This window comes from Ictidomys tridecemlineatus, chromosome 15 (genome assembly GCF_052094955.1).
Source record: "Ictidomys tridecemlineatus isolate mIctTri1 chromosome 15, mIctTri1.hap1, whole genome shotgun sequence".
Lineage (NCBI taxonomy): Eukaryota > Metazoa > Chordata > Mammalia > Rodentia > Sciuridae > Ictidomys > Ictidomys tridecemlineatus.
Window position 1 is genome coordinate 6,183,955 of NC_135491.1, and position 115,399 is coordinate 6,299,353.

General features: G+C 50.4%; 5 protein-coding genes and 1 long non-coding RNA gene across 17 annotated transcripts in view; 3 read left to right on the forward strand and 3 right to left on the reverse strand.

Moving 5' to 3' along the window:
- Positions 1–1,592: 1,592 nt before the first annotated feature.
- Positions 1,593–11,119, forward strand: Izumo2 (IZUMO family member 2). Of its 2 annotated transcripts, XM_005341658.4 has the most exons (7): positions 1,593–1,824; positions 1,981–2,055; positions 5,568–5,654; positions 5,893–5,913; positions 6,786–6,866; positions 9,295–9,421; positions 11,015–11,119. In XM_005341658.4, the coding sequence occupies exons 1-7, from the start codon at positions 1,593–1,595 to the stop codon at positions 11,055–11,057; spliced, it is 666 nt and encodes a 221-aa protein (XP_005341715.1). In that variant the 3' UTR covers positions 11,058–11,119. The 2 variants fall into 2 exon arrangements, with proteins under 2 accessions (XP_005341715.1, XP_077887707.1); XM_078031581.1 differs by having other exon boundaries at positions 1,593–2,055.
- On the reverse strand, positions 4,934–6,482 carry LOC144370711 (uncharacterized). Its single transcript, XR_013430624.1, has 2 exons — positions 6,274–6,482; positions 4,934–5,267 (listed from the first exon to the last, which is right to left on the reverse strand). It is a non-coding gene; the product is annotated as an uncharacterized LOC144370711 (long non-coding RNA).
- Positions 11,120–24,670: 13,551 nt separating the features above from the next.
- Znf473 (zinc finger protein 473) lies at positions 24,671–42,197 on the reverse strand. Of its 3 annotated transcripts, none has more exons than XM_078031584.1 (7): positions 42,073–42,197; positions 40,726–40,809; positions 39,694–39,884; positions 34,331–34,420; positions 32,805–32,931; positions 31,072–31,161; positions 24,671–28,730 (listed from the first exon to the last, which is right to left on the reverse strand). In XM_078031584.1, exons 3-7 carry the CDS (start codon positions 39,751–39,753, stop codon positions 26,347–26,349), a joined length of 2,751 nt encoding a protein of 916 aa, XP_077887710.1. In that variant the 5' UTR covers positions 39,754–39,884; positions 40,726–40,809; positions 42,073–42,197; the 3' UTR covers positions 24,671–26,346. The 3 variants fall into 3 exon arrangements, with proteins under 3 accessions (XP_077887710.1, XP_077887709.1, XP_005341714.3); XM_078031583.1 differs by lacking the exon at positions 42,073–42,197 and adding an exon at positions 41,634–41,904; XM_005341657.5 differs by lacking the exons at positions 34,331–34,420; positions 42,073–42,197 and adding an exon at positions 41,634–41,904.
- Vrk3 (VRK serine/threonine kinase 3) lies at positions 41,914–77,778 on the forward strand. 8 transcript variants are annotated; one of them, XM_005341656.5, is made up of 15 exons: positions 42,239–42,372; positions 45,157–45,218; positions 48,297–48,436; positions 50,496–50,645; positions 51,913–52,107; positions 54,223–54,287; positions 56,799–56,865; positions 58,181–58,265; positions 58,517–58,622; positions 59,301–59,393; positions 62,410–62,542; positions 63,776–63,896; positions 69,955–70,013; positions 74,331–74,489; positions 77,411–77,778. In XM_005341656.5, exons 3-14 carry the CDS (start codon positions 48,298–48,300, stop codon positions 74,477–74,479), a joined length of 1,362 nt encoding a protein of 453 aa, XP_005341713.1. In that variant the 5' UTR covers positions 42,239–42,372; positions 45,157–45,218; position 48,297; the 3' UTR covers positions 74,480–74,489; positions 77,411–77,778. The 8 variants fall into 8 exon arrangements, with proteins under 8 accessions (XP_021576726.1, XP_040134754.1, XP_013221327.1 ...); XM_040278820.2 differs by lacking the exons at positions 42,239–42,372; positions 69,955–70,013; positions 74,331–74,489; positions 77,411–77,778 and adding exons at positions 41,917–42,068; positions 64,286–65,450 and having other exon boundaries at positions 45,157–45,233; XM_013365873.4 differs by lacking the exons at positions 42,239–42,372; positions 69,955–70,013; positions 74,331–74,489; positions 77,411–77,778 and adding exons at positions 41,917–42,068; positions 64,286–65,450.
- Positions 77,779–83,642: 5,864 nt separating this feature from the next.
- Positions 83,643–92,468, reverse strand: LOC144370713 (sialic acid-binding Ig-like lectin 11). Its single transcript, XM_078031585.1, has 12 exons — positions 92,411–92,468; positions 91,948–92,340; positions 91,488–91,769; positions 91,090–91,137; positions 89,896–89,907; positions 88,723–88,992; positions 88,418–88,465; positions 88,075–88,323; positions 87,712–87,996; positions 87,410–87,503; positions 87,038–87,122; positions 83,643–85,587 (listed from the first exon to the last, which is right to left on the reverse strand). Exons 1-12 carry the CDS (start codon positions 92,448–92,450, stop codon positions 85,246–85,248), a joined length of 2,148 nt encoding a protein of 715 aa, XP_077887711.1. The 5' UTR covers positions 92,451–92,468; the 3' UTR covers positions 83,643–85,245.
- Positions 92,469–112,071: 19,603 nt separating this feature from the next.
- LOC144370714 (sialic acid-binding Ig-like lectin 11) overlaps positions 112,072–115,399 on the forward strand; it is a 7,828-nt gene continuing 4,500 nt past the window's right edge. Inside the window, exons 1-4 of one of the 2 annotated variants that reach the window (XM_078031588.1) lie at positions 112,072–112,265; positions 112,336–112,728; positions 112,907–113,188; positions 113,539–113,586. In XM_078031588.1, the coding sequence (XP_077887714.1) occupies positions 112,226–112,265; positions 112,336–112,728; positions 112,907–113,188; positions 113,539–113,586 (763 nt within the window). In that variant the 5' untranslated portion in view covers positions 112,072–112,225. The remainder of the gene's footprint in view (positions 112,266–112,335; positions 112,729–112,906; positions 113,189–113,538; positions 113,587–115,399) is intronic. The other variant, XM_078031587.1, reaches the window with a different exon arrangement.

The following is a 115,399-nucleotide window of genomic DNA, read 5'->3' on the forward strand; positions in this document are numbered from 1 at the left end:
GAATGATCTTTGGTGACGTATGAAAATCATGAAATTCTAAATTTCAGGGTTCACATATGAAGTTATAGAAACCCACCATGCTCACTGCGGCTGCTTGCCTTTTACAATATTGACAGAGAACCTAGGAACCACCGTCTAAAATATTGACAGTCCAGCTCCTCACAGAAAAACTGTGCCCAGCTCACCTGCTCTACTGACGGTAATCTGAGGGCTTCTGGGAAGAGGTGACTTGACTCAAAGGGTTAGAAGGCATCTGGGAAGTCTGAGTGTGGATGGATTAGTGCTGATATTACATTTCCCAAGTGTGGCAACTACTGATTTTTCTAGAAGGGCCTTGGTCCTTCTTCTTATAAATTCTATAAAACCCAATTTATGGCACTTTATTATGGCAGCCCGAACTAAGACAATTCCTTCCCCCCCTCCTTTTGCTCCCCCCCCAAGATGACCTTGGTCTGACCATGGGCAGCCAGGTGGGGCATTTCCAGCCACCAGCACTATCACAAATAAATTCTGAATATGAGACCCAATCTATGCGACTTCCTTATCACAGACAATGTCTCCCCCTCTCCTTCTCCTCCCCCTTCCTCCCACCTCCTCCTCCCCCCTCCCCCTCCCCCTCCTCCCCCACTCCTCCCCCTCCCCTCCTCCTCCTTCTCCCTCCTCCTCTCCCTCCTCCCTCCTCCTCCCCCTCTTCACCCTCCCCCTTCTCCTCCTCCTCCCCTCTCCTCCTCCTCCTCTCCCTCTTGCCCCCATCTCTCTCCCTCTCTCTCCATATATATATATATACACACACATTAGTTTTTATTAATTTAATCTTTATTAAATGAATGCTTAACTATCATAGCAGTAGGGATTAATTTCACCTTACTGAGTGTCTGTTTAAACTGATATTTAATGTCATTTAAGACATTAGAGAGAGGGAGAAATAGAAACAGCAAATGCAAAGTATTGACAGGCATATTTGATTGTTTATTGTAGTATCCTTTCAACTCTTCTCTTGATTTGAAAATTTTCAAGATAAAATTTCAGGCTACACTTCCCTCACCAGTCCCCTCGGGGTGGCCTCCCATCTAGAAGGTGCCACTCACTGGATTGGAGCCAGGAGCCCCCAGACCCCACCTCCGCTTATTGGCGTCCTGCCTGGAGTGCAGTTTGTCATTATTGCATTTTTAAATGTTTACCAGGCCAGACCTTTCTCTTCTCCCAGCCCTTCCCACCCCTGCTAGGCTAAACCCCAAGACCCAGCTTAGGTCAGTGAATCTCGGGCACCTAGCATATAGTAGGTGTGCTGGTGACACTTGAGTGAATGGGACCTTCGTGTGGGTGAAAACACTGTCTGAGCTCTGCATCTGGTTCTTAGAACTGGGACTAGCACGTAGTAGGTGTTCAACAAATAAGTGTACACGGAATGAATGCACTTGAGAGAAATTACGAAGTTCCAGGAGAGCAGAGCAGAGAGTGTCTCCCTGGCTCCTAGAACCACGTGCCGCACACAGTAGGTGCGCAGCCAGCTGCTGCCCTAACCGCCCCAGCGCCCTCCGGGGGGCCTCTGGGGCCTCGCCCCTCCCTGTGACGTCACAAAGGCCCCCGCCATGCCTCTGGCGCTGGCCCTGGTGCTGCTCTGCGGCCTGAGCGCCCGTGGGGGCTGGGGCTGCCTGCAGTGCGACCGCTCGGTGCAGGACGCCCTGAGCCAGCTGCGCTCCGCGCTCATCCCCGGGCGCTTCCACCGGGAGCGGCTGCAGGCCCGCGCGCAGGCCCTGCTGCTGGGCATGGAGGGGCCTTTCTTCCGGGACTACTCGATGAACGCGTTTGTGGGGAAAGTGGGTGCGCGCGGGGCTGGAGGAGGAAGGCCGGCGGCCCTCAGCGGGGTGGCGAGGGAAGCCCCGGGATCGCTCCCCGAAAGCGGTCGGGAGCAAGGCGGGTGGGGGTCACTGGGCTCCGTAAGGAACCTCTGGAATTTTCTCTCCTCTCCTCGGCCAGAGGTGAACCAACTGGAAGGCGTGGCGACCTTTATCAAGAACCAAACAGAGCACATAAAGGTCAGCTCTCTGTCAGGTAGGGGCCTGGATAGCCTTCCCCAGCTCCTTCCTCGTCCTCCTCCATTTCCGCTAGAAAAACCAAAGCCACCGTGTCTGCCCTCTCTGGGTGTCTGGCGCCGGTGTGGGTGACCGTTCCTGCAGGTGGGAGCTGCCCTTTACACAGGAAGAAAGGCTGAGGCTCCTAGGACCTCAGACTTTCAAGTCCCCACTGCTGTGACAACTCCAGGTCACTGTGGCTCAGGCTAACCGGTTCTAACTGGAACACGTTCTGACAGGTTTTATGATTGGAGGGATTATCCTTATCTCCCGGAGTTCTGGTCTGCATAAGGGTCACAAAAGTGACAACTTGTGTTCTGCTTATCATTGGCCTTTCGGGACTATATTTCTCCTGCAGATAACAGGTAGCTTGCTGAGGACTGTAACATTCCTCTGCACTTAAACCAGGCAGGTTTGCAGGACAATTTGTTTGTTTGTTTGTGGTGGTGCTGGGGATTGAACCCAGGGCCTATGTGCTTGGAAGCCGGGCACTCTACCAACTGAGCTATATCCCCAGCCCCAAATTGCAGGTAAATTGCTTTTTTAAAAAATCTATTTTTTAGTTGTAGATAGACATAATACCTTTATTTTATTTATTTATTTTTATGTGGTGCTGAGGATCAAACTCAGTGCCTCATACATGGGAGGCAAGTGCTCTGCCACTGAGCACAATCCCAGTTGAGTAAATTTATATATATATATATATATATATATATATATATATATATATATAGAGAGAGAGAGAGAGAGAGAGAGAGAGAGAGAGAGCGCGAGCAAATTTTTTTGTGTGCTGGGATTGAACTCAAGGCCTTGTGCGTACAAGGCAAGCACTCTACCAACTGAACTATGTCCCCAGCTCCCTGATAAATTGCTTTTTATTTATTATTTATTTATTTATTTATTTATTTTAAAGAGAGAGAGAGAGAATTTTAATATTTATTTTTTAGTTCTCGGTGGACACAACATCTTTGTTTGTATGTGGTGCTGGGTTCCATCCTCAGCACCACATACAAACAAAGATGTTGTGTCCACAGAAAACTAAAAAATAAATATTAAAATTCTCTCTTTCTCTCTCTCTCTCAAAAAAAAATAAAAATAAATGAATAAAATATTTTTTAAAAAGTTTTGTTTTAGTTCTAGGTGGACACAATAAACTTTGTTTTATTTTTATGTGGTGCCGAGGATTGAACTAGGGCCTCACTCATGCTAGGTGAGCGCTCTGCTACTGAGCCACAACCCCAGCCCCTGTTCTGTCTTTTATACTGATCTGTGATCAGTGATTTTTGAAGTTACCATTGTAATTATTTGGGGCACCATGAGCTGCACCCATGAAAGATAGTATGATTGTAATTGGTAAAAGTGTGTGTGTGCATTCTGACTGCTCCACGGACCAGCTGTTCCCCTCTCTCCCTCTCTTCAGAATTCCCAATTCCATGAGACACAACAGTATTGAAATTATGCCAGTTAATAACCTTTCAAAGCCCTCTTAAGTATTCAAGTGAAAGGAAGAGCCGATCTCATTTTAATCAAAAGCTAAAAATGATTAAGCTTAGTGAGGAAGGCAAGTTGAAAGCCAACAAGGCAATCAAAAGATAGGCCTCTTGCACCAGTTAGCCAATTGCAAATGCAAAGGAAAAGTTCTTGGAGGAAAACAAAAGTTGTATTCCGGTTGGGCATGGTGGTTCATGCTTGTAATCCCAGTAGCTCAGGAAGCTGAGGCACGAGGATCACAAGTTCAAAGCCAACCTCAGCAACTTAGCAAGGCCCTAAGCAACTTAGTGAGACCCTGTCTCAAAATAAAATATAAAAAAAGGGCTTGGTATGTGGCTCAGTGGTTAAGTATCCCTGAGTTCAATCCCTGGTACAAAAAAGGCCTACTCCAGTGAGCACGCGAATGACAAGAAGGCACCACAGCCATGTGGCAGATATGGAGGAAGTCTTGGTAATCTGGATGGAAGATCAAACCAGCCACAACATTCCCTGAAACCAAAGACTAATCCAGAGAGAGAACCAAATTCGCTTCCACTCTGTGAAGGCTCACAGAGGTAAGGAAAGAGCAGAAGAAAAGTCAGAGCCTAGCAGAAGCTGGTTCATGAGGTTCAAGGAAAGAAGCCATCTCCATGTCAGCAGAGTGCTGCTGGAGAAGCTGCAGCAGGTTATCCAGAAAGTGCAGCTAGGATGGACGAGAGGGGCAGCTGCACTCTCCAGTGGGTTACCAACACAGACGAAATGGCCCTATGTCAGAAGTCGATGAGTCTAGGACTTCCACAGCTAGAAGTCAGTGCCTGCCTTCTAATCTTCAAATGATGAATCCACGTTGGAACCAGTGTTTATTAACCATATCCAGAAATCTTTGGACCCTTAAGAATTTCATTAAATTTCTGCCGATGCTCTATGAGGGGACAACAAAGCCTGCATGAGAGCACATGTATTTACAGCATGGTTTATTTTAATCCCCTGTTGAGATCCACTGCTCAAAAGGAAAAACAAAAGATTCAAAATGTTATTAGAATCATGGTGCCTCTATCTACCAGTGACTTGTGATTGAATTGAAAAAGAATATCCAGGACTCAGTTTTAGAACTTAGGAGTTTGAGATTCCTTAGATATCCTTGAGGGAGTCGTTGGATATATGAATCAGGACTTCAGTGAGAGTTCTAGGCTGTTGTAAAATTTGAGAGTTGTTAGTGTACAGAACAGCTCTGTCCCACTGAAACGCGATGTGATTCACAGTTAGAGTCATATCCTTAATCTGAAATGTTTAATAGTCACGTTTTAATAAAAAGCAAACAAGTAAGTGAAACTAATTTGAATATGGTATTTAACCAAATATAAAAAATATTACCATTTCAACATGCGATCAATGATTACATTTTTTATTACTGTGTCTTTGAAATCCAGTTTTATACCCAAAACACATTTCAACCCAGATGAGCCCATCCAAGTATGTGGCTAGTGGCTACCATACTGGACAATACTAGTCCAGGTAATACTAAAGCCATTGGCTGGATTGGACTGAAATCAGAAAGAAATTGGCATAGAGACAGAAAAGATTAGGGCAGAGGATATCAAGTCCACTTACAAGATAAATTGAGGCCAAGAGAGTGTGGTTTGGAGCAGGCCCCCACAGTGGATCAGAAGGTAGATGCAGTATCGGCCAGGCCTTACACAGGTTGAACATCCCTTATCCAAACTATCAGAGAACAGAGGTGTTTCAGGCTTCAGAATTGATCAGATTTGGATTGTTTTTACAGACTACCAGTTACGCATCCACAGTCTGAAACTCTGAAATCCAGAATGCACCCCCAGCTTTTGGATTTGGGAGCATTTCAGGTTTTCAGATTAGGGGTGGTTCAACCTGTGTCTTCCCAAGGAACCCTGGTCTTGGTTACTGTTGGTAAATGGAGAGGAACTTCCTCATCCTTACTATTGGAAGCTGCTGGATTGGGTTTGCTGGATACTCCACCCCACAAGGGTGTCTTTCTGTTCTCAGATGGGCCTCTGCTGGAAGAACTGGTGGACTTTAGGGAGAGAGTGACCAAGGAACTCAAGAAAGTTTTGAAATCCTATGAATCCAAAGGTGCAATATAGCTCTCTCCACCAAATCCCCTCCTCCCTTTCCCCATTGAATCCCTTCTCCCATTTTTTCTTTTAAACTACTTCTTCTCCTCCCCCACAACTCAACCTTCATCTCTCCTCAGTAGTCTTTTTCTCTCCTTGCCTAGATTCACCTTTCCCTCCCTTTTCTGGTTCCTTCCCAATTAAATCCCCAAAGTGCTGTCCCAAGTAAACTCACTTCCCGCTCTTTTCTCTTGCAGCCTGTGATCGAAAAACTTGCCGTGAGTCCCGGATTTATTGTCTACTCCTCCCTTCTCTACCTTCCCACAGTTTTTACACTGTTCTCCCCCCATATGAAGTCCTGGTACCACACATACTCCACTGGGCAATTCCCCTGCCCCAAGCATAGTACTTAGGAAAACTTGGTTTGGGGGCACTTATAAAGTGGTTGCAACCTGCAAAAAAGTATTTTGGGAGTCACATCAGTACAGGATAGGGTACTGAATCAACAAATAAGCCCCCAGATGTAAGTGGGGGCTTATAAGGATCTGTTTCTCTCTGATCTAAATTCCACTGAGAGGCAGCTCTTCTAAGTGGTAACATCGGGAGTCACCACTTACTGTACCTTCCCCGTACTGTACCTTCCAAACGTGATTCAGAAGACAATAGTGATCACACCGGATGTTTTCTTTTCAGGCTAGGAAATGATACACACTACTCTGTTCATTTTCATTGGCTAGAATTGTATCACATGATTGCAACCTGATGCAGGGGAGCCTGGGAAATGTAGTTTTCTTGTGTCCACAGTTAGAGGAAAAGACAGATGAATGCTCATCACCCTGTCTATGCCCCTGGGGTTCTAAAATAGGAAAAAATTCAAATTCAAAGTTAACAAATGTTTAATTGAATCTTTACAAATGGAATGTTGGATCAACTGGACTAATGCAACTCAATTTAACTCTTCAATAATTATACAAAGTTTATTTTTTACGTGAACTGTCAGTGCATTTTGCTCAACTTACTCTGCAGTGCAGTGGGTCCTCCGAAATTAAGGAGGACCAAGAGACCCCCCCCACTTCATTATTCCTTCCCGCCCCTTGCCAGTTCTCTGGACACAACCTCATCCTACTACTTCCCACTTACCCCTGTTTAGGCTTACTCAAAGAAGAGGTCTGGGACTGTTTAAAATGCCAGAAAATCAATCCCGCGTGTATCAATGAAAAGTTCTGCTTTGGTAAGATTCTGGGTTAAGGAGACATGGGACAGCGCATGAGATGGAGGCAGTACATATGCGTTTTGAGACTTACCCATGCAGCCTTGAGCTCTGCCCTTACCATCTGCATACGGCGTTGCCTAGGTGTTGCCTCCTCATTCTGAAACTCACTATGTCTCTTCTGTTGAAGGTGAACAATCCTCTGGAACTTTACAATGTCCCAACACCAGAGTGGCAGATGCTAGAAAAATAGCTTTTTCTTACCTTTGCCATTTTTAGAAGTCCAAAAAGATGTGCCAAATTGATTCATTTGTTCAGAAATCTATCTCCTTATAGCAGAGTGATTAGTAGAATGAATCCACGTCCATCCTTCAGGATTGAATAGCCATGCTGGATCATTGCACATGCTGTTCCTTTTCTGTCACACTGCTCCCCCCCAACACACACACACACTTCATAGAGGTCTCAAAGGCTTCTCTCCAGAAAAGCCTCTCTGATCACACTCCCTAAAATGGTACTTTCCATGAAATGATGTTCACAATTATTATTATTATTCCACACTTTCTTCACCTATTTTATTCTTTGCCATAGTACTTTAAAAGAAACCACACACATTCATGGTGTCAGCCTCTACAAATAAGGATTTTCTTGTTTTGTGGTAGTTGGAAATGACCTTGGGGGCACTCAACCACTGAACTACATTGCCAGCTCTTTTTATTTTGTTTTGAGGTGGTCTCACTAATTTGCTAAGACTGACCTAGAACTTTTGATCCTCCTGCCTCAGCCCACTGAGTAGCTGGGATTACAGGCGTATGCCACCATACTTGGCTCCAGGACATTTCCTTACACAATCAAATGCTGTTGCCACACCCAACAAACCTAACAGTGATCCCTCAATAGCAAATAATTTCTAAGTCCTTCTATCAGCTTCTCTGATGGTCATCAGAATATTTTTCACACCTGATGTTCAAATCAGGATTCAACAAAAGGACTTCCCATATCATTCAATTGTTCGTTTTTTCACTTTTCTTTTAATCCAGAAATGTCTCCTTTTAATTTTTCCTCGGTGACATAGGGAGTTGACATGTTCTATTGACTGTCCCATTTCCACATATGTCTGCTTCCTTTCTATGAAGTTTAACAACAAATATTTTGAGCACCCTGTAATGCCCCAAACTGTGGATCATTGAAGTGGGAGACAGATGGGAGTTCCGGCCCTCTTTGGAGCCTGAGTTGTGTGTCGGAGGATATTTACTCTCCTCCCTAGCCTAGTCCTCCCTAGTCTGGTCCTCCAGACACCAGCCAGGATGATCAGAAATCTCTCTACACATTTCAAAATTGTCCCTGGTTGAGAACTACAGTTACATGATAGTTACATGAACAAATAAATGAACTAATTAAAGACAGCAAAAGGCATTCTAATGAAAACAGAACTGAACGTCTTGATGGAAAGAGTCTGGAAGAGGGAGCCTAGTCACTAAAAAAGTGCAGACTCAGGGGCCTCTGTGAAGAGGTCTGAGCTTTGAGATCTAAGAAAATGAGTGAGGGGAACAGTAAGAATGTCGAAGGGAATAGCATGCAGAGATCCAGCAAGATTAAACCACAGGGAAGGTGAGCTGGCGTGGCCAGCGCTGAGTGCGTGAAGAGAGAGCAAGTGGGTTAAGGAGAGAAGTGGGCAGCCAGAATCCGGGACAAGTCACTTGGGAGCCCAGGTGGGTCGTGGTGGGCTGTGGTGAGGGCTTGGACTTTTACTCCTATGGGAGCCTCAGCTGCAGGACTCGGCTCAGGAGGGACCGGAGGTGGTGTGTTGACTGCGCCCTCTGGAGGCCATGTGAGGAAATGTGGAGAAGGTGCAGGGAATCTCGTGAGTCGGGGCTAGACCAGTTTGGTAGCTATAGAGGTGGATTGGATTCTGGATTCTGGTTACTATTCGGAGGCCAAGTCAAAAGGCTTTGCTGCTAGAAAAGTCGGGGCAGAAAGAGTGGAAGGTGCAGAATTCACCTCCCAAGGCCACCTTCGGGGTTCACAGCTAAGACGCAGGCGGACCCAGCTTGGGAGATTGCGGGCATTCCGCACCCCTTCCCTTGCGCATGGTGTTTCTTAAATTTAAATTGAACTCCCCAAGTCCTACTTGCTGCCTTCCACCCCCACCCCATCAAGAGGCTCTCACTGTCAAGGTGGCAGACCTTCAGGTCCAGGAGGGCGAGGACGCTTGCCCGCTTGGTTCCAGGATAGATCCCGAGTGCCCAGAATGGTGCCTGAGACGCAGCCCTGGAGGAATGGATAGGTGGAGGGTCAGAAGGCAGGAAAGGGCAGGGACCCCGTGGGGAGGACAGGCAAGCTCCACCCTGCCCTCCCAGGTGGCCGAGTGAACGCATGTGGGGGTGGGTGCAAGGCTAAAGAAAAGTGGTAACTTGGAGCTTGGGTCTGTCTCCGCCACCCGCCCCAGTGGACGGGCAGCCTCGCATGTCCCTGCAGTACAAGACGGATGATGACTACTTGAAGAACCAGGCTCTGCTGGGCATCACCGTGTCTGTGATTCTGGCTATCTTTCTCTTCGTGGTCATCCTGATCGCGTGAGTCATCCCTGCGCTCTGCTAAGTCCCCGAGTGCCTCACTGGGCCCCTCAAAAGGCCCTCACTGTGTGTTTTGGGAGTCTCCTCCCTAATCCCTTCCTGCCTCTTGCTCTCGTTTCTCCCCTCCCTTCTTTTTTCTTCCCTCTTCTCCTCCCTTTTCATCTCTGAGTCTCTTTCTCTCCTATCTCTTCTTTCCCCCACCCCGGAGTCACTTTAGCACATACAAGAGTTCTCAGAAATTTTCCATTTGTGAGCCCCTTATTCTATTAAAAAATACTTGGAATTATATTTGGTAAACGTGTTGGCATAAAAACAATTATCATCCAAGTTGGCTTCATTCTTATGCATTCTTCACCATCATCGTCATTATTGTTCTATTCATTTATTTCCTTCTTGCTTGGAGAGAAAGTAAAATGAAAACATTTCCAGAAGCCCCGGCACAGTGCCTAGGAGAGAGGTGGACCTCACTCTCCTCTCTCCTCCTGTAAGGGTTTCCTTCGGCTTCTGTCTGCTCGTGCCCCCTCAGCCCCTTTCCCAGCCTCTCTCCTCTCCTCTCCATCTGGATTTCTGTCCTTCTTTTTCCCTCTGTGTCTTCTCCTACTGCTCCACGAGTCTCCTTTCCTGAACACATCAGTTTCTCCATATTCAAAATGGGAATCATTGGCCTTGGCCCCTCTCAGGGGTGGTGATGATCGATGAATCAGGAACTGCTCTTGGGGCTGAGGCTGTGGCTCAGTGGTAGCACGCTTGTCTGGAATGTGTGAGGCACTGGGTTCGATCCTCAGCACCATGTATAAATCAATAAAGGAACTGCTCTTCACAGCAGTTGGCTTGATGGGCCTCTGCTCTTACTGTGAGCTGGCTCTGTCTTGTCTTCCATCTCTGACTCTCCATTTCTCTTTCTCCCTGTGTATTAGTTGCCTAGGGCTGCTGCGACCAATGACCATACCTAAGTGTCTTAAAACAACAGAAATTTGTTCTCCAAATTCTGGAGGCCAAGAATCTGAGGTCAAGGCTTCCAGGGTTGGTTCTTTCTTGAAGGATACCTATCTCCTAGCTGCTGGTGACATTCCTTAGCCCATGGCCTCTCCCCCAGTCTCTGATCCTGCATTCAGGATTCCTCTGTGTGTGTGCCTCAGGGCTCCCTCTCCTTTCACATAAGAACACTGGTCTCTGAATCTAGGGCCCGGCCTATGTCCAAGATGATCTCATTTCAATTTAATTATCCTATTTCCAAATAAGGTCACGTTCACAAGTACTGGGAGTTGAGTCTTGGATTTATATTTTTAGAAGTAGGACACAGTTTAACCCATTACATTCTGATTTTGTCTTTTCATGTCTCTCCATTTCTGCCTTTTCTTATCTCTTGGTCTTTTCCCACATTCTGCCATAACTCCAACTTTTCCATTCCAACTTTTCTCTCCTTCCTCAAGTACCATCATGAATTGACTGGAAATCTTCCCCCAAACCCATGATGTCACTGGCTTGGCCAAATCAGACCAGTGACTAGGGGGAACCTTGGGGGAGGTAATTTGCCTTGGAGGGACCCTGAAATTCTCTTTCTAACCTCCATAATTTCTCTCTCTTAACCAGGGGTTTTACATACAGGAAAAACCGAAAACTCCTCTTGCAATAGGATGATGCTTTGGGGTTCCTAAAGGGAAAGGAAAGAAGTTTAATAAAAGCTGTGACAAATTCTTCATGTGTTTGACAGTTTCCTGGACACCCTCATACCAATTGGTGTCCAACTGTTTTTATAATGGTTATGTGTTCCTTGAGGGTTGAGATCAGATCTTGTTCATTGGGAGCCACCAATTATCCTAATTCAAGGCCAAAGTGATTTGGACCTTCAAAGGGGATAGACAACCTTTTGTGAGGTTTGAAGGGACAACCCTCTTCTTTGGGAGAGAAAATGCACCCTAAAGAAGATGATGTGGTTGGACCCTCAAGTGTGGTTAAATAAAAGAGCAGTGATCAAGGGAAGAGTCCAAGTTTCCTTCTCTATCTTAAACCTAGTTTTTTACCCTACTGTGTACCGGAAAAGATTCTAATACATTTTCATGTAAGTGGAATGTTTATGGAAGGGATTCCATAAACCATGGAATCCCTTCTATTTCTTAATCTGCCATCAGAACAATCATTATCTAATTCAGGGTTCAGATAATGAGGGATTTATGAGGAAATGGACACGGATAGACAAAAAAAGCTGATTGGCTGAAGATTTAGTGCCTAACACAGTGCCTGGCTTGGACCTCGTGCCCAGTAAATTTTGAATAAATGAGTGTGTGTGTGCGCGTGTGTGTGCATGCGTGTGTGTGTGTGTGTGTGTGTGTGTGTGTGTGTGTGTGTGGTATAAAAGTCCACACAGACATTTTGATCCATAAACTAAGACTTACTTTAAATGCCAGGAAAAGGAATTTGGTGGTTTTTCCCAGGATCTGGGATTGAGACCTTAAATAACTTATGGGTCCAGTTAGGTAAAGTAACTGCAAATCCCAATTCATAGTGATGAAATTTTCTATCTCAGAATAAATAGAATTTTCTACTCAGCTCCATCCTACTGTGGTCATGGAGAAACAGCCCCAGTGTTTTCAGATCTTAAGATTTTTCCAGAGAACACATATTCAGATTTGTACATTAAATTTCTCTATCACTAGTGTTGGCACTCTCCACAACTGTATTTCAAGTATTGCAGATAAACCAAAACATGTCTTGTTACTTCTGTGAGATGACCAGAAATTTTGGGGGGTTGTAGATTGTATGTTAGGGTTTTCCAGCTTTGTTGAGCGTCGTTAGACTCCCTCATTAACTACATTTCCCAGAATGCTCTTCTCCTGAGAAAGCGTCTGTCGCCATAGATACTGTCACCTAGTCAGGTTAAAGGCAGGTGGTGGGGGCGGTATATGAAAGGCGGAAACTTGACTTCCTGGTTCCAGGGCGCCTGTTGCCAAGACACCAGTTTTTCCACCTGCGCAGTTGAGCGCCTTTGGAATGGAGCTCGCCAGCTCACCTGCTGCGACCCCTTCCTTTCTGTGGCACCGAAAAAATCCCGAGGGAAGGCCGGCCGGTGGCGCAGGCCTGTAATCCCAGCGGCTTGGGAGGCTGAGGCAGAAGGATTGCAAGTTCAAAGCCAGCCTCAGCCAAAGTGAGACAGTAAGCAACTCAGTGAGACCTGTCTCTAGATAAAACACATAGCAGGGCTGGGGAGGTGGCTCAGTGGTCCAGTGCCTGGCCCCTGAATTCAATCCCCAGTACCCCCCCCCCCCCAAAAAAAAATAAATCCCGAGGGAACCGATGTCTGGGCTTCTTCGTGCTACCGTCTGCCGGGCACTACTAGGCTGGTCGCCATGGCGACGCTCCCTCCCCAGCGCGTTTGAAGTCTTGGTCCAGGGACGTGGCCACTGCAGGCTTGTTTCAGATGCTTGACTTCATCTTGGCTCGTCCTCCTCCTCCTCCTTCCTCTTCTTATCCTTCTTTTTAAGTTATTGGTAGACCTTTATTTTATTTATAGGCCGTGCTGAGAATCGAACAGTGCCTCACACATGGCAGCCAGACCTCATCCCATTTGGGAAAAGCCCAAGCTTGAAGGTTGCAAACTAGTGCTTTTTGTTTCGGTAGCAGCCAGCAATGTTGTGAGGGTTTTTTGTTTGTTAATATCTTCCCACTACAGGTCCAGAGGCTCCCTTCACTTCGTGGGATTTTCCTAGAAGTGCACGGTACAGGGATAATTAAATTGTGCATAAATTATAGTGTGATGAGAGCTACCGGTGAGCGCAGTCTGGGATGGGGGAGACAGGCAGTTATTAAAGAATGACAGCACAGCGATTATTACAGTGCCAGCGCTGGGATACTGGGGTGTACCTGTGGGAACCCCAAAAGGGAGTTGCCAACCCCGGGCTGGCCTGGGTGGGAATGACAACAAGCTAACAGAAGAGGCTGTAAGAACTTGTTCTTGCAAGCAAGGTGGGGGTTTTCCACTACAAGAAGTAGAGGAGGAAGGACAGCAAAGTCATACCATGGGAACTCTTAAAAACTTGTTTTTAATAATAACAGCAAACACTTCTGTGGTGTTTTCTGTTACATGCTGTTCAAATGGCTTTGTATTCGAATTTCATAAGCTGATAAGGGTATTTATTGTCTCCCCGCCCATCATGAAGATACTAAAGCATAGAGAAGTTAATGACTTTCAGGGGGTCCCACAAGAAGCAGAATTCATTATGCTGTGCTGTCCTTATTACAGGATCCAGGAGTTATTGTGTTCTGTAGCTACCAAACACTGAAAATTGACTTGTATTTGACATCAGATTTGAGCCTTAGGAGATGGTTGTATCAGCCAGGATAGGCTGGTTAATGCTACAGTGAAAACACCTCCAAATCTCACAGCTCAGTAACTTACAGCATGCTAGTTCCATGCCCACTTTGACTCCAGGGCACCAGCTGACAGAGCAGCCTGTGTTAGGAGCCTTCTGAGACAGGGAAAAGAGGTGAACTCAGTGGTAGTAAATGCAGCGGTTGCCCATATGAGCTGGACCTGAACTCTGCCTCTGTTTTCCATAGTTCTAGGACAGCTTACACAGATCCTCTGTCTCTGACTCTCTGTGTATAACATGGAGAGAGCAATGGCCTTTCACAGGGGCTCCGTGCCAGGTAAATGAGCTAATAAAGCTGGTAGCATGTTGTCAGAGTAAGTGATGGCTGCTGTTCTCATTCTGGCAGCGGTCCACCTGGCTTTGGCTCATGCGCACACGTATAGTTTATATCTTTATAAGCATACAAGGTACATGACTAGGACTTTAAACATTCATTTATAAGCACTATGTCATTGGTTGTCATCATAATTGTTTTTCACAGTTTAATAACATTCCATGGGCAGGATGTATTGCTGTTTCATAGATTCCCTGATGTTGGAATCAAAGGTTATTTTCAACTGTATGTCCTATTTAGTTTTTCTAATATTGGATAATGCTATGATGAACATGAGGACTATGGCCAATCAACTTCTTTGCGATTGTTTTCATAAGGTAGGTTTCCAAGCTGTCACAACCAAGACCTAAGGATTTCCACATCCTGCCCTACTGGGCACATTGGAAAACAAATTCCAATTTTATAATTAATCAGCGATCCCTCAGGGATGCTGCAGAGGTCTCTGGTGAAGTCCTCTTGGCTCAGCCTAGCAGAGCCCTGCCTCAACTCGTCGATTGGACAGCAAGGGCAAGAATGAGTCCCTGTTAATGAAGTGACCCTGACCCCTCTTCACATGTCCCAGCCAAGGTCTTGGGCTATGACAGAGTAATATTCACTCTTCTCAGGGAAAGGAAAAAAGTCATCAGCCAAGATGCTGCAGCAGGTGGACATACAGCGGAGCCAGTGCATCTCTTCTTCTCTACCATTCTATTGTAGATAGAGTGTTGCTGTGTTGCCCAGGCTGGCCCCAAACTCCTGGGCTCAAACCACCCTCCTGCCTCAGCCTCATACAGTCACATACCGCCTCGTGTGGCTGCTTCTCTACCTTCTTCTTCTTCTTCTTCTTTTTTTTATTTATTTTTAGTTCTCAGCAAACACAACATCTTTGTTGGTATGTGGTGCTGAGGATCGAACCCGGGCCGCACGCATGCCAGGTGAGTGCGATACCGCTTGAGCCACATCCCCAGCCCTTCTCTACCTTCTTTAATGGCTTTCTATCCTTATTGCACAAGATTTTCTGGGAGACTATAAAGTTAACAACTTGCACAGTGAAATTAGACAAACTCAGGTTTCTGTTCTTGCTTAATACGTAATCTCTCTGAGTTTTGAAGTTTTCTAATCATATTTTTAAAAAAGACAGACGACAGACAAGAAAAGGTACCAGGATTTTTTTTTTTTCTCTTTAGCTGTAACATTTCTCCCACTTAGAGGTGGTTTAAGCCAGGAGTCAATAAACTTTTCTGTGAAGGGCCAGATAGATGTGTTAGACTTTCCAAGTCATTGATTGAACTCTGCCATTAGAGCACCTGAAAGCAGCTGTAGACAGTTATGAATAAATGAATGGGCATGCCTGCATCCCAACAAAACTTTATGTTGAGCAAATAACTGAGGTACAGTTTCTGCAAAACACCTCACTCTCTCGCCTGCTGTGCCCCGGAATCGGTGGCTCCAAAGGAAAAGAGATTGAGATTTAAACAGTGAAAAAGGTTTTTTTTCTTTGTGCATGAAATTTGGGGGCATAGATTCATCCTCTTTTACACGTGGTTTGACACTTGACTATATTTTAGTCAAGATGGCCCTAGCTACTATAACAAACAAACTTCCAAAATATATACTAGACCAGAGTTCATAAAAGTTGATTTCTTATGTAAGGTATATTGTTGAACCACAATGCAAAGAAACAACCACCGACTCCAATTTTAAATCAAATTAAAGCAAACTTGTGTACACAAAAGGTGGCCAGCAACTGTCTCTCCCAAAGCAAGGCTAGAGATCAGCCCAGCTCTTGGAAGAAAAGGTTTATATAGCACAAGAAGTTACAAAGCGGGAGTGTCTCGGGAATGTACAGCTAACAGGGTTCTGGCAAGCATAATACAAGGGCAGATGGCAGATTAATGATCTATATGCATGATACTTCAAGGTAAGGAGTAAATTCAGATCCCAACATCAGAATTTATGAGACGCTGCTGAGGTTTCAGAGAGGATCGTTATCTTGTCAAGGAGAGCCAGGCATGGGTGAGTTCAGCACACGGGCGGGAATTCCAAACAAGTTTAGAAATCTCAGTAATTTATAGTAAAACAGAAATTAACTTTTTCATGACTTTGTGACCAGATGGCTCCTAATCTTAAAACGGAATTAGGGTGAGTTCACCTATACTTGGTGCTTCTGAGTGAATGTAGTTTTCCTTAAAGTGACAGTTCAGGGTCGTAGGCTACTTCCATCTCAACTTGTAACTTCCAGCGTCACAGTGTTCATCATAAGAAGGGGAAAGACTGAGGGAGGTAGCAAAGAAAGGATTCTGTGGTCAAGGAGCGCGGGTCGCAAAGGTTTCTGGGAAATGTAGTCCAGTCGCGAGGCCTACGTCCAAGTATCAGGACAGCGGCTGCGCCCAGGTGAGTAGGCACCTTGCAGGGCAGACCAGGGCAGGAGAACGTGGGCCGTGCTAGGTAGGCGGGCAGGTGGTCAGCCCGAGGACCCAATCGGCTGTGCGTGGCGCGTCGTCCCCTCCTGTTTCACGCGAGCCAGCCCCAGCGCCTCAGCGCCCTCGCAGCCCACACCACGCGGGAGTTGGGCGCTTGTGCCTGAAGGGGACTGGGGCCAATTCCTAGAAATGGGTCCGCTCCTTTCCTCACTTTGCTGTGAAGGAGTGGACTCCGGGAGGCTCTCCCGCGCCTCCCACGTCACAGAGCCATTAAGTGGTCTTAGGGTAGGTGGCGCAGATATCCAGGGAGACGCAGCTCTGGGTTCAAGCAAAGGTTTATTGACAGAGACCTTCTGCCAGGCTGCCCTTCTGCCCTTCTGCCTGCTGGAAACAGCTTAAAAATACCTGTCTGCCCCTGTGATTGTCACTTGGCGCCTTTGCTGTGGTTTGGGTAGTCAGATGCCTTGGGGTGGGCATAAGGGGAAGGTCATGCCTGGGTGGACAGATGCCGATTTTCAGAAGTTACTTTGGCCTAAGGACCCAGCATTCCGGCCGTTTGTCTTCTAATGATAAGGGCCTGGGTTCCTTCCAGCTGAAGAAGGGCGAAGAAGGGTGTAGGCTGGAACTGCAGGGAGGGGCTACATTGGCTCAGAAAGAGCTGGTTTATGGTCTGGTTAGTGAGTGCCTTTACTCTGTTTCTCAAAAACCTTTTCAGGCAATTTACCAGACAAGGTCCTATTAAGAGCACTGTCATGAATGTAAGGAGAAGCCCAAGAGGGGAACAGCCAGGGGAGTGACTGGCCCAAAAGGTTCCAGGGAGATGGCTGTGGTCCTCCGGGCGGGGTTTCTTGGTGCTCTCCCAGAGCTCGGCTGTTTTTCCTTGGACTGTTATGGATTTGTTGGTGAAATAACAGCATTTCCCTCCTAAAATAACACAAGTGCCTCCCTTCCCTGCTGCTAGTCAGTGGCTCTCCTATTTTGGATACCTACATTATTGGCTAAGGAGGTGACTTGAATTTGAAGAGACTCTAGGGAGTCTGCCACCTGCTCAAAGTCTTCATTCAGTTCTTGGGAGAGTTTATAGTAAAGATGGGTGGCTCTGCCTATTCCCGGTGTCCCTGTGCCAACTGCTGCCAATATGCCTGAACCAATGAGGACTGGGGCAGGGTTGCTCTTTGGCATCTGGGACTTGAATGAGTCCAGGAGGTGGAGGAAAGGGGCCAGTTCAACCTCCCCCTCAGAGTATATGGTTATATCTGGTGTGAAGAGGACAGGGAGGCAGAGGTGGGAATAGGGGGTGTTAGCAGCAAAGAATGAAGCTCCGCAGAGGAAGAAGATGCCAGGTTGGCTCCCGAGTGGCTGAGTGACGTTGTCAGCTGTGTTACACAGGACACTGTTAGTAGCATGGTGGAACAGAGACATAGGGTGGGAGAGGGTGCAGCAAAGTAGAGGACAGTGGAATACAGTGGTCACAGTGTTCATCATAAGAAGGGGAAAGACTGAGGGAGGTAGCAAAGAAAGGATTCGGTGGTCAAGGAGCGCGGTCGCAAAGGTTTCTGGGAAATGTAGTCCAGGCGCGAGGCCTACGTCCAAGTATCAGGACAGCGGCTGCGCCCAGGTGAGTAGGCATGAGGAAGAAATTACATGAGGAAGTGGTGAAGAGAGACGTAGATGGGAAGTCCATGGAGAGGGATAGGGTTTGCTATCGATGAGCTGGGGGTAAGAGGGCCGCAGAGACACAGTCAGAAGTATAGGATGGATGGGAATTAGTGAGGAGTTGCAAGGTTGTGTTGGGAAATATGCGCCGAGGGGGTCTAGGTGTGGGTTTAGTATGGTTGGGCCATGTTGTGTGTTGCTTGTCAGCCGGTTGGATGTAGGCCTTAGTAATTTTGATTATTCCTGCTGGATCTCTACCCCACCCATTTATATGGACTCCAGAATGTCCGTGGTTTTGAGCCCACAGAAAAGCACCATTAACTAGTAACTGTGTAAACATCTCAGGAGTTTAGTTCTCAGAGAGTGGCCAGAGGTCATTGCCACAGCTGCAGAGATGAGCAAAAACTAAACACAACAGACGTTCTGTGTTAGCTCTTTCCTTGCCTATTCCCACAAACACAGGTGAGAATGTCCACACCAGACTCACTTGCCAACGTGGGTTCTGAGGAATCAGCTTCCTCTGACCTGAGACAAATGGTATTCACATTCTCCATTTCTTTCAGACTTGGAGATGAGCTCTGTGATGCCTCCACAAAAGAGTGTCCTGAGGAGTCAGCTTCCCCAGTTGGGGGCGCTGTAAGGGTTGGCTTGGAGATGCCAAACTGGGGAGACCCAGGCTCCATGGTGTGGCCATCCACCAGAGAACCTAGGAAAGCAGCAGAGGCATTTGATGTGTTTACTGGCCACTCCCAAGGGAGATGCCTCTGGGTAGGAAGGTCTCCGGTGTCATGAACCTAGGCGAAGCCTGAGGCAGGCAGTGGCCCTCCTTAGGAAGCACATAGCACCTGGTGGAGAGAGAACCCGGAATGGCAGAGGGCCAGGAAAGAGCTTGAGACACCAGAGAACCTTCATGGAGAAGCCATTCAACTGCCAGGAATGTGGGAAAGTCTTCATTTATCCTTCAAAACTTTGCTTTCCATTAGCAAGACCACACTGGAGAGAAGCCTCACAGATGTGACCAGTGCAGGAAGTTCTACTCACAGGTCTCCTACCTTGCCCACCACCAGAAAACCCACACAAGGGAGAAGCCCTACAGATGCAGTGAGTGTAGCAAGGCCTTCTGCCCCTCCTCTGCCCTGGCCCAGCACAAGCCGTCCATACCGGGGAGAAGCCCTACAGATGTAATAAGTTTGGGAAGATCTTCAACCAGAACTCTTCTCTCACCCACCACCAGAGGACTCACACCAGGAAGAAGCCTCAGAAATGTAAGGAGTGTGGGAAAAGCTTCAGTTACAGCTCATCCGTCATCCAACGTCAGAGAATCCACCCAGGCAAGAAGCCCTATACCTGTAAGGAATGCGGGAAGGCCTTCAGTCAGAGCAGCCACCTGACTCAGCCCCAAAGGACCCACACTGGGGAGAAGCCCTATGAGTGTAAAGCGTATGGGAAGGAATACGCCCAGATCCCTCACCTCACTGAACACCAGAGGACCCACACCAGGGAGAAGTGCCACAAGTGCGGACTGTGTGGGAGAGCTTTAAGCCACAGCACCCATGTCACCCAGCACCAGAAGACCCACATGGGCAGGAAGTCTCATAAGTGTAAGGAGTGTAGGAAAAGCTTCAGTCACAACACATCCCTCATCCAACATGAGAGAATCCACACTGGCAAGAAGCCCTGTGCCTGTAAGGAATGAGGAAGGCCTTCCGTCAGAGCAGCCACCTGACTCAGCCCCCACAGCGGGGAGAAGCGCTTCAAATGTGAGGACTGTGGGAAGGCCTACATCCAGATCTCAAACCTTCTCCGACATCAGAATCACACTGGCAACAAATGCTCATCTTCAAGGCCAGTTCCAGAGAGGAACACTAACCCCATAGACTGACCTCATTCTTAGAAGGAGGATGTCACGTGTTATCACTAGCCAAGAGAGCTTCTCATTGTTTGGGGGGGTCTCCCAGGAACAGGTCTCTCTGAGCTTTTTAAATTGATTTTTCTTCCCTTAAATTGGATCCCAAAAAGTCAAGAAAAAGAGAAGAAAGTTATGAAAATTGACCCTTGAGAGTAAAAGTCTCAAATATACGTAGTTAAACAAATGCTAGGCAATTTTTTTTAAAACTTTAAACAACAAATTTCACAGTGTAAAGTTGGTTTAAATAGTGAACATCTTTCACACACAGCTACTTTTAGTGTCCTATTATTTGTGCCTATTATATTTCTGGGATTTATGCTTTAAAAAGCTGTTATCCCACTAAACATGTTTATTCAGGTCTAAAGGAGACTTTTTTCATATTTTAAACATAATTATTTTATATTAGAAATAATGCTTATACTTTTATAATAGGAACAATTTTGGTAGGAAATAATACACTTTCATTATAAAGGATAATTTGTGAAGTACGGAGAAGTATGAAATAAAACATCAATTCCCTATAAAACCACAGCTCAGAGAGATTTAGTAGTCATTCTTGAGTGTTTCTTTGTGGGTTATTTTTGGTCGGTATTCTATATTCATATGTTTAAACTATCAGAAATTTTGAATTTCACAATTCAGCTGCCCTCAGAAGCCATATTTTTTTTCATACATTCTTCCAAATCTTTTAAACAAATGTAATTTTATTTCATTGGAGTCCCAGAGAGTCAATCTGCCCTCATCATACCATGAGCAGTTTCCTGTCGCCTATGCATCACACTCATCGTTAATGCTAATGGTTGGTCACTGAGAACAGTTCACAGATCCATTCCCAATTAGCTCTTTCTCCTAAGTTCCTGACCGACACAGGTTCACCAGCTTTTCCAATTGAGAATAATGTTGCAATGAGCAGTTCCAAGCTCACCTCCTCCAGATTCTTTGGGGGATAATTTCTTGTAGGCAGATTCCCAGGGTGGCAATGATGGGCACCAAGGCTCCAAGCATTTTGATTCCTCAAATGTGTTGCCAAACTGCTTTCCAAAGGGGCAGTTGGAGTCAATGCAGTTCACACAAGCTGGATGTGAGGACCACAACTGTATTTCTATAGCAACAAATGTCAATCAATGTGTCATTAAGTAATCCTTAACAGCTAATGCTTTGCAGTTTTCTGCAGTTGCCACTTACTCCACCGACATAGTATCAAGTCCTTCTTGGATGTTCTAGCTTTCTAATTTTCTTTTCTTTCCTTTTTGATACCAGGGATTAAACTCAGGAGCACTCAACAACTAAGCCCCATTCCCCAGCCCTATTTTTTTTTTTTTTTTTGGTATTAGTGACAGGGTCTCACTGAGTTGCTTAGTGCCCGAGGCTGGTTTTGAACTCACAATCCTGCCTCAGCTGAGCCGATGGGATTACAGAGGTGTGCCACTGGGCCCAGCTCTTTTTTTTTTTTCCTTGACTTTTATAAATGTGGCATGGAACATCTTTTCTGCAGCAGGGATGAGCACCTGATCACTTGCCAGGTGAAATCCGGGCAGTGAGGTCATAGTCTCCACACACATCGCCAGTGGCTTTGCAGAAGTCCTGTGTCACTTGGCACTCTGCCAGCAGTGTATGGTGCTGTGTCTAACCCTAATTCTAACCTGTGGTAACTAACATTATGGTTTAAAGCCTTTGCCTGGTATTTCTTCTAATATTTTGGGGCTTCTTTCATGATTGAAATATTCACTGTGCATAATTCAGATGCTACAAAAACTGAAAAAAATGTATTGTGCCCAGTAAATCATTCCAAAGACTGAGACTTTTTCTATAAATATGAATCTCCCTTTTTGTTTTTATGAAACATTATATAATTACTCAGATGTGTGGTATTTTTATGTCACATAATCACATGCACATATTGATCTTAGAAGTTACCTTACTTGACATAATGTAGATGATTTCCCATGAGAGCACAAAGTCTGTACACCTTAAACACATTATACAAAGAGATGAATATGTACCTATGTATCTTTAAACAATTGCATATTTCATGCCATACTTCTTTGATTTATGCAACCAACCCCCACGAATGTACATTTAGGTTTCCATTTTCTTTTGCATCATTAGACATTTATATTTTACATGTGTAGCATAAGAAGAGTTCCAAACATGCGAGTGAGGTCATAAAATGACATTTAAATTTTTCAGTTATTGCTGGTCATAGTGGTGCACACCTATAATCCCAGCAACTCAGGAGGCTGAGGCAGGAGGACTACAAGTTGAAGGGAAGCCTCAGCAGTGTAGCAAGACCCTGTCTCACAAGGCGGGGGAGGGAGGCTGGGGACATGACTCAGGCAGAGCACTTGCCTGGCATGTGTAAGGCTCTGGGTTCAATCCCCAGTATTGGTACTTTTTTTGGGAAAAGTGTTGTTGTTTTTTTTCCCAAGTTACTGCTCAAGTCCTCCACAAAAAAATGAACCAACCATTTTACATGATTCCTTGAAGTATGTGCTCCTCCACTTTCCTCACAAACACTTGGTATTAGTTGCTTTAAAAAAAAAAACATTTTTAAATCTTACAGGTAAAAATGTCCTAAAGATTAATCATCTTTTATGCATTTATATTTTGCATTCTGTGAATTGCCTATTTATATATTTTGCCCATTTTCACTCTTTACATAACAGCAAGTCTTTATATATGTGTATACTTACCCTTTAATATGTGACTAATGTTTTCTGTTATTTCTCTTTCAATTTTATGGTGTATTTTGCTATACAGAAATTTTAAACTTTCAGGCATTCAAATCTGTTTTCCTTTTTAGTTCTTGAACCAATTATCATGCTAAGAAATCAGCCTTTCTCATCTCTAAGGTTATGGGGGTGGGGTGGGGGGAGTTCTCCTGAGTTTTTTATAAGATTTTTTTAGAATTAAAACTTTATCCAACCAGATTTTTAAATGGTTTATGGTATGAAGTAGAGATTTGCTATCAGCCAAGAGTATTATGGTGCTCAGGGTAAATAGGAAATTCATTGGCTAAGATGATTAAAAAGTTTCACCTTCAGGTACAGATAAATCCAGGTGCTTACATGGTCTGCTGGTAATCTGTTCTTTGCTTTCAGTTCTACTTTAGCACTCATTTCACATAGCTGGTCCTCCTGGCCCAATTCATGTTCTAAAACCTAATCCCCAATGTGATTGTTTGAATGAGGCAGGGGATTAGTGCCAAGACCCCATGGAGCTCCCTGGGTTCATTTTCCCATAGGGTCTTTCTTCATGGTGGCAAAGTGCCCACCAGCAGTTCCAGGTTTCTCTCTTATCAACTCGGCAGCCCAAATATAGAAAGCACCTCACCCCCCATTCCTTCCAATACTACCTCTTACCCCTCCCACTACACTCCTTTGCCTCCTCACTGATCCCTTCTTCCACCTTTGCCCCACTCTGTCACACATCGAGGGAATCCTGCTAAACAGGCCTGTCAATTCCATCTCTGCCCTCAGCCCTCCAGCAGCAGCCCACATCTCTGCTAGGGCCTGTCAAGTCCTTCAGTGCTGCCTGAGGCATGCAGTCTAGACCTGACCTGCACACCACAGCTCCTCCTGCTCCAGCCCACACAGGCTTCCTTGCTCCCCTGAATGCGCCAAGCCCTCTCATCCTTCCACATTCTCCCTGGCTGCTCCCTCTGCCTGGACTCTCTGACATTCACAGGGCTTCCTCCTTGCTTTTGCATCTCTGCTAGTCACCTCAGAAGCCCTTCTTCAGCACTCATTTCACACAGCTGGTCCCTCCGGCCCAATTCATGTTCTAAAATCTAATCCCCAATTTGATTGTTTGCATGAGGCCTCTGGGCCTCATGTATGGGATTAGTGCGCCTATCACAGAACCCAAGGAGATTCCTTGGCCCTTCCACAGTGGGATGGTGCTGTCCAGGAACCAGGAAATGGGCCCTCATCAGACACCGAACCTGCCAGAACCTTGATCTTAGACTTCCCAGAATATGAATGCTACACCTCTGTTGTTTATAAGCTACCAAGTCAATGGCCATTTGTTACAGCAGCCCTATACACTTGGGCTTCCATACACCCCAGAACCCATTCCCTGCTCTCATCTACTGGAGGACTGCTGACTTCACTTTATTGTCTGTCTCTCCAGCTGGAACCTTTCACTTTCACAAGCCCTTCCCCACTGGCACATGAGCACCTGGTAGCCAGGCAATGTGGCATCAGGAACAGAGAAAAAAATACTTTTTTTTTCTTTTTTAAATGAGGTACCTTTTCTTCATAGCTTTATTATTTTTTTTTGAGAGGTGGGGAGGGGGGAGGGAGGGAGAGAGAGAGAGAGAGAGAGAGAGAGAGAGAGAGAGAATTTTCAATATTTATTTTCTAGTTTTCGGCAGACACAACATTCTTGTTGGTATGTGGTGCTGAGGATCGAACCCGGGCGGCACGCATGCCAGGTGAGCGCGCTACGGCTTGAGCCACATCCCCAGCCCTATTCATTTATTTTTTATGTGGTGTTGAAGATTGAACCCATGGCTTCACATGTGCTAGGCAAGTGCTCTACCATTGAGCCACAACCCCAGCCCAAAGAAGGAAATACTTTTAAACTCAAAACTTTAATCAGAGAACCAACCAACATGCACACACAGAGGGTATTTCTACAGGGACCCACAAAAACTCAGGTAATTAAACACATGCCATTTGAAAAACAGAAAGCTCTCCCCTGTGGTGTGGGCCCAACTAGCAGCCAGGAAGCCCCCATTTCAACTACAAAACCAACCATCAGGACTCAAGGTCCACTGCACAGGACACACATCCAGTCTATCCCCAGCACCCCAGATATATGCAATATCGTCAGCGTCCCACATCTTTGTAAGATTCTGTTGTGCTTCAGCAAATGTGACTGGGTCATTTAGTGAGCATGGGACAAGTCAGGAGCTGATGAGGTATTTAAGCTGGTCACGTTCCATGAGGTGACAGTTAGCTTGGCCAAGATGAATGGGCAGCTCCAGCAGGAAGGATCCCTTCACCAGGTTCAACAATAATCCCTGGTGGTCCCAGAACCTCCTCTAATAAGGCAAGTAGCATTTTTAAGATGTCACTTGTCAGTTGACAGTGATCCTCTGTGGAGTCATTCATTTCCCTTTTGGATTCCAGAAGCTTCAGGGTCAGGGCAATCGTATCTGCACTCCCTGCCCTTTGGCCTCGCTAAGTGCCTAGTGAGTGGCTAGCTTAGAAAAATGGTCATCAATTAACATCTCTATAACAAATTTCAGCTCCAAGCACCTCTTCCATGTGAGTTATTTTGCGTTAACACCCAAGGCAGCTTTACACACTGCCCCTGCTATCAGCAGAACCCATTCGTGAATTCAGCTGTTGGCAGTACCATTAACTCCCATGAAAAATTTGGGTCTCACATCATATTCATTTATTGGTACTGAGGATTGGACTCAGGGGTGCTTTACATCTGTATTCACAGTCCTTTTAATTTTTTGAGACAGGGTCTCACTAATTTGCCCAGGTTGGCCTTAATCTTCTGATCCTATTGCATCAGCCTCCCAAATAGCAGGGATTACAAGAATGCACCACTACAACTGGCTTAAGTAATGGTTTAAATGGAGGAAGACTATGGAAAGAGATGGTTTGCAAATATGGCCAGGGAGAAGATTCTTCTTAGAGTGAGAGGTTTGGGAGAGTACAAGTAGAGTTCTAACCATTCAAGGTGGAAATTTACATACTCCTCTTGGATTTTTGTGGATTCAGTAAGAAAAGGCTAGGACAGAGGACAAGCATTTAAAAAGAGGGAGATGAACAAAAACTTCTTTTAATATAAAACAGCATATTTGTGTTTTATCTGACATGTACTCACAGTCAGTAGTTCTAAGTACTTGACTTTATTTAACCCTCACAACTTCCCTGAGGTAGGTGATTATTATGCCCATTTTAGGGAAGAGGACATCGAGGCCCTGAGAGATTTTAACTTTCCCAAGGTCACTTGGTGTGGTAGATGGCAGAGGTGAACACAACTCAAGCAGACTGGCTCCAGATCTACTTCTGAATTCCAATGTTACACAGCTTCTCAACTTTTGTGTCTCGTTGTTTGGATGAAACCCATATGTATAAACTTTCTAATCAATCTTTATTGATAAAGAGGTTTATTTATTGTGAGAGGTGAAGCTCTCAATATGTTGGTTTCATATCTTGTATGCAGATGAACATGTTCAGATGTGTAGGACTCTGCTGCCACCCAGTGGCAGCGGACAGTATTGCTGCTTGTTACTTTTGAGTGTGAAGCCTCTGATGTCGGTTGAGACTGGAATAGCACCGAAATGTCTTTTGACAGTGTTGACAGTGATAAGGTTTCTCCTGGGTGTGAATTCTCTGATGCTGAGCTAGGTGGGCACTGAGGCCAAAGGCTTTGCCACATATTCCACAGGCGTAAGGCTTCTCCCCAGTGTGAATCCTTTCATGCTGTGTAAGATTTGCTCTCTGGGCAAAGGTTTTCCCACATTTGCTACACATGTATGGTCTCTCTCCAGTGTGAACTCTCCGGTGGATGGAAAGGCATGAGCTCTGGCTGAAGGATTTCCCACATTCCTGACAAACATAAGGCTTTTCTCCGGTGTGAACTCTCTGGTGTCGGATGAGTTGAGCACTCAGGCCAAAGGCTTTCCCACAGTCGCTGCATTCATAGGGCTTCTCCCCCGTGTGAATTCTCTGATGCTTAGAAAGGCATGAACTCTGATGGAATGTCTTCCCACACTCACTACACTGAAAGTGCTTCTTTGCAGCATGAGTCCTGTGATGCTGAATAAGGTAGTTATTCTGGGTGAAGACTTTGTCACACTCCTTACATTTAAAGGGCTTCTCTCCAGAGTGAATTAACTGATGTTCTGAGAGGTGAGCACTTTGGCTGAAGGTCTTGCCACATTCGTTACACTTAAAGGAGTGCTCACTTTGGGAAGACTGTTGTTCAGTGAGGGAGAGGTTATGGTCGGCTTTCCTGTGCTCACCACGTTCACATGGCCTCACCCCAGAGTGGATTCTCTGATGGCGACTGAGTTGTGTACTGTGGCCAAAGGCTTTCCCACACTGATGGCACTCAAAAGACTTTACCCTGGTGTGAATCTTCTCATGCTGAGTTAGGTATTTGCTACAGTTAAAGGTTTTCTCGCATTTGTTACACTTAAAGCGTTTCTCATTGAGCCTTTGATACTCTCTCTGTTCTGAGTTCAGATTCAAAATTTTCTTGCTTGTATCAAATCCTTGTTTTACTCTGGTGTGAGTACTCAGGTGGCAATTCAGGGTTGAATGGCAAATGAAGCGTTCTCCACACTCCTGACATTGGTAGGGGGCTTCGATGGTGTGGATTATCTGATGCTGCACCAAGTGTTCTTTGTGGCTGAAGGTCTCCTTGCATTCAGCGCAGCCAAAGAGCTTCTCTGTGGTATGACTGGACTGATGTCTAATCAGGTGTGAGGGTCGGCTGAAACTTTTGACACATTCCTGACATTTGTGGGGTTTGTAGCCTGTATGAATTCGCTGGTGTTCATTAAGGTGAGTGTTCCGGCAGAAGGTTTTCCCACAGTCACTGCATTTGTAAGGCTTTTCTCCACTGTGAACCCTCTGGTGGATCTTCAGTGAGGATGTATGGCTGAAGGCTTTCCCACATTCATTGCACTTATAAGGCTTCTCCCCAGTGTGGATGGCCTGGTGTTCAATGAGTAACGAACTCCGCCTGAAGGTCTTCCCACACTCCTGACACTCAGAGGTAGTTTTTGTAGCATGGGTCTTTTGATGCTGGATGAAATGCTTCTTCAAGTTGAAGGCTGCTTGGCACAAAGCACATTCGTAGTGTTTCTGAATGTGGGTCTTCTGGTGCCCAGCAAGATGAAGGGCCTGGCTGAAAGCCTTGCCACATTCATTACATTTGTAGGACTTAGCACTTATGGTGGTTTTCTGATATTTAATGGGTCGTGCACGATTGGACGGACAGTCATGATCTTGATTGTTACAGAGTTTTTCTCCAGTGTGAATTTTCTGATGCCATTGGAGGTGCATGTTCTGACTAAATGTTTCCCCACATTCCTTACATACATAGGACTTGTATCCTGTATGAGTCACAGGACGAACAAATAGGTAGGAACTCTGGATGAAACTTCTCTCATACTCTGGACGCACAGGGGGCTTCTCCTTTGTGTGAATGATCCAGTGCTGGATAAGGTGGTAACTCCGGCTGAAGCTTTCCCCACATTCACTACATTTATACAGGGTCTCCTCTCCCTGTACAGAATCCTGCTGGCTCTGGTCTGAGTAGTAGCCAAAGTCACTCCTACATTCTTTTGATTTAGCTGGTGTGAGGCTCTTTTCAGGAACGTCATGCATCACAGAGTCTTCTCCGGTGGAAAGGAGGGAACAAGGACTGAGGCCACTCTTGAATTCATGATTGCATTCTGTGGGACTTTCCTCGTTGATAGCAACATCAGTCCTCAGAAGACTTTCTGGATCTCCCAGAAAACTATCTAACCAGCTCTCACCTATACAGGTTTCAAAACTGGAGTTCCAGAGGCTATCTTTGGAAAATGCCTCCAAAATCTCCTGAGAGAGCCCTTCTTCTAAGAAATCCTGATGCAGAGGAGAGGCCTTGGTCTCAGTCATATCTGAAAGAGAGAATACAAATGTCTCCAGTGGGAAAGACCAGAGCTGTGGGCTGAGAATGTGGACAAGAGGCAGTAGGGGTGATATGTCTTGAGTCCAGCCTGTCCATCAAGGGAGTTAAAGGAAAGGGGCCCGAAGTGGTGTCCCGTCTGAAACTGGCATCAAGAAACAAGAGTCCATTCTCAAGAAGGGAATCTGGAAACTTCAGGAGTTCAACTGAGAGGGAGAATCCCAGCCATAACCCTCATAGCTACATCAATGACCATGTTCCCCAAAGTCTCCTGGGCTCACCTCTTTCCTCCCCTCCACTTTGTCCTACATAATCACTAAATTTTGCTCTTTCTATCCTGGTCCTTACTCCTGGAGAATGACCCAATCACCCACCCAGTCCTCCACATCTGAATCCTGGGAGTCTGCATCCCCACTCCCACTCACCACTTTCTGCCAGACCTCCTTGGGAATGTCAACTCCCTCCCTCTCCTGTGTCAATCATCAACTTCTACCAAGCCATCAGGGGCTGTGTGACAACCAGCTCTGGCTACATCACTCCCCCAATAAACACTTCCAGAGCCTCTGAAGAGAAATGCAAGTGCATGAATCCAGCATTCTCTGTACTGGCCCCAAAGAACTCCTGCACGTCCTTGAATTTACCAAACTTTCTTATCTGTGCCATAACAGGACTCTTGTGCCCAAGTGCCCTTCACAGGCAAACTGTTCTGTGTCCTAGCTTGAGTACCACCCTACTCTGAGGTATCCCCAAAACCCCACACTGCTTTCTGCTGAGAGTGCCCCACCTTGTGTTCTCTCTGAAACAGCTGAGCTTTCAGCACCCTCTACTGTGACTTGTGAGTAGATGACATACAAGCAGTCACAGAAAATTCTCAAGGACAAAAAGCAAGGTACCTCAGGTGCACTCTCAACCACCCCTGACAGCCCCCTTTCCAAAGTTGAACAAGCAGATCTGCCCTTATCTGGTCCACCCTCAACTACCAAGCTGTGCACCCCTGGGACCCCACAAAACATGAAATTCACTGCTTTCTCCGCACCTCCAGTCCCCCTACCCCACCCAGCCCATCCTGAACCATCATATTCTTTCAAGTCTGTTCCTTTGCGGATTTCATGGCTCTCTATCCACTGAACATCTCAGATACTGCCCATCTCTCAGCCTGTTAAGTGAAACTGAAACAAAATCTTTCCAGAGCCACCTCTTGCTCTGCATTGTCACATCTTCTGTGCTTCTGCTCCAACAGCTATCTGGCTGTTCTTCTCACCATGCCTCTGTGCATGCTGCTGCCTATGCCTCGAGCACATCAACAGCCGTGTACCAGGCCCCTCTTACATGCTGAGCATGATGTAGAGAGCTGGGAACACAGAATGAATCTAGCAGAATCTGCAGTTATAGCAGGAAGAAGACCTGAGTGATAACAATGCAGCACAGTTGTGACTATTGGAGATGTACATGTATACACACACACACACACACACACACACATGCCTACCTATATATTTAGTTGTCTCTACTTGAAAATATCCTCTATGTTAAAGTAACAGAAACAAAAATGAGAGGTCAGGGGAGCATGTGCCTGGATTGGTCTCCCTCATGTGACACTGGTGCTGAGCAGCAGGCTACAGAGGACTCATAGGCAGTGAGCCAAGCACAGGGATGCAGACTGATGGGCAGGTAGAGTCCCGGAATCCTGTGATCTCTGGTTTAGGGCCCACCTCCTCACACTGATACAGTAACACTGAGTGAAGCCACCCACACCCAGGTGAGGCACCTGCTTCTGCTCTTTCCTCCCAGGGATGTTTCCACCAGGGGAAGCACCACAGGAATCCTCACTGACCTACTCAATCAAAGGAACCCTGGCCCGGGAGACAGCAGAGTGGATCTTCTTGGCAGCATTCAGTCCTGGGCCTGAGTTACTCCCAAATGAGTTACTCTGCTAAGCCCAGGGCAAGGGAGAAAGGTTGGGTCTATGTAAAGGGAGGGAAAAGAGGTAGACAGACTGGGGGGTCTACGCCTCATAGGCACAAGGCAGGAAGGGGGCAGAGACTGACACAGGGAGTCAACAGCCTCCCCTTGTTGAATCTGGAAGGAAGAAAAGAGGACAGGAGAGGCACCAGGACAGCCTGTGCAAAAGGCCGAGGGAAGAGGATACACAGCAGGCATGTCAGATTGAGTATTGCTTAAGCATCCCTATCCCCTCTAAAATGAAGGGACAGACACCAAGGGATAAATGAAACCCACAGGCCAGATGTCAAGATGTCTGGGCAGACACACTGGGGGTTGGCCACCTCAGGCAGAGGTTCTGAGGTACACCAAGGGCCCTCCCCTCCACTTACCAGGGCCAGCTGCTTCTGGGCTTCCTTCTACCAGGTCCTCCAGCTCTTCCCCACCATCTGGATAGGAGATCAGGCTGGGTCTTGGGGGATCTGCAAAGACAGAATGACACTGCAGTCAATCACAATGTGGAAAGTCAACCATATGTCCAATAGGAATCTTTCAGCTCTCCCAACTTTATCCTGCACACAGCAGGGACTCCCCTACCTTGCTTCCGTAGCACATACTGGCTATAGTTTGGAGAAGATCTGCCCTGGTGTGACAAAATTCTATCAAATAAGTTTCCATAACATGTAGTCTTTTATTTATTTTTTAATCTTTTAGAATAAATTATTCTTAGAAAAAATTGAGGACCTAAAAAGGGGAAATAAGTAGCTGAGGTGACAGTGATGGGGAACTGGGATGCTGGGGCCTGGGAAATGCCAGACATGCACTGGGGCTGGGTCTGTGAGGCTGCTGTGCAGAAGTGGGTGGACACAGCAGGTCCAACTAGACCTCTGGGAAAAGCCTGCTGGCACACCTGGCTTTAAAGAGGGCTCCCACATCCCCAGAGCTGATAAGGCAGGCTCGCTAGGCCTAAACAATTTGAGCAAACAATATGGTTTAAAAGAAACACCTGCTTTTCTTGTGAGTCTGGAGTTTGGGTTTGTGCCAGGCAAATGGGGCATATGGTCAACCCCCAATAAAAACTCTGGGCCCTGAATCTCCGATGAGCTTCCCTGGTAAACAACATCTCACATGTATTGTCACATCTTGTTGCTGGGGAATTAAGTGAATCCCATGTGACCACTAAGAAGATTCTGTAGTAAATCACAGCCATGAGTCTGACCATAGGCTGAGTCCTGGGAGTCCTCCTTGCGAGTCGTCAAACCTGGGGGTGTTCCTGGGGACCCTAACTTGGCTGGGAAGGCAACTTCCCTTCTGTGAACCTGAGTTTCAGAATGATCAGTGAAAGAGGGCAATCCAACCTCCTCATGGGGTGACCAAAAGATTGAGTGAGAGCTTGACCAGCAGAGAACTTGGTTCATGACACAGCAGTTTCTGCTACTCCACTGCTTATTCACTCAGAAATGGTTCACAGGAGTCCTATGGTAGGTACTGGGGACACCAATGAACAAAGCAGGTTAAAAATCCTGCCCCTACGAAGTTCCCATTTCAGATGACAGATTAAGTAGTTAGAACACTAAGGAGCCATGAAGGAGTTGAGGAGAGTGAGGCAGGGCCTTCTCATAGGTCACAGCTCAGTGTAATAAAGGGAAGCCCTGAGAACTGTGGGCAGAGGGGACGGCAATCACAGTGACCCTAAGGTTAAGGAATGACTCCATGGTTACAAGTAGGAAATTCATAGGGATGAAGCTGAAGAGGCAGGCAGGAAGCCAGACGGGGCTTCTCAGCCTCACTCCACTAACATTTGAAGGTTGGATAACCCTCAGCTGGAGGTGCTGTCCTGTGAATTGTGGGAGGTGTGGCAGCATCTGTGGGCTCCACCCACTATAGCACCCCCCATCCCTGGACTCACCCACTATAGTACTCCTGCTCCAAACGCGAGGATTAAAAATGTCTACAGACATTGCCAATGTCTGCTGGCAGGCAGAGGCAGCCAATTGAGAATGACTGGGTTGGGCCATGCTGATACCTAGGCACTCAGAAGCTGGGACTCCAACTGGTGGGTGATAGCACAGGTGATCCCCAAGTAGGACAGTGACTGGGACCCCAGAGTCAGAAGAGCACTCACTCAGAAGAAAGAGGTTCTGGTAGTTGTCCAGAGCTGTGTCCCAGAACAGGTCCACCTGGTCTAGCCCCAGCTGCTCCCAATCCTCCAAGGTGAAATCCATGGCCACATCCTTGAGGGTGACAAATTCCTAAAATGCAAACACACTTAGTCAATCAAGTGCTGGGGCCAGGAAAGAGCCCAACAACCTACTCAGGGCACCCTAACCCTCAGTTTACCAGGACTTTGGCAGTAATTATCTTGTTCTCAGCCTCACAGGAACCTTGAGATATGACACTCAAGAGCCCTGTATACTGCAGACAAGAAACAGTCTTGGATGGGAGATAACGATGTCAAATCACTCACACAGGCAGAACTTAAACCCAATCTGCCTGATCTAAAATCCATTGATTTCTCAAAAGAAAATAAATTTTTAAAAATAATAAAAAGTTTTAAAAAATCCATTGATTTTCCTGCTTTTGTCTTTTTTTTTTTTGTATTAGATCAAAATTTTAATTTGTATTACTGTGGAAATTTTCAAACACACACAAGCAGGGAAATGCATATAATTAACCGGATGGACCCAGCACCCACGGGACCTCTAATTTCCCCTGTGAATACTGCAGTATTAATAGTAACTACTTACTATTCCTTAATACCTTAGACCATATTCCAAGTACACACAGAGATTTGTCTGACTTCTTGATGGTAATTCTGTAGTTACATTGTCAAGTTCTGAGGCCCAGGTGTGCAGTTGGCTTGTGTGGCTTGGCAGACCTTCATTCCTCAGCCATACCCCTGCAGCCTCTCTATTCTTCCATGCTCCTGACTTAAATTAAGGTCCTACATCTAGCTGCCCCTCTGCCCCTGTTTTTCTATAAACTGGTGAGGAGAGCAGAGGCCTGATCAGAGTCAGTACAGCCTTTGGAAGCAACCCTCTGCCCCAATGTGGTGCCAGATCCACTTTAGGCAATACAACCACCTAAGCTGCATGTCTACTGTTCAACTTTTAGTGATGCTAGATTTCTTCACTAATTAATACATATTTAAAATAAGAATTCAAAGGCTCTGGAAGTGACCCAGTGGTAGAACGCTGGCCTAGCATATGTGAGGTTATGGGTTCAATCCCCAGCACTGCAATAAAAATAAAAATGCTCAGTACTGACAAGAGAAAGTGAAAGGCTGCCCATCCCCATCACCCCATCACAAGGTGAAACTACGGCTATTTGAACTGTCCTTTCTAGATCCTCATTAGTGTGTTCATGGGCACATGTGTAAGGACGTGTGTGTATGCACACACAAAGGAATATTTTAAGAATGAAAAACTAACTCTGTTTAGTTTGGGTTTGAGGCTTGGCCCCACTACTTTCCACTATGGGTGGCCCCTTAAGCCTGATTCCTGGCCTACTAGTGAAAGGGACCAGTGAGTCCCATCTCATCAGGGTTACCCAGGCAGGAGAAGTGACTGAGAAGCTGCTGGGCAATGTGGCACGTGGGAAGGCCTCTACCCCCAGCTTACACTTCCCAACCCAACTCTCCAGGCCTCCGACCTGAAGGCTTTTCTTTGTCCAGTCGCCTCTTGTGCTGGGAATGGGATCAGCGCTCGAGGTGCAGCAAATCACTGGATATCCAGCTCCTCTCTGAGGCAGGGTTATTCCCAGGTTGTAGAAGAAAAGAGAATCAAAGTCACTTGCTCTAAGCCACACAGCTAGGTAGTGGAGGGACAAGAGTTGCTACCTGATGCATGACCCCAAGGAGGCTGACCATTCAGGGGCTTGGTTTTAGATTCTGTTGGTTCAAATTCAGATCCTATTTATGAGCTGTGGGACTTCATTATTCCACCTCTTTACGTCCATGTTCCTTGTCACTAAAGTGAGAGTGCTGTGAGGATGAAGGGAGCTGGTGCCTGCAAGTGCTTGGCAGGAAGCTGTTCAGCAAGCAGAGTTTGTCGCTCATGCATCCAGTCACATCAGGGCATCTGCTGCCAGCTCCTTGCCAGGCACAGGGCAGCAGGGGAGGCAACCTGTTCCTGTCCTTGTGGGATTTAGTCTGGGTATATCCACTGACATCAGTGAAAATGCTCTGTAAAACTCTGAGAATAATGTCCAACACACATGTGCAAGTGTATAAATAAATTGGTCATCTTGGAAGAATGACTGCAGGGACCCTACTCCTTATACTGAAAACTGGCAGGTAAAGGGAGAGAATCTCTGGGTTGCCCGGCTGAAGAGGGGCGAGGCCTCACTACGAAAGTGTTCCATCTCGGAAATGACGGGGACACCGCACTGGAACAGTACCCTGCTGAGTGAACAGACAACAAGGCAGGCAGTGCCAATGGCTGCCAGGACCACAAAGGCTCTGGGCCTCTGTCCTGCCACAAAGAATGCACCCAAGTCTAACTGAAGCCCTTGAACCAGTCACCACTACGACACACTAGATAGCACCAGGAGTATGGAGCCAGCAAGTGACTGAAACAAAGTCCATAGGTCAAACTGCCCGGGTTCTTCAAAGTACAAACTGTAAAGAAGAGAAGGGTGGAAGAGGGACCCACAGATCAAAGACTTCAGAGAAAACCAAAAGAGGGGCCATGGGGATGTGCACTTAGGTAATTAAACTATTTTGAAAACACAAACAGCATAAGGAAATGGTATCTAAAAATGTCAGGATACTTATGTGAGGTGTAAGAGGGTTGTGACAGGCTCCATACAGGCTTCTGGGTGACAAAGTCCTCCTTCTAGACCCATGTGGGGTCTGTTTTCATTGTGTCATGCATTCAGTGTGTCTGGATTTCATCACCCGTGCTTCATTAAAAAAAAAAAAATTTAATGAAGCATTTACTCAACAGGATTCTCCTGTGGGTGGAAAGAGAAGTGAGAAGAGCAGAAGCACAAAGATAAAAACAAAGACCAATCTAATAATCCCAGTGAGAAGTGATGAGATTCCAATTTTTTTTTTGGGGGGGGATACTAGGATTGAACTCAGGGGTACTGGACCACTGAGCCACATCCCCAGCCCTATTTTGTATTTTTTTTAGAGACAGGGTCTCACTGAGTTGCTTAGTGCCTCACAGTTGCTGAGGCTGGCTTTGAACTCATGATCCTCTTGTCGCAGTCTCCTGAGCTGCTGGGATTACAGGTATCCACCACCACGCCCAAGTTAGAGTTCCAAATATTTTGATGATGGTACAGACAAGATTTCCTGACAGAAAATCATAGAGTGTGAAAAGAGAAATGCCTGAAATGTTTCTAAGTTTTTACTCTGAGCAACTGAAAGGTCAGAATCACTGCTTACTGATAGGTGGGAGAAGCAGTTCTCAAGGCAGATGCTGACTCTGGTTTGGGACACTTGGAGTCTGAGCTCCCCTTTGACATCTGAGGCTGAATGATGCCTCCATGCCTCAAAGATCTCTATACCCCAATCCCAGGAGCCCAAGAATGCTGCCTTTATGACAAAAAGGGACTTTGCAGCTACAATGAAGTTAAGGATCTTAAAATGGGGAAGTGGACCATATGAGAGTTCTAAATGTCATCACAAGAGGCCTCATAAGAAGGACACAAGCAGTCACAGGAATGAGAAGGTGATGCAATGACAAAAAGCAGAGACTGCAGTGATACAGCCAGGAGCCAGTGAATGCAGAAGCCTCTAGAAGCTGAAAGAGGCAAACAAGGCATTCTCCCCTGGAGCCTCCAGAAGGAACCAGCCCTGATGATAACTTGTCTTTGGTCCCTTAAGAGTCATTTTGAGCTTTGACTTCAAGAACTGTTAAGAGAATAAATTTACGTTGTTCTTAAGCCACCAAGTTTGTGTGTTTTGTCACTGCAGTCACAAGACACTAAGGCAGATATCCAAAGGCTGATTCTAAACAGAAGCTGGGAGCAGAGCCAGAGAGGATCTTGTTTTTATCTGCAGTAGATCTTCCTCCTCCTCAGTTCCCAAAACTCCAAGAGCCCAACTCACCCAGGGAGTCCATAAGACGGTTTCCAAGATTGTACAGGCATGGCCCCAGCTACCCCTCAGATCTCACCTGCTCCATTCTCCTGTCACCCCCTCTGGCCCAGCCACACCACTTCCTTGCTGTTCCCTGGACCACTGCCTGCTCCCACTCAAAGCCTAAGATCTCAGTTCTCTACTCAAAAGTCTCTTTTCTAGGAGGCCGCCTCCAAACCCTCTGCATAAAACAGCAAACCTAACCTGGACTTCTTCTTCTTCTTTTTTTTTTTTGGTAGTTGTAGATGGACAGATACCTTTATTTTATTTTTTTTTTTAATGTTTATTTTTTAGTTGTAGTTGGACACAATACACTTATTTTGTTTGTTTACTTTTATGTGGTGCTGAGGATCGAAACCAGGGCCTCGCAGATGCTAGGCAAGCGCTCTACTGCTGAGTTCCAGCCCCAGCCCCTAACCTGGTTTATTCCCTTCCCCACATTATCTTTTCCACAGTTCTTAACGCCACCTGCATACTACATGATTTACTTACAGAATTTACTGTCATGGATTGAATTGTGACCCTCCAAAAAGACAGGTTGAAACCCTAACCCCCATACCTCAGGAAAAAACCTTATTTGAAAATAGGTTCTTTACACAGGTGACTGATTTGCGGTCATTAGAATGGGCCCTAATTCAACACAACCAGTATCCTAAAAACAGAAACGAGGACACAGAGACAGACATATAGAGGGAGGAGACTATACAAAGGTAGAGGAGAATGGTGTGCAAAGGTGAAGGCAGGATCTGGGTGATGCTTCTACAAGCCAAGGAAGGCCAAGTGGCCTGCACACCACCAGAGCTGGCACAGGCAGGAACGCTCTCCTCACAGTCCTTGAAGGAACCACCCCTGCCAAAAACTTCATCTCTAACTCCCAATTTCCAGAACTTCTAAGACAATACACGTCTGTTATTCAAAACACCCAACTTGTGGTACTTTGTTAACAGCAGCCCTCGCAAACTAATCCACTGTCCTCCACACTCCCACTCGTGTGAGCTTCACAAGCATGGAGACCATATCAGTTAAGGACCGTATCACAAGGATGGGGACCATATCACCTAGAACAAGGCTCCCGCACAGCAGACACACAACCAACACCTGATGAATAACACAAGGAAGCACACGGTCCTGGCGGCTAGGATCCTGGAGCAGGGGGAGAAAGGGCCAGAGTCTGAAGGGAAGGAGTCACCAAGGACTCACCAAGGACGGAGCCAGTACTAAGCAGGGTGGAGAAAACAGGGACAATAAACAGTCCTGATTACTGAGGCAGATGGAGTCACCCCCACCTTTGGACTTTCGGTTATGTGATCCATATAAACAGTCTCCTGAAAGTTTAAGCCAGTTTGAATTGGAGTTTCTTGTACTTGTAGTTCAAATTGTTACTGTCCATCCACTGTTGAGAGCAATGAGTCAAAAAGGTTTTACAGCAAGAGCCAGATCGCAGAGGGCCTTACTGAGCTTTTGTTCCTCAAACTCTTATGGTTTCAATATTATGTATCCCTCAAAATCTCATGAGAGACAATGCAAGAAAGTTTAGAGGTGAGACAGTGTCTTAGGAGAGCCTAAAATTATTGCATCAATTCACTGATAGTGATTAATAGTTGTAGGAAGGTAGGGTGTGGCTAGAGGAGGTGGGTCACTGAGGGCATGCCTTTAGGATATACATTTTGTCTGTGGTGAAGGGAGCACTCTCCCTCTGCTTCTGAGTCACATTCCTACACCACACTCTTCTGCCATGATGTCCTGCCTCTCCTTGGGGCCCAGAGCAATGCATTTGGCCATCTACGGACTGAGATCTCTGAAACTGTGAATTCCAAAATAAACTTTCCCTCCTCTAATTTTCTTCTTAGGTTTTTGATCATGGCAGTGAAAATGCTGACTTAAACAGACTCCTAGAATGTGTTGGATAGGGATCCTTGGAACAACATTGGAAGGTGTAGATGACAGAAGCAGGGACCTGAACCCTGGGGCTCAAGGGAGCCACAGAGGGCTTTATACAGGGAGAGTTAAAAGGTCAGAGCATGCATTCAACAAACATTTCTGCTGTGTGCCAGATCCCACTGAGATGCTGGGGACATGGTCAGGTGTCAGGACAAGGACCTGGGCCTTGGCCTTGAGGAGTTCACTGTCTGATGCAGACTCAGGGATGCTAGATGATAACCCTGAGGTGGCAGGGCTGTGACAGGGCTAATAAACCTTGGAAGGGAGAGGGAAAGTTACCATGGGATAAAGCCAAGCTTCCTGAAGTAGAGGACATTCAAACTGGACCATTAAAGACAAGCAGGTATTAACCAGGTAGAAAAGTTTTTAGCATTCATTCACGCAACAAACACCTCAAAAGCCTGCTGTGTGCTTGGCCTGTGCTAGGCCCTGGCAATCCAGAGATGAATCCCAATCATCTCCTCTCCCGAGAAGCATGTACTCTTGTGGGGCTGACAATATGGGCAGAGACAGGTGGATTTACACTACAGAGAAGTCATCAGAGCATAGAAGGGAGGCCAGAATAAGGACAAGCTGACTCTGTTTGGGAAAGATGGGGAGATGAGCTGGCTCTTGAGGGCTGCATAACATGTTACCACAAACAAGAACAGCAGGATATTCTAGCAGAGGGCATAGCCCAGGCAAAGGCAGAGAGATTGGAAAGTACAGTGTAACATTTTACCATCAGATCAGAAATGGAGTACTGGTTATCTGGCAAAATGACAGAAGATGCTGGAGAGGTAGGCAGAAACCAGGTCATGCAGGAGTGGGCATTTTAACCTGTAAGCAACAATGCAACAAGGATTCCATAGCAGGACAGCAACGGTATGAAACGTTACCATAAAAAGACAATTGGGGAGCCATCATGGAACAGCAAGCAGGGTACAAAGGAAGGCTGGATTTCTTCTGAGGGTAATCAATTAAGATAAAGGAACCCTCAACTTACCTCAGCCATAGCCGCCATGTCCCAGTAACCTCTTTCAAGCTCCTCCTCCTTCCCTTCCATGTTCCCAGCTGGCAGAGCTACAGGAAGGGAGCTGTAAGAAACTCTCCCTTCCTTCTACAGTTGACTCCCTGTCCATGCTGGATGAGCCCCCAAATGTTCAGAAGTGGGCGGGACTTCTGAAGTGATTCTCCCTTTAGGAATCAACAAGAATTACATTTAATTAAACTACTCCAGCCCCACATTTCCATTGTACTTCAGAACTTGTAAAACAACCTCATAACCATGCTTAGTACTTACTTTATAGGTGTTTGTGAGATCTGGCAATGAGTGTCTATACTTTGTTGGGACCTTTGATTTTGCTCTCGGCTGTGTCTTAGCACCAGCACAGTGCTTGTTGTATAGCAGGGGCTTTTAAAATAATTGTTGACATAACAAATGTCTCTAACTGAATCAATGGGACCATACTTCTGGGATTTCTTGATTATCATATCTAAGATTTGAGCCAGGTGAGCTGGCCTCCAAAGCTGTTGCTATTCTACAACAGCAATATTTCTGAAACTTTTTTTTTAAACCACGACCCACAGTAACAGAAATGACAGTCAACTCTCCATATCTGTGTGTTCTGTGTCCTTCGATCCAATCAACCTCAGGTAGAAAATAGTTGAAAAAAAATTTGCATCTCTGGCTGGGGATATAGCTCAGTTGGTAGAGTGTTTGCCTCCCATACAAGGTCCTGGGTTCAATCCCCAGCACCACCAAAAATAAATAAATTAAATTAAATTGCATCTGTACCAAACACACAGACGTTTTCATTGTCATTATTCCTTAAACAACATAGTTTAACAAAACTTGAAAACTGGTAAATTTCACCTAAAAATGAGATTTTCAGCTTCTGAAACACCCTAGAATTTGGCATCACTGGGTATGCATCCCCACAAATCGAGTTCACTGGAGCCCATTTAAAGCTCCCCCTTTAGACGGAAGTGATCCCTGCACCCCACAGGCCTCACAGCAGCAGGATCCCTCCCTTACCTTAACTACCGCACTCTCACCAACATCCAACTTTGAGATAATTTCCAAATCACAGTTCTGTTCCCATTTCATATACTCTTAGACCTGAAAGGGAAGAAATGGGGAGTGAGGCCTCTGAATGAAGCCCAAGGTACCCACCCAGGAGTCTGGGAGTCTTGCCACCTTCTTAATGAGGGTCTGTGGTTACATCATTTACTCTCCCTGAGCTTCAGTTGCCACATGTTCCAAATGGGGCTACTGCAACAGATTCACAGTCCCTTCTCTACAATTCCAAAACCTAAAGTCCCTGAAAACCTGAAATTCAGTCATAAATTGACAGGAAATCCTAACCTGGATTGCCACCGACTACATATAATCTTCTTTCTAGTCAGTGGAAGTCCGTATACACCTTTCCCCGACACCACGCAGAAAACTTTGATGACACAATCACTGTCCCAGATTCCGCCAGTAAGTTGCCTAGTTGTGAAATACTGTCTTTCTAAAATCCGAAAAACTCTGATTCCCGAGATGATCCTGGTGCCAAAGGCATCCGATGACAGCGAGGACCTGCGCTATGTCTTAGTGCTGCTGTGACTGCACCGCGCCTGGGCACAGAATGCGCTCTAGTCAACGTTCAATACTTGGACATCCTCAAGAACTCCCTTTCTTCCTCAAGATCCTGCCCAGATCTGCCGCCTTTAGAAGCCTCGTCCCTCTCTTTCGCCCGGTCTCCTCAACTAAATAGAAACACTCGTCTCACTTTAGGAAGAATCTGACTTAAGGGTTCAAGATTCCATCAAGACCTCCACCGCCCACGACGACAAGATTTTTGCCTAAGTTGCGCTAATAGTATAGCTTCGCCCCTCGGGAAGAACCGAGCCCACGAGTCTCCAGGGTTCTCAGTGACCCCGGACACGACATTTGCGTACCTCGAGATTGCAGTCCGCCCGGCTAACAGACTTTCCCCAGCTCGGTAGGAGAAATAAACCTAACTCCTCTCACACGCGCCTCTTCACGGGAACTTCCGGAACCCAGCGACACTTCCCAGCTATTCTACCCAGACTCCTCCGCGCCAAGCGCCAGGACTCTATTTCCCAGAGGGCTGTGCGCGCGCCCGCGCTTGGCTTCCCCGCCCCACACGCCTCTTTGACCTTGGAGGCCCCCGTAGAGCACCCTGGGAAATAGAGTAGATTCCGATCTGGACTAGGTGAAACCACGGTTTTGTAGACCCTGTTAAAGGATCGACTTAACCTTCTTCTGCCTTTCCGGAAACTTCTACATATAAAGGAAACAACCCGAGGTTGCCATGGAAAGACGCGGAGGAAGCGGTTGGCGTTACCAAGAAGACGCGCGGAGTTAAAGAGGTACCTTTGATTGGTGGGGAGATGCCCCGTAGTTTATCTTGATTGGCTTCATGTGCAGTGGGACATGCGCAGTGGGATGAAGTGGAGTTCCGAAGAGGGTGGAAGTAAGCGACGAGGGAGTTTCTCCCCAGCCGGCTTAGACAGCTGATCTGCCGCGAAGGCACTTGGGAAATGAAGTTCCCAGGTAGACAGCCCGGGGGCAGTTTGGAGGTCGCTGCGCTTGCTCGGGAGCCCTGCCTCCGGGAAGAGGATGCGTGCGCAGCGTCTCCGGCGCCAGAGGAAGTTTCCTTGGGGCAAAGAGAAGGTGAGTCCCACTTCCTGCGGCTCTGACCGCAGAAACTCTGGCGCCCACCCCTCTTCTCAAGTCCAGAGGTGAGGGAAGTTCCTGGCTTCCTTCGGAGTCAGCTGGGCTGTGGAGCCTGTGACTTCAGCACGACCCTTCTTGGGAAGCGGAGCCCCCTCGCCCTGGGGCCTGGACTAGAGAGGCTGCGGAACCTCTCCGCGCGCTAGGACCCCAGCCCCCTTGGACGCTGGTGGGCGTGGCTAAGGTTAAGCCTCTGGGGTTGACAGATGCTCCGCCTTGGCAGCTGAGTCAGCCCAGGTTTTCTGAGAAGGGGGCGGGCGACATGTCACTGTCACCTAGGCTGTTGTCCCTCCGCGCTTTTGATGGAGTCTAGCCTTTAGCCCTCTTGCTGTGTTGCGTCTTGGAATCTAGGAGGAACATAGTAGTTGACGCATAGTAGATGTTAATAAAATTTTATTGAATAAGTAAAATAAATGGATGGCTTGCCTGAGGATTGGAGCCTCGGGTTTCAGCCTGTTCTGGGCTCTGGGTGTACTGTGGTGAGCAAAGCAAACAAAACCTTCCATCTTGCAGCTTATCAGCCTATTCAGAGGAGTCAGCAATAAGGAAGTTAGAGTATGTCAGGTGGTGACAAGCTCTACGAGGAAAAATGAAATGGTGGGAGGAGGATAGTGTGTACTATGAGTAGTATCAAAAAAAGATCTGTCCAGAAAGGTGACATATGAAGGGAGAACTGGAGAAAGTGATGGCATGAGCATGACATGGGCAGAAAACATTCTAGGAAGATGTGAGAACAAACGCAAAGGTCTTGGGGCAGAAAGATCTTGTCATGTTTTGGGAAAAAGCAAGGAGGCCAGTGTGGCTGGCTTAGAGTGAGCAAGGGTGTATGGGAGAGGTCAGAGTGTGAGTGGGACATGGGAGATCACGTAGGGCCTTATGGGCTAAGAATTTTGACTTTTACTCTCTGAAATGGAAGCCACTGGAAGGTGTTGAGCAGAGGAAGGACAGGATCTAAGATTTAATTGCTGCTTTCAGAATAGATTGTAGGGATGAGGGTAGAAGCAGGAATTCTAGTTCTGTAATAGCACAAGGTAGAAGTGGCTGAGACAAGGCTGGTGACAGTGTAAGAGTAGGGGACAGGCAGATGTCTGTGGTTGAAAAATCCAGTATTCCTCCTGGCTCAGTTCTACACAGCATCAGCTTTCATATTAAAGACTGAAAGAATGTTCTCACCTGCAGCCCAAGAACCAGTGAAATTTTTGTTTTTGTTTTATGAATTTGTGCCATTTGAGAACATGAACTTTATAGGTCCAGATTTGAGTTCTGTCTCTACCGCTTTCTAGGTGCATAGTCTTTGAGCAGCAGTTTGTAAGTCTCAAGTATGAGATGCGTATCCCTGGCTTATAGAGTTGGTGAGAAATTAAAATAATATTTCTGGATCTGCCACTTGAAGAGCTGTATGGCCTTGATCAAATCACTGTCCCTCTCTGAGCCTCTCCTTCCACATCTTAAAGGGAAAAGTTATTCTTCTGTGAAAGGTGATTGTGAAGATTTCAATCTACGTATGTTGAACTCATGAGTTGGGAGCTATTGTTAAATAAGCAATTAAACCTCTCTGTGCTTCAGGTTATTCTTTGATCCAGTTATGGAACAAATTATCTCAAAATGCAGTTCTGTAAACAGCCATTTGTCATGGCCATGGGTTCTGTGGGTCAGGGTTTCAGAGCAAGCAGGTGGGGCTGGCTTGTCTCTGCTGCGTGACATCTGGGACCACAGCAGGAAGACTCCAAAGCTGGTATATCAATTACCTAGAAGACATGCTTCTTTGCATGTCCAGTGGCTGATGCTGACTGTTGTGTGAGGGTCAGTTCCTCTTCATCTGGACCCCTCCATGAAGTCTATGGGCTACTTTAGGCTGCCTCGTATTATGGAAACCCAGTTCCACACAGGAGCATCCTGAGTGAGCCAGCCAGGTGCATGACCTGGCCTTGGAGGGGGCATGTCATTACATAATTATGCCCATCTTTATTGGTAGGAGCAATAGTAGGCCTCAAATCCAAAAGGAAGGGTTCAGAGCCCTGCTTCTTAGTGGAAAGGGTTACCTTTTCCGAAGAGCACACAAGACTAGAAATATTGCTACAGCTGTCTTTGGAAAGTATAGATGCCACACTCTCCTATAGAGGGCTGGGGGCATAACTCAGTGGTAGAGTTTAAGGGCCCTGTGCTCCATCCCCAGCTCAGGAAGAAAGAAAAAAAAATGGGTAATAATTTTCAGAACCTACCTCTTGGGCTTTGATGTGGACTAAATCAGGTAACAGAAAATTCTCTGCCTGGAGGGACCCTCCACAGATGTCCATGACCCACTCTGTGGCTTCCCTTAGATCTCCGCTCAGTTGCCCCTCCCAGTGATGTCCTTTTTGACCACCCCATATAAACAGTGACCTGCCAACCCCCTTGGCACCCTTTTTCTCCTGAGGTACTTTATTGTCCTCCTTAGTGCTATCTCCTCCTGACCTGTTCAACAGTTACTTGCTCATTTGTTTGTTAGCTTGTCTTCCTACCAGACTGTGAGCTTGCTGAGGTCAGGGGCTGTGTTTGTTTCCTTTCTAAAGACTGAAAGAACTAGGACCTCCATAGGTTATTACTGCATGAATGAATGAATGAATGAATGAATAGACTTAGCACTTACTGGCTGCATGGCCGGTGCTCAGTAAATATTATCTTTCACTTATTTGTGAATTGAACCGAGTCCAAGTCATTGTGTCCACATTTGTTCACTTCTAGGCTACTATCAAGATGAAATTTCCAAGCCAGTGATTCCAGAGCCAGACTGCCACTCTATAAAGGTACCATCCCCTCAGGCATGTGACTCTTGAAGCTGATTCACCAGCAACCCACTCCTGCTGTCTCACCTCTGTTGCAGCCAGCAGACTTCCTTCCTGGGAGGAGTGTTATTGTTAGTGTGGCAGGGCTCACCTGGTTAGGCACTTGTTCCTTCCTGGGGGCCTATTTTTATCCCAGGGCACTGGCCCCTAGGGAAAATCCACTTAACATGAAGCCACTTAACACCACCACAGATTTCTAAACCATCCTTTTGTTTACATATGAAATCCAATGGTGTCTTTGTGTATTATTAGTCAGACTGGGCTAGTCTTTTCCACAGTAACAAATAACCTCCAAATCTCAGTAGCTTAACACAAACACAAGTTTTTTCCTCACTAATACAAAGTTTGGACAACTCTATATCCAGCTTTGATCTCATGGCTCCAGCATCAATACCTGACCTTCAGGCTTGCCTAAAGGAAGAAGGGGAAAGGCAGAGAGTCCTGTGGCTAAACAGATGCTCCCCAGTGTTTACACCTTTGAGAAGACAGATGTGATTTAAATGTTACTGCCAGAACAACTGGCAGTAAGACAATCACTCAGAATTACACCCCTCCTTACTGGAAAGGAAAAGGATACTTGACAGTGTTCTTCGCAGACCAGGTCTTACACAGCTCTTTTGTTTGAAATAGCAAAAGAACCCTTTTATACCAGAGTATGATTTCTGCACTTCTGTAGCCTGGGAGAAGGAGAAACTCTTTTTTTTTCCCTGAGATTTCTTTCATTAGCTATATGGATGGCCTGTGGTTTTTAAGAGAAAGATCTGTAATTCTGAGGCTGGGGATGTGGCTCAAGCGGTAACGTGCTCACGGGGCGCTAGGTTCAATCCTCAGCACCACATAAAAATAAAATAAAGATGTTGTGTCTGCCGAAAACTGAAAAATAAATATTAAAAAATTCTCTCTCTCTCTCTTTTAAAAAAATAAAAGATCTATAATTCTGTATGTCATCACTTAAAGGAAACAGAGGCCCAAGAAGCTCTGAAATTACAGTATGGAAAGAGAAAAGGGAAGGATAGAAATGTTAACAAATGGAATATAATAAGATAGTGCTTAAAATCTTTCAAGATCGAGGTGTGGCCAGTGACAGAGAACTTGCCTAGCATGTATGAGTCCTTGAATTTGATGCCCAGCACTGGAAAGGAAAAAAAAAAAAAAGGAGAAAAGCTTTTCAGTGACTAGGCCCTGTTCTCAGCACTTGATATTAGCATCCACTAGACTTCAACAATCTTTCTGTCAGACAGGTGCTGGCACTAGACATTTTGTATTGCTAGGCAGACAGAGATAAAGAGAGGCTAAGGAACTTTCTCAGCCTGGGCAAGTCTGGAATTCACATCCAGTGCACCTGGGACCAAAGTCTGTGATTTCAAGGACACCACTGGGTTTAATTAGAAATTTGCATTGTAAGATGTGTTAGTCGGCTATAATGAAATACCTGAGATAATCAACTTACAAAAGATAAGATTTATTTAGCTCACAGTTTTGGAACTTTTAGTCTATGGGTAAATGGCCCATGGCTTTGGGCCTCTCTGATATTTCAGCTTTTAATTGCTGCCATACACTAAATCTTAGAATACAAGAACAAATAAAATATCTCTCTCCCCCTCTCCCTCTCATCTCCCTCCCTCCCCCCCCTCTCTCTCTATCTATCTACTTAAAAGATGTTCAGTTATAGTCATCCTATGGAGACATGAGTTCTGAATTTTAAGTTTATATGTATGAAGGAAAAAAAAATTTTGAAATGACCTCTGCACACCAGGCACAGTGAGGCACACCTGTAATCCCAGCGAGTTGGGAGGCTGAAGCAGGAAGATCACTCAAGTTTGAGGCCAGCCCTAGCAACTAAGCAAGTTCCTAAGCAACTTAGTGTTTCAAAATAAAAATTAAAAGGACTGAGGATGTAGTTCAGTGGTAAAGCGCCCCATGGTTCAGTCCCTAGTACCAAAAAGATAAAAAAAGAAATGCCCATTGCACCGTCATTCTAGTTGTTTTTCACTTATTAACTGCTCCAACCCTGCCATATCCTCGTTTGTCATAGACCTGTGTATGGTTTTGTTTTTAATTTTCAAAAAGTATCAGGAACCATTTCAGTGATACACCAAGCATAGCAAATAATGTAATGAATAACCATTGTCCCACTAAATTAGTCAGAATTCATTATTCTAGAAACTAATAAAGCCTGAAATCTTGGTGACTTCATACATAGTTGTCTTTATCAATCACGGGATCCCAGAGTGAACCAGGCATCTGTCCTTTGTCATGTTGCTATGTTACCTGGGATACATGATCTCCAAGGCAGGATAGATGGAGGAGATGCTTTAGCCAGGAGATGACTTCCACCCACACCCCTTTGGCCAGAGATAGTCATGTGTGCCTAACATAGCTGTAAGGTGGCTGGGAAATGTAGGGGAGCATGTGGATATTTGGGGATACAGTCCCCCCTGGCCCCATTGTGTGGTTTAAGAAATAAGCATCAAACCAGGTTTGGTGGCCTACACCTGTATTCCTAGCAACTTGGGAGGCTGGGGCAGGAGGGTCACAAGTTTGAGGCCAGCCTCAGCAATTTAACAAGACCCTCAGCAATTTAGTCAGGCCCTGTTTCAAAATTTTGAGATGAGGATATAGTTCAGTGGTAGAGTGCCCCTGGGTTCAATCCCTAGTTCAAAAAAAACATTTTTTTATTATTTTTTAAAATAACCATTACAGATGCGGTTGAAGACCCTGGGTGTGCCTTCTACACAGGTGCTCGCTCTGATGGGAGCAGTTTTCTGACCCAACTCTGCAGGACCTCAGGGCATCCACTACTCCTGGGAAGTCTGCCACTTGCTTGTATTTGGTCTGCTTTATCCTTGGGTCATTAGGGAAGGACAAGTAGCTAAAGCCTCAGCACAGTGGGTAACAACTGATTTCAGAAGTGGCCTCTTGCAGGATCTGAGAGTGACAACTTCTCTCCCCTTCACCATAGGACTCTGATGACCACCTGTCAGCTGGGGATTGGCTTTTTCTTTCAGCTCCTCATCCCTGTCCCTTTCTGTTTTGTAGCATGATCTCCTTCTGTCCACACTGTGGCAGAAATATTGAAGCAGCTTTCAAATTCTGCCCCTACTGTGGAAATCCTTTGCCTACTGAGGAGCATGCTGCATCCCAGACCTCTGCCAAGCCACTTGAGTCGTCCTTCCGAGGTAAGAACCAGGACTTTGAGCATCCTTGCAGCGGGGTAAGGCACATATGTGGATGTGTGTAAGTTTTCAGGATGGACAGACCCTTTTCAGCCTTTCTGACCCTGCCTGGACCCTGCAGAAGCTCAGGGCTCAGGCCTGGACAGCTCTATACTCATCCCTCAACAGCCCGCTGGGGTCTTGTCCCCCCTGTAGTGTAAATTCCGTCTGTCTTTTGACAACTCATGCATTTCTGTCTCCAGCCTGCACTCCTTCCCTGAACCCCAGAGCTCATAGAGCAGACTGCCTGCTTGACATCTGTCAGCTGTCTCATGTGCATCTCAGCCTGACCATGCCCAGAACTGAGGTCCTGATGTCACTGCTACCCGCGTCTACCCGCTCCCTAGAAGCAGCAAATAGTAACTCCATTTATCCTGTTTCCAAGGCCAGAAACTGGGGCCACCCAGGAGGCCTCCCTAATACGCCACCCTTCAGCACACCCTGTGGGTGCTCCCTTTCAAACAGCAGCGTCACCGCTTCCTCACACCCACCCTGCCCACCCTGCCCTCACCTCTCACCTATGTTGTTGCAGAAGCCTTCTTCTCTGGGCTTTCTTTTTCTTGTCCCTGTTGCAATCCTCTTCGTGTGGCACTGAGGGTTCCTGTTGAGACAGCCAGATCCTGTCACTCCTCTGCTCCCCATCTTCCATGTGAGGCCACACATGATTGGGCCCCAGCCCTCCCAGACGTCACCTCCTACCCTCCTGCTGCTGCTTAGATGGTGTCAGTTCCCTAACCACTTCTTCCCCTCCTCAGGCCTGGGCCTCTGAACTCTCACACTTGCTGTTCCTTGGGTGGATGGTCCTTCCCTCCTTTGCCTGTGTGTCCCGCGTTGCCTTCAGGTCTTTACTCAGCTGCCCTTACTCTTCTTTTTTTTTTTTTTTTTTTTTCATAGTTGTGGATAGACAGCAGCCCTTTATTTTCTGTGGTGCTGAGGATCAAACCCAGGGCCTCACACATGCGAAGCAAGTGCTCTGCCTCTGAGTCCCAGCCCCAGCCCAGCCACTGCCTTCTCACAAGCACCATCCCTGACACCCCTAATAAGACCACATCTTCCTATCCCCCTTTCCTGATTTACATTTCCTTTGGTCCTTGTGACAGGATTAGACACAAGATTTTACATATTTTTATTACTTTGTCAGTGAGCTCCATAGGACAGGAACTTTCAGTGTTTTGTAACCTGCTTAGATTGTGATTTTTGTAATCTGCTGTTTGCATTGCACAGCACCCAGGACTGTGTCCGGCACAGACTTGGTTGCTCAGAAGTTGGGGACATTTTCTGGGGGAGATCATGAAAGGCCTCCCCAGTTGAGTAAATTTTACCCAAGACCTAAGGATAAAGAAGAATTAGCTAGGTGAAGAGTGAGTGAGGGGAGGGCTTGGAAAGGGGAGAGACTGGGTGTGGGGAGCCAGGCAGAGTGGAGGCACGCAGAACAGTGTAGTTTGGGGGCAGACATGCAGCCTGATTTCTCATGAGGTGCGATGGTCAGGATGGACAGGGAGGTGTTAGGAAGTGGTCCAGTTCTGTGTTGATTTGGGTAAGGTGTAGTGGAGAGCGGTGGAAGAGTTTCCACAGAGTAAGTGATATGGTATGATCTGCATTTTGAAAAGACTTCTCTGACTGCTGTGTGTGAAAAACAGATTGGAGGTGTGGAAACCAGCTGGGAGGCCTTCCAGGAGTCAGGGGCTAATCATGCTGGCCGAGTTAATGATACCTGAAAGGAGAAGAGTTGTAGCAGTTACTGAAGAGGCTGAGGCAGGAGAAACATTTGAGCCTAGGAGTTTGAAACCAGTCTAGGCAACACCATGAGACCCTATTTCAATCCTTGACTCTTTCCCTCCCCCCTGTCTTTTCAGTGCAGGATTGAACCTAGGACCTTGTACATGCTAGGCAAGTGCTTGACCTCTGATCTGCATCCACAGCCCTGCAAGACCCTGTTTCAAAAAAAAAGAGAGAAAGGAAAGGTTCTGTGGTCCTATTTAGGGCCTGTGTAACTCCAGTGTGCATTTGTCCACTTCTCTAGGCTCAAGGAGAGAACTGAGTTCCCGTTCTGAAGTTCCTCCCAAGAAAGTAAAGTGGTCAAGCACTGCCACCTCTCCCAAATCATCCCTCCTCGTGGATGGTGACAATACTGAGTCTGAAGATACCTTGAATTCCCCTGAGAGACTCAAAGGTAAGAGTCAGGGTTCATCTGATTCTAGACAGGAAAGATGGGTTGTCTGACAGTGTTTGGGACAAAGCCTCCATAGCTCCAGCTGGAACGTCATCTCCCCTTGCACAGCCTCTTCCCCAGCCTCAAGTGCCCCCTTATTCCATCACCACCTGGCCTGGAGGTGCCTTACCTCACCACCCAGAGCTGTCCCTGTCTCTCCCTGCTGTTGCTCTCAGCCTGGTGTCCAGATGGCCTGGTTCCTGCCTCAGTGCTCAGCATAGCCCTGTGCACAGAAGACTCACTTTGAGGGATTTTCAGCCTTGGGTCTTTGCTGAGTCTGTTCCTTGGCCCAGAGCCGTCATCTTCCTCTGCCCTTGAATTCACCTCATTTCCAACACTCAGAGACCCATCCTGGGAACCCTCTCCTGAGCACAGCAGGCTCATGCAGAGGCCTCCTGTCACCACCCCCACAGAGCCTTTCCAGCCTCTGTCCTGCACCCAGTGCCTAAGGCTGTCCTCATATGCATGTTTTTGTCACTCAAGGCTCCATGTCCCTTTCAGGCTGGGCGTCCTTCACAGGTTGGGACCAAACATGTCTCATCGGTGCTTGCCAGCACTAGGGAAGCTTGAAGACCACGGGCCTATGTCCTCGGCACTGGCTCCCCAGCCATCTCCTGGCTCCTTCCTTCCAGGACCCAGAGCCTCTTGTCCTCGTGTGCCTTGAGGGGTGGTGGGGAGGAGGAGGAGGAGGGTAGGTGGCGTTATCTTTCCCTGTGTCAATGTCAGTCCCACCACCCCACTCTCCTCTCAGGGCAGGGACTTGCAAACCATTTCCAGGCCTTTTCATACTTAGTACAGGGCCAAGCCTGTTTCAGGATGTTTTGGGGTGAACATCTGGAATGTCCTTTTCTTCATAGAAAACTTCTACTCATCTAACAAGGCTCAACTCTAACCTCCCTTCCTCCAGGAGGCCTCCCTGGACTCCTTCAGCAGTCAGCCTTTGTTCTCTGGCCCTAATATCCCTCAGTACTGCCCCTTCTCAGACTCTACTCAAGTGGCTGTATCTTGATTAGACTTCCCCACCACACGGGGAGCTCCTGAGGGAAGAGTCCAGGCCTGACTCATGTCTAAGCCCCCAGTGTCGTTACAAAGGACCTGACCCCTAGAAGTCCCTGAAAGCATTTGCCCAGTGAGTGGGTCGGCAAACAGTGCCATGCGTGGTGTTTCATCCGCATTGACTTTCCTTTCCTGATACTGCCTTGGCTTTATCGAGACCATCCTCTTGCAGGGGCCTGCAGAAGACCCCCGACCCCCAAAAGCAGCCCACAGTCTACCAGGCAAAGCCCTCAGACCCTGAGGCGAAGCCGGGTGACCACCTCACTTGAGGCTTTGCCCACGGGGACAGAGCTGACGGACAAGAATGGGCAGCACTGGAAGCTGGGGACCCTCCAGACGAGGAATGACCAGGGCATTCTCTATGAAGGTATTCTGTCCAGTCAACCAGGGCCTTGGCCACACTGGGCCACTTCAACGCCAGGACAGACCAGAGAGGGCGATCCCCTTTGGAGAATGGGGATGGAGCCATGACTCTAGCTGCAGACCTGTGTCCAGGCAACTTTGTTTTAGACTCAGGACTGAAAAGTTACCCACTTGAGTGAATGCAGCAGTCTGTGAGTAAGGGGACAGAGTGGCAAGGCCTGCAGCCAGTCGAGAGCATCTGCCTGTGTGAAAAGTGTGCTGCCCCGTGATTCTGACTGCTGACATTAGGAGTGCAGGCCCAGTGACCACATGAAAAGGTCACTGTCATGCTCAGCCTGCAGAGACAGTTGTGTCCCCACCCAGAACTTGGGTAGGATGTTGAGATTGGTGATGTCATCCACACCAAGAAGATAGGTTTATTGCTTACTTAGTTGGGGTCTGGTGAAGAGGAGGTCATACCTTGGGAGAGTAAGGGAAAGAGGCAGCTAGGGGTGGGGCTGGGGTGAGGCTTCACATGCAGCCAGTGCCTGGCAAAGTTTGAATCTTCTGCCAGCTCCAAAGAGGGAGCACCCAGGCTTTCTTAGCAGCTTGCCCAGTTGTTGGCCAGAAGGGGCGGGGCTTAAAAGCTGTTTGTTGTCAAACTTCAAACAATGGAGTCAGACTCTGTGACAATGAAGAAAGTAAGTGCGGCAGTATTGTTGGTATGGATGATACCTAACATTCATTCATTGACTGCGTACACAAGGCTCTGTTTCAGCACTTTATATGCCCTTTTTGTTCGTAGTTTTTTTTTAAATATTTTTTCTAGTTGTCGATGGACCTTTATTTTATTTATTTATATGTGATGCTGAGAATCAAACCCAGTACCTCACACATGGTAGGCAAGTGCTCTACCATTGAGCCATAACCCCAGCCCTGAAATTTTTTAATTAAGATACAATTCATGTAACATAAAGTACAAAATTTAGTGGCTTTTAGTACATTAACAATGTTGTACAGCCACGTCCACCTTCTAATTCCAGGACGTTTCCCTCACCCCAGAAAGAAATCCAGCACCAGCTGGGCATGGTGGTGCACACCCCTCAGCCCAGCTACTCAGGAGGCTGAGGCAGAAGGATCACAGGTTACAGCTCAGCCTGGGCAACTTGTCAAGACCCTGTCTCAAGTGAGAAAAAACAGAAATTTTAAGGCCTCGGATATAGCCTAGTGGTAGAGTGCTTGCCTAGCATGTGTGAGGCTGGGTTCAATCCCCAGTATCACAAAAAAGGGAGGGAAGGAGGGAAGTCCAATGCCTTTTAGCAGTCACTCTGTTATGGTTTGAATGTCCCTGCCAAAATTCATATTGAAATTTAATCCCCATTGTGAGGTAGTTAAGAGGTCGAATGAGGTGGTAACCTTAAGAGGTGATCAGGTCACAGGAGGACTCTGCTCTCAGGTATGGGCTGTGTGTCCCACCATTCATGGATTAATGAATTAATGGGCTCCAGTGCAAAACAGGTGTTCCAGCATGTTCCATGTTAGCAAAATGGCTGGGATTTTATGTCCCTTGATCAGTCATTGGATATGGGTTGACCCAGGATGTGGCCTAGGATGGCGCTACTGCAGAAGATACACTGAATTCTCTCAGCCATAAACTGGAACAGCACATAGAAATTGTTGTCCATTAAGGAAGCCTGTCAGAGACTCAGGGCTCAGGGTGGTTATGGGGGCTAGTCAGGTGGCCTTTGCCTAACTCATACCCAAATCCCAGACTCCCAGAAGGACAGTAGGTGCTCAGCCTAAACCACACTGATGCACAAATGATTTAGGCCAAGTGAGCCCCTCTCATCAGTTAGGGAATGCTAGGCACCCTCCTGAAATTCAGTTTTCAGACCTTGGAAGGTCTCAGACCTGTAGTGTTAACCCTTTCCTGCACAGCTGGACATTCACAGAGAGAAAGAGGAAGCAGGAAAGGAGCTGTTTGACAATAGGAAGGAGCAGGTGAGGAGTGCAAGGATGCACTTGCCTGTGGGAACCCCCAAGAACTAGGACTGCTTCCTATGGCTGGGACGGTTGGGGATCATGGCCTTGACTTTTCCCTCAGGTTTGGACCTTGCTCATTGTTTCTGTTTCTTCACAGCTGAGCCTACCTCTGCCCTTGCCTGTGGATCAAAGCCCTGTAAAAACAGATTCTCACTCAAACTGGTGAGTGGCCTCTGATGGGGGAGCAGCTCAGAGGGGAGGGCTCGGGATTTTGCAGATGCACCATCAACTCCTGAGACCTCTGAATCTGTCTGTGAGCAGGAGAGTTCAGCCGGAGCCAGGGTGCCCCTGACCTGTCAATAGTGGCAGGACCCTGGACAGGCAGGCTCCCGGTTCCTCATCTCAGGCTTCTAGGAGACTCGTGTTCAGGCATGCCCTGCATATGATATTTTCTGGCCTTGTAACCCAGGCAAGCGCATCCCCTTATCAGTATCAATAACACTTACATCTTGTGGCCTACCTGCCCACTACTGCCAGCCTCATACCTGGCACACATTTATTGTGTAGCATTGTTCTGGGTGTCAGAGTCCAGCAAAGAACCCCTCAGATGGGGTCCCTGCACTGAGGATTCAGTGAAATCATCCACAGTGTGTGCTTATTAACAGAAGGCTCAGCAGACAAGAAGCATGTGTTCAGGGGTAGCCCAAAGGAAGGAGTAAAGGGAGAAAGTGAGAGCAGCCACCAGCCACGTGGGTGAGAGTGGCCTTCAGCACAGTGCAGGTGCTTATTAAGAGGGCATCGCCATGGTGCTCAGCCTCCTCCTCAACCCTGAGTAGCTGGCATCATGGCAACTTGTGTTTCCTTCGCTGAACTTGTACCTGGAAAACCAAGGACAGCTGGGTTGAGTGTCCCCTTTCAGCCCTAGACACAGGCTGTATTGATGGTTTGGAGCATGGCTCTGGGGCTTGATTCACTGATGACAGGTCACATGTGCTCTTGAGAGCTGGTTATGTGCCTGGCCCCAGAATTTCACAAGCACCACTTTGTTGAATTGACTCAACTTGCCCCAAGTCTTATGGGATTAACACAGAGTCCCCATTTAACTGTTTTCTGCACCATTCATATGGCACCTAGCACACAGTGACCTATTCCTGTCATTATAGCTACTGTCATCACCACCCCACACAAGTGTGGCACAAGCATATCTGCTCATGATTCGTCTGTCTGTCCCATCTGATCAGGCTTTCCTTCGGCCCAGAAGTATGTGGTGCTGGGCGGTGTGTGGCTCAGGTCTAGCTGTGGGGGAAAGACAGCAACATCACAGCCACATCAAGGAAAGGGACATGCTCAGGAGAGGAAGCACAGAGCCTGGTCACACCCAGAGCCTTCCTGTGCCTTGGGAAAGGCAGTCTGCTCTGATGTGTTTGGAAGGGCGGGTGCTTCATGTCCAGTAGTGTTCCTTCATTCAACAAGCCCTTCCTGCAAACTGGCACTGGGGACATCTGAAGAGCTGGGTTGGATCTAATTCCTGCCTTCAAAGAGCTCCCTAGCAGGGAAGGGGGCCCTGGGGAGGGGTAGATCACATGAGATTAAGAAGGCCTAAAGAAAAAAAAAAAAAAGAAGGCCTAAGCAGCTGTGCTAACATCAGCTCTGACTTACCAAGTGCTTACTGCATGTACCCGCAGTGTGGGGAGGGTGCTAGGAAGCCGAGAAGAAAAGACACAGGACAAGAGGAGGGTGGATGGGGACAGGGAACCAGGCCCTGTGCTGTTCAGTGCAACTAGTTTTGTTGGTTTTGTTTATGATTTTCAGTACTGGGAATTGGACTCAAGGCTTCACACGTGCTAGGCAAACTGCCTTCCACAGTTATGACCCCAGCCCAGCACCTAGTTACTAAGAACCCATACATGACAGATCCTGGGTTGAGTTTCACAAACACTATGTCCTTGAATTCTTTCAATAACCTTGTAGGGTGGCTGTTGTGTTCCCATTTAACTGATGAGGAAATGGAGACTCAGTCACTGAACCAGAGACAGCCAGCATGCAAGTCACTAGGTTCACTGCTATATCCCCAGTGCTCATGACAATGCTCAGGATACTGGGAGGCTTTGGAGAAAGAAAGAAGTGGGGAGGGGGAGATAGGGGTGGGGAGAATAGTTGTGTTTGAACCTAGCTGAATTTGACCCTGTGCTCTTAAGAACTCAACTGTACTAGTTGTTTAATTAAAATATTTGGTTACACTGATATTTTAAAAAAGACCCAGCCAGGCATGGCACACACCTGTAATCCCAGTAGCTCTGGAGACTGAGGCAAGAGGATCGCAATTCACCAACATAGTAAGGCCCTAAGCAACTTAGCAAGACCTGTCTTTAAATAAAATATTGAAAAGGGGTGGGGATGTGGCTCAGAGGTTAAATGCCCCTGGGTTCAATCTCCCATACCAAAAAAAAAAAAAAAAGAACCCAATGTCAATAATGGGTTAAGCAAAATAATATTTGGTTACTTTTTTACTTAAAAATCTGGGTCAGGAGAGCCTTCATAGGATATAGAGCCTTTTAAGGATATAACCTACAAATTGCCCACATTTCTTTTGCTCATAAACTCATTGGCCAGAAACTGCAAGAACTTGATAAATGTGGTCATTGCTGGCATTACCCTGAAGTATCAGTGGTGACTTGGGGCCCTTGTCTAAGGGAGTTCAGTGTGACATCCTCTGCCCTCCTGTCCCACCAGGATGCCAAGGATGGGCGCCTGTTCAATGAGCAGAACTTCTTCCAACGGGCCGCCAAGCCTCTGCAAGGTATTCCATGGGGAAGTGGGTCAGGGAAAGAGTGAGGGGTGCCAGTCTGTCACAACTAGCCTTCTGCTGGTGAGAGGCGGGTTAATATCCCATCTGTACCCACAGCCAGACTCCTGTCCTCCCTCGAGGCTCATATCAGCTCTCAAGAGTCAAGAAGTAAGTTTTTAGGAGCGCTGCAGGCTGGCTGTTACACGCAGCCACTGTTAACAATTAAATCATGTAAACTTACAATCAATGAGTTATACTGAAAACAAAGTTAATAAAACACTTGCAAACTCATCATTTCGTACTTATTCTATTCTACCATTTGTACTCTTGGGGTTACTTACATCGGTTGCATCTGTTTAGTGAAAATACTGCAAAAATATTGTGCTTCATCTCAGTCCATATTCAGTCACATCCTCTTTTTCTTTAATGTTGTTTTTTAGTTGTAGATGGCCAAATACCTTTATTTTTATTTATTTATTTTTATATGGTGCTGAGGGACAAACTCTTTGCCTCACACATGCTAAGCAAACATTCCACCACTGAGCTATAACCCCAGCCCTAGTCACATCCTCTTGGCTTGAAGTTAGCCATGATGGGAATTTCTTTTCTTTTTTTAAATTTTTTTGTTTTGTTTTATTTTTGTGTTTTGCTGTTGTTGTTGTTTTGGGTTTGGGGGGGTTGTTTTTTGTTTGTTTGGTTGGTTGGTAATAGGGATTTAACCCAGGGGAGCTTTACCATCCAGCTATAGCCCCTCACTTTTTTTTTTTCACTTTGAGACAGAGTCATACTGAGTTGCTTAGGGCCTCAACAAGTTGCTGAGGCTGGCTTTGAATTTGCGATCCTCCTTACCTCAGCCTCCTGAGCCACTGGGATTATGGGCATGCTCCACTCTGCCCAGATATGGTGTGAGAACAAAACTACTAGCATGGACTGGCTTTCCCTGGGCATACAGGTGTTGAACTTGTGTCAGCACACCACTGGATCTGTACCACCCCACAGAGACCCTGGCAAATGCAGTGAGAGTGTGGCCATTGGGGACCTTTTTTGGTTTTATGGGGTGGACATGGGAATGCAGAGGTTGCCCTGTTGTTCTTATCCCTTCCTCTTATTCCAGACGTGTATATGTATTCTCAGAAGTCACCTGTGTTCACCCTTGTCACCTGCAGACGTGTATTACAGACGTTCATGGGTTACCCATGCCCACCCCCATCCCCCACCCCAAAGTTTTTGTCTCCAACAAGGAGGCTCCAGCCGTGGTCTGGGCTCAGGCACTCTACTTCCTTGCCTGAGACCAGGCGGGCTAACACTGAGCCCCTGCCTCTGTTAGTGAACAAGTGGAAGAAGCTGCACTCAGCGCCCCTCCTGGCTATCCCCACCTGTGTTGGTTTTGGCGTTCACCAGGACAAGTACAGGTGAGTCACCTCACTGCCACTCTCTGGAGGACCCTTTCCTTCTCTCCCTGCCTGTATCTGCCATAGCTGGGACCTTGGAGCCACAGGTCAGTCAGTTACTTCCTTTCCCTCCTTTTAAGTCAGGCTGGTTCCCAGCAACCAGAAGCCCTAGTCTCACCTAGTTCTGGGGCCTGGTGGTGCTCCAGCCAGCCTTCATTGGGTGGCCTGCAATCTTCTGTGTCTCTACCTCTTGGGATGCACTTTTCTTCCAGGTTCTTGGTGTTCCCCAGACTGGGAAGGAGCCTTCAGTCAGTTCTGGATGAGAACCCGAAGCATGTGATTTCAGAGAAGTGTGTGCTCCAGGTGGCCTGCCGGCTGGTATGTAGCTGACAGCTGCTCAGGGTGTGGGGCATGGCTCGTCAGATCCTCATTTCTCAGCCTATTGATTTGTTGACACATCCATCCCTGCTCCAGTTTGCCAACATGGAGGCCCAGCAGGGTGGGTGAAAAAAGAGGGAGTTAGAACTGGTGTGATGAGCATTGCCATGGCAGAGAGAGCCCCCCCACCAGCCAGCTGAAGTTTAGGGCTGGATCAGGCTAACTGGTGGAGATGATTTCTAAGCCAGGAGTCATTCTGCACAGTGCAGAAGTTGGAGCTAGAGATAAAGATATAAATTGCTTAAGTAAGTTTAAGCTGTTCCCAGTAGGAGAAGTGAGCAGAACTCTATGTACGTGGGTGCTGGGTTATTTTTGCAGGGGGGCATTAGTCACTCCATCTTCCTTCCTGAGCATGCAGTCAACTAAGAGAATGAGATGGAAGTAGATGGAAAGCCAAACATTAGCTCTATTGCGGAAGGTTCTATAAGCCTGATTAGGAAGGTATTGGAGTGTGTTATCACAGTGACTTCTTAATGCTACAACCAGAATTAGGCAAGCTTAGCCCCCCAGCCAGTGCTGGGTGACCCCCAGGCCTGAGGATTCCCTTCACCTGGCTCTGATTCAGAGCGTCTTTGCACGATCATGACACTCATAGAAACACTTCCTTTCTTCTCCCAGCTGGATGCACTGGAGTTTCTCCATGAAAATGAGTATGTTCATGGAAATCTGACTGCCGAGAATATCTTTGTGAATCCAGAAGATCTAAGCCAGGTAAGAGCCTTATTCCCTTCACCCCCAAAGGTCTCTGGGCTCAGGTTCCATCACACTGCTAATTGCAAACAAAGGATTCCTTTCCATCATTTATAAAGAACTCCTTGTAATCAATAGAAAGAGATAAGCAACTTACTATAAAAACAGACAAAAGGTAGGAAAAACAGTTCATAGAAGAAGAAATCCGCTAGTCAGTTAAATATACAGAAAAGACACTCAACCTCCTTAATCATCATAGAAATGCAAACTAAGACAAGATACCAATTTTCACCCTTTGAATGGACAAAATTAAAACAATAATATAGCTGGGCACAGTGGCACGCACCTGTAATCCCAGCGGTTCAGATGGCTGAGACAGGAGGATCATGAATCCAAAGCCAACTTCAAAAACTTAGCAAGATCCTGTCTCTAAGAAAAGTATTAGAAAAGCAGGGACTGTGGATGTGGCTCAGTGGTTAAGTGCCCCTGGGTTCAATTCCCAGTACCAAAAAAAAGATAGTATAATCCTGGTAAGGATGTAAGGAAAAGAGAATTTTTCATACATTGTTGGGAATGTGAACCAGGCAACCTTTTTGAAAGTTACTATGGAGATAGCAATCACAGTTTTCAGTGTCTCTTGTTTTTTGATCCATCATTTCCTCTTACGGGAATATATATATAATGTATGGTGCATATCCATAGGACTTTTCAAAAATATATTCATACACAAAAAAGCACAAATGTTTCTGACAAGAATGGTTGTAACTTTAATGGGAAACGCCTTAAGTGTGTATATATATATATGTACATATTCATGTGTATATGTGTACATACACAATACTCCCAGTGGATTACTGATTAAATAGTAATTTAAAGTAAATTCTGTTTACTTTTTCAGGAAACAAATTTAGCATGACTTAGGCAAAAGTAATAAGAATGTGTATGTGTAATGTTTTGATCTATGGGATAGAAAAACTTAGGACTTTACTATTTTCAGGTGTAGCTAGATCTAGGAACTTTTTTTTTTTTTTTTAAAGAGAGAGTGAGGGGGGGGGAGAGAGAGAGAGAATTTTTAATATTTATTTTTTAGTTCTCGGCGGACACAACATCTTTGTTGGTATGTGGTGCTGAGGATCGAACCCGGGCCGCACGCACACCAGGCGAGCGTGCTACCAGTTGAGCCACATCCCCAGCCCAAGATCTAGGAACTTAAGCCCTTCATTAGGAAGCTGCCTCTTCCATCTCTGGGCCCTTCTTGCCTCCTCATTGCTCACTATCAGGCAGACTCTTCCCTCGTGGTGACAAAATTGGCACTAGCAAATTAGGCTTAAATTGCTGATGCTCAGCAACCCCAGCATAAACAGTAGAGGTGAATCCCCCTGAACAGCATGGCATGGGAGTGGGGGAAGGGCAGTCCCAGAGGAAAATTCAGAACTATGTATTACTCAGTAGGATTCTTCAGGGAAGTAGATCCAGCAAGAAGCGTGTATTATAAAGAGGTTTACTAGGAACCGGCTCACGTGATTGTGGAGGTTGAGCAGTCCCAGGGTCTTCAGTGGACAAGCCTGGAGAGCTGATGGTGGAAGTTCCATTTAAAGGCCAGCAGGGTCAAAACCCAAAAAGAGCACATATTTCAGTCCAGGTTCGAAGGCAAGAAATGCCTAGCAGTCAAGCCAGGAATCTCCTCTTACTCAGCTCTTCTCTTCTGATCACATCTTCAGTGGATGGGATGAGGTCCACCTGCATTAGCAAGGGCAATCTGCTGTACTTCATCTACCAGTTCAAATGTTATTCTCATCCAGAAGCACCAACAGAGACGCCCCAATAATGTTTGGCCAAGTGTTCAGGTACCCCATGGGCCAGGCAGGTTACCATGGAAAACTGACCATCTCAAACTGTGACCAGAGTGAGGATGAATGGGTCCTGCACAGACCAACCCAAGTTACCCACTTTCCATATGGTACAATAAGAAGCAGCCAGTATGGGCTGGGGTTGTGGCTCAGCAGTAGAGTGCTCACCTAGCATATTCGAGGCCCTGGGTTCAATCCTCAGCACCACATAAAAATAAATAAATAAAAATAATGGTATTGTGTCCAACTACAACTAAAAAATATTTTAACAAAAAGAAGCAGTCAGTAAAAAAATATGTGGTCAACTTTGTGTATTTCACAGATAAACATCTTACTTTTATTTTAAATTCAGTTAAGCTGAATTCACTGTAGCCCTTTGAGGAAGGGACTGTGGTATCAGCATTTTGCAAATGGAGAAATCAAAACACAGAGAAGTTTCATAACTTGCCCAGGTTGCACCAAAGGGCTAAGCTGACATCTTAAACCAGACCCTTAGGCTTTGAGTCAGTGTCCTGACCACTGCTAAAGTGCTGACACCTGGGTACCCGACAGAAGGTGTTACCCATGTAGAAGCAAGAGCCCCTCCCTGCCCATGTTTTCTAACCTGGTTGTTTAAAAGAAGCCATCTGGAATAATGCCTAAAAAACTCTTACTAGTAGTAGTTTTGTTCTGGGCAGTGGGTTTCCGGGCCTGGGGAAATAGATGTTGGTTTTGGGTCTTTTCATTTCATGCCTTCCCAGGCTGTTTGGCACTTTTGCTACAAGCATGGCTTAGTTTTAGAAGTCTAGAAGTTAACCTAACATCTATACAGAATAGGTTGGACTGGGGTTGTGGCTCAGGGGTAGGGTTGAGCTCTTGCCTAGCAGGTGTGAGGCACTGGGTTCAATTCTCAGCACTGCGTGTAAATAAATAAGATAAAGATCCATCAACAACTAATAAAATTATTATTATTTTTTTTAATGGAATAGGATGGGCGGGAATTGTAGCTCAATGGTAGAGTGTTTGCCTAGCATGTGTGAGACGCACTGCATATAAAGAAATAAAAACAAAGGCCCATCAACAACTAAAAAAAAAAAAATTTAAAAAAAGGAATTGTTTATTTCAAATTACACCCACAAGTAGAATCTCTGACTCCAGAATTTGTGCTCTTAATCTTCAATTTGTATGGCTTCTCTCCATGTCCACAGGTGACTCTGGTGGGCTACGGCTTTGCCTTCCGCTACTGCCCAAGTGGCAAACACGTGGCCTACTCAGAAGGCAGCAGGAGCCCACATGATGGGGACCTTGAGTTCATCAGCATGGACCTACATAAGGGATGCGGTAAGAGGGCAGAGAAGGGACTCAGAACCATGAAACGTGCTCTCACACAAGGGAGTTCTAGGGCTCACAACTAGCAGACAGCCAGGCACAGAAGAGGTGTAAGGGCACCTTAATGGGGACTTGGAACCATGGATGTGTCCTGACCTCAGGAGCTGTGAGGCCACAGTTCAACACAAAGCACACAAGAGGCTGACACTAGGCAGTGGAGGGATGTAGAATTCAGCACCAGGAACGGCAGTAGCTGGGCGCAGTTGCACACACCTGTAATCTCAGCGACTCAGGAGGCTGAGGCTGGGAGAACACAAATTCAATGCCAACCTCAGCAACTTAGCAGGCCCTAAGCAACTTAGTGAGACCCTGTCTCAAAATAAATAGAAAAGGGCTGGGGACATAGCTTAGAGGTGAAGTTCAATTGAACCTCTGGATTCAATCCTTAATACCAGAGAATCCCTGAGTTCCAGAGGGATATGATATAGACTTGGAAGATGAGAGCTGCAGTGGAGGAGGCGGTTGGCTGTCCATGCCCCAGCGTGGGAGTGGTGTCTTGGCAGAGGCCCAGACTTCTGCAGTGCCCCAGGGGTTGTCAGCTAAAGCTTTGGGAAAGTATGATTGTCCAGTGTGCAGAGTGGGAAGATGGCCCAGGGCAGACTCCTGAGCCTCTCTCTCTCAAAGCCATCCAAGTGCCTGCCCACATCCTCCCAGACTGAGCTGCCCTGGGGTAGGGATGGCACCTCTGCCTCCAACATCAGCTGGCAATTGGCTCATTCAGCCTTGATGTTGCCCAATGCTTTCTCAAAGAATTCCCAAAATAATGTGATTTGGGATGTATACAGAAAATAAAATCCCAGTCTCCTTTACTCTTTTTCCTACTAAGGATAGATTCAGTACCCACGCTCCAGGGCTCCTTTATGCCTGTTCCGTCTCCTTGTGGCAACTCCACCCTGTAATTCTTTCCCATGAGACTGTCCAGGGCTGGGTATTGAGGTCATGAGATAGGGCCTGGCCCATGGGTGCTGGGGATCTGCTGAGTGAGTGCATGACTGATAGGTATGGGCTGCTGAGGGGAGAAGGGATGGTTGAATGGGGGTGGTGGTGAACAGATGGGTGGCATAGGATGCCTGGCTACATGGTGAGCAGGGGTTCATGGTTGGGTGGGAGAGACAGAAAGGGGACAGACACGTCAGAGAGTGGAACATCTAGGCTCAGCTGCTGCCTCTTCCCTTCCCTTCCCAGGGCCCTCCCGCCGCAGTGACCTCCAGTCCCTGGGGTACTGTATGCTGAAGTGGCTCTACGGACTCCTGCCATGGACAAACTGCCTTCCCAACACCGAGGCTATCATGAAGCAGAAACAGAAGTGAGTCTGGGGCTCAGCAGAACCCAGCACTGGCCTGGGACCACTCCAGGTAGAGGAGGACCTTAGGTCACAACAGGGAGCAGGAAGGAAGGGGCAGCAGTGTCTCAGAGAGCCCAAGGCCTCTGCGCTTTCAGACAGGTGCTATGCTGTCCATTGCAGCAGGTGAGAGAGCAGGAACCCTGGAGCCCTGGGGTCGGATTCTGGTCCCACCATTGTGGGGCATTGGACGAGCAATTGGCCTCCCAGAGGCCTTGGTTCTCTCTGCTCCAGGAGAGACCATGCACTAAGCACCTGCGTCACAGGGCTGTGGAAGGACTTGGGGGAGTCAGGCACACATAGCACTTAGTGCCCATCATGTGCAGGACATCATGACTTTTTCAATTTCACAGGCACGCTGGGAACCTGAGCAGGTGGGCCCAGGCCCTGGCTCAGCATCCAGCACCAGCCACCCAGAGTCCATGCCACCAGCGTCAATGCCTCCCTCTCCTCTGCTTACAAAACCTCAGGTCTTGCCAGTTGTACTTCAGACATTCAGCACCAAGGACAGGAGAAATGTTGGGCTTGGGAGAAGTGTTATGTGCAGCAGGACCCAGGGGAAGAGCTGCCCTCGGGGGTACAGGGTCAACACCAAGGACAGCAGGAAGGTGGACTGGGAAGGCTGCTGCAGTGTGTGGCTCAGTACCAAGGACTATGGGGAGCTGGCTACAGGGAAGCCCTGAGGTCCCAAGATTGGATTCGGGATCTGGTGTAGACTGGGAGGGTGACCCTTGCCAAGGAGGCATCCAACAGGCTGCCTGGGAGGCAGCTGCTGTGCCCGTCTGAAGTGCAGGAGGGAAGTCAAAGTGGAAATACAGACCTGGGGCTCTTGGGAAATGTCTGCCAGAGCCCCAGCAGAAGATGAGGTTATCTGGGAAAGCCCAATCGGCAGGAAGAGGACGAGCTGTCCAGTGAGCACATGGTGGCAGTTTCTGGTTCTTACACACTGTGTCCCTAGTGTGTGTCAAGCCTTGCTCTCATTTTACTTTACCCCTCTTACATTTCCTGTCTCCTTTCTCTCAACTGTGGGTAGCCATTTGGACACACTTGATGTATGTTCTGTTGATGTGTTTACTTAGGTGTATTTGGATCCTTAAAATTGCACGGTGTCCCTGCTGTGTGATCTGTGTGAGTGGTGCTCTGCTCTGAATTACATCTGTTTCTGACTCCTCTCACGGAGGTCTCAGCTTCACATCATTGCACCTCACTGAGTTCTCTATTTCTGACTCCTACTTCTTTATGTAGATGTATCTGTGTCCTTGAATGATACAGGGTTGTCCTGTGTGTTTCATGTGTGTAAATGATATTATGGTAGCCTCCTCTTATCCTCTTTCCAGCGGGTGCCTACAACAGCAGATGGTACCAGGTGCTATACATTCTGTATAATATATATGTGCATTGCCTATGATAAAGTTTAATTGATTAATTGTCATTTGGAATTAATAACAATAACTTGTAACAAGTTGTAACAATACTGTAATAAAACTTCCACGGTTGTGGCATGCCCCCTGCTGAATATCTTATTGGTCTTAATCTGTCTTTCTTCTTATAAACCACAAATTAAACCACAGAAGATAAAACCACCAATAAGGGGGAGCTGCTGTACGTTCTCAGTCCCTCTCTTTCCTGCTTTCTGTCACTCAGTGTTGTTTTTAAACTTTAGCTATGCTGCCACTTCACTACTTCTGAATACTTCTAAGCTGGTTTGCCTGTCCCTGACACTATGTGAAGTTGCTGGATGTGTTTGCTTGGCATAAATGGTATGAAACCCTGAATTTCATCCTCCTCCAGGGTCTGTTCCTGCTTCCCACTACATCACGTCTCCTCCTTGCACATGCTCAGTACTTGGCCTGCTCACAGCTGTGACCTAGGCATGGTTAACATTTATCACATACTTGTCTGTGCTGGGCCTGGCACTCAGCTCTTCCCTCAGAACAACACTCCAGGTCATCATAAGGCGATTAAGTAAAAACCCTTGGACTCAAATACAAGCCATTCAGCTCCAGAGATGGCCCCTCTCACCTCAGTGTCATTTCTCAAGTGTGGGATGCTTGAGTGGATTGGGGGTGTCTGGGCACAGCCTTCCTTCACTCAGCAGATAGCAGACACCTCTGCTGTGCCAGCCTCTGCTCCAGGCCCTGGAGATACTGAGGAAAGACAAAAGTCCTGCCCTTAGGGAGCTCACATCTTACTGTGGGGACAGACAGTAAAGAGCTGAGGGGCGAAGCTTATGACATGTCAGGGGTCAGACTCCTGAGTGTCCACCAGCAAAACAGGGTGTGACTGAATGTCCAGGGTGGGTTTCAGCAATGGTAACAAGTGAATCACTCCTAAGGGCCAGTGAGGCTTTAAATAGTGGCAAGAAGGACGTCTCACTTTGGCACTTACCCCAAACATCTCTGTAGAAAGGGGAAATGGGTAGGCCTTCAGCTCCAAGTTACCAGGCACCTCTGTTTTAGAAGCCACTGGAGCAAGAGTCGATTGCCCTGTTTTGCAACTTACTTTTATATTTGGTTTCTAGTCCCCGCAGATGGCACTGGTTTTCTACCCAAGGCAGTGAGACATGTTCCTTTGAATGAAGCCAGTGAAACCATGAGTCACGGGATTTTTAGCACAGAGTGGACGTGTGTGCCTGGAGCTTGCGAAGCACCCTGTGCCAGCTTCTGATGCCTGGTTTAAGGACCTGGCTGAGCTACGCTCACAGGCCATCTCAGAGCAGCGTAAGCACGGTTCACGACTGCCTCCCCTCAAGGTGGTGGAGAACCCATCCCCTCCAGCATGTGCACACCTTCCTCTCATCAGAGCGTGCATTGTGGGTGTGCAAGAAATAGTAGTGGAGTGAATGACTAACATGTGACTGTGTGAGCCAGCCCCGCTTCAGTGTGGACGCAGGTCAGACTGACCTGGCAGCCGCCGTCCAGTAGGGGCGGGCTGGGGGTGACAGGGACTGGGAGGAAGCACACAGCAGAAAGCAGAGGAAGCAGGCGCTGCCCCCAGGCAGGATTTTTAGGTGGACAGAGCAGCATGTATTTGAATTCCTTCCAGTTACTTGGTTACTCGTTCATCGGTCCCTTTTTCCTGGGGTATCCATGTGCCAGGACACACCCAATCTGCTTGGGATAAGCCTTTCACACTTGGGAAATGGCACTGAGGTGAGAGGGGTCATCTCTGGAGCTGAATGGCTTGTATTTGAGTCCAGGTGCCTTTACTTAGTCACCTTTGATGACCTGAAGTGTTGTTCCGAGGAAAGAGCTGAGTGCCAGGCCCAGCACTGACAAGTATGTGATCAACGTTATGAAGTGGATCAGGGTGCCTCCAGCTTCCTTCCTGCCATTGGGGAAACCACACCGAGATACTTGTGGGTTGAATCCTCTCCTCCCTCCACATCCCCTGACTCCTGAAGACACTCATGTCACTATTTTCACAACCCCTCCCACATTCTCCCTTACCAGACTATCTTATTTATGTTATTTTTTGTGGTGCTGGGTTTGATTCCCAGGGCCTCCGACACGCTAGGCAAGCATTGTACCACTGAGCTACATCTCCAGCCCTACAGAGACTTGAGGTGGATGTGATATGCTTTACAGAATAGGTTTGCCCTCCCCAACAGATGTAGAGCACATAAAATAGGTCATAGCAGTCACTTTAATGTCCATGGTATCAACATGGGAAACTACTCCCAGAGCCCCGGCTGCTGTCCAGGACCACAGAGGGCATCAGTTCAGAACAGGGCTGATCTTGATGCTGTCCAAAAGCCCCGCCCACTCCCAGCTCAGCTTCTTGGTGACTGGGTGCTGTAACCTAAAGGACCACTAGGGGACCATGTTGCAACTTACACATTTTTCTGACACCTAGGACGTATTACCTCTGGCCTTTTTCCTATCGTTAACGGATATGTATTCGTTTTAAAAATACATGAAGGAGGGGCTGGGGTTGTGGCTCAGCAGTAGAGTGCTCACCTCACACGTGCGGCGGGGTCCTGGGTTTGATCCTCAGCACCACATAAAAATAAATAAAATAGAGGTATTGTGTCCAACTACAACTAAAAAATTAAAAAAAAAATACATGAGGGAATGAACTAATGAAAAAGGGTATAGACTTAGATTCCCACAGGCTGTGCAAGGCCCTTGCTGGACATCAGATTGGTCCCTATTCCTAGATGGTCATGGAGTTCCATAGAAGCAGACAGTGGCTTACTCCTCTGCTATTGGAACGTCTGTTTTGTGCCATAGCTTTCTCATTCACTTCTTTATCCATTCACTGTGTCCTGAGGCTGCTGGGATGGGGTACCCACCCTTCCCATATGGTGTATGGATGGCTGCCATAGGTGGCAGTGACCGACGCGTGGTGCTCAGGCTTCTAGAGAGGATTGAGTTCCTCTATCTGGAAGAATCAAGGAAGGCTTCCCAGGAGACTAAGCTCTTGAGCTGCATCCTGAAGGGAGAAGAGCCACCTCCTACTTGGTGCTTGGGGTTAGGGTTGAGAAAGGCCATCCCTGGTAGCAGAGGCCAAAGTTGTGTGTGGCTGCATGCCCTAGTAAGGACCAGGGTTAATTCAGTGCAGCTGCAGCATAAATGAGAGGAAGGAGAGGGGAAACGAGGCCAGAGGTGCCTCTGGGTGGCTTCATGTGCCTGGTCTTTATCCCCTGGGCACTGGGGAGCCACAGGAGAGCTGTGAACAGGGAGGGGCAGGGTTGGTTCTGGTCATAGAAAGACCCTGGGCTCCTGTGGGGGATCCCGGGAGCCCAGGGAGGAGGCCTGAGCTGGGCCCAGAGCTGTTGGACAGATGAGAATGGGGCAGAGAAAATTGGAAAGCAGAAATTTGGGGCTTGAGGACTGCTGGGCAGGGGTCAGCAAAGACAGGGACAGTGCCCAGTGACTGGGTGGATGTTGGGGAAGCAATCTGGCACTCTGAGCCAGAGAAGAAATATTGAGGCTGGTGCTTTGAGGAGAGGGCAAAGGCACACTGGATGAATTTCCATTTTTCCTCAGTGATCAAGAAGGGTCACGTATGTGTTTGTGTGTGTGTGAACACATGTATTTATGCTGTGTGTGTGTGTGTGTGCAGTCCATCCTCATTTATCCAAAGATTCTATATTTGTGAATTCCCCACTCATTAAAGGTATTTGTAATCATAAAACCAATTCTTTTTTTGCATGTATATATAAGTTGTCAATGGACCTTTATTTAATTTGTTTATATGTGGTGCTCAGAATCGAACCCAGTGCCTCATACATGCCAGGGAAGCACTCTATCACTGAGCCACACCCCCAGCCCACAAAATCAATTCTTAACAGTGCTTTTGTGGTCATTTGTGGTCACACACACAGTGGGGAAAAACTTGTCACCCAACACACACATTCTCCATTGAGAATGAAACCAGGCAACGTTCTGCCTCCTGTTTTCGGCTCTTATACTACATAATTGTCCTTTTTTTTAATATTTATTTTTTAGTTGTAGATGGACACAATACCTTTATTTTTATGTGGTGCTGAGGATCGAACCCAGGGCCTTACAAGTGCTTTACCACTGAGCCACAACCTCAGCCCCATAAAGAATTCTTTGTACTGTCTATTCCATGGTATGTTTTTCTGCTGTCGATGACTTCTCTGTCTAAAACAGTCATGAGTTAGGGTGCCAATGGCCATAGTTCAGTGTTAATCACGCACCACATAGTTGTCAAGCAAGGTGTCTTCCAGCAGCAGCACATGTAAAGCCAGGTTTGGGGCGAAGGATGTAGGTCAGTGGCAGAGTGTGTGCTCAGCATACACAAGACCCTGGGTTCCATCCCCAGCACCAAAATAAACACAGCAAGCACCAAGGTTATGTGTTCATTGATTGATGGAAATGTGACCAGAGGCCCTTGGGAACTAGGACCCATGGCTCATATTCACTAACTCAGCTTTCACGGTGACTCTCCAGAACACAACCACCATAAGTAACAGGAATCAACTGTGTGTATTGAACTTCACTTTGCAAAGTTGTTCTCCTTTTTTTAAAAGACCTTTTACATGTGCTTGCAGGTATCTTGACCACCCAGAGCTCCTCATGGGACTGCAGCATTCCTGGATCAAGCCCTCAGGTATGTCCTGAAGTGGGAAGGACCAGGCAGGCCCCAGACAGGACAAGGCAGCTTGGGTCCATCTCAAATTGGGTTCTTTTTATACCCTATTAACTCCTTGGTTTTCTTTCTTTGAGTTTCCCAAATCTCACATGTAGTATATGTCCGTTGTAGAAAAACAAAATTCTTCAAAACGACTCATGTCTCTGAATAATAACCAAAAAAAGAAAAGAAAAAGAAAATTGCATAGAAATAATTTTTAATGGAATGATATTAAACATATTGGTCTCCAGCTGGGATTTTCTTTTTTCTTTTTTTCCATTTGGGACGAATATATCCTTGAGATTTCCTGTGTTAGTACTTGCAGAATGTTGTCAATATTTTTTGTTGTAATAAAATACACATAAATCGTGTCTTTAAAAAATGTGATTATATGCTGGGCATGGTGGCAAATACTTGTAATCCCAGTGGCTCAGGAGGCTGAGGCAGGAGCATCACAAGTTTAAAGACAGCCTCAGCAACTTAGCAAGGCCTTAAACAATTTAGCAAGACCCTGTCTCAAAAAAAAAGGACAGGCAATTTAGCTCAGAGATTCAGCACCCTGGGTTCAATCTCTAGTATCAAAAAAAAAAAAAAGAAAAAAAGAAAGGCTGGGGATATAGTTCAGTTGGTAGAGTATTTGCCTTGCATGCACAAGACCCCTGATTCAATCCCCAGCACCAAAAAAAAAAAAAAGAAAGAAAAAGTTTGAAAGTTTCTATCTCTTTCTAGGCCCTTTCCCAGTCTTACAGTTAAAAGCAAGCCCTGTTTGGGCATAGTGACATATACCTATAATCCCAGCAACTTGGAAGGCTGAAGCAGGAGGATTGCAAGTTCAATTCTGCAATTTAGCAAGGCCCTAAGCAATATAGTGAGACCCTGTCTCAAAATGCAAAATAAAAAAGGGCTGCGGACGGACTGGGTTGTGGCTCAGTGGTAGAGCACTCGCCTAGCACATGTGAGGCCCTGGGTTTGAACCTCAGCACCACATAAAAATAAATAAATAAAATAAAAGGTATTGTATCCAACTACAACTAAAAAATAAATACTTTAAAAAAAACATATTAAAAAAAAGGTGGGGAGGCTGGGGATGTAGCTCAGTGGTAAAGCACCTTGGGTTCAATCCCAGTACCAAAATCAAAAACAAAAAAATGCAAGCCCTAGGGCTGGGAGCTAGCTCAGTGGTAGAGTCCTTGCCTCTCAATGTGGGAGGCCGGAGTTCCATCCCCAGCACTGCAAAACAAAAACAAAACCCCCAATCTCTGTTACTCTCAGTAGTATGGTGAGTTGTGTGCCAGACACCTATTGCTTTGTGACAAACCACCCCCAACAAGCCCTATTTCATGTGTTAGGATGCTTCAGGACAGCAGTTAGGGCTGGGTTTATCTGCAAAGTTCTGCTGGTCTTACCAGGGGACATTCTTGTAGTACAGCATGTGGCAGCTCCGCAGGCTGGATGGTTCAAGGGGCTCCTGACTCTTCCATGTGGCATTGTCACTGGCAGGTCGGGGAGGACTCAGTGGGGCTGGTTCCCCATCTCCTGCATGGGATCACGCACCTTCTAGTGGGGACTGTGGTCTTGATGCAGCTTCCAAAGAGGGTGAGAGCCAGCGCCACAGAGCATGGAAGGCCCAGAACATCACCTCTGTCACATTCTCTGGACCAAAATAAGGGACAAGACTAGTGCAAACTCAAGAGGTGGGGAAATGGTCTCCATCAGGTGGTAGGAGGCCTCCTCCACTTATTGCACCTGCCAGTTTACAAGGGATTGGTCAAGTTTCTCAACCTGCTCAGAGTGCTTGGTACCTTCAATGGGAAGATAAAGATGGTAATGCAGGACTCTTTAAACCCTATGTCCTGGATACATTGCCAGTATATTTGTGGGATCAAGATATTGTAAGTAGCCTCAATGTATTATTAATAACTCCAAATTCCATGGTGTCACCTCGGATACTTAATCAAGGATTTATTTCTCCTAGAGAATTTGAGGAGAATCAACAAGAAGGGTATTTACCTATGACTCAGTCTTCTCAGTGAAGACAACTTAATTCACCCAATCAAAATTTTTGATAGGGTCACTGACTTTATCCCCGTCCCAAAAAACAACAGAAAAAATAACTGGCTTATAGAAGAGCTAATTTGAGCTTGTCATGGCCCTTAACAGGGGAGAAACTTCAAATAGCCAAATATTTTAGTCCAAAAACTACTTCAAGCTGGCCATTAGGACCTACATTTAGTCCCTGTTCAAGTGCCAGCTGTCACCCACGTCCGATGCAGGCGATAGCTTCAAGGTCACTCCACACATTGGGCTGGCAATGAAAAGACCACACAAACAAAATACCTTTTTCAGGGATCAGGGACGGCTCTGCAGCTCTGCAACCTGAGGGGTCAGCTCCTGCTCTAGAGGGCAAAAGGAGCAAGGGAGGCAAGAGGCAAGAGAGGAGCACACCCGATCCCCTGTTTTTATTAGGGGAAAGACATTGGATAGAGTATTCCACCCAAATAAGGCAAGGGATTGTGTTACAACAAGCAGGGGTGTAGCCCAGTCCCATTGAGTGATACCCAATCCCAGAACTGCACTTCCTTGCCCAGCAAAGGTAAGGCCACTTACTCTGTACTGTGCGATGCCAGTTCCACACCTGCATTACTCAAGGCTAAGGGGGCGTGCTCAGTTCTTGTTCAGGGCATCCCCAATAAAGAGGGGCAGCCAGGTGTCCTAGCAGGCTGCCCTTCCTTGGGGAATGGTAGCACAGCTGTGACCAAGACTCTGCAGACCATCTCCACAGTCGACAGCCAGTTCTTTTCCTACCTACATCCCAAACACAAATAATTACACACAGCTTATTTTGCAAGGCCTATTTTTACCAAATGATTTTTGGTTTTATAAACAAAACTGGGCTCACGTAATACATCTTCTTCTGCATGTGCATTTCCCCCGGGCCTCTTCTCCCATGTCCTTGCCCCTAGGTCCATTGCTGCTTCTGTCCACTCAGCTTTGCTGTGTTGATTCGGTTACACCATGATTTGTAAAGCCAGTCCTATTATTGCACATCTAAGCTGCCTGTGCTGGGTTCTGGCAGTGTTGGTAGTTGTCATTTGCAATGCCCTTTCTGACGAGCTTCTGTGTTGCTAAGGTGGAGGCAGAAACAGATGGAGAATCTCTCCCCTCTGGCTGTGTAAGGGCTGGTTTTAATTTTTTAAAATCCCCAGGCTCATATCATGATCAAGCTTCTCAAGCTGCACTTCCCTCCAGTTCACCCTCCATAGAAGGTGAGCCTGTGGTTAGTGAATTGCCACTGGGAGATTTTATACAATCAACCAGAAGGCGGGGCTGGGGCAGGATCACCTGAGACAGGGTCATCCTTCAGGAGTTGGGCGCACCAGCCTAACAACCTCCAGCAGAAAAATGTGCCCTCTCTGAGCTTCAGCTTCCCTGTGTGTAAAATGGAACCAACAGAGCACCCACCTCTGGGTGGCTAGGCACAGTCAATGCAGAGCCCTCTACACAGAACTGTACTCCAGCAGCTGCCTCAGCTGCTCATTAGTGCAGTGTAGATCCTGGCTAGAGGGAAACACTGCCAAGTAGAGACTATTGTCACTACTGTTACTACCATCTTAATTAGCATTTTTTTTAAAGTACAATCCTGGTTTTGTGCTTCTTTCTGGGGAAATAAAGAGAGCCTTTCTCTTTTAAAATAGGTGTTAGTAAATCATGTTGCTTGTGCTGCCAGTGAATTAAGAATTGCTTTGCATTTGTACGTGGTTGAAAAACAGAAAGAAGAGCATTTCATGGTCCTACAATTCAAGCTGCGGCAACCATGAATGCAGCTAGCCGTGCTCATGTTTCCCTTAGGTCTGTGGCTGCTCTTGGGCCACAGCAGAGTCACAGACCAAAAACATTTACTGTCTGGTATTTTGCAGGAAGAGTTGCCCCCAATTTAGAAATATGCACTAAATATTTGTATCAGGTAAAATGACATTGTTAGCAAGGATTCTCTTTAAAACAAAACAGAATGGAGAAGGGGCTGGGGGTTTTGGTGACATGAGGCTAGTTGATGGGGACCAGAGTGGCCATGGTATCTTCTACTGGTACCTGCCTTGGCCATTATTTCTGCACTGAAAAAATGTAAGTGCCTCTGGCAGTGCCAGAACAAAGGAAGGATGAACAGATGGGCATGTCGGTGACATCCCAGGGGCCCTGTGGTAGCCTTGCTCTTCTGCCTCTGGGCACAGCCCACAGGCCCTGGGTTGGGGATGCCTCTCAGGCCTCTCCTGTGCTGGGGGGGTGTTTTGACCACAGAGACCCTGCAGGAATACCTGAAGGTGGTGATGGCCCTCAAGTACGAGGAGAAGCCGCCCTATGCTGTGCTGAGGAGCAATCTAGAAGCCCTACTTCAGGATCTGCAGGTGTCACCATACGACCCCGTGGACCTCCAGGTGGTGCCCTAGTGGAATCCATGTAAGGAGAACTTGGCATCGTCACCTTTCCCCCTTCCCTTCTCCCTGCTCCTGCCCAGCCCTGCCCAGGGCTGTGAAGGATAACTCCAGATGCAGCCCAGGTTTCCGCCAGGGCCAGCCCTCCCGCAGATGCTGTATTTCCATGGGCTCTCAAATTTCCAATCCCCAGGAAAGAGGAAGGGCAAGTAGCTAAAACCTAACTGAGCTTGGCTCTAAGAAAAGGGTGGAGTGAGCTGAGTGCAGTGGTGCATGCCTATAATTTCAGTGGCTCTGGAGGCTGAGATGGGAAGTTTACCAGTTCAAAGCCGGCCTTGGCAACTTAGGCCCTGAGCAACTCAGCAAGACCCTGTCTCTAAATCAAATACAAAAAAGGCACTCAGTGGTTGAGTGCCCCAGGGTTCCATCCCCATGTCACAAAAGAAAAGAAAAGAAAAGGAAAAGGTAGATTGTTTGGTGGTAGAAGATTCTTGGGGGTGGCGGGGCGGCGGCTTCAGGCATGACTGGATTCAGGGGCCTCCAAAATACTGGCCCTTTGGCCTCCATGCAACCCTCTTTCTATGCCCTTTCAGCAGGACTCTGCTTTCCTGTGGGCTGGCTGGCCTCGTCCCCACCATGCATAAAACATCCACTGCCCCTGTGCCCTGTGCCCTGCCTCGCTCCCTTCTCATCGTCTCTCCTCGTCAACACAGTGTGTCCACGGCCTTCGTAGCAGCATAGTGCTATCAGCTGTCTATAGTGGAGCGTTCTCTATCCACAGACTTAACCAACTGTGGATCAAATGGACTTGAAAAAATTACATCTTCGCTGGGCATCACAGACTTTTTTGTCATTATTCCCTAAACAGTACAGAATGACAACTATTTACATAGCATTTGCATCACATGAGATATTGTTAGGACAGATGTGACTTAAAGTGGACCGGAGGATGAACATAGGTTATCTGCAAACACTGTTCCATTTCCTTGAACATCCTGGGATTTTGATATCCTCAGGGGTCCTGGATCCAATCCCTGGAGGATGCTGAGGGACAGCTATATCCCATTGTGTAGATGAAGGATGTGCTTTTTAACCAGTCATTGGACATTTGCTCAGTGTCTCAACTTTTTAGTGTTGCCTCGAACAGCTGTATGCCTAGCCCTGTGCCTGGGGTGTGTGTATTGGCAGGTGGAATTGTCATTCCCATAGTGATAATGAGATTGCTGTCCATCGGGGCTGTGCCATTGTAAACTCCCACTATATCATGTGAGACTGTGAGGGAGTTTTTAGAAGGCTAAAAACTCAGTTCACACACTACTGATTGTGGAAGAGCACAGGATGTGTCCTAAGGAGGAGCTTCCCCAAGCCTCTCCTCTCTCATGGAGCTATCGTTTCTGTCATTGTGGTTTGCTGGAATCGAAGCTCAGGTCATGTCTGACTCAGGTCCCTGCCCCCAGGGTGGAGGTGGGCATTGGCAGTGTCTGGAGACATTTTTGGCTGTCACAACAGGGAATAGTCCAACTGGCATCTAGTGTAGAGGCCTGGGACACTGCTCAGCATCCTCAGTGCAAGGCACCCTCCCCCACCCCACCCCCCACCACCCAAAGACCTGTCTAGATGTCACTGATGTGGTGAGAAAGCTTGGTCCAGGCCCATCCTGGACAGCACCTCCCTGGGTAGCACTGTCTCCTTTGGCGGTCATCTTCTGGTGGCACTTGGATTGCAAGTGCTTGGTCTTTCCTGCCCCTTTCCTGACATCCAAAGTTGCAGATATGAGATGACACTTGAGCAGAGCACACAGCACCTGCACACAGGGCACCCAAAGTGCCAGTTTGGGGAAGTCACTTTCTGTATTAGGGTAGCAGGCTCTGTCAGCCCCGGATACCCTGCAGAAGCCAGGACCTTCTCCACTACACATGCTCCTTCCCCAGCCAGCAGACAGCTCCTCCTTCTGTCCAGTGTCCGAGCCAGAGACCTCAGGGTCCACCTGACACCCCTGGCTCCCTCACCCTCTCCCTCCGGCAGTTGCCAAGTCTGGTCTAGATGGCTTTGCCTGGTCTCTGTCCCAGAGGTGGCTTGACTATATGGTCACTTGTCTTAGTCACCTGTTAGCAGTGAGCTCCATGATGATGGGGTCACATGTGCCTCTGTCATCTGTTTCCCAGACCTGGCTCAAGACAGAAGCTCCAACTGTATTTATCAGTTGAGGAATTTGCTTGAGGTGGGTATCTAAATGGACCACACTGACAAGCTTGGAGGAGACCTGAAATATGGGTCAGGGGGCCTGAGCCTACTTATGGTATGGAAAATCCAGCATATTCAACACGGACTGAGGCCACAAAATGCTATGAATTCACTATGAATGGAGATGATAAACCTTGAAACCTGATGGCTCCTTCAAGATCTTGGCCATTTCAGACCTGCTTGCTCCCTGGCAGCCACCCACTCAGCAACCCTTAATGAGGAGATGCTATTCAAGGAGTCCAGTCATCTTTGAGTAGCCAAAGATGCTTTCCGGTGGCCCTTCAACTTGCCTGCTTGGTTGACCGCACCTCCCCGCCCTGTGGCCCCTAGTGTTATATGTGCCACTACCCCACCTTACCTCATATTCCAGAGCAGGCCAAGGACCGCTGCACTGCCGTGTCCATGGTCAGGAGACCTTTCCCTTCGTCTTCACACAGCCATTGCCTCAGGTTCCTGGGACCTCTGTGGTCCCAGGAGGCACCTCCTTCCTGCCACCACAGTCTTTTCACCTGCTTTCTACCTAGTCCTTGTCCCAACTGGAGTGGTGTCCCCTGTCCTCCCAGTTATAAGCCCTCAAGCATCCTTGACCCTCTTGCTAATGTCTCTGTCCCCAGTTCCTCGTAGATACCTGCGTGCAGTAGGGGCATACAGGGTGTTTCTTGAGTGAATAAGATACTAATAGCCATTTTTATTGTTTTCCAGACCTTTCAACTTCTTGCAGTTCAAAATAGAAAAAAAGAAATGAAGTGATGTGAATCAAAGCCTGCTGTTTAATCACAGATAAGCTTCTAGAAAAATCCCCTGAATGTGCATCCCTGCCACTTCCTTAGACCTGGCACATCAGTTCTGATTAATGTCAGGGAACATTAATTAACGTCAGAGTTCCCCTCCAGATAATGTGAAGCTCCCCCTCTCAACCATCTTGTCCCTTCAACATCGACTCCGTGGTCACTGGGATTGTGGATGAAGAAGACTCCAGCTCCCAGGCAGGTTGGGGCCCCTAAGTACTACCCTATACCATTGGCACCACTAGAGTTTAGCAATAAATTGTTTTATTGGAACTTGGGAAATCCAGTGTCTGCAAAAGAAGTTCTTTTTGGAGACGTTTAACTCTTTTACTTCCCATTCTTTACCCCCTCAGCCTTTCATCTAACCAGTCTTTCATTCATGTATTCAAACCTTTGTTGAGTGTGGTGGCACATGCCTGTGGTCCCAGCTACTCAGAAGTCTGAGGCAGGGGTTATCACTTGAGCCCACGAGTTCAAGGCCAGCCTGCACAACATAGCCTGACTCCATGTCAAAAAAATATATATGTATATATAAACATAGCAGCTCCCAATCCATCTGTTCGTGCTTTCATGCAGACGCCCATCCATTCATCAGTCTTCCACTTGTCCATCCATCTGCCCTCCCTCACTCCAAACCTTTCATCCATCCATCCTTCCACCCCACTTCGTCTGCCTTTCCGTCCTTTCATTGTGTGTGTGTTGGGGTGGGGGCATATCTGGGGATCAGACCCAGGGTCTCATATTTCTACTCCTGAAATATAGCCAGGCCTCTTCCCTCAGTCTCATCAGTCGTCCATCTGTTATGGTTTAGATTTGGACTATCCCCCAAAGGCTCATGTGTTGAAGGCTTGGTTCCCTAAACAGCCATGTTCAGAGGTGGAAAAATTTTAGAAAATGATTGGATCATGATGGCTTGACCTCATCATTCAGTTCATTAAGGATTCATAACTAAATGGATCTTTGGGGAGTGGTGGAAACTGTAGGCGATGGATCCTTGGAGGTGTGCACTTGGGGATTCTATCGAGGCCCTGGCCCCTTCCTCTGTGTATTTTCCAGCCGCTCTGAGTAAGCAACTTGACTCTGCATGAGGTTCTACCTTGCTTCAGATCCAAAGCAATGGACCCAGCCAACCATGGATGAAACCATAACCCAAAATAAATCTTTCCTCCCTTAAGTTGTTTTTCCTCAGCAACAAAAAGCTAACACATCATCCTCTCATTATATATACAGACTTTTTATACACATACCAAACCAGCCATTCTTCCACTTATCCATCCATATTTTCACCCTTCCACCTACCCTTTCATCCATTCATCCATTCCTTGATTTGTGACTCATTTTTCCATTCCCTTTCCCTGCCTGCCCTTTAAATATATATATATATTTTTTTTCAACTTTATTTTACATGTGGTACTGAGAATTGAACCCAGTGCCTCATGCATGCTAAGCAAGCGCTCTATGACTGAGCCACAACCTCACCCCCTCTTCTGCCTTTTAATCAACAATAGTCATCAGGTATTTTGTGTTAGTTTTTCATTACTACAGCAAAGTACCAGAGGAAAAAAATTGCTTTTTGAAGAAAAGAGATTTAATTAACTCATAGCATAGAGGAATAGAGACAATTCACTTGCTGCTGTGGCCAGGACAGTGAATGAGCCTGTTCTCTCCCCCAGCTCCACCTCAGAATGGACCCTAGGCTTCAAGTTAATCAGACATTAGTGGTGGTTGTGGTGGTATTTTTAAAAAATAAATTTTACAGCAAGAGCCCTCTGAACCCATAGGAAGTGGAGGCACACACTGCATTTCAGGAGGACCTGGCAGGCAGGTGGGGTGGACAATGTCCCTCTGCCTCCTAGCAACCATTTCTCCCTGAAGACACAGTGCTGTCTCACTATGGAGGCTGAGAAGAGCCCCTCCCCAACCAAAAGATAGAAGGTCCTAATCCCTGAACAAATAATATTATTTTCTTTGGGAAAAGAGGTTTTGCAGATGTGTTTTCAGATCCTGAGATGGGTGATTATCCTGGATTACACTGTTGGGCCCTAAATGCCATTATAAATGTCCTTATAAGAAAGAGGTAGAGGGAGATGAGAAAGAAGACCAGGGAAGAAAAGCAACGTGAAGACAGGATGGAGAGAACTGAAGGAGCTGTCTGTACAGTTTCATGTGGCCTGGACATCCACTTTGAACATGCCTAAGCAAGGCTCAGCCACCCCCCACGAAGTTTCTAATTCTCTGGCCCCTCCCGTTTAACCCACATGGTCCATCTAGACATCTGCCTCATGTAGCTTCCTCCTGGTGAGCACCTCCAGGTGGGACAGCTACAGGCAGCCTACCTGAGTGGCCCCCTGACACCCACACCCATGTGGACCATACAGATGCCACAGTGACCACCTCTCAGGCACTGCGTGAACTCCTGGAACTCATGCCCACCTGCTTGAAAGCCACCCATTAAAACTCCCCTCTAGAAACCAGCTGGGATAATGCCTGGACCCAAGTACAGGAGTTGGCCCACCGATTTGTCTCCCTCCCCACAGGTAATTACTGACTTTGTGTGTGGCCTCCAGGTATGCCCTGGTATAATCTTTATTTCCAACCAGTAACTCTCCACACATTGGAGAACTCTCCACCTTAAGATCCAAAATTGTAACACTGACTTCAAAAGATAGAGACTGGAGGTATACTTCAGTGGTAGAGCACATTGCTAAGCATGCATAGAACCAGTACCAAAAAAAAAAAGGTATTGAGGGACACAGCCACAAGCCAAGAATTGCCAGAAGCCAACTGTTGCAGTAACTCACTCGCAGGTCAGCATGAGAAAGAAAGAAGAAGCAGAAGGGGCTGGGCATGTGGCTCAAGCGGTAGCGCGCTTGCCTGGCATGCGTGCAGCCCGGGTTCGATCCTCAGCACCACATACCAACAAAGATGTTGTGTCCGCCGAGAACTAAAAAATAAATATTAAAAATAATAAAAAAAAAAGCAGAGGAAGCCAAGCAGCAGAAGGAAAAAAGCCCCTTTAATTGTATACAGCAGTCTTTTTATAGTATTGTGAACAAAGAAGGCAGCCTTCCAACAGCAATAAATCAGGTCTTTCAGCTACTTGAACATACCATACAGAAGTCTTACTTTCTAATCAGAAGTGACCCGCTTCTCATGGCTAATCTACACTTGGCCCGGAGCATGTTGAGCTCTGCTCTTTGTTAAGAACAGATAATAAAATTTTTCTTAGCGCCCTCCTAGCCCACTTGGTAAAACATCCCGTTTGTGAGCAAGTCCTCCCAAGGACAGCAGACACCTCGTTTTCAAGCTGTCCACTGTTACCTTATCTAAACCTTGAAGGAACCTCTCGTTTGCGAGCAAGCCCCAACAAAGACAACAAAATATCTCCTTTGCAAGCATGATTTGCTGTCATCTTATTTAGACTTTGACAGAATATCCCATTTGCAGGCAGACTCCATCAAGGGCAATAATAATTACGTTTTCAAGCTCACAGTCACATCTGATTCTCTACACCAACAGAGGCTGGAAGATACAGGGAAAGATACTCCCCTGGAGTCTCAAGAGAAATGTGACCCTCTGACACTTTGATTTCAATCCAGCAATATTGGTTTTGGAACTCTGGATTCCAGAACTTTGAAATAATACATTACTGGGGCTGGGGATGTGGCTCAAGGAGTAGCGCGCTCACCTGGCATGCATGCGGCTCGGGTTCAATCCTCAGCACCACATACAAACAAAGATGTTGTGTCCGCCGAAAACTAAAAAATAAATGTTAAAATTTCTCTCTCTCTCTCTCTCTCTCTCTGTAAAAAAAAAAAAAAAGAAATAATACATTACTATTGACTTAAGCCACTAAATGTGTCACATTTTCTTGCAGCAGTCACAGGAAATCAATACACTGCCCTCTCTGATTCTCAGCCGTGTCAGAGATAGGCAAAGAAAACTGGCACGTACTCTGTGACTGGTGTGTGGCTCAGAGATGAACACAGGAGCTGATCAGACAGGACACACTGTCCGAGAACATTCTCCTGAGCTCCCACGGATACCCTCTTGTGGGCTGCTTGGTGGGGTCATCTCAAGGTCTCATCAAAGCACCTGAAATGGAGCCATCTTCAGGCAAGGACACCCTGGTGAGCTCACTGAGCCCTGAATCCCGCCACACCTGAAGCCAGACCCACCTGGGCTTGTCAGCCTCCAAGAACCAAGACACTGCCCACTTGATTAAAGAGGCTTCTCCATCCCTGGCAACCAAGAACCCCAGATCACCCAGGGAATTCTTCTTTCTTCCCCTGCGCCTGTCTCAGGCTGAGCAGCCTGTCCTTGGCACTTGCTACTGCAGAGCAGGCTCTTTGCTGCAGAACAAGTTACCCTAAAAGGTCGGGTCTTGGCTTTGAAATATTTTTCTCTTGAAAAAAGCTTGCTCTTAAGGTGATTGCAGGTAGAATCCCTTCCACAGGAGACTTGAGCGGTGACCGCAGACTCTCAGAGAGTCGGAATTTAGTGGGAAACATCACATTGATGATTTGTGGCATCTCAATCCCACAAATACACATTTTGTGGCTGTTGGTGGGAGGTGTGGACGGTGCTGATCCAAGTGGAAGCCCGGGGTGGACGGCCGGGGGAAGGTGCTGGCTGTGGGGCCACGTTGCACAACACGCCCTTCACACAGCTCCTGCCGCCTTCCTGGGGCAGAGGAGGCTTGTCATGAAGTGGTCCTCACTGAGGACAGACCAAGAGCTGGCTGCCCAGCCTGCACAGAGCAGTGCTGTGGCACCGGAAAAAGGAAAAGCTGCGTGTTGAGGGCCACTCATCAGGGCCAGAGAGCAAAGGCTGGACCCTGCCTCTCCAGCCACGTGTAACTGAGGAGCTTCTAGGAAGGGGCAGGGAGCAGCTGCTTGTGCTCAGAGGGCAAGAGGGGGAGGTTTGGGGTCCTCTTGCATAGAAACGGACTGATGCCCTTCCTCTTGACAGGTCACAGGATTCTTTGGGGGCAGTTACCATGTTCAGCAGATTCTGAGTTTCTGATGTCTAAAGGTCATTGACCAGCGGAGTGGACTTCTGCCTATGCCCATTCTAGACACATGGGTTTCCAATCAAATTTGGAGGCGTTTCCTGCAGAGCAGCTTAAGCACTTTGCTGTGTAAAGAACTGTATGGCCTGACCCCACTTCCCTGATACTGTTAGAACTGAGCAGCTAAAGGATTTCTTTTAGTTCTTTTTTTCCTTTGAATTTCTACCGTGCTGTATTTTCAGTCCTCTTGCCTTGAAAACCCCGATGAGAGAATACTGGTTTTATTTCCATGAAGCAAAGAACTCATCCTGTAGGCTGATGAAAAGCCTCTTAGTCCCCTCTCTGTTGATATAACAAAACTCCTGAGGCGGCGACTATGTAAAGCAAAAAGGTGTGTTGAGCTCACAGTTCTGGAGTTTCAAAAGCGTGGCCTGTCTGGAAAGGACCCTGTGGCATATGGCACCACAGTGGCAGGAGTGTGGGAGAAACAGAGACCTTAGAGAGACTGGAAGCCAGAGAGGGGCCAGCAGGGGTGTGGCTCAGGGGAAGGGCACCTGGCTGGCATATGGGAGGCCCTGGGTTTGATCCCCAGCACTTCAAAAGGGTGGGGAGGGGAGTCAGGCTTGCTCTTCTTAGGAGGAGGATTAATCTCCTCTGAGGACAGCACCCATGAGCTAATCCCCTTCAGCAAGGTCCCCCCACCGCAGCAGCACCACGCTGTGGACCAAGCTTCCTACATGGGAACCTGGGGACTCTGAAGTCATGGCTGAGCCATAGCCAAGAGTCCCCCAAAATGTTAGACTTCATTGTTGCTTGCTTTTCTTCTTTCTTTCTTTTCGGCTTTTCTTCCTTTTTTCTGGTCCTGGAGATTGAACCCAGGGGTGCTTTACCACTGAACTGCATCCCAGGCCCTTTTCAATTTATGTTTGGAGACAGTGTCACTAACTTACTCAGGGCCTCTCAAAATTGCTAAGTCTGGCTTCAAACTGGTGATCCTCCTGCCTCAGCCTCCCTAGTCACTAGGATTATAAGTGTGCATCCCCTCACCTAGCAAAAAATCTTTTTTTTTTTTAAAGAGAGAGTGAGAGAGAGAGAGGGACAGAGAGAGAGAGAGAGAGAATTTTAACATTTATTTATTTTTCTTAGTTCTCGGCAGACACAACATCTTCGTTTTTTGTATGTGGTGCTGAGGATCGAACCCGGGCCGCACGCACAATAGGCGAGCGTGCTACCGCTTGAGCCACATCCCCAGCCCCAGGCAAAAAATCTTGATGTAAAATAATCTATGGAGTTAAGTCTTTCATTTATTATTTATAGTTTCTAACAGTTTGTTTTATGTCAATTGGATCATACATATAACAGAGAGCAGGGGTGGGGTTGTGGTCAGTGGTAGAGTGCTCACCTAGCACGTATGAGGCACTAGGTTTGATGCTCAGTACCACATGAAGTTAAATAACAAAGGTACAATGTCCATCTACAACTAAAAAATATTAACAAAAAAGAACAGACAGCAGGGTGAGTGCTACATTGATGACGAGAAATTTCAGATGTGATAAAGAAATGGTTGATGAAAAATGTGTTTTTTCCGGTGTCCAGGCTGTTCTTCAGAGGGACATTAATTAGAAGGGGAAAGACAGTCTTGCTATCCTCTAACACGTGGTTGTAGTAGTCACCATGTCTGGTTTTGAAAAAGACTTTATCCTTTACAGAATTCAGTATTTTATGGGAGGATACTGACTGCTGTAGCAGGATGGGAAAGTTGGAATCACCAAGTGTCCTCTTGAAAAGAGGAACAAAACTGGACAAGAATGTTCTTTTTGGTCATGGACACCACTGTGAAAAGTCATTGACCAAGGGCTGGATTTGTGGCTCAGTGGCAGAGCGCTTGCCTAGCACATGAGAGGCATTGAGCCGGATCCTCAGCACCACATAAAAATAAATAAATTAAATTAAGGTATGAAATACAAGTCATTGGCCAAGACGAGCAGCGTCCTCCTGAGGGGAGGAGCGCTGGTGAGCCTTGGCCAGGGAAGCTGAGGAGTGGCGGCCAGCTCCTTCACTTGCTGCTAGCACACGTTGGAGCCCCAGCTCATGACGCCAATGTCCACTGTGCCTTCTCACTAATGAAGGCACAATGGGAAAGAAGAAAAGGAGGAAGTGACCTTGGGAGGACTGTGTCACACTGTGTGTGGAGCACAGACTGCAAGTGCAAGGGAATTTATATGCCAATTCAGCAAAAGAAGAAGTGGAGAGAGAACCAACCCATAGGGCAATGGAGCTCAGCAAGAGAGGAGCGGTTTACACACTTGAAATTTATTCCAGATGAACAGGAGTGACTGTGCCAAGGAGAGGTGGGGCTGCAGGAAGCAGCTGTGGAGATGGGCGTGAAGGGTAAGGAGGGACAAGGTGTCCCCCTAGCAGTTCACATACCTGGGGGCAGAAGGGAGAAGCAGGTGAGCAGAGGACAGCCCGATGGAGCTCTGGGGGCACTGGGAAGCAGGGGCATCCTGCAGGGTGCACCCCAACTGGGCCAGGATGACAGACCTGGTGGGCTCCACACTAGTGCGCTGCCCTGGGAGGGAGTTCTGGGCGACGGCCTCTCAGCAGACACAGTCCTTTGGGGGCTTGAGGCATTTCGTTCTTGATGGCCCAGGACAGTCCTCTGAGTTAGGTTGATGGGGTCTATTTTGCAGAGGAGGAAGGTGAGGAGTGAAGTCATTTGCTCAAAGTGGGGCTCCTCACTGGTGATAGGGATGAAACTGGGGCTCCTGTTCTGCCCAGCACCAGGATGGGGCATCCTCTCTGCCTCTGCTGCTCCATGTCCTAGCAATTGTCCCTGATGTCTCTCTCCCCAGAACACTAGGGTGCTCCTGGAGGCCGTCATGGCACATCTCCATCTCTGAGTATTCTGTCCTGCTGGTGGCCTCCTGCACCTTGGGCTCTTGAGACTCCAACTCCAGGAAGGTGCAGAAGTCATAATGCAGCTCCTGGGGCTCCAGGTCCTCACCCACAGCCAGCATGGACTCAGCGGGGGTGGGACCATGTGAGAGGATGTCCCACCAGGATGCATCCTTGGGACCCTGAAGTGGAGCAGGAGTAGGGATCGAATGAGGATGACCGGGCTGGGAAAGAGCCAGGAGGACCAACAAGCCAACCCTTAAATGAGCGTTTAGTCGCCTCTGTTCACCCCACAGAGACGGACTGGGCTCCCTGCTCTCGTCCACCCAGTCTTGTTCCCTCAGTGACCTGGGATCGCGTGCACCTCGTGCTCGGTCACTACCCGTTTCACAAGCCTTCACAGAATCCACGAGGAACACTCATGTGCCCAGTTACCAGCTGGAGAAAAGGGGGCTACATAACCATTTCCAAACACAACTAATAAGTGGTCAGCAGGGTTCCTGGCCAGGTCTGAGTCCAGTGCCCTGAGCCCAGGGGCAGAGCGCCCCCCACAGCAGTCCTGCATATTACACGGGCACCTGAGCAGGCACCTTCCAGCCTCACCCAGTTAGCAGTGCGGAAGGACAAGCAGACAGAGCAGTCACCTTCTTAGAGACACCATCAAACAGCAAATGTGACAAGGTGCACAAGAATGGGCGGGGCCAAAGGGCAGGCCTTAGCACAGGCCCGGATGCCCTCAGGGCCCACGCAGCATATCAGAGGCCAGGCAGGCAAAGGGACCTGGGCAGCATGCCATGAGCCCATGAAACAAAGGCTACTGTGCCTGGGGACTCATCTTGCCCAGATTAGGGGTGGACTCTTTGCACCCAGCTCCTGGGAGGGATTATCTTCCCTCAGGCCCCGCCTGACAGAAGGATCTGCATTCCCCTGGTAACCTCAGGCCAGACGGGATGACCTACGCTCACCTATGCTAATGGTGTGATTTATGGTGGCCACGTAGGGAAATGTGGCATCAGTTTGATCTTTGGAGGAGATAGACACCAAGTGACTGAGGCCAGCCACATAGGTGAGAGTGTCAGTGTGACCAGCCCCTAGTGGAGCCTTGGATGCCAAGGCCGGGTGGAATTCCTGGTGGCAACACTGCTACCTGCTGTCAGGCCCTGGCCCTGGAGATGAGGTGCTGTTGGAGAGACTCCAATGGGACAGGGCCACTGGGACCTCCTGTCGCCCACCCCACCCCTGTGCCTCTGGCTTCACAGCTGATGTCGGGCTTGGAACACGTGAGGCTTCCAGCTGAGCATGGCCCTTTGGGGGATATTTCTGTGGCTCCCTACCTTGCTGAGGAGTGAGGAGAAGGGAAGGGGTGAGGGGTTCAGAGAGAAATGAAGAGCCAGAGTGGAAGGGGCTGAACTGAGCCCAGGCAGTGGGTGGTCAGACCCGGGTGGCCATGGCCTTGGGAGCAGGGAAGGGGCTTGGCTGGGAAGTTCCAGGACCCGAGACTGAGACTGGGGCCATGTTGGAGGGGACCCAGGAGCAAAGCCTATTTGCCATAATGCGTCCCCAGGCTGTCCAGAGGTTCTGGCCCGGCCACCTGGGGAGGGGGGGCTGGAGGACAGGGGGACCCTCACTCACCCCACAGACAGGGCCCAGGTCAACGGGGGCGTCCTGATGTGCAGTTCCTGTCGGACTGGCAGCTTTCTTCCTGTGGGTCTTTAACCTGAAGGAGGAGATGGGACACTCAGCCACCTGTGGGCTCAGACCTTGGGGTGGACGTCGGTGGACCCTGCTAAAATCGCCTAGAAAGCCTACCAAGGCCCAGGAGTCAGGGGACATGTCTCACTGGGTGACTCCTGGGATAATGGGCAGGGCACAGACCCCTGCTCTGATCAGCTGGCCAAGGCCACTCATAGGCACTGGCCTGTCAGACCCTCCAGTGGGGCCTTTGGGGTCCTGGGGACGCACCGTCCCTCCACACCTGGCATCCTGCCCAGGAAGAACACTCACCAGGAAACGACGAGGCAGGCACAGAGCAAGAGCAGAGCGGCCCCACCAGCAGCCCCCAGCGTCCCCAGCAGGGCTTCCCTGAGCTCTGGCTTCCCTGCAGGCAAGTGGGGTTCATGGTGAAGCCCTCTGACCCCAGGACCCCGTCCTCCCCAGACACACCTGGAGCCCTTCATCCCCAAACAGCCCAAGAAGGAGTCCTCTGTCCACCCCTTCCTTCCAGGCTCAGCCCATGGCCCCAGCCCTGTCCTTGGTCACTCCTCAGATCCACCTCCCTAAACCTCAGCCCCCACAGGCCCCCTGACCTGGCAGCAGCAGGACGGTGGCGCTCTGGGTGCCCTGGGCGTTCTGGGCCTCACAGCTCAGCCTGAGGTCAGAGCTGAGCGCCCCGTGCAGCCTCAGGGAGCTGTTGGCCCAGGGCCCCACGGAGCTGGAGGTGACCCTGAGGGAGGCATTGCTGCTGTTCCCCTCCAGCAGCCCCTCCCCCAGCCGCCAGTGCAGGGAGGGGGGCGGCCAGGCGCAGGAGGAGCAGCTGCAGAGCAGAGCCTGGGCCTCCCAGGAGCAGGAGGGTCCCAGCAGCCTTGGGGGGTCTGAGGAGCGAGGACAAGGGTCAGCAGATGCCACCTCGCCCCAACCCAGGCGTGCCCTCCCTCCCCTCCTGCACTCACAGTGCACAGAGAGTCTCAGGGAGAGGCGCTGGGAGCCCAGCAGGCTGCGGGCATGGCAGGTGAATTCTCCTCCATGCTCTGTCTGCACCCGGGGCAGCTCCAGGACCCCAGGGTCTGAAAGCCACTCAGGGCTCAGGGTCTGCGTCCCCCAGGTCCAGCTCAGCCTGGCTGGGGGGTTGCTGTGGGTGACACAGACCAGGCGCAGGCTTTGGCCCTCCAGGATTGGGAAGGACGTGCCATTCCTGATGACTAGGGAAGGGAAGAGGCAGAACTGACCTGTGGCCCCCTCACCTGGGCCCACATTAGGGCACCCAGAGGCCCTGCTTCCTCTTGCCCTTCCTACCTGTCCTATTCTCTTGGGAAACCGTCACCCTCAGGTCCTCTGGAGGATCTGCAATGGAGACAGGAACCAGCTCCAGATGGGCTGGGGCTTCCCTCTGGGCAGAGGATCCAGCCCAGGACACTGAGGTGGTGGGAGGGCAGAGTCACGAGCTGGGTCCCCACACTGACTGCCCAATGGTCTAGCAGGGCAGAAGCCTGGTGCCAGGGCCCTGGGGTTCTAGGTCCCCCAGAGCTCTGGGACCCTGTCATGGCCCCTGTCTCTCCTCTGCTCTCCTCCCAGACCCAGGACCTTCTGGACACACTCACACTGCACAGAGAGGTCCAGGGAGCCCTGCTGGGAGCCCAGCCTGTTCTGTGCTCGGCAGGTGTAGAGCCCCGAATCTCCAGGCTTCACCACGGGCAGCTCCAGCTCCAGGGTTCTGGGGCCCAAGGGGCAGGACCAGGAGAGGACTCTGTCCTCCAGGACCCAGCTCAGAGTGGCCGGGGGATGGCTGTCAGCAGCACAGAGGAGCCGCAGGAACTGGCCTTTCTGGACTTCCAGATGTGAGAAGTCACTCTGGAAGTCAGCCACTGGGGCTGGAGAGGGACAGACAGAGACAGACACAGACAGAGCTGAGCCTGGCCTAGGGTTCTGAGGCCCTGGGCCTCTGTCTTTCAAAGCAGCTTTGTCCAGTTAAGATCACACACCATACAATGGCACTGACAGACCACGGCAGGTCAACAGTCCCATGGCTCTTGTGTGTTCAGATCTGGGTCACCACAATGCTAGCACATTCCCACCACGCCAGGAGGAAACCCCCACCCCAGCCCTTGCCCAGCCCTTCCATCCCCAGCCTAAATACACAAACCCACTGGATTTGCCTTCGCAGGGTGCTACATATCCACAGAATCCCATGTGTGTGGTGGACTGTGTCTGGCTGGCTTCTCTCCCTCAGTGCCACGTCTCCAGGGTCACCATGTACAGTGCCTGCCAGAGCCTGGCTCTCCTTTAGGGCTGAGTTATATCCCACCATCTGAATCCACCACATTAGTGCACCCATCCATCAGTCGATTGACATTGGGTTGTTCCTTGATTTCTCTGAGGCTGTGGTCCTTGTCCACATTAACCACCCGTGAGCCTGTTTACTGTTGAAGTTTCCAAAATCCAATCATCAGCCCCCAAGGCTCTGGGGGGCTGATCTCCACCTCCTCCTCTCTGTCCCCCCAGGCTCATATACCACTCCTGAGGAGAAGGGGCTGTTGAGACTCCCTCCCTCAGTGACACCCAGCAACTGTTCCTCTTGTCAGAGGGGAATTGAGTGCTGGTTTCTGGGGTGTCCTTCCAGAGCTCTTTCTTTGTCTTCTGGTAATGGGCATGAATGAGCACCTTTATTTTTTATTTTCAGACACATTCTCCCTAAGTTCCCCAGGCAGCCTCAAACTTGTAATCCTGCTGCCTCTGCCTCTGAGCTGCTAGGATTATTGGCATGATCAGTGCACCGGGCTCCAGAGCTCTTCTACAGCAGCATTCCCGAGGGGTGTGGTGAGTCTCCTTCCTGATTTGGCTCCTAGACATAACACCTAGGCTCCCATCACCCAAGGACTGTCTCTGAAGCATCGAGTCCTCTGTGTGGAAATGCCCAGGAGCCAGTTGCAAAGTTAGACCTCAGCCCTGCCCGGACCTCCCGAGGCAGCTGTGGAGAGTTCATAGGAGCTCCAGGCAGGGTGGGTACAGGTTCACGGGGACATGTTCCCAGAGGCATTCTCAGGAAACCAACCCTCGTGCGCAGGCCCGGTGGACTGGGCTAGTGAATTGTGGGACCACAGGTGAGGACACGCAGTAATGACACCACAGGCTACGTGGATGGTCCTTGAGAACACGAGGTGGGGTCACATCAAGAGAGTCAAGAACTTAGGATCCTGCAGCGGCACCCAGCCAAGTGGCACTTGTACAGGGACCCTCAGAGCAGCACACGGGGAGGAGAGCAGTCCCCGTCCAGGTACAGGAAACCTTGTGGCCATGTGACAAGCCACACACAAGAGGGGTGCACTGTGTGACGGCGTTTAGTGGTAGGGTCCCCAAGAGGCAAAGCATAGGGATAAGGGACAATGAGGGGCTGCCAGGCCTGGAGGGGACAATCGGGGGTGCGGGCCAGGCACGGGGCTCTCTGTACCGAGTAGAGTGTGCTCTGGCCTTGGAGGGGCTGCTGGCAGCACCACACCATGAGTGCACCAAAGGCCACCTCTGTGTCACTCGAAGACGGTTGGCGCTGTGTTGCAGGAATCTCACCTGCACGGAGGAGGCGAGGTGGAGAGTGGCGCATGTGTGTGCGTCCTGGTTACTTACACCACGGAAGGAACAGAGGGCAAGCTAAACCCTGTGGGAGAGTCAGGTGATTGGGTAAAACTATGAGGAAATGCGGGGACAGCAGGAGACAAGCAGTGGCCTGGGGTCCTCAGGCAGAGGCGGGGGTGAACACGAGGCCTTTGGGGGCCTCCAGGGCCCAGGTTCTCACCTACCCGGGTGGGCAGCGTCAGGGCTTCGTGCTGTGAGCCTCCTTCTAACTGCACGTGGTGAATGCAAGAGCTGAGGCTCCCTCCAGAGGGAGCCTCCCTGGGGTGGCTGCTGCGGGGCTCGGCTCCCTGCTGGCACACATCTGTCCCCGCCCAGCCCCAGAGGGACACCCCGCCTACCTGGGTCACTTGCTCTGAAGATGCTGATGGTCAGGTTCTGAGGAGCATCTGGACAGAGAGACCCCATGAGGGCCGCAAGCACAGCTGGCCTGCGCTCCTCCCCAGGAGCCATGGAAATGAAAGAGGAGGCAGCACCCTGGAGGCCAGTGTCCTCCCTGTCCCCTGCAGGCCGGTGGCCTTGAGGACCCAGACCCAGCAGCCTCTCTCAGTCTGTCCCAGCTGCTCTGACTCTCCACAGCTGTGACCCAGCCACTCCCCAGAGGTCCCCCCTCCTGGCCCCGTTGCCTTGTGGTCAGGGTTTCCCACACCAACACAGGGGGACACAGACATTCAGACCCCGGCACCCTCCCCACCCCCCGCCCCCACACAGCAGCCCGGTGCCCTGGCACAGCACTCACAGGACACGTTGAGCTGCACAGTTCTGGTTGAAGACACGCCAGCCCTGGGGAAGGTCACTCGGCAGGAGAGGTAGGTGCCATGGTCCTCGGGGTGGGGCGTGAGCAGGATCTCCGAGGTGGAGGGCTCCAGGCCTGACCCTGCTGCTCTCAGGGCAGCCCCAGCCCAGGAGATACGGGGGGCCGTGGGCCAGTCACAGGCCCCAGGCATGGAGCATGTCACGTGGCTGAGGTGGCCCGACTGCAGGGGCTCCTGGATGCGGATGTCTGGGGTTTGGGTCAACTCTGGGGAGGAGAGAGGGACACACCAGATCCAAGAGGGGACCCGTGTATGCCTCTGAGACAGACACCCCAATCCTGAACCACCTGGGCTCCACTGCCCCCTCAAGACCAGGGTCTCCCCTGGACCCTGGCGCCCCTCCCTACCCATGTGTGCTGCTGGTTCCTGGGCACTTGTCCTCACCTGTGACAGTCAGGGTGAGCGGGTTTCTTTTGTAACTGTGATTCCCAGTTCCTTGCTCTAGATGAAAATAGTATGTTCCGCTGTCGTCCTTCCGGACCTCGGAGATGCCCAGGGAGCAGTTGTTAGCCGGGGGGTCTCCGAGGAGCCGGAAATGAAGTTTGTACTTCTCTTTTGCTTCCTTGTCTGGGTTGTCTGTGGCCACGAGATCATTGTCTTCTGGATCAGGTTTGGAATTCTTCTTTGTCTTGTACCAGGAGCGGTAGGTAGGTGTGGAGTGCTTCCGGCCAGCCTTGGGGTAGGAGAAGGAGCAGGACACAAGCACACACAGGCCCTCCTGCACTGTCACCGCCTCCTGCATCTGCAGCCAGGAAGACTGATTCTTCTGCAGGGACCCTGGGGGGACACAGAAGCTCAGCTGCAGTCCCAGCCTACTCCTAGGCTCCCTGGTCCTCAGCCCACTCACCTGCCCCCAACTGAAGCAGCAGCAGGGCCAGGAGCAGCATCTTGGGGCTTGGAGGACTGTCCTGTCCTGCGATCCTCTGGCCTCTGGCTCTGCCTCTCTGAGAGGACACTCCTCAGGAGGCCTGGGAAGGATAACTGACCGCCACAGAAGAGGAACCTCAGCTACAAGGGCCCTGGTTTCATGGTCTCCTTTTCATAAAAGTGGGCTCAAGGGCAGGAGGCCTGAGCCTCTAGTGGGAAGGATCCTGCAGCCTCTGCCTCAGGAGTTCCTGCCTCACTGGGGAACCCTGTGGTGGCCCCAGGGACAGCGATGGGGGCTGCCTCACTCCCTCACTGCCTCACTGCCTCACTGCCTCACTGCCCAGGCGAACCTCTGCTCCATGCAGGCAAAGAGCAGAGCATGACCCCCTTCTCTTGCCATAGGGCTCCCCTTGGCTGACTCCAACCTGGGTCCCCATCTTGCATGCTCCCCAAGGGCCCTGGCTCCCCTGCGTACTCAGGGATATCTTGGGGTGCCGCTGCTTTGGGTCTGCTCTGAGTTTGGGAGGTGCCAGGATGGAACCCAGGGCCCACTTGTGCCAGGCAGGGGGGCTGTGCAGGGTGCAGGTCTGAGCAGGAGGAGGGGGTCCTCTGGCTGCTGTGTGCAGGAGATACCGTGTGTGTGTGTGTGTGTGTGTGTGTGTGTGTGTGTGTGTGCGTGTGTGTGCGCGCGTGCTAGGGGGTAGATGTGGGGGGTGGGCAGAGGCCAGAGGTTATAAAGGAGGCTGGGAGGCAGTGCCAGGCAGGAGGTCATGCTGGCTGGAACCTTGACTGGCCTCTGGCTGGATCCTGAGGTCAGCTGAGTGGGACCTCTGTGGACGGGGAGCGGGGACTGAGTGACAGGATCCAGGATGCTTGATTCTGGATCTTTGCCCTGAGCAGTCAGAATGGAGGCGCCAATCACTGAGGTCCAGTCGAGGTAGGAGGAGGGACTTGGGGAGGGAAGGAGGAGTTCTGTTGAAATAGGCTTTAGCTCTGGACTAGGGAGGGGTTCCGAGTACTGACAGCCCCTACTCACAGTGTTTCCATGGACGACTTGTCAACTTTAGGAACATGCAAAGCAGTACCCACTCAGAGAAGCCACATTTCAGATTTAGCATGTTGACCTTCTCCGGGACCAGGGATGGGTGGTACATGACACGCTGTGGCCCTGGGCAGGGGCAGTAGCCCCCTCAAGCCACACCCGAGGTAGACCAGCGCTCTGTGGAGGCCTGCGCTGCCCTGTTGTGGATGCGGTGTTGAGTGGCTCCGCGGCTGTTCAAACTCACTACAAAACAGGCTTTGCGTGAGCGCTCTCCCAGGGCCAGGCTCACGTGAGTGTGGTGAGCGTGCTTATAGGTCGGGGAGGTAACTGGTGCTCCTGGGCCGTCCAGTGCACTAAGCCCACTTTTGACCTTGACCTTTTTAGTTATGTAGGTTTATTGGCTGTAACTTGAGGGGCGTCTGCACACTGTTGGCCCGAGTCTGTGGTCAAGAGGGGGAGCGGGAGGAGGGCTGCATGTCACAGCTGTGGATGGCAAGGGGCCGTGTGGACTGAACGTGACCACCAAGGGACGTTGCAGAGAAGAATCCGACGACTCTGAGGTTCAGGGATCAGGAGGTGTGGACAGGACAGAGGGCTGCCAGGGTGGTGGACGGGCCTGGAGGTGTCCCGTAGCTCAGTGCAGAGGGCCTCTGCGTGGGGAAGGCTGCGTCCTCGGCTTCTGCAGAGTCCGGGAGGAGCAGGGCTGGGGGCCTCAGGGTGGAGAAGCAGCTTGAGTGTGAATCCTCAGATAATCATGAGGCAGGGGGAGGAGCCAAGTCACTGTGGCTCTGTGGTGCCATCTGCTGTCCAGGTTGGCAGAGAAAGGCCTAAGATGAGGGGGACGCCTGGGGGAGCCCCGTGGCTCTCTGCTGCCTGACCTGCTCTATTAGCTTCTCGCTGCTGCTGTAAGACTTGCCACAGATTTAGTGACGTCAAACAAAATACGTGTCACCTTACCATTCGGGAGGTCACAAGTCTAAAATGGGTTTTCCGGGAATAAAATCAGGGAGCGGCTGCTGGTTCCCGGGGGGGGGGGGGGGGGGCTCCGGAAGATGACATTTTCTTGCTTTTGTGTCTTGGGGGCCTGGGGACCTGGGGGGGCGGGGCCTCTCTCCACCTGCAGAGCCAGCAGCATCGTCCAGTCCCTCACGTCCCCCCACCCTCACTGAAGTGTCCCTCGTGACTACACTGGGCTCACCCACAAACCCAGGATCCCTCTGCACCTCCACGTCCTGGACTTAATTCCTCCTGCAAAGTCTCTCTCACAAGGAAATGTATTTGCAGGTTCCAGGACTCACATGAGGACATTTGGGGTCCTTTCTCTTCCTCTTGGGGGGATACCATCTCTTTGGCTGGCTCCTGCCCCAGCCCATCAGGCTGTAAGCATCTCGGGGCGGGCGCCATGTCTGGTCCAGGCCCGGCCTCTCCCAGGTGCCCTGTTCCTGCCCATCTTATCATAATGCACAATGGGATTTTTGGTTTTGATTAGTCCTTATTGTGACCACCGTCCATTAAGGAATGAGCTGCAAGAGGCCAGGCCTGTGTCTGCTGTGTCCACAGGGTGCACCGAGCACCCAGCTTAGGATCTGGCACCGGGGCCCTCAGGAGGACACTGGGCTTTGGCGTCAGGGAGAAACAGATGAGACCCTGATTTTACCCGGGAGTTTGGGTGAGCTGCGTCCCTACTTCAACCTCGGTTTTCACTTCTATGAAATGGAGACGAAATAATCCCTCCCCCATGGAGCTGTTGGGGGAAGTTCACGAGGCTCGGTGCGTGGAGCATTCGGTGCTGGGGGAAGTGTCATGAGGACAGGTCAACTCTGGCGCACAAGGCTGTGTGCATGGAGGACACGGCACCCCGCAGCCCTGGCCTCCTCCCCACTGTCCACCCTGACTCTCTCCTCTCTCTCCACTCAGAGCCGCCTGGTCCAGTCCCGGGCAGAGGAAGGCTCCCCAGAGCCAGCTGCCCTGGCCGTGGCCACCCGCCCCTCAGAGGATGAGGAGATCCATTATGCAGCCCTCAGGTTCCATGAGGTGAAGGCCAGCGGCCCGCAGGGAGAGCAGGCGCCCGACAGTGAGTACGCGGAGATCCACATCCAGCCATGAGAGGCTGAGACCGCCCTGCTCAAGGCCCAGCCTCTTCCAGGCCAAGGAAAAGTCAGGTCCCTGTGGAGGGACGCCTCTGGGTCCTGGCGCCACGCAGAACTGGAACCCAGACCTGTTCCCAGCTGCGCTCCGTGCTGTGGCCACCTCCTCTCCCCCCACCTGCCCACCCAGGGCCTCTGCTCTCCTCTCTGCTCCTGAGCTCAGCTCTTTCTGACTCCACTGCAGTGAGACCCTGCTGTGCGTCTCTCTGGGCCTGTGTCATCCACCACACTGTCCTGCAGGTCCCCCAGGTGTCACAAGGACAGAACATCACACTGTATATTGCAAGAGAGGAGTGTTGTTTGTGGTGCTGGGGACGGACCCAGGGCCCTGTGCCCGTGAGCAAGCACTCTACCCACTGGGCCATGTCCCCGGCCTCAAGGGAGGATTTTAAATGTCCTCACCACAAGGGAATGAAGGGTGTCCCAGGTGATGGATGGCTAATTGGCCCAGTGTGTCCGTCCTCAGGGTGTGAAGCCATTGAACATCACATTGTCCCGATAAATGCACACAGTCACTATTTGTACATTAAAACAGAATAAAACTTTACAAAGCCCTACAGGTGAGGAACGGAGGGACAGAGTCTCTCTGAACCTGGGCTGAGACGTCCGCCTGCCGGGTGGGGGTTAGGGAGTCAGGCCCGTCAGCAGGGCCTGGAGGCGGGTGCTGAGCACCTCGGGTCCCTGTGCTCTGAGCAGCAGGACCTGCGGGCTCCTCCTCTGGAGGCAGCAGGGTGCACCTGCCTGTGCCCTTGGCCACACGTGGCCATTCCACAGCTTTCCAGGAAGTGACCGTGCCTTAGGGTCAGGCCTGCGCAGCTCTGGCCGGGCCTCCTCCCCTCCTTTGGCCTTGGCCTCCCAGCTGTCCTTAGCCTGTCACCTGCATGCAGTCAGGGGTCATTGGCACAGGGAGCTCTCTGCTCTGCTCGCAGCTCCCGGTGGCTCCCTGGTCCTGAGTGGCCCATCCCAGCCTCCTGCGGCCTCCCTCCACGCCCTCTCGGTCCTCACTGCTGCCCACGCCTCCCCTGGCCTTTCTGAGCCCTTTTCCGTTGGCCCCATGACGCATCCTTTGGTCCCTGGACACTGGTTCCCCCTCGAAGGCTGTCCTCCTGGTCTCCTATTCCTGTGAGCGTGGAGCTCCAGGGGTGGAGCTGAGAGGGGGACGCAGCCATGGTCTCCCCCCTCCAGGGCCAAACCAGGGAGTGGGAAAGGTGTCCCACAGTTTGAGGGTTATCCCCAGAATGAACCACGTGACCTAAAGTCTTACCAACACCTGTCACCCCAACAAGGGAAGGAATGGGTCACGACAGTCACTTCCCAGGTAGGCGGGAAGGCAGGGACCCGAGGACTGGAGGGAGCACCCGAAGCCCTAAACCTGGGCCCCAGCCCATTCACAGCAGCGTCACCAATATCAAGGGACAAGGACTGAGAACCGTGGAAGACACCTGTCCCCACCCCACAGAGCACTGCCGCGGGAGCGGAAGGAAGATGCAAGGAATGCGTGGGGGACACCATGTCCAGGGGTTGGAAGACCCCTAGGTGAGGTGTCACCTTCTCCATGTGGGTTTCAAATACCCAGTCCAACCCTACCCTCTGAGTGTGAGTAGGTGCTCGTGTTAGTAGACACAGGTGTGTGAGCAGACGTGTGTATGTGGATATACAGGAGGTGACGTTCCCCTCCACGTGTATAAATGCACAAGTGACTGTGAGTCTTCATGGAAATATAAAGGGCCCAGAACAATGCCACCATCTTGCAGAAGAAAAAGAGCTGAGGGTCAGAGTCCTCTCCAGGCAGAGTCACCAGGCAGTGCAGTGGGACGGTGGACTCCATGAATGGCCCCGCACCCTGTCAGTGGACTTCAAGTTCATTCCCTTGGGAGAGGAGAGACTTTTCAATTAGTGGAGTAGAAGGAGAGGATCAAGGGTTGGAAAGGTGGAAACTCTGACACTCACCCCGTCACACCCGAGAAACGTCTGCGGTGAGTCAGGGACCTGGAGGTGAGCATGAACCTGTAAAGCGTCTACACTGGTGGTCAGCGAGGTAGCTGCCAGCCCCCAGGCCTGGGCACCCCCAGTGTGCCGCGTTGATTAGGCCAAAGAACACGGTGCTTCCTTAGTGATCTTAATACTTGATATTTTAATGTATGTGTTAAATAAAACATCATTAAAGTGATTTCACCTTTGACTTTTCATTTTGACCACTAAGACACCAAAACCCACATGTGGGCCTTGCCTTGCACCTCTACCTGGGGGCAGCTCTGGGTGAAGACCTAGAGGACATTGTCGGGTGTGCAAGGATTTCTGGGGACCCTTCAGCCACTCTGGTGACTCCAGGGCATGGGACGATGGAGATGAAGTGGGAAGGGAAACTCTGAGGCAGATGGAGAGGAGGTGAAGGGTTAGAGTCAGAGCTCAGCCCAGGACCTGCCCAGCCTGCTCCCATTGGTCACCCAGGCCAGGCCAGCCCAGCCCAGGGAAGCCAGGACACAAGGCTGAAGGGGATGTGGCGTCCTGGGGGGCCAGGGAGGAGGGCAGTGGGCAGCACAAATCAGCTATGGACTTGACTCATGGGTAAAGGACCCATAATGATGTCTTCACTGTAACCCATGTTCCATGCCAAAGTGAGATGTCCATCACAAGGGAAGGGGCAGGGCGAGGGGAAGGTCTGGGGCTTCCAGTGTTCTGAGAGCCAAACCAGCTCTGAAAACAAGTCTCCTCTGTTTTAATTTAAATCAGATGTATTTTAAACTGCTACCTAAAACATAAATCTGTAGACACTGATGGGAACCACGTGCTGTTCAGCACCTGCAAACGCTGCATCGTGTTGGAGTCGGCCACACTCAGCTCCTGGGACACTCAGCAGAGAACCCGTGTGGGAGGAGGGGCTGGACCATCCAGACACTGTTAGGCCCTCACCTGGGCAGCCCTTGGCTCAGGCAGGTGACTATGAAATCAACCCACAGAGAGGACCTTCCTGGGCCGCCCTGTCCACCATCACACCCAGCTCGGGGCAGAGGTTTGCGCTGAGGATGGAGCAGGCAGGACCCTTGTCCGCCCTGGCAGTGGGCAGAGCAGTGCACAGTGGGGTCTGTCTGGCGAGGGCATCTTGGTCCCCGTGGCCCCTGCTCACAGTGGCCTCCCGTGGTGGGAGGGCAAGGTGCTTCTCCACTCCAAGGACAGGGACCCACTCAGGAGGGCTCCACTCTCAGGCCCTGATGGCCTCCCGAGGCCCCACCCTGAACTCCGTCACCTCAGGGTTAGGACTTCAGCACAGGAACAGGTGGGGGACGGGGACACTCCTCTCAGAGCATCAAGCAGCTGTCAGCAGCCGCAGGTGTGGGCTCCATCGGGGACAGCGTGACCAGGTGGGGCAGGCCAGGGTGCTGGGAGGTGAGAGAGGAGAAGAGACCTGCAGGCGGCTGAGCACCACCTTGGTGAGAAGGGCAGGTGAGCAGGGAGAGGGCGGGCGCTGAGGAGGGCCCGCCCAGCTCTGCCCTGGCCAGGTCACCCCCCTGGCAGGGCCTGTCTCTGGGAATATCCCTCCAGTCCCCAGAGAGGACAGTCCACGTCCCGCCTCACATGAGGCCTCGACCCACAGCTAAGTGCTCCTTGGCAACTTGGCTGAGTCCTGCCCTGGGGAGGCCCTCGAGGGCGTGGACGGAGCTGGCTGCTGGGCTCTGAGGCCAGAGAGCAGAAGCCGCTGTGTTCACTGGGAGTGAGGGAGGATGGCTGCCTCCACCCGTCACCAGGACGCTGCCACCTTCTGTGCCCCCGGTGCCCACACCTGGCTGCACAGGCTGCCTCCAGGGCTCCTCCACCTGGTGCTCTTGACCTCTGACCTGATGCTGGGGACTGCTCTCTGCAGGGTCAGATGGGAGCCGCATCTCGGCCTCCACCCACTAGGGGGCAGCAGCTCCGCCATGTCCCAGTCAAATAGTATGAAGTGCCTGCCCAGGTGGCCAGGGGTCCTGGGGTGGAATTGAGCAAGGCTGAGGGACAGCCTGGACCACCCTGTGACTTCCTCATGCCAGCCCAGGGAGGGGCCACTTCCTGGTGCATAATAAGGGACCCAGCAGCACCTCAGCCTGGGCAGGAGCACTCCTAGACGTGGTGTCCCGTCTCTTGGACCTCAGGGGACCTCAGAGGTCCCTGTCTGACCCCCAGACAGGATGTGCATGGCTGATCCTAAAGGAACGGTGGGCCCTGCACACATTTCCCACCCAGGCCCCTGGAATCCAGGAAGCCCAGAGAAAGGGGCACACGGGGCCCTGGTCCCCCTCTGAGTGGGTCTCTGGGCCCTGGAGGTGGGGTTTCCGTCCATTCTGTGCAGAAGGGCAAGTTCCCCTGGAGGGCGGGCCTGAGGGTCCTCTTCTGTCATTGCCCAGGCCTGGGCCCTCCCCAGCTTCCGTGGGTCCTGCAGCTTCCCCTCCGCAGGCTCTCGCTGCTCTGCTCAGTCCCAGGAGCCCAGGACCCTCTGCCTCCTGGTGCTGCGACTGCTGCTGTCCCTGCTGTGGGCAGTGGAGGGGGCCTGTGCAGAGGGATCAGGGAGGGGGCACAATGATGGCCCTCAGCTTCCCCCGTGGTGCCTGGCTCAGGATCCAGGGTTCAGTGTGGATGTGCCGAAGTCGTGATGGTGCAGGAGGGTCTGTGTGTCCTGGTGCCCTGCAGCTTCTCCTGCCCCGGCTCAGGGAGTGGCCCTGTCTCTGGCTACTGGTTCTGAGCAGGGGCCAATACAGACCACGACTCTCCAGTGGCCACCAACAACCTTTATCGGACAAGGCGGGAGGAGACCCAGGGTCAGTTCCACCTCCTCGCGGACCCAGGAACCAACAACTGCTCCCTGAGCATCAGAGACACACAGAGTAGTGACAGTGGCTTGTACTTCTTTCAGATGGAGAAAGGAAGGTTCAAGTGGAGTTATTGTGCAAACCAGGTCTCAGTGCATGTGACAGTAGGGCTCCAGCTCTGGGCCACCCTCAGGGAGATCACAGGACAGTGGCACCCTGTCCTGGGGGAGTTGAAGCTCAAGCATTGGGGGCTCAGGGAGCAGCTGGGTCAGAGCCTGAGCTTCTCTCAGGGCCCCACCTCCCACCCTCCCTCCTGACCCTGCCTGTCCCCCTCTGCTCACCAGCCCTGACCCACACCCCTAACTTCCTCGTCCCTGGGACCCTGGAGTCTGGCCGTCCCAGCAACCTGACCTGTTCTGTGCCCTGGGCCTGTGAGCAGGGGACGCCCCCCACCTTCTCCTGGGAAGGGCCCTCTGTGTCCTCCCTGGGCCCCAACATCACCCACTCCTCGGTGCTCATCCTCACCCCGCAGCCCCAGGACCATGGCACCAACCTCACCTGCCAGGTTAAGTTCCCTGCAGCTGGTGTGACCACAGAGAGAACCATCCAGCTCAATGTCACCTGTGAGTGATGGGCCAGGACACCTGAATTCCTGGGTGTTTGAGGGGCAGGGAAGGAGGCTTGGGTCCCAGGGCTAAGGACAATTTTTGTTCATGTCCTGGGGACCTAGTTGAGTCAGGGACCTTGTAGGGCACAGGCCTGTCCCTCTGTGTGTCTGTGGTCATGGGGGTGGGTGTGGGGAGTGCTGCCTCATCTTCAATCCAACTAAAGGGGAAACAAACCACCTTCCTGTCCAGATGCTGCAGAGAACCCTGTACTCAGTGTCTCCCCAGGGGCTGGCCCAGGGAGTGGGAGGCCTCGCTGGGGCTGGGGGAAGAGCAGGGCCTCCTAAGTTCAGGGCAGAGCTGGGTCCCCCTCATGCTGGACTAACCTGGTGACAGAGCCCCTTGTAGGGGAATCCACTGACCACTCCCCACCCTCAGCCCCACCACTGCCTTGAGCACCTGTCCCTGGCTCCCTGGGACTCTAACACCCGCCCCTCACCCCCACAGGGACAGGGTGACACTCTCACAGCAGAATTGGGCTTCCCAGGCCCCTCCCAGCCTCCTCCTGGACCCGCCTCCAGCCTCCTCTTCTTATTCCCCAACAGCTTTGATCTAAGTGCTTGTGGGAGGAGGCACAGTCCAGGGCACACGCAGAACATGCACAGCAGGCTGTCCCCAGAGCCTAGGTCCCTCCCAGAAATGACCACTGTCCATGACAGCTGTGCTGAGCCTTGGATTGTCCACCTGAGGACTGAAAGGTCACTGCATGTCAGTAGCACTCAGGGTCCATGTTCCTGGTGGTGTCCCACTGCAAGGAGGGACCCTGTTCTGTGGGCAGCTTCCACCAACTGGCCGTCCTGGCTCTGAGTCCATTCAGCCCACAGGAGTGGGCAGTGGATGGTCCTGAGCCTGCGTCCACAGCTGGGGGTGCTCTCTGTGAGCTCAGCTCCTGAACGCAGAGGCACCTGGGTCCCAAGCTCTTCTCATTCTGGGATATGACCAGGTGCTTCGCCCCCCCAGAGTGGAGACAGTAACTCCCACCAGTGAGGGTGTCCACCAAGCCAGCGGGGAGGACCTCCTGTCTGGTTGTGCTTCTGGTGCTGGGATTGAACCCAGGGCTCAGGACCTGCTCACCACTGAGCGACACCCTCTACTCCTGGAAGAACCCTTGGATCTCTGCCCACGTCAGGTCAATTTCAAATCTCCCTGTAGTTTATAAATTTACCTCCACACATTTTTATTGAGATAAAACCCACCACAATCCACTTTACACAAGACGTGGCATCTTGTGCCTGTGCAGTGATGTGACCCACAACCTCTGTGAAGTCCCAGAACTTTCCTCACCCCAGAGGGAAGCCCTGCACCCACGAAGCAGGTCTCCTTCTCTGGCCAACACCAACCTGATCTAGTCTCTGTGGATTTGCTCTCTGGACCTTGCATAGAAATGGAATCACACAAGAGTGGCTTCTGTTCTGGCCTCGCTCACCAGACAGTGACTTAAGGTTCTTCCCTGTAACACAGAAGAGCACTGCACTCCTTCCCAAGTGTCCAGTGTCTATTGTGGGCAAGACCACGTTTGCTCATCCATTCACCAGTTGATGGACAGGAGGGCTGTTCCCCCCCTTTAGCTATTATGAACATTTGTGGGAGGGCTGGTGTTTTGCTTTGAATAAGGGTTTCCTGTTCCTTGGGAATAACCTGCAGGTGGAGCTACCAAGGCTCTTGTCACTGTCCCTATGTCAGGATGCACAGCCCTTCCCCCAGCGTCAGACACCCTGAATTCCCACCAGCATTGTCCACGCGTCCTGAATTCTCCACACTCTCACCAACACTGGGGTTTTCCTCTGTGCAAACTGTGCTCTGCTGTGGGTGTGAAGGGGACACTCACTGCAGCTTTGACTGTCATGAAGGTCCCCGTGGAGGTTGATGGGAACATTTTCCTGTACGTGTGGTCATTTGTGGGTCCCTGCAGAGGGGGTGTTTTCAAATCCCAGGATCCTGCTTTAGCCTGGGTGTGTGGGTCCTTGATCACTGGAGCCCTAGGAGGGTTTTCCACACACTGGACAGTGACCTGTCCTCCCCCAACCCTGTGACTGGCCACTCTGTGCTCCAGTTCTGTGTGTTGTCTGTTCATTTTCTTGATGGTGTCGATGGATTAGCAGAAGACTTCGTTGTGACAATGAGGAAGTTATGTCCTGTCTGTCCAGCTGCTGGGCAGTCAGGGCCTGGGGGCAGCCTGGGCTGATGGCCCCACACTAGGGATGGAGGAGGCCTGAGGAGCCATGTCCATGGCCTCAGATGGGAGCAGGGACTTGGGTTGTGGATTAGCAGGTGACTTTGGCCTCATCCACTTTTCTGCAGGGAGGTCAGGGCCCATGGCCCAGGTGGTCTTGGTGGCCATCGGGGAGGTGGCTGTCAAGATCCTGCTCCTCGGCCTCTGCCTCATCTTGCTCAGGTCAGTGCTGCCCAGGGGTGGAGAGGAGGTGTGGGCAGGGCAGGCTTCTGGCGCTGAATCCCAGAGTCCCAGTGCTGGGGACCCAAGGGGCCAAGAACAAGTGCTGAGGACTCTGCCTGGGCCATGGGCCATCACTGTCTGTCCCCAGTTCTGGCCCAATGTGGGGGAAGCGGGTCTCATCAAGGAGGTCTTCAGGCCAGGCCTCCTGGGCCTCCCTCAGTCACCTCCAGTCCCTGACAGGGCACAAGGTAGGCGACCACTGCCCACTGCACCAAGGTGCCCCCCTGAAGGCCCTGGTCTCTTCCCTCAGAGTGAAGTCCCCCAGGAAGAGGGCAGCTAGGCCAGCAATGGGCGAGGAGCTTGCAAACGCTGTCACCAGTTAGTCCCAGGTCAGTGACGCAGTGACTCAGCCTCCCACATGCCCAGGAACCCCTCCCCTGTGATGTCCACAGGTTGGCCAGCTCCACAGATGAGAAGTCCGTCTTGTCCTGAAGCCCACCTTCCAGCTGGGTCCCCTGTGACCCTGGCTCAGGCCCCGTCTCTACAGCAGAGTCAGGTGGGTCCCCACCTGGGCCTTGCTGAACTTCCTGGTCCCCTCAGCACCTGGCCTTTCTTTCTTTTTTTTTTTTCTAAAGAGAGAGTGAGAGAGGAGAGAGAGTGAGAGAGAATTTTAATATTTATTTTTTAGTTCTCGGCAGACACAACATCTTTGTTTGTATGTGGTGCTGAGGATCGAACCCGGGCCGCACGCATGCCAGGCGAGCGCGCTACCGCTTGAGCCACATCCCCAGCCCCCTGGCCTTTCTTTCCTCCTAAGCCTGGCCTTCCTCATCTCTATTCCCCCTGACCCTGGTCACTTGTGGTCCTCGTCTCCCCCGCTCACTGTGTTCGACTCAGCTCTAGAGTGTGCCCACTTCCTCCACGGCTTGACCAGCTGCATGTCCCCTCCATGGACGGTGACAGGGGAACAGGGGAGCCTGGAGGAAAGGGCCTCCCAGGGCCGTGCTGTGGACTCCCCCCCTAGAGCCGTCCTCCCTCCTCTGCAGACCCCCACACCCTCAGGGCCCAGCTCCTAGGGTCCGAGACTTGGCAGGCGCAGACCCTGCTCCCGACACAAAGCTCCGCCCCCTCCTGCCTCTGCACGTCTTCGGCCTCCTTCAAGTCCAGGCGTGTGTGTGTGTGTGTGTGTGTGTGTGTGTGTGTGTGTGTGTGTGTGTGTGAGGTTCCTGCAGGTGTTGGGGGGGTGGCGTCCACCCGTGATTAGGGCTGTGACGTCACTGATGTGGAGGTCCTCCCTGTCCCAGGGTCTCCTTGCAGAGGTGGCAGGAATGGAAACCATCATAAACAGTGGGCGAGGACACATGGCACTGACGGGGTCTGTCGGAGGTGGTGCAGGGAGGCAGCTGGTGGTGGGGGACAGGCTCTGGGGCCATGGCTGTGGGTGGTGTTTGGGCAAAGCTGGTGGGGGGCGGGGAGACAGGCTGGGGCTCCCTGAGGAAGGGACCTGGGACAGGGGTACAGGGAGCAGGGCGCCCTGGCTCAGACCAGAGGCCACCACTGTGCTCTGTGGAGTGACTGGGCACAGAGGGGGCGAGAGCAGAGGTGGGAGGATGCGGACTGGCCCTACAGGCTGAGCCCAGGACCCAGGGCCTCGAGGACAGCAGGACCTGCGAGGACAGCAGCCCTAGGTGCACCTGGCGTTAGCAGGACCCTGTGCTTCCGTGGTTGTTGGCCAGAGTGGGTCCTGGGTGCCCAGAGAAGGGGCCACGCAGCCTCCTGAGGAGCTGGGGAGGAAGGACATGGCAGAGTGTGGGGAGGACGCACTGGGAAGAGCTGGAAGGTCAGAGTGTCCAGGGATGTGGTCAGTGTGGGGAGAAGGGCAGGGGTGGGGGCACCAGGCTTCTCTGAGCAACCAGTGGACACAGAGGGGCAGGGCTGTGGGAGGAGGGGGGTTCTGGCCCCACAAGGGATCCTGGGAAGGGAGCTGGCTGCACCCTGGGGACAGAGGACAGAGTCCACCTTTGGATGTCACACTGTGTCACTAGGGAACAGTTTGTCACCTGGGCAGGTGGAGAAGAAGCACAGTTGTCATTAGTGACCTTCACTGCTGCCCCCAACCAGCGCCTGCAGCTGAACTAAGTCGCCATGTGAATCTGCAGGGACAAAAATTAAACACAGACACAACTGACCTTCACACAGGCTTCAGGACAGGGGGGGTGGGGGAGAGAGAGGGGGGGGGGGTGGGGGGAGAGGGGGGTGGGGGAGGAGAGGGGGGGTGGGGGGAGAGAGGGGGGGTGGGGGGAGAGAGGGGGGGGTGGGGGGAGAGAGGGGGGGGAGAGAGAGAGGGAGGGAGAGAGAGAGGGAGAGGGAGGGAGGGAGAGAGAGAGGGAGGGAGAGGGAGCTAGGGAGAGAGAGGGAGGGGGGAGATGGGAGGGAGAGAGGGGGAGAGGGAGGGAGGGAGAGAGAGAGGGAGGGAGAGGGAGCTAGGGAGAGAGAGGGAGGGGGAGATGGAGGGAGAGAGGGGGAGAGGGAGGGAGGGAGAGAGAGGGGGGGAGAGGGAGCTAGGGAGAGAGAGGGAGGGGGGAGATGGAGGGAGAGAGGGGGAGAGGGAGGGAGGGGAGAGAGGGAGGGAGGGAGAGAGGGAGGGAGAGAGGGAGGGAGGGAGAGAGAGAGGAGAGGAGAGGGAGGGAGGGAGAGAGAGGGGAGAGGGGGAGATGGAGGGAGGGAGAGAGAGGGAGGGAGAGGGAGGGAGGGAGAGAGAGGGAGAGGGGGAGATGGAGGGAGGGAGAGAGAGGGAGGGGAGGGAGGGAGGGAGAGAGAGGAGAGGGGAGATGGAGGGAGGGAGAGGAGAGGAGGGAGAGAGAGGGAGGGAGAGGGAGGGAGGGAGAGAGAGGGAGAGGGGGAGATGGAGGGAGGGAGAGAGGGGAAGAGGGAGGGAGGGAGAGAGGGGAAGAGGGAGGGAGGGAGGAGAGAGGGAGGGAGGGAGAGAGAGGGAGGAGGAGAGGGAGGAGGGAAGGAGAGAGGGGAGAGAGGGAGGGAGGGAGAGAGGGATAGAGAGAGGGAGGGAGGGAGAGAGGGGGAGAGAGAGGGAGGAGAGGGATGGAGAGGGATGGAGAGAGAGAATAGAGAGAGGGAGGGAGGGAGGGAGAGGGGGAGATGGAGGAGGGACGGGGGAGAGGGAGGGAGGGAGAGAGAGGACTTCAGAACGTCAGCTTTTATGTGGGGGGGACACTATGATTAGAAAATTCTGTCCATAAAAGGCAGAAGGGGCAGGGATACCAGGGAACAGGTGAGTGGAAGCTGTTCATTGTGCTGCGATCCCATGTGTCTTGTTCAGTTCTTGTCACCTGTGCTTTGGGGATACCCAGGGAATGATACCCCCTGCCACGGCCAGGGTCAGGGCGCTGTCCCGTGTTCCCTCCAGCGTGTGACAGCTCCAGGTCTCACATTGGGGCCTTCCATCTGTTGTGGTGCCTTTGTGCAGAGGGAGGATCATGGGCAACAGCAGTTCCAATGCAGCGATGGAGGAGGGTGTGGAGACTTCCCTGGAGAACATTCAGGAAACCTGGAAGGAGGAGTGGGCTGGGACTACACGGCATCTAGAAGAGTTTGGTTGCAAAGAGGGACACACAAATGGCTCTGGGACAGAGGGCTTTTCTACCTGCTCCACACTCTCCAGAGCTGCCCTGTGAATCCCCTCCACGTGCTCATTGGTCTATGATGGCCACGGGGGACAATTCCCACACTGTCTCTGCAGAGCTGGGGCGGGGTCCAACCCTGCTTCTCCCAGGGTGTAGCCTGGACCCCTGGCTGCTGCCCCCCAGTCTTTTCCTCTGCGGATGCCTGGTCTCCTGCCCTAGAACATGTGCCTCCTCTCCCACAGAGAGACCCCTGATTGGATTCAGGCACCTGCTGGATAATCCTGGAGGATATACTCTGCTCACGGTCATTACCTGGTCTCATCTGCAAACCCCCTTTTAACAGCAAACATCTACAGCTCTGGTGGCTAAGGCCTGGGCCTCTTTGGATGGGCCCCTTCAGCCCACAGCCATGTCCTGTGACCTCTGCTCCTGGGGTGGCCCCCTGTCCTATGTTCCTGACCTTTGCTGAGTTCTTCCAGCCCCGACACACTAGTGGGCTCCCTGTGTGCAACACCCACGCTGGGGAACAGGGACCTGCTCTGCTGATGAGGTCATTCAAGGGGAAAGAAAAAGTCACACATGAGAGGAAACCCTGGGACTAGGGCGTGTCTTGGGTCCAGAGCATGTCAAGGTGGACCCTCTGGGATGGGGCTGGAGCTCAGTGGTGCAGTGCTGGCCCAGCACGTGTTGGGCACTGGGTTCAGTCCTCATGGAAGGACCTCAAAACCAGGCCATCTACAAATGACAAGGAACAAAAATGGTCCCCACCTGATTGACAAATGGTCACTCTGTAAGGAATACACACATGGCTATAGTAAAACACTTGGAGACACTTCTCCATGGTATACAAATGGTGCCTAGCATGAGGACGTGCACACACACCAGCATCAGGAATCATCTGAGAAGTACCACCCCAAACCTCCACGTCCCCTTCACACTGCACCTGTTAAATACGTGGCCCTCACACCCACCATGAGGATCCTGTTTTAAAATGGGCAAAGCCAGGGAGGAGGAGGACGTGGGGCTGGAGGCCTGTGCTCTGTGCTGAGAAGGAGAAAGGGGCAGCCGCTGTGGAGGGCAGCGCCGTGGTTCCTCAAAAGACCAGGAACAGCTGATCCGGTCACCAGGGGTTCCCCTGTGACCACCCCCAGGGAACCCACACGGACCTGGGAGGCAGTGTCCACCCCAGGGTCACTGTGGCAGCATCCACTATAGCTAAGGGGAAGCGGCCACCTGTCCCTCAGCAGCTGCTGGACCCACCCAGCCTGCCCTGACCTGCAGGGGAGGAGGACCTAGCAGGAGCCTCAGCAGGGTGCCCCCTGAGCACAGGAGGCCAGGCACAGGGACAGCACCATCTCCACTGAGGGCCCTGGAGCAGGAGAGTTCACAGGGGAGTGGGGTCTCCATGGCGGGGCCCCCGGAAGAGGCCTCCACTGGGCCCAGAGCATCCAGGGCCAGTCAGTGAGGAGACGCTGCTCAGCAGCCTTGGCCTGTGGGGCTGGAGACTGCAGCCAGGGGTGGGGGGCGGCCTGCTCCAGGGGACTGCAGCGACCAGAGGGGAGGACCGTGGACTGCAGTGGACCAAGTCCTGCTGTGCGTCCCCAGGAACAGGGCCTGAATCCCACCTTCTCCTGCTCCAACAGAGCCCCAATGAGAGGACAGTGAATCAGTAGAAGAGCCCAGTGGGTAGGGGAGGGGACAGGTGGAGGACAGAGGGGGGGACAGCACTGGGACTGAGTGGAGCCAGTCACCTTCCCTGTCCAGATGACGGTGTCCCAGTGACCCTGCTCTCGGGCACAACTGTAACGCACCAAGGAAACCTTCACAAAGGAACAAGGAGGGTTAACATGACATAGGTTTAGGGACACCCTGGTGGCCCCAAATGCTGAAGAGGACCTGCAGCCACCAGAGGTCCCTGAGGCTGACAGCGGGACAATGAGCGGTACCGCCCCACGGGGAGGAGTTGGGAGATGTCACCTAAATGGGAACCTACACTCTTGCCAGGGATCACGCCAACCTCTCCCAAATCTTCACCAAGTGACATGGGGACTCTCCTCCACACAATAAGTGGCTTGACCTTGTGTTTCTATATTTAGAGCAGCTTTCTGTCACTGTCACCAGGCCTGACAGCAACCCCACTGTCACCTGGTGAGTGTGTGAGAGGTGTCCACAGAAGCCACGTGGGAGGTCGTCATGAAAGGAGCTCCTGGGGACACAGCCAACCCGCAATGACCCTGGAATATGAGGAGCCAGGAGAGTGGAGCAGACCTGAGCCCCTGCTGGGGGAGGGGAACCCGCGAGCTGAGCGCTGCATCTTGTCCTGGGAGCCACTGGGGCTGTCTGGAAACCTGACGTCCCTCGTCCCTCGAGGGCCACTTCACAGTGAGAGGCACACTAATGTGGAAGTGCCAATGTGTGTGACGGGGACGTCCCCAAATGGCCCCAGTGCTCACCCAGCAGGCAGCACTCTTGGGAGAGAAGCCCCTCGGCTCTGGTTGAGGACACTGGCCCCTCTCTGTGCCTCCTGAGGACACCGCGTGGCCCCTGTTCTAGAGGGTCACTGACCTGGTGTCTGCCCTGGACACTGGGACAGCTCTGTGCCCTATTGAACCCCACCTCATGCTACCAAGGCAGGTGGCCGACTCCCCAGCACCTGGGGCTCTGGGGCAGGCAGCTGAGGCCTGAGCTCCTGCGTGGGCCCCCCAGGTGGGGACCAGGGGGCACCTCTTGTGGCCTCACCAGCAGTGCAGGGAGCGCCTGGGGTTTGCACAGAGTGTCTGGCTGGCTGTGTCCCTCTGCCTTTCTTGTGCTCAGACGTGGCCCTACAGAGTCCCTCCTGCAGGACTGACCACTCCAGGGAATGAGATGAGTGTGGCCCCAGGTCCAGGCAGGAGTTGGCCAGCTCCTGGGGTGACCAGTACACACAGAAAAGCCCCTCAGGTGGGAGGACTCAGAACCCTCCCAGTGTCACACGCTTCCAGTGTCCCCAGGGTCCTGGTCCCAACTCAATGTTCCAAGGAAGCACCCAAGACGGGGCAGGGCCTCCTCTCTCCTCTGCCCCTCTCTGGCAGGCCTCTGGGTCTCTGGCTGTGGGGTGTCCCTCCTCAGCACAGAGCAGATGGACTGCAGTGGTGAGCGGGTCTGAGGTTCCTCTTCTGAGAACCGCCCAGGCTCGGCCCCTCCCCAGCTTCCATGGGTCCTGCAGCTTCCCCTCCGCAGGCTCTCGCTGCTCTGCTCAGTCCCAGGAGCCCAGGACCCTCTGCCTCCGGATGCTGCGGCTGCTGCTGCTGCTGTCCCTGCTGTGGGCAGTGGAGGGGGCCTGTGAAGAGGGGCGGGGGATTGTGCCCCTTGATGACCCTCAGCATCCCCAAAGGCGCTCCCCTAAGGATCCAGAACACAGAGTGGATGTGCCCAAGTCCGTGACGGTGCAGGAGGGTCTGTGTGTCCTGGTGCCCTGCAGCTTCTCCTATCATGGCTCAAGGAATGGCAAAGTCTTTGTCTCCTGGTTCCGTGCAGGGACCAATACAGACCATGACTCTGCAGTGGCCACCACCAACTCTACTCAGAAAGTGAGTAACAAGACCCAGGGCAGGTTCAACCTCCTCCTGGACCCAGAAACCAATAACTGCTCCCTGAGCATCAGAGACGCCAAGCGCAGTGACAGTGGCTCCTACTTCTTCAGGTTGGAGAAACGAAAGTTTAAGAGGAATTATTGTGACAAGATGGTCTCAGTGCATGTGACAGGTAAGACTCCAGCTATGGGGCAGCCTCAGGGAGGTCACAGGACAGGTCTGGGTGGGACCCTGCCCTGGGGGAATTGGGGTCAAGCATTAGGGGTTCAGGGAGCAGCTGGGTCCTCCTCTGTAAAATAAACCCCATCAACCTAACTCACAGGACTGTCCTGGGCCATTAAGAATGAAATGCCTAAAGCCCCAAAGGACTTGGTCTGCACAGAGACCATCGCCCAGAACCCCCTCCCAGTGCAGTGCACTAGTGTGGAGCCCTCCAGGTCTGTCGCCCTGGCCCAGGTGGGTTGCACCCTGCAGGATGCCCCTGCTTCCCAGTGTCCCCAGAGATCCGTCGGGCTCTCCCTCGGGTTCCCATTGTGCTGTCCATTCCTGGCCATGACAAGCCATCCAGGCTGTGGAAGATACAATTTTTAGAGCCCCGTGAGCCATGGACACAGTGCACCGGAAGTAGCCAGGATCCATTGGGACAAACGTCACTCTGGCAACCTTGGGAACGTTGGTATGAGGCATCTCCGCTCTGAGAGGAACCACAACCTGGGTAACTCGTGGGCCTTGACAGGGGCGGACACGGGTACATTCCTGTTGACACAGGCTGGGGCGCTCCCTCCATCCCTGATGTGGCACAGCTGGGCCCTAGAAAGCTCTGGGAAGGGAAAGCTGCTAAAGCCTCCTGTCACTGGGGAGCTCCAGCTCCTCAGCAGAAGAGGAGAAGGGAAGTTCGGAGGCGTGGGCAGTGGTCGTGCCCTGAAGCCAGGTGGAGGGAGGATCCTGAAGCGCTCCAGTGCCCAAAGCAAAGGCGCAAGCCCTGGGCTGGGAGGGTGGCTCAGCGTGGGGTGCCTGCCTGGCACAAATGGGCCCTGGGTTCCACCCTGGCACCTCCCAAACTCAGAGCAGACCCAAAGCAGCGGCACCCCAAAATATCCCTGAGTACACAGGGGAGCCAGGGCCCTTGGGGAGCATGCAAGATGGGGACCCAGGTTGGAGTCAGCCAAGGGGAGCCCTATGGCAGGAGACGGGGGTCATGCTCTGCTCTTTGCCTGCATGGAGCAGAGGTTCGCCTGGGCACTGAGGGAGTGAGGGAGTGAGGGAGTGAGGCAGCCCCCATCGCTGTCCCTGGGGCCACCACACAGGGTTCCCCAGTGAGGCAGGAACTCCTGAGGCAGAGGCTGCAGGGTCCTTCCCACTAGAGGCTCAGGCCTCCTGCCCTTGAGCCCACTTTTATGAAAATGAGACTGTGAAACCAGGGCCCTTGTAGCTGAGGTTCCTCTTCTGTGGCGGTCAGTGGCCCTCCCCAGACTTCCTGAGGGAGTGTCCTCTCAGAGAGGCAGAGCCAGAGGCCAGAGGATCGCAGGACAGTCCTCCAAGCCCCAAGATGCTGCTCCTGGCCCTGCTGCTGCTTCAGTTGGGGGCAGGTGAGTGGGCTGAGGACCAGGGAGCCTAGGAGTAGGCTGGGACTGCAGCTGAGCTTCTGTGTCCCCCCAGGGTCCCTGCAGAAGAATCAGTCTTCCTGGCTGCAGATGCAGGAGGCGGTGACAGTGCAGGAGGGCCTGTGTGTGCTTGTGTCCTGCTCCTTCTCCTACCCCAAGGCTGGCCGGAAGCACTCCACACCTACCTACCGCTCCTGGTACAAGACAAAGAAGAATTCCAAACCTGATCCAGAAGACAATGATCTCGTGGCCACAGACAACCCAGACAAGGAAGCAAAAGAGAAGTACAAACTTCATTTCCGGCTCCTCGGAGACCCCCCGGCTAACAACTGCTCCCTGGGCATCTCCGAGGTCCGGAAGGACGACAGCGGAACATACTATTTTCATCTAGAGCAAGGAACTGGGAATCACAGTTACAAAAGAAACCCGCTCACCCTGACTGTCACAGGTGAGGACAAGTGCCCAGGAACCAGCAGCACACATGGGTAGGGAGGGGCGCCAGGGTCCAGGGGAGACCCTGGTCTTGAGGGGGCAGTGGAGCCCAGGTGGTTCAGGATTGGGGTGTCTGTCTCAGAGGCATACACGGGTCCCCTCTTGGATCTGGTGTGTCCCTCTCTCCTCCCCAGAGTTGACCCAAACCCCAGACATCCGCATCCAGGAGCCCCTGCAGTCGGGCCACCTCAGCCACGTGACATGCTCCATGCCTGGGGCCTGTGACTGGCCCACGGCCCCCCGTATCTCCTGGGCTGGGGCTGCCCTGAGAGCAGCAGGGTCAGGCCTGGAGCCCTCCACCTCGGAGATCCTGCTCACGCCCCACCCCGAGGACCATGGCACCTACCTCTCCTGCCGAGTGACCTTCCCCAGGGCTGGCGTGTCTTCAACCAGAACTGTGCAGCTCAACGTGTCCTGTGAGTGCTGTGCCAGGGCACCGGGCTGCTGTGTGGGGGCGGGGGGTGGGGAGGGTGCCGGGGTCTGAATGTCTGTGTCCCCCTGTGTTGGTGTGGGAAACCCTGACCACAAGGCAACGGGGCCAGGAGGGGGGACCTCTGGGGAGTGGCTGGGTCACAGCTGTGGAGAGTCAGAGCAGCTGGGACAGACTGAGAGAGGCTGCTGGGTCTGGGTCCTCAAGGCCACCGGCCTGCAGGGGACAGGGAGGACACTGGCCTCCAGGGTGCTGCCTCCTCTTTCATTTCCACGGCTCCTGGGGAGGAGCGCAGGCCAGCTGTGCTTGCGGCCCTCATGGGGTCTCTCTGTCCAGATGCTCCTCAGAACCTGACCATCAGCATCTTCGGAGCAGGTGACCCAGGTAGGCGGGGTGTCCCTCTGGGGCTGGGCGGGGACAGGTGTGTGCCAGCAGGGAGCCGAGCCCCGCAGCAGCCACCCCAGGGAGGCTCCCTCTGGAGGGAGCCTCAGCTCTTGCATTCACCACGTGCAGTTAGAAGGAGGCTCACAGCACGAAGCCCTGACGCTGCCCACCCGGGTAGGTGAGAACCTGGGCCCTGGAGGCCCCCAAAGGCCTCGTGTTCACCCCCGCCTCTGCCTGAGGACCCCAGGCCACTGCTTGTCTCCTGCTGTCCCCGCATTTCCTCATAGTTTTACCCAATCACCTGACTCTCCCACAGGGTTTAGCTTGCCCTCTGTTCCTTCCGTGGTGTAAGTAACCAGGACGCACACACATGCGCCACTCTCCACCTCGCCTCCTCCGTGCAGGTGAGATTCCTGCAACACAGCGCCAACCGTCTTCGAGTGACACAGAGGTGGCCTTTGGTGCACTCATGGTGTGGTGCTGCCACCAGCCCCTCCAAGGCCAGAGCACACTCTACTCGGTACAGAGAGCCCCGTGCCTGGCCTGCACCCCCGATTGTCCCCTCCAGGCCTGGCAGCCCCTCATTGTCCCTTATCGCTATGCTGTACCTCTTGGGGACCCTACCACTAAAGGTCATCACACAGTGCACCCCTCTTGTGTGTGGCTTGTCACATGGCCACAAGGTTTCCTGTACCTGGACCGGGACTGCTCCCCTCCCCGTGGCTGGAAGGAGCACACTGGCTTTACCATGCTTCAGCTCCGGGTCTCCAGGGTGGTTCCACCTTTGTGCTGCTCTGAGGGTCCCTGTACAAGTGCCACTTGGCTGGGTGCCGCTGCAGAATCCTAAGTGTCTTGACTCTCTTGATGTGACCCCACCTCGTGTTCTCAGGGACCATCCACGTAGCCTGTGGTGTCATTACTGCGTGTCCTCACCTGTGGTCCCACAATTCACTAGCCCAGTCCACCGTGGCTGCGCACGAGGGTTGGTTTCCTGAGAATGCCTCTGGGAACATGTCCCCGTGAACCTGTACCCACCCTGCCTGGAGCTCCTATGAACTCTCCACAGCTGCCTCGGGAGGTCCGGGCAGGGCTGAGGTCTAACTTTGCAACTGGCTCCTGGGGATTTCCACGCAGAGGACTCGATGCTTCAGAGACAGTCCCTGGGTAATGGGACCCTAGGTGTTATGTCTAGGAGCCAAATCAGGAAGGAGACTCCACTGTACCCCTGGGGAATGCTGCTGTAGAAGAGCTCTGGAGCCCGGTGCACAGATCATGCCAATAATCCTAGCAGCTCAGAGGCAGAGGCAGCAGGATTGCAAGTTTGAGGCTGCCTGGGGAACTTAGGGAGAATGTGTCTGAAAATAAAAAATGAAGGTGCTCATTCATGCCCATTACCAGAAGACAAAGAAAGAGCTCTGGAAGGACACCCCAGAAACCAGCACTCAATTCCCCTCTGACAAGAGGAACAGTTGCTGGGTGTCACTGAGGGAGGGAGTCTCAACAGCCCCTTCTCCTCAGGAGTGGTATATGAGCCTGGGGGGACAGAGAGGAGGAGGTGGAGATCAGCCCCCCAGAGCCTTGGGGGCTGATGATTGGATTTTGGATACTTCAACAGTAAACAGGCTCACGGGTGGTTAATGTGGACAAGGACCACTGCCTCAGAGAAATCAAGGAACAACCCAATGTCAATCGACTGATGGATGGGTGCACTAATGTGGTGGATTCGGATGGTGGGATACAACTCAGCCCTAAAGGAGAGCCCGGCTCTGGCAGGCACTGTACATGGTGACCCTGGAGACATGGCACTGAGGGA

What these genes read in the sequence shown, in the direction of transcription:
- Izumo2 (XM_078031581.1), top strand. Translation starts at nt 1,593, where the DNA reads ATGCCTCTGGCGCTGGCCCTGGTGCTGCTCTGCGGCCTGAGCGCCCGT. An exon ending in GAAATCCTATGAATCCAAAG is followed by an intron (nt 5,655 to 5,892) that starts GTGCAATATAGC and finishes TTTCTCTTGCAG; the next exon opens with CCTGTGATCGAAAAACTTGC. An exon ending in CAATGAAAAGTTCTGCTTTG is followed by an intron (nt 6,867 to 9,294) that starts GTAAGATTCTGG and finishes CACCCGCCCCAG; the next exon opens with TGGACGGGCAGCCTCGCATG.
- Znf473 (XM_078031584.1), bottom strand. Translation starts at nt 39,753, where the DNA reads ATGGAAGGGAAGGAGGAGGAGCTTGAAAGAGGTTACTGGGACATGGCG. An exon ending in GGACAAAGAAAAGCCTTCAG is followed by an intron (nt 32,932 to 34,330) that starts GTCGGAGGCCTG and finishes TTTGCATTTTAG; the next exon opens with GAATTTGTCACCCTCAAGGA. An exon ending in CCAGAACCTCTTTCTTCTGA is followed by an intron (nt 31,162 to 32,804) that starts GTGAGTGCTCTT and finishes CTGTCTTTGCAG; the next exon opens with ATCCCCCAAGACCCAGCCTG.
- Vrk3 (XM_021721051.3), top strand. Translation starts at nt 48,298, where the DNA reads ATGATCTCCTTCTGTCCACACTGTGGCAGAAATATTGAAGCAGCTTTC. An exon ending in ACTTGAGTCGTCCTTCCGAG is followed by an intron (nt 48,437 to 50,495) that starts GTAAGAACCAGG and finishes CCACTTCTCTAG; the next exon opens with GCTCAAGGAGAGAACTGAGT. An exon ending in TCCAGGTGGCCTGCCGGCTG is followed by an intron (nt 58,623 to 59,300) that starts GTATGTAGCTGA and finishes TTCTTCTCCCAG; the next exon opens with CTGGATGCACTGGAGTTTCT.
- LOC144370713 (XM_078031585.1), bottom strand. Translation starts at nt 92,450, where the DNA reads ATGCTGCTCCTGGCCCTGCTGCTGCTTCAGTTGGGGGCAG. An exon ending in CACCGTCCTGCTGCTGCCAG is followed by an intron (nt 87,504 to 87,711) that starts GTCAGGGGGCCT and finishes ACTTGCCTGCAG; the next exon opens with GGAAGCCAGAGCTCAGGGAA. An exon ending in ACCTGGGCCCTGTCTGTGGG is followed by an intron (nt 85,588 to 87,037) that starts GTGAGTGAGGGT and finishes GCTCCACTTCAG; the next exon opens with GGTCCCAAGGATGCATCCTG.